This window comes from Haliotis asinina, chromosome 3, assembly GCF_037392515.1.
Source record: "Haliotis asinina isolate JCU_RB_2024 chromosome 3, JCU_Hal_asi_v2, whole genome shotgun sequence".
Taxonomy (NCBI): Eukaryota; Metazoa; Mollusca; class Gastropoda; order Lepetellida; family Haliotidae; genus Haliotis; species Haliotis asinina.
In genome coordinates this window covers 62834499-62962514 of record NC_090282.1, presented here as the reverse complement: position 1 = coordinate 62962514, position 128016 = coordinate 62834499, and the positions used below count along the sequence as shown (strand labels likewise).

The window sequence follows — 128016 nt, the reverse complement described above, 5'->3', positions numbered from 1 at the left end:
AAATATTTATAATGCGGTTTAAGATCATCATTGTTTTGTGAGAATCAAAAATCAGTTTACACATTTTGGATTTAGTGGAAATGTAATTTTTAAAATTTGTTCGTGTAAAAACAGTTTGCAAAAATACGCCGAAATGTTACTGTGGACGGTGTGAATGTGCTCTACAAACCTGCAGCTAAAATATCCAGCACAACCCTAATGAGCAAAATGCATGCATACTTATAAAGCTTCTTTGAAAGGAGGAGAAAACTACGCAATGAGAGATTTATTCATGCTGCTAGTGTACTGATTTGTGATGGCAAGATGGATGTACTGTGCATTAAGTACGCCACTGATGAATGTCTAATGTCTTATACTTACAATACTGAGCACAATTACTTGTGATTACTAGGGGGTAGACACACACACACACACACACACACACACACACATATATATATATATATATATATATATATATATATATATATATATACACACAGAGAGAGAGAGAGAGCGAGAGAGAGAGAGAGAACATTATCGCCATGTGGGTCTTCTGCTTCCCGTGTTTATTGGTTCGAAACCCAAATTCGCCTTTCCTAGATTTATCAGCACCTGTAGCCCTCAGTAACCAAGCTGACACAACCAGGTTTAACCGAAATGTTGTCTTAAACCTCGCTAAACCAAACCCAAGACCTCAGTCTTTACTTCACTCATATAACATTGTTTCCCGTTATTTCCTTGGATTAAATTAATGATATTTATAGACGTATATTCATATTTAGCATGCAACATATAATGTTCTCTTTCACATTACAGTATAAAACTTGTTCTCCATTTAATTAAACCGTTAATCTGATAAAAAGGACTCACCCTGTGCACTGAAATAGATCATTTGGTATCCCAGTGGTTTCTTTGTGGGGTGCCAATCTAACACAGCATTTTTACAAACACGATGCCCCACGAACTTTAAGATCTGTTTAGTCAATGTAAATATTAATAAAACATCTTCATGAAATACACTGTTGACTGAATTGATAAAAAAAATCCTGCTTTAATTAAATTCAAGCAATACAGATATAGCGACATGGGACTCGTGACACCATTTATCCGCAGATATTCAATAGCTACATCGTTGCTGATGCGATGTAGCTTATGTGAATTAACTTTTATAAAATATCCTGATTAGATTTGTTGTTGAATAATTTACCGATTAACTTTCTTTTAAACTATTTGCAAAGTAAAATTCATTAGAACTATAATTTCAATGAATGACAACAAAACAGAATATTCACGAATTAAAATGTATTCAAATGAAGATATATGTTTCGCAAGCAGATTTTACTGTTAATTTGTTCCGAGTTGCATTTCTGTTACATGTCGTCCACAAGTCTGTTTCTGGCGATCTATTGCATGCCATGCGTCGTAACAGAATAGTATGAGCTAAAGTAATATTTCTTCAATGGCAAGAATATTATTTATTGCAATATTAAAAGCTCTCATCAATTACATGCAGTTAGCAGTCTATTAATAAAATACTGAATATATTTTTTAGTTAAAAAACCCTTTTTTCATTTCAAGACTTGCATATAACGTATTATCTGCTTATGTCTTCAAAACAAATCACATCCAGTGAAAGGCATGTGTTCAGATATATGAGTAAATGGAATTCTTAAAAGCCTCACCTTTCAGCGTTGTGCATTCCGTTAATGCATGCAAGTGTCTTGGATTATAAAGCCCAATTACAATTCAAATTAACACACAACACAGCTTTCAGAAAACCTCACTTCTGTTCATACAGATCGTGTGATTTAAAATTGCATTTTTCCCACTCCTTAAATTATAGTTAGAAGTATGATATTTTTTTGTTGCAATGATAATTTGTGATGTACACAGAAAAGTTTATAAAAGAAACATTTAATTTTAATCAGTAGATCACTTTAATAATTTTATGACTTCAGCCATTGCATCTACTGTTGAAATTTAACTACAGGTACTTGCAGAGTATCTACATGGGTATTACCTATTGTACTTATCTACCCTGCACGCTGTATACTGTGTATGCAACGCAGAAAGAGACGATATTTGTTCGTTTGTTCAGAAATATACCCAATCTATGACAATGACCGCCAAATATTCGAGTCCAGACACGCATGAGTATCGAGCCTCGAACATTCGGGATACGATCATATTCTTTCATCCAGTTCATAGACTCTGTTTAGTCGACTCTGACGAAAGAAACGGGCTCCTGAGGACCAGTTCCACCTGGAATCTTCGGAGGGTGTACTGGGGTGAATAAGAAAACGGTTATCCCAAACAGAATAAGGCGTTGTAACAAAACTGTGAAATGCATCCTAGCGACTCTAAGCGAGGGCTAACTGGCAACTCTTGCAGTTTCAAACTATGTTCGAACGAAAGCAACACGACATTTATATGATTCCAGCAGTAATCATCACTCTGATAAACCAGACAATATACCTGCAACACTACGATGACCAAGATGGGCATCTTGTTTTATTTTAGAATGGATGCCCCTTAAGTGATGCTGTTTGCAAACGCCAGCATAAAGCAAGTTGAAAAAAATAACTTCATGTGTGTTCAGTTTCTTAATGCCGTGCCGAGCTAATAATCTAACCTGGACCAGATAATCCGGTGACAGTTACTGTAAGCAGCGATCCACCCTGTCTAGATACAATTAAATCGGTATTTCCTTATAAATTCTAACTCTTTAATGCTATTTTGTTTTGCAGTATCATTACAATTTACTTAAATTTGAATTTGATATGTACATTACTGAAGCATTAATCTTATCAAAATTAAATGGCTGTGTTGTTTGTAATGCGTGGCACTGATCAACATTGCTCATTTTCAATATGAGATATTTGGAATATGGATGTAATTATATATAACTGACATATTTTAACATTTGAAATGTTCTTGAAAAAAATCAATTCATAGCACGCATTCATTATGTGTTGGTGTATTTTAATTTCAAACACCTGCTGATTTCCACGAAACATAATTTTCTAAAATTGGATCGTTGTTATTTATAAAGTTTTAATCTCTTCAATTGCAGGCTCAACAAAGACAGCACAATATTTAACACCCAGGTGCCCTGTGGTTGCACCCTGCTGGGTGTGTCCCACAACGAGCCCAGTTCTCATGCTGGGATGTTTTCTATATGGAGACCTTGTTTCTAATCTTTAATATACAGTTATACTATTTTAACCGTTAAAACTATATTTAGCTTCTTATACGCGGAATCGTGTTCAGTGATCAATGCTCCTTTAAGTCGTCTCGTCGCAGTAGCTGAACACACCTTCATTGCTGATAAGCTGGATAAAGGTAATTGAACATTCCTTTCCACTACGAAAATAATTTGCAACATACAAGTAAAACGGTGTCTTGAAACCATTTTAAAAAATATTTTCAGAATTTCCATTTTGACAAATTTGACAAAGTCATAACATCATCGTATCGTTTTATTGTGTGTTTTTATTATTGATCACTTCTAAGTTTTGATTTTGGCACTTCCAGTACCATTTGGATAGATGTACAAAGCAGGGTTTAGGTTAACATGACATTTAATCAGAGACATAAGGTTATCGGAATTAAATATGTGTATTCACAATAAAAATGTAAAATTCCAATAGAGCTCGGAACAAGCCTTAATGTCAAGAGGTGAGACAGTCAAGGCATTTTCAAACCATTCTAAAGTTGATCGTTTTAGAGAGACAAATTTTGGTCACACCATATTCCCGATTTCAAATTTTAGCATTTAATGAAAGTTAAAGCAAATATAATGATTTCAATCAGAGGCTATCTGTTACCCTTAATCTAATGTAACCGAAAAATAACAAAATACATAGGTGTATAATTTCTTACTTAGTATATTAAAACCTAAATTATTATTGTAGCAGTCAGCTTCTTTTCCGAGATAAAGATGTACAATCAAGCAGCAAGCACAACCACACATACCTCGGAACCGCGGAAGTTATCGAGTGTTTCCGGACTGGAGCAAGCTACGGCGAAGCGGTGAGGTTTTAACTTGTGGAATGACTCACTGGGAATAAATAAACCGGGGCATTGTGGGTAGAGCTCAGTTGTGCAATAACCGTTTTGAATTGTTAATGTTTTCAAGGTTACCAACATTTTGTGCAAGTCACACTATCACAAGTAGCTGTTTTCGAAAACAGGATGATTTGTAAATTTTCAGTCCGTCATTTTCCGTGTGAAACTGCCTTCTTTTCTAGAAGAATCTAGAGAAGGATATGCCTCTTGTAAGGGATATATTTGCGGAAATTGTAAGCCGGTGATGGAGGAGGAAATACAGTTTCTAAGATATAAGGATGTAATTGTTTATTGTGGGAACAGACACAGAATACAGCGCTACAGATCATTGTGTATCGTAATGAGCGAGCATTTTGTTGACATTAGACCTGTCTGATAGAGTTCGACTTTGAGGTTTATTACGGACCGTTTTTAGTTTATTTCTGGTAAACCCTCTCTTTGCATGGCATGTACAGAAACAATTACGCCCCCACACCTCCCCTTGTCTTTACCATACATTAAAATCACCATCACCCCACCCTAGCCATAAATTATGAACTTATAAACGGTCCCTTAACACGAGTATTTGCATAAGCTAATTTTGTTTATGTTTATTCACAATTTAAATAAACAACTGCACGTCGAGAAGAACTTCTTAGACTTAACAGGTGAAGGAAAGTATCATTGAAAACTGGATTTGACCCTGCTTGTTTATGTGTCGTTTATGCAACACTCAGCTACATTCCATCTTTTTAGTGGCGGTGTGTGAATAATGGATTCTGGACCAAACAATGCAGTGATCATGAGCACCGATCTAGGTAACTAGGTTACGATGACATGTGTCAGTCAAGTGTCTTACCTCTCGATCCCGTCAGTCGCTTTTTCCAACATGAACAGGTTGCTGAAGACCAATTCTTCACGGGCTTGATCCTGATGTAAGAAAAGTCAACTAACCGTCATTTCAGTGGGGCAAAGGGACTCAAGCACTACAGGCTTAATTCTAAAAGATAACAATGGTTCCAGGATCACATATTTCACTACCGACCAACACTTTCATGCTTGTTTGAGTTTTTAATGCATAAGCATATTTGTGACTTAGTTTTGGTGAATTTACTTTTTCACCGCTTTTAGAAATATTCAAGCAATATCAAGGCGGGGAAAATGGGCTTTAAACATTGTACCCGTATGGGGAATTGAACCCGATCTTTGGATTCAACCATAGACTACCCCACAAGCGTAACATTGATAAACATACTCCTTGAGACATCATACTGTAATTAATTATATATTGAGTGTTGAAATGAATCGTGTATCTGAACATATAAAATCGATTATACAATCAATCCATTGAAATAATCCCATAATCACTTTTCGATATTCCTTTTCCATGATTATCCTCAGGCGGTCCCAGTGGCGAGGAGGTGTCTCCCCCCCCCCCCCCCCCCCCCACACACACACACACACACCCCTCCCCCTTGATGAAATGAAGTGTGCACTCCTCCCCACTTTCTCAAAAAGCTGTATCCGTCCTTCTTATGTTATCGTAAAATATATTTTCATCTTTTGTCGGCAGCTGAAAAAAGTGCCATTTTAATAAACTAATTAAAAATATAAGCTGTATGAAAAAAACATTATTTGACAAGACTATAATACATCGGCAATCAAAACAACCTACAACGCACTGGAATGACCTAACTGCTCTAAACCGCCCACTTGCTCACAGTCACACCCCCACCGATGATAAACAGAATTTCAAAAAGATATTTTGTGTAAAATAAAGCATAGTCACAGCAAAATACTACTCGACACTAACCAAAAACTGCTGACATCATCAGGTTTACGAAATGAACATCCATCTAGAAAGATAGTATTTCACAATGGGAAATGATTGGACCACGTGACACCCGGCGGACGTGATACTGCGGTTTCATTGTGGGTAGTTACCCTGGCGTGACGTCAGACCATGAATATATATATATATATATATAGCGGTGGCGTGTTATTAACGTAGAGGATAGACTTAAGCCAAGTCTCTTAAGATATATATAACTGGGATGGAAAAATAATGACTCAGTCTTAACTGAAAAGGAACCCAGTGAGTTTGGGAATTCACAACGTGCTGTATTTATGTTCTCGCGTTACAGATAGGGATGGAGGTGGGGTGGGGGTAGGGGGGAAGTAGTAAAAGGACCGTTAGACAGACTATGGGTGGGGATACCGTGCTGCCACTTGCTTCGCTTCACTGTTTATGTTTTCGTGTTGGGTGTAGAAGGTCGTATTGAGCCGTTACGGCGTGACATTACGGCGTGAGTTAGGTCAGAGGAAGGCTTGAGGAGGCGAATGTTCTGGATATCTCTCAATTCAGTGGCGTGTGTTGACAGGTATTGGGTTAGAGACGTGTCGGAACAATCCATATCTCTAAATTCAGGTTTAGCATGGCTACCAGAACTTTCCCTATACCTTCAACTCCTGGGACATAATGAATAGGATTAATATTAGTTTTAGAATAATAAAAAATATTATATAAGTTGTCAACGTTGAGATTGTCGGACACACATCTCGAGAATATTTTGTCAGCACGTAAGGTGGTTCTGTTTAGTGTTTGATATCTCATCTATATAGTGACGATCTGTAAATAATCGATTCTCGGTCAGACTATCCTGTGGATGACATAATGAGCACCGGCCCATGCAAATGGAATACGATCACATTTGGCAGCCAAGTCAGTTCATCTGACCACCCGTTAGTCATACGACAGGCATGAGTTACCGAAGATTTATTCTAACCTGGATCTTCACAGTAGTAGTAGCAGTAGTGGTGGTGGTGGTGGTAGTAGTAGTAGTACTGGTGTGAGTGAGCTACACGTCGAAGCAAGTGAACTACAAGACGGGAATCGAACTCAGACGTTAGGGGTGACATTAGCCGCTAGACTACCCCACCGCTCCTAGTAGTAGTAGTAGTAGTAGTAGTAGTAGCAGCAGCAGCAGAATGAAGGGTTTGTGGACCATCCAACCAGGCATAGGACATATGTCACGAGTGATAGTAAATTTAATTGATTAGCGACATATTTTCCGTTATCACGTGAGTATAGTGGGTTATTCTATTCCATTACCCCGTCACTCAGTCTGTACCCCAACCATCCAAATACTTTGAAAATGTTTTTGTAATTTATTCCAAATATTGATACAAGTGATTCCTTCCTGAACCATTATATACTGACGTCCACTAGAAACTTTGCAGCCGATCTGAATCTCCCTAGCGAAAAAACAACGAAACATAAATGATCAACATAAAGGGGATTGTAAAGGTCAATATATGCTGGAAATATCTGCAAAGAAACATAGTAATACAGTTAACAATGATTTAAAATGGCTGGTAATCTCCACAAAAAGAGAAATTTTAATACAGCACAGCATGACCATAGATTTTATTATGAACCACCATCGGCTTGTGTGCAAGCACTCTCCTACGCACTGAAATCGTAGGTGAGTCCATCACGGACGTGGGGACGTTGTCGTCGCCGTCGTATTTGTCTATCCTTGATATCTCAACGGTGTTCTATGGATTTAAGGTTCAGATATAGAGCTGACCAGGCTATCACGTGAACGTTATTGAATTCAAGGAGGTTCTTCAGGGCTTCATCACTGTAACATTCAAGTTACCTCAAAATGGCGTCTATATTATAATACCTCTATATTAACCACAATTGCCTCCCCACACCATGACACTCCTACCCCAAATGGTACAACCTCTTATACGCAACAATATGTAGTGCCATTTTTTTCTTCTTCGGCGATCAACACCTTGTCTGCCATCAGAATGGAACATACAGAACCCACCCCCGTCGGTGATGAGGACGCACCGCAAATTATGACGTTACCAACGCCCTTCTCAGCCTTCAACGATGATGTTCATTGGTCAACAGCGGGTCTCTGTGGGGTCTAATACCGACAGTCCTTAAATTCTAGTCGTCTTTCTACTATCTGATGACAACACGACCCAACGCATAGACAGGCATAATTCCGTTACCTAGATGCAAGCTGGGTAGGTAGCGATTTTCGGGGAACGTGGTTACCCTTGATCTGCTCGTTCTCGGTTTGCCTGCTGCCTGCCTATTGTTCGACCTGAATCACTGGACCAAGTTAAGTGCTATTAAGCGGTCGCGCAATTTGGAACCAGAACTAGTTCTTAAATCTATGCTTGTCACCGGAAATCTGGTATCAGTAATCAGCTGGGCCCCGTCTCGCATATCGCAAATGGGCGAGTGGAAAGGGAGCCAGCAATCAGCTTAGTACCGGAAGTAGCGCCTGAGACTTACTGGTCCTGTCCTGTTTGGTTTCAGGATTGGATTTGGTCTAGTAAAGGGGAAAGTGTCTGTCTTTTAGCCTTTTTCATTTTCAGTTTCTTTTCAACGTTAGTTTACAAGAGTTTACAAGATAAGGAAATTATTTTACGGTATGATGTCATAGCGACAGATTCCGTCGTGATGGACCCGTGAAGGTCCCGGGGTAGAATAGGCCTTCAGCAACCCATGCTTGCCATAGAAGGCGACTCAGCTTGTCGTAAGAGGCGACTAACGGGATCGGGTGGTCAGGCTCGCTGACTTGGTTGACACATATCATCGGTTCCCAATTGCGCAGATCGATGCTCATGTTGTTGATCACTGGATTGTCTGGTCCAGGCTCGATTATTTACAGACCGCCGCCATATAGCTGGAATATTGCTGAGTGCGGCGTAAAACTCAACTCACTCACTCACTCCGTCGTGATGATATATGCAGTGTCAATCCTGTGAAGAGAACATGTTCAAAGGTAACTAGTCTGAACATTATTGATGAACATTAATCTGAATTCCAGTCAGCACAACGGCAGTGAAAACAAGCGATTTGGTATAGTAAGAAATTAACTTATCCTCATTGCCCACTATTGGAAACTTCCCGTACTCAGTTTAGATAGCGTTTTCGCAACCACGAACAAAGACTGTTGAGGAAGTAAGGGTGAGTGAATTTAGTTTTACGCCACTCTCAGCAGTATTCCAGCGATATGGCGGCGGTCTGTAAATAATCGAGTCTGGACCAGACAATCCAGTGATCAACAACATGAGCATCGATCTGCGCAAATGGAAACCGATGATGTGTCAACCAAGTCAGCGAGCCTGACCACCCGATCCCGTTAGTCGCCTCTTACGACAAGCTGAGTCGCCTTCTATGGCAAGCATGGGTTGCTGAAGGCCTATTCTACCCCGGACGTTCATGGATCAGAACTTGGAATGAATCATTGATCATGTGGACTGATGGATGAAATGATGCACATAATGCTTATTCTACCCCGGGACCTTCACGGGTCGAGTAAGTTAGAAACGAGATATCGTTTAACATCTGTAAAGTGCCATATATTGGAGATACACTCTTTCGACGTATATACTTTCAGTTCAAAATTTACTAACATCCATGATGATAAAAATACAATTCCAAATTCATTTCATTGTTTCTTTAGGACAACGAAATGCTTTTCGGCAAACACCCGGTGTCATTATTGAAGTTCACTGATATAATCGTGTAATGTTTATTGCTATTTTGCCTTTACGCCTTTTGGGATCTGTGTTAGTGTATAATGTAGGCATGATTAACTCCGACGGAATTTCATTTTGATGAAGGAATCGTCATGGGCGGAAATAACAGAGGATGATGCATAATTATACTGCAGAACAGCTGATGAGAGTAGCACTGGTCCTGAGACATGGTCTGAGATATAAACACGTGATTCATGTCTCTTCACGTGAGACTCTACTGCTAAATGTGATTGTGCGAAATGATTCCAAACGTTAGGATCCAAATAACGCGAGAAAGTACTTAATGTTCCCCAAATAACGCCAGAAAGCGTCGAGATCCAAACAACACGGGATAATACGTTATGGTCCAAATAACAAAATTTGTCTTCGGTATTTGATATCAACATGCTCAACGTTTCCGCTTACTGAATATACATATTATAACGGTCATCAGCATATCCAGGTGTCTTGTCCACGTGGTCAACTTCGGAGGAATCGTCGATCGGAGACAAATGTAAATGAAAAAATAAGGTATTTGGTAACCGTGTTCGGTAAGTTGATTCCAGAGTTTCATGGTTTTGGTCAAGCTCTTGGCGGCGGTTTGTCAATAATCGAGTCTGTACCAGACAATCAAGTGATCCGAATGATCCATATCATGAGCATCGATAAACACATTTGGAGGTAGTAGTAATAGTAGTAGTAGTAGTGGTGGTAGTAGTAGTAGTAGAAGTGGTGGTGGTGGTGGTAGTAGTAGTAGTAGTAGTAGCAGTAGTAGTGGTAGTAGTAGTAGTAGTAGTGGTAGTAGTAGTAGTAGTAGCAGCAGCAGCAGTAGTAGTAGTAGTAGTAGTAGTAGTGGTAGTAGTAGTAGTAGCAGCAGCAGCAGCAGTAGCAGTAGCAGTAGCAGTAGTAGTAGCAGCAGCAGCAGTAGTAGTAGTAGTAGTAGTAGTGGTGGTGGTAGTAGTAGTAGTAGTAGTAGCAGCAGCAGCAGTAGTAGTAGCAGCAGCAGCAGCAGCAGTAGTAGTAGTGGTGGTGGTGGTGGTGGTGGTGGTAGTAGTAGTAGTAGTAGTAGTAGTAGTAGCACCAGCAGTGGTAGTAGTAGTAGTAGTAGTAGTAGCAGCAGCAGCAGCAGCAGCAGTAGTAGTAGGAGGAGGAGGAGGAGGAGGAGGAGGAGCAGCAGCAGCAGCAGCAGCAGCAGCAGCAGCAGCAGCAGTAGTAGTAGTAGTAGTAGTAGTAAATTTGGGACAATAACTGCGCATGCGGATAGACCAAACGATACAGCAGAGTGTGCTAGAGTGTGTATATTCCTTGGTCTCTCATTTCCAAATTTCCGTCCGTTAAAATAGTTATAGTTTTGAAACAGCAATTTCTTTCCATGTGACCAGGGTGCGGTTGTTCAAAGTGATATATTGCTAAGGTGAGCTGTAACTACATTAGTGGCTAAAGTGTTTGCTCATCAAGACCCGGCTTTGACTCCCTACATGGATGCAATGTGTGAAGCCCATTTCTGGTGTTGCACACCGTAATATTGCTGGCATATTGCTTAAAACGGTGGAATACTCACTCATAATTTATGGCTAGGGGAGGTGATGATGACCCCCCTAAGATTTATGTACAAATTAAGTCCCTTCTAGGTTTGCGATTAACATGCAACATCGGTGCCTTCGCAGGACATCAGTTACATTGTGATTGACACATACAACATGTAACATCGGTGCCTTCGCAGGATGTATGTAACATTGTGATTGACGCGATATCGCCATCCCGTGAGGATATATGTTACAATGTGATTAGCATGTAACATTGTGCCTCCGCAGTATACGTGTAAAACTGCGCCGACTAATATGTGATATTGATAGGTTGTTAATATATCTGTTACACTCTGATTAACATGTAGCATCAGTATCTTGCTTGTCACCTTGGGATTAACATGGAATATAGGTACCTCGTGTGGATACAGATAACATTCTGATTAACTTGTGATATCGGTATGTGGCAGGGATGTCTCCTACATTGGGATAAGCATGGGACCTCTGTGTCTCCGCGGGATATCTGTTACGTTGAGATTAACATCGGACATCAGTGCCTCCGCAGGATATTTGTTACAATTGTGATTAATATGGAACATTGCAGACTCCATTGGATTATGTTACGTTGGGATTAACATGTGATATCGGTATCTCGCTAGCATATCTGATTTACCGGGATTAATATGTAACATCGGTGGCCCCACAGGATGTCTGTTACATCCTAATTAACGACCCGTGAAGGTCCCGGGGTAGAATAGGCCTTCAGCAACTCATGCTTGCCATAAAAGGTGACTATGCTTGTCGTAAGAGGCGACTAACGGGATCGGGTGGTCAGACTCGCTGACTTGGTTGACACATGTCATCGGTTCCCCATTGCGCAGATCGATGCTCATTTTGTTGATCACTGGATTGTCTGGTCCAGACTCGATTATTTACAGACCGTCGCCATATCGCTGGAATATTGCTAAGTGCGACGTAAAACTAAACTCACACACACACACACTCGTAATTAACATGTAACATTAGTGATATTTGTTACATTGTCATTAATATGTGACACTGCTGCCTTTACAGGATTCTGCCTCTATTGCATTCTGATTAGCGTGTGATACTGGCATCTCGTAAGCACAGCTGTTACATTGGGATTGGCTTGTGATATCGCTATCCAGCTAGAATATATGTATCATTGTGTTTACCATTGGTGTCCCGCCAGGAAATGTGTAACATTGCAATTGCAATTGCATTGTAATCAAACGCAGACAGACTGTCAGACTGACAGAAAGATTGATCGCATGAGAAACCTTGACGTGTAAGGAATTCGTAATATATGCATTTCGGAGGCGCTTAGACGGACCAAATAGGCATTTTACTGTCGCTTCTTCCGTCCTCACTTGTATGTGGCCTCGCATGATACCATCGCAAACAGTCAATGAAACACGCCTTCAATCATTCGCACAGAACAGTCTCCATTACGTGTGTACAGTCTGAAGCTATATTCAACGGCAGCTGAAGCATTGGAACGTGTACCTTTTTCAAATTGGGTTTCATGTTTGCAATTTTGACGGTTTACCAAATGAAAACATTGTAAACATCACGTTTTGCTCTTCCTGTAGATAAGAACTCCATTCTGTCTTCCTGTTTTCATAAAATGTAATGAAGAATGAATTTCCTTTCACGCCTCAAATATGTTTCAATGATGTTTAGAAGACTTCCTGTCTTTTTTCACTTTGTGTTATACATCAAACTAAAAGTACCCTACTGATGCAGTGTCATATCTAGTGTGTCCTATTGACGTATGATCAGATCTAGTGTACCGTGTTGAAGTGCGATAAGATCTACTGTACCGTACATAGGTATGATTAGATGTAGTGTACCGTGCTGAGGAATGATCGGATCTGGTGTACCATATCGATGCATGGTCCGATCAAGTGTACCATATCGAGTCATGGTCAGATCTAGTGTACCGTACAGAGGTATGATTAGATCAAGTGTACCATATTGAGAAATGATCAGATCTAGTGTACCATATTGAGGAATGATCAGATCAAGTGTACCATATTGAGGAATGATTAGATCTAGTGTACCATACTGAGGTATGATCAGATCTTGTGTACCGTATCGATGCATGGTCAGAGCAAGTGTACGGTATTGAGGTATGATCAGATCTAGTGTACCATATTGAGGAATGATCAGATCAAGTGTACCATATTGAGCAATGGTCAGATCTACTGTACCGTGTTGAGGTATGACTAGATCAAGTGTACCGTACTGAGGTATGATTAGATCAACTGTACCATATTGAGGAATGATCAGATCTAGTGTACCATATTGAGGAATGATCAGATCTAGTGTACCATATTGAGGAATGATCAGATCAAGTGTACCATATTGAGGAATGATCAGATCTAGTGTACCGTACTGAGGTATCATCAGATCTAGGAATCTACCATATTGAGGAATGATCAGATCTAGTGTACCATATTGAGGAACGATCAGATCTAGTGTACCATACTGAGGAATGATCAGATCTAGTGAACCATATTGAGGAATGATCATATCAAGTGTACCACACAGAGGTATCATCAGATCCCGTGTACCATATCGATGCATGGTCCGATCAAGTGTACCATATTGAGGAATGATCAGATCTAGTGTACCATATTGATGCATGGTCAGATCTACTGTACCGTGTTGAGGTATGATTAGATCACGTGTACCGTACTGAGGTATGATTAGATCAAGTGTACCATATTGAGGAATGATCATATCAAGTGTACCATATTGAAGAATGATCAGATCAAGTGCACCATAATGAGGAATGATCAGATCTAGTGTACCATATTGAGGAATGATCAGATCTAGTGTACCATATCGATGCATGGTCCGATCAAGTGTACCGTACAGAGGTATGATTAGATCAAGTGTACCATACAGAGGTATAATTAGATCAAGTGTACTGCATTGAGGTATGATCAGATCAAGAGAACCATATCGATGCATGGTCCGATCAAGTGTATCGTACAGAGGTATGATTAGATCAAGTGTACTGTATTGAGGTATGATCAGATCTCGTGTACCATATTGAGGAATGATCAGATCTAGTGTACCATATTGAGGTATGATCAGATCAAGTGTACCATATCGATGCATGGTCAGATCTAGTGTACCGTATTGAGGTATGATTAGATCTAGTGTACCATATTGAGGAATGGTCAGATCTAGTGTACCATATTGAGGTATGATCAGATCTAGTGTACCATATCGATGCATTGTCCGATGAAGTGTACCGTACAGAGGTATGATTAGATCAAGTGTATCGTACAGAGGTATAATTAGATCAAGTGTACCATATTGAGGAATGATCAGATCTAGTGTACCATATTGAGGAACGATCAGATCTAGTGTACCATATTGAGGAGTGATCAGATCTAGTGTACCATATTGAGGAATGATCATATCAAGTGTACCACACAGAGGTATCATCAGATCCCGTGTACCATATCGATGCATGGGCAGATCAAGTGTACCATATTGATGCATGGTCAGATCTACTGTACCGTGCTGAGGTATGATTAGATCAAGTGTACCGTACTGAGGTATGATTAGATCAAGTGTACCGTACAGAGGTATAATTAGGTCAAGTGTACCATATTGAGGAATGATCAGATCTAGTGTACCATACTGAGGAATGATCAGATCTAGTGTACCATATTGAGGAATGATCAGATCTAGTGTACCACATCGATGCATGGTCCGATCAAGTGTACCGTACAGAGGTATGATTAGATCAAGTGTACCGTACAGAGGTATAATTAGATCAAGTGTACCATATTGAGGTATGATCAGATCTAGTGTACCATATCGATGCATAGTCCGATGAAGTGTACCGTACAGAGGTATGATTAGATCAAGTGTACCGTACAGAGGTATAATTAGATCAAGTGTACCATATTGAGGTATGATCAGATCTAGTGTACCATATCGATGCATAGTCCGATGAAGTGTACCGTACAGAGGTATGATTAGATCAAGTGTACCGTACAGAGGTATAATTAGATCAAGTGTACCATATTGAGGAATGATCAGATCTAGTGTACCATACTGAGGAATGATCAGATCTAGTGTACCATATTGAGGAATAATCAGATCTAGTGTACCATATTGAGGAATGGTCAGATCTAGTGTACCATATTGAGGAATGGTCAGATCAAGTGTACCATATCGATGCATGGTCAGATCAAGTGTGCCATAACGATGCATGGTCAGATCAAGTGTACCGCACAGAGGTGTGATTAGATCAAGTGTACCGTATTGAGGAATCATAAGATATATATTTTACTACAAAACCAATTATCAAGATTTCAGTGAGTTTAATTTTACACCGCACTCAGCAATATTCAGCTTGATTAGATCAAGTGTACTGTATTGATGCAGGATTAGATCAAGTGTGCTCTACTGGTGCATGGCCAGATCGACTGTGGAGTAATAATGCACCGCAGTGTATAATGCATTATTACAAATATCAACAACATCATGAGATGTGTTCTCAGATCTGTAATTTGGATTTTATCATATCATCTAAGTGCGCATGAATATCCACGGAGAACAGTCTACATCTCAGGACTCGTGGGTAATAACATTAAAATCAGAGATCATTTTCTTCAGATTTGCACGTTGCCATGATAAAGAATATTGTAAATTTTGGCTTGGCAGAATCTTCCCCCATTAAGTATTTTATAATATCTTCGTTTATCGTCATTTGGTGGTAAGGGCCTTCTCGGTCTTGTGACCCGTGATCTGAAAGGTGACTAACGGGATCGGGTAGTCAGGCTCGCTGACTTGGTTAACACCTGTCATCATATCCGAATTACTCATGCTGTTGATCTCTGGATTGTCTCGTCCAACCTCGACTGCCGTTATATAGTTGGAATATTGCTGAGAGCGGCTTTAAACATGAAACCAACCTATCAACTTACCAACCTGCCAAGCTGCCAAGCTGCCAACCTGAGAATTTGGCAGGTTCATAAGGTATGTACAGTAAATGCAGAGAACACAAAATGTCTTATTGGTTGTATTGCTGTACATGCATGCATGCTCAGTACGTTTGCATTCCTCAGTACTCCAAAAGACCATGTGTATTTATCTAACGGCTTGTTTCCAAGTGGCAAGGGGCGGCGGGGTGGCCTAGTGGTTAAAGTATCCGCTCGTCACGCCTAAGAGCTGGGTTCGATTCCCCACATGGCTACAATGTGTGGAGCCTACTCTTTGTGTCTCCCGCCCTGATATCGTTGGAATATCGATAAAAGCGACGTAAAACCAAAGTCACTCAGTCACTCCAAGTGGCAGTTTTGTTAAATACTTTATCAGCAAGTGTGTGGGTCAATAATGAAGCTTACGACTTTATGAACAATAACGTCTTGTTTATGCCACACAGGGAGGTTGATAAAAATCTAAATCGAAACGTCGGTCTATGAAATAAACAAGAAGTTGTTATCCATAAAGTACGCTTCATTACTGACAATTTTGTTACTTAAAATCTTATCGCTTCGAATTTCCTTGTCTCCTGGTGTACCACGCATCTCTTGCTGTTGTGTAAATTCAGTCTCAGCAAACCATGTGATTGTTTTCTCTAAGATCAGTTAATTCTAAGACAGTGATTGACACTTTCACATCCTAAAATGATTAAGAAGCACATTTTTATTCAATCGATCCTCGTGCCTGTCTCTCGTTATTCTAAACTCCGCAAGACCAAAGGGATCCAAGATGGTTTAGGTTCTAGAATTTTGATTGAGGCCCGGCTAAAGCACATCAGCCGAACGTTGTTCGGGAGAACAAACATTGTCTAAGCTCTAAAGTTTCGGTAATTTACATAATAAGCGCACCAAGAGACCCGATTCTCATTACATGGAAGGTTCCACCATCATCTTCATGGCCCCTGGAGACGTTGGAGTTGACCGGTTTGACTATTAACTGGTACTTAGGAAATTGAGGTATGGACGGACGCTGACTGCGGCAAATCTACATGGATCACAGGTGGTAAGTGGAGCCGAACCCCAAATTGCAGGAATACTCTCACCTTTTCGCACTACCGGAAGTTGTTTACCTCGTCTAACACTTAATGAGTGTTTGAGAAGGAAATGCCAAAACCAGATGGTGAGGCAAGGACACTGCGGAGATGACTGGCATCAAAGATTTCATAGAATTTAATATCTTAAATCCAAATAATATATCTGTCACCAGCCGTCAACCAATAGCTGAAAATGGCAACTGTTAGCGGAGTATTAACACAATGTTGGAAACAGAGTCATGGTCAACTAAATGTTCAGGATGCCAAACGAATTTCAGGGAGTGAAATTACAGGAGAGAGTGCATTATAGTTGGTTACATTATTCCAGTTATATCATGACAGCCCGTAATAATAGCCGAGACCTTCGCCAGGCAAACTGGTGGATGACTGCAAGAATTCAAGTCCATTCCATGGAAAATAACAAAATCGACTAAAACTGGTTCATGATTATATGAAGTCATAGTATATAGAAGGTGAGTGAGTGAGTATGGTTTTACGCCGCTTTTAGCAATATTCCACCAAACTCACGGAGAGGGGACACCAGAAATAGGCTTCACTCTTTGTACATGTGGGAATCGAACCCGGGTCGTGACGAGCGAACGCTTTAACCACAGTCACTACCCAGTCGCACCGTATAAAGAAAGTGATGGTTTTAATAAGTAACCGGTCATCAGTAATGCATATGCCTCCTTAATGATGTGCATACACTTACACTGAACGTTTAAAGTGGGCTTTGAAACATGAACCTGGAGCTAAGGCTTCATATCACAATATTGACATTGAACTTCAGTTTTAGGCTTGGACTTTGTGAGAGGGTAAATGTGTCCAACACGACACTGACCGTATGTTAGGTAGGTCTCAGATGTTTAATAGTTTGGTGAAACCCACATGATCATATCCTCTAAACGGAATAGTTCTATTAAATGTACGTGTCACGTGTAAAGAAATGCGGTTTCAAAAGCAGATGTATTGCGCGTTGTATTAAAAAACGTCATGGATGTTGACGGTGTCTCAAGAGTACGCCCTACATCTGGTTCTATAGTGGTGTTAATGTGGAATCCCTAACTGCTAAACCCAATAAATATGTCTTCATTTACAGACCGACAGAAAGCATACGTTACGAAAGACAGCCATATGGCTATATATTCAACAACGCCCGGTCGGCTTATGTGCACTTCAGAGCTTCTGTAGGCGACATTTGACGCCCAACGTGCGACCGAAGCCTGAAGAATTCCCTCAATGACTCTCGAACTGATTAAGGGAGAGAATGAAAGCAGGAAAGACATCTATTGTGTCCTGTTCGCATAGCCAGGCTGTGATGAGTCAATTGGCACAAAACCAGATGAATATGGTTTGGATTACAGGCTCTGTGAAATGGCAGAGGCCGCTTCTCGGCAGCGTTGTGTCTGTCCAAACGTCTCGTGTTGCATACACGCACAAGGACATCACCGCAAGGGACAACAGTCACGAAGGATCTGAACAAAGGATTTGATAGGCATCTGGGTATACACGTTATAAACTACTCGAGAACTCGTTTACATAAGGCTGTTTTACATCTACATGTGTTATCTCCAGTGCATCAAGTACTGGTCATTCGATATTATACTGTACTTTCAAACAGAAATATTTCCTTTCTTTTGATAGGGGATAGTCTAGTGGTTCAAGCGTTCGCTCGTTAAGTCAAAGAACCGTGTCCGATTCCCCACCCGTGTACAATGTGTGAAACCCATTTCGGGTGTCCCCCGATTTGACATTGCTGGGATAAGGCGACGTAACATGAACTCACTCACTCACTCATCGGCATGATTTCCAATACGCATAAGTATATAAAAAACTAGACCATTTTTAATACATTTTCAGATATACTGAAACACGAAAACGAGAAGTGCATATCTCAATTTTCAATGTGGTTGTATATATTTGTAAACATATATTGAATTCACATGAATAGAGAAAGCGCAGATTATTGATTTTCAAGTTGGATTTGAAACATCCATATAACTTATAATGAAATGATATTTCCAGGACAAGGATGTCTGCAATCCTCGTTTCAAATAACATTCCATCCCATAAGGAAACGTTCTTGCAAATGTCGCCGACAGACGCATCATCTATGATTTTTGCATCATAAGTTAAGTCAACATTGTAAAATAATTACTTGGAGGTGAGACGATAAGGGTGAATACTGCTTGCATGCAGCTGTGTAGCGGAACGATGAAGACCAGGATGATCTGGGATGGTGGAGCGAGGATGCTTCGGCTAGAGACATCAGTCAGAGTTGAAGTGCCCGTGCATTGCCACCTCCGGCTTACATTTTTTTTTCAAAATTGTCAAACTTCGCTGCTTGACAAAATCATAGAGGCTACGGTGCCCGTAGAATCCTGTGATAATCGTACGCCCTCCGCCTGCCACCGCGACGGGTAGTTTACGGAGGCCGTAACCCATCGCAGGCCAAATGTGAACCAGGCAAAAATGAACAAACTGTACGTTTACCTCCGGTCCTGGGCCCCGTTTCTCAAAGCTCTCGTAAGCCTAAGATCTCGTCACGTTTCTCGTAGCAGTCGTAACCCCTTTACTTTGACACAGGAAGTAGGAGTGCTACGAGAAGTTACGAGATCTTAATATGCTTACGAGAGCTTTGTGAAACGTTCTTAATCTCCCATCTCACCAGGGCTTCTTTCCAATCTAAATGGAGCTATCTGTTTCAGAGATTAAACGTTAGTCTAGTACCAGACTGAGAATATGGGTTCGAATCCAGGTCAGGACTAGGCTAACGCTAGTCCATGAATACATAATATTATACAATTCTGATAGTAACAAATAAACCCATTCAAATTGAAAATGAGCCCCAGTGAGCTGGCAGAATCAGGTTCCTGAACCTGGGGTAATCTACACTTGTTTCATTTAACGCTTCAGTCTTACAGGGAGTACAAGGCCGTAGGGAAGATAATGTGGTTCAGACACTGTGAGTCAGACTAGTTAATGATATACCTCTCAAAGAAATTCAAGGTCGACTCTAGACAGACAAAGTTGGGACTCAAACCTTCCACCTTTACAAAGGTAGAACAATTTGTATTTTTTAGAAAGTTTAATCCCATATCTAACCTATACTAACACTGACCACATTCTCAAGGTCATTCTGTATTCACGGGGTAGACGTTAACTACGCACACCTGGTGATATAACGGACAGTCGATTTATAGCCGTAGAGAGTCTGATTCATTTACTGCACGTTTGTCCGATAAACATCATGGGCGGGAGATTTATGGCCGGGGGTAGCTACTTCATTATGCTCAGCTTCATCCTCTTTGTTTAAATACCTGAGCTCCTTTTTGCACCCAAACAAGTGATAGTTTATTCTCTTGAGTACAGCGTGCGGGAATTATTCATTCATTCATTCATTCATTCATTCATTCATTCATTCATTCTTTCGTTTATTTATTTATTTATTTATTTATTTATTTATTTATTTATTTATTTATTTAGAGGTGGTTAACGCGTCACTCTGTAATATTCCAACTACTAGTATATGACAGACGAACCAGTAGGAGCGTCGACGAAGTCCGTGTGAGTCGACATACTTTCAAATGTCACTGAGCTCGAACATTCAATCCATTCAGTTGGCTCGTACCATAGATGTCACCTTTCGCATCTTCCATAACTTTCAATAACAGCCTTGTCATCGGAGGGTACGTAGCTACCAATGAGAAGGTGGGGACACAGTCCGCTACCCTGGTTTCCCACGGTGGCGTTGTGCAAAGATGGCTGGTCCTTGCTAACGAATGTTTACTAAACTAGTCTAGGCATGTATAGTCGAATAGAACACCTAGATTAATACAAGCATACAGTTGCTCTGTCAAAGTAGTCCCCGTGAGATTCAGGCTGAACCTGGTAAAATCTAGACTTGCTTCATGTAGATCTTTAGCATTGCAGGAAGGGCGAGTTAGTAGGGAAAATAATATCAACTTAGTCATTGCCAGTGACTCTTAGTAGCTCACCAGCATCCCTAGTTTAATCTTACTAGGAGCATTGGGGAGTGCATCTACAACTAGTCTATCTCACAGTCCCTGAACCACATTATCCTCCCTGACACGTGAAGGTCCGGGGTAGAATAGGTATTCAGCCACACATGCTTACTATAAAAAAGACGCTTGTCGTGAGAGGTGATTGGGTAGTTAGGCTCGCTGACTTGGTTCACACGTCATCGGTTCCCAAATGCGCAGATCGATGCTCATGCTGTTGATCACTGGATTGTCTGGTCCAGACTCGATTATTTAGAGACAGCTGTCATATAGCTGGAATATTGCTGAGTGCGGCGTAAAACTAAACTCACTCACTCATATTCTCCCTACTGCCAAGCACGCCCTACAGTGCTAAAGCCTTAACTGAAGCAAGTCTAGATTTCTTCAGGTTCCGAATCTCTCATCTCTCTGCATCCTCGATATCTTCATGATCAGGGTATACGTTCCGAAAAGTCTCCACTGTACCCTGGACGCATCTACGGGTCGGTCCGATAATTTTATTACCTCCCTTTGCTGGGTCCGCATTCTCACGGTAACCAATCAGCTAGGTCGCAGTTATAACCGAGCTTGCCAATGTCAACAAAGGTAGCGGTCGCATCTGCCAAGGTGTGCTCGCAGTGCGACTCAGATGTTGGAAAAATCATGCCGACAAATTTATAGGTCCGAAACTTTAAAAATATATATGCAAGAATTCTTCTTTCAGAGAACCTCTGCATGGTTTGTGTTGCCATGCTTAATCGGTTAGATTATTTGAAAAGCGAACGTGAGTTGTGATTGGTTCGCTCAACTTCCCAGCGTAGACACCTGATTGGATAAAAACCCAGCCAAGGGAGGTAATAAATTTATCGGGCTGAGCCGTAGATGGGTCCAGGGTATAGTGGAGACTGAACGGAACGTATACCCTGGAGATATCGAGGATGATCTCTCTGGGGCTCCTATTCAGTTTACATGGGTCAGTTTGGTACTATCAAAATTTTTATACATGTATATACAGAGAGACTAAGCATTAGTTTAATCTGCAACCTGCGCTGTACAAGCTATTACACCATCCCTCATGCTGCTGCTTAAGCCCAAAGCATACAGAATGCAGACATCCCCGTATCACAGGGAATAGTGTCAGCTGGAGGAATGTGGGTGGTCATGGCGAAGATGGATGGTCAGCGGACCGCAACAGCGATGGCTGGACGATCTGTTATTTCCGTCTTTTTCACCAGTTCACTTTACATACAGCAAACTTTGATCAGAACGATATCAACGGGACAACTAGTTTCATCCCGTCATAACCGTAGAGTTTATATGCATTTTGAATCACATAAACAGCAGTGTGAGACAGTGTAGATTTTCGCCGCACTCAGCAATATTTCACCTATATGACGGTGGTCTGTGAATAATCGAGTCTGCGCCAGACAAACCAACGATCAACAGCATGAGCAACTGGGATACGATGACGTGTCAAGCAAGTCAGCAAGTCTGATCACCCCATCCCATCGGTCGCCTCTTACGACAAGCATGGGCTTCGATCTGTAGATCAGGGCCCACTTGCACAAAACGATCTTAGAGCTACAATTATTGTAAATCCTTAAGATCGCGATCTTAGGCTTCGGCTACAATCGCCATCCACTTGCACAGAGCGATTGTAGGCTAAGATCACTGTAAGTTACAATCAAAACTTACAGTTGGTCGGAACCAGTTGTAAGGAGCTAAGATCATTGTAGTCAGTAGCAAAATGGCGTTCACGTTGTTGTCAGTTTCACGCAAATAATTAGCTTTGCGTTTGGGGATTGCTTTTATATTACATAAAACTGTATGATTCACCTCGACACTTCAACAACACGGAGAATGCAACATCGATTTAACGTTTGAAATATCGTTATTTGAGGTAGTGAACAACATCATTATCGAGTCGATATCACAGAGTACAATTCTCACCCGATTCAGTGTTGGAAAAAGTATGAACACCATAGCTTTTTGATAAACAAGGAAAGGATAGTAACGAAAGGTGTCCGCATGCGGTTAGCAGTGGCCATGACCTTTTCAATAACTCAAGGGCAGCTAATCTTAGTTTTTACGCAAAATGGGAGTGGTTTCCCTTTGCATATTATGCCGTTGCCGTAAAATCTTCCCTGCCCAAATACAATGCATGTTCTGTTGTGACAGAACAGATCTCCACGTATTTCTTTTCGGTTAATGATTTTGTCTTAGTTTATCATTGAAATAATCTACAGTTGGATACCGTGCAGAATTATGTTTTTTCTAGTTGTAAAAATTGAATCTGACGAGAGACAAGAGTTGTAATCTATGCATTTTAAATAAGTATTCTTCAAACGGGAAAAATACACTTGCTGGGGTATGTGAAATTTGCATAAAACGTTTTTTTAACAAAACGAAAAAATAATTATCAACAAAATATCATAAAGTAATTAATATACTGTGGATGAGCATTCAACAACACATACAACACACACGAAATAAGTTACGTTTTCATATTTCCCTGTTATGAATTTTCCACAACACTCCCACAGTCATGTCACACTTTCATATCTTTACAAATCTAATGCTTGTTGGATATATTTGCGATCTTAAATCCATGCTATCTTAAGATCGTGTTTGTGCAAGTGGATTATAGCAATTGTACGGTGATTGTAAAGTTGATTGTAGGGGCCTAAGATTGATTGTAACTAAGATTGCTCTGTGCAAGCGGGCCCAGTTCTTCACGGGTGAAATATTCACTAAGTTACCAGGACAATAAAACAAATGTTCTTAATGTATAAATCTATTGTTTGTAGAAAGGTACTAGTAGTTTACTTTAGATCGAATAATGCTGAGGCAGCGTTAAACAAACAATGTCTACCCTGTACTGTTGGGGGTCGTGGAGGAGGTGGGGAGATGTGTCAATGGTCATATGGAGTGAATAGATGTTTGGTATTTTTATAGCGTGAGGTGATGTGAATTGGTGTGTAACGTCGCGCTTAAGAATATGTCGCTCATATGACGATGTGCATGCGTATGTATGTATGTCTGCTTGTACTGGGCCAGAGTTGAGTTTTTTTGTTAGTTTTAGTGCTAGCTCATTGAGATACCATGCTGCAGTAAGCATGAACATTCCACTCGGACACATCTTACTGGCCTGTCTTTGTTGTGCCCATTAATGCCGGACGTCAGGCAAAGACCAACAGGTGCCATCTTTTAACGTCTTTTTTGGTAGAACACGGTCGGGGATCGAACCCGCGACCTTCGCTCCCCGAGTGAACGCTCTAAACACTACACAAGGGATGTGGTCCTTTATACTGTGAAAGTCCACCAGTGTAAATGATGTTGTGAAATCTGATCTTTGGGCGGCGTGTCACGATCACACTACAAAGCGTATAGAAAAGGCAATTAGCAATACCAGTAAACAAGTCGTGCCTACAGTAGCACATAGTCTCTAAATATATATAATTCTGATAGCACAAACAATCCCATTTACATGAGAGGGGGTTAAGACCCCAAGGATAATGCGGTTCAGGACTGTGAGACGACTAAACTTAACGCTGTGGTCGTTGAAGGTCGCCCAGCAATGTTTGGTATTGTTGCACATTAACCTCTAAACATCGTCTTCCAGATTTTTAGTGTATATTTAAACAAACTCGTACATTAATGAACATTAGGTTTCTATGGCCACGTCAATATCTATATAATTAAACAAGGAGGATGTAGCGTTTTCGTCGATACACTTAGCCATGTTCATCCTTAAGCATGTAACACTCTCGAAGTTTACTTAACATGGAGTTTGTGTAGATCCAGATGATAGTGCTAGTGCTTAAACAATTTTGAAGTTTAGACGAGGTATTACAAGTTCAGTTAGTGTCTATGTGTAAAGGTAGATAAGCGGAGTTAGGTTGCATAACATGGGCTAGATACCAATGTTGGACGACAAGAACGCGAATTGCTGCACGGAGGGAGTTATTTATGCTGCACTTTACAGCATTCGAGAGACAATTTAGATATCCTTACACGTGACTCACATTAAACAAACAGAAGCCTGATAACCGTCTCCAAGCTATTGTTTCAGTCTTGAGTGCACTTACTGTGTGTTTTCACAGTATCTGATCAAAAGTCATTCATGTGTCGGGGGTCGGTTTCTCGACTGGCCCGAATCTCTGGGCCTCATCAGGCACGTTCCCGACCCCGATGGGGAAAAAAGACAGTACACGGCAATCATTTTCAAATTTGGATTAAAATATACAGAACAACGGATACTGCATTTGTCATGAACGGGTCTTGTTTCGCCGACACACGTGTTCAAATCTCTAAATGTTTCCGTCCTGCGAATCACTTCGCAGGGTAGGGATAAGAACGGATGCTGGAGTCGACTTTAGAAACGGGTGAATGAGTTTAGTTTTACGCCGCCTTTATTACGGCGGGGAAATGCGAGACCTTGTGTTTCGGTATTTCACACCCTTCTTGGTGGAAGGAATGGTTTGTATTTTTTGTGTCGGATAGACCACATGATTTCTCCTTCTATTCATGTAATAATTGCTCGTTACCACCGAAGGTACTTCTTGTCAAGCTGATGTCTCTGGTAGTAGGTTAACATGAGGGGAAGAGAACCAACAGATCTCCGTCAGCCGAAACTGAAATTACACACAAGCACACGCACACGCACACGCACACGCACACACAATATGAAGATGACCCAGATTCGCCCTGGTTATTGTCCTTTTGGTTTGTTACCAAAAGCGATATTAACGCTACGAATGACGTAACTCCATATGCGGGATAGCCGCACCACCAAGCTCGCTTCCTGTAATGTCCAGATCCGCGTTCAAGGATTTTCCAGTAGTAACCATCACGAATATCTGCAACATTCATCTGAGAGTTTCCTAGTGTGGCTCTGTGTCCAGTATTGGGCAGGAACAAACAGAAACCAACACTTTCACTCAGCTACATATGCCCATTCGTAATCGTTCTTACCAAACACGCACGCACGCACGCACACACGATACTTTGGCCGTAAGAGGCGACCAGTTGGATCGGATTTTGAGACATGACGACTTAGAAGAAAGCGAGTTGTCGTGCAGCAATGATGTGAAATGTTGTTTTTAATATCAGTCACTTGTTTGTTTGGCCGAGACGCCATTTACTAACCACCTCTCAAAGCTGAATACGTAAAGTCAGTGTGTTCCAGTTTCTGGTCTACTTCTTGCCCAGTCATCAGATGACTTTTCGACATATCAGGGCAACATCTTGCTCTTTCAACAGGAAAAACGACATCGATTCGGGGCTACCTCTGACCCTATCATCACATGAAATCACAAAGTTTTGGTGCTACACTTTGCCCTCTCGTCAGGTGAAGTCACAAGTGTCATGGCTACTTCTTGTCCCTTCAGAAGAAACTCTGGAACGTTGTGTACGTATAAAAAAGATGATGTTTTCCAAACACTTTCTGTTCCTGTCTATATCTAACTTATAAATGATCCTTACAGTAATATACATATGTATGACATTATAGTAAGTGCTGGTGGAAGACCCATGTCCCACGCGACAGGGGCCCCACACTAAGCTGTACACGCGAGCCTTTCCACAACGGGCCGATGCCCAATGATCTGTAAAGCCTTCCTCCAACAGCTGGGCTGTTGAGTATTTGTCTCCTGATGGCAGAAGATCCCGTTTCAAGAATATCGCTTTCACTCGCGTTTGAGATGCAAGAGCTGACATTTTCCAGCATCCAACCTTTCTTTCGAGTCCAATTCTGCTGCAGCTCAGCACAGAGTACACCGCATATACTTCTTATCTTAAATTTCTGCATAAAAACTTCACATACCGCCATTTTCTCAACTCTGCTCCGAATTGAAGTTTTCTGGGGACACATTGATTCCATATGTCCAGCGCTTGGGGTGAGAAACAAAATACCCATTTTGATTGGCCAGACCAGGAAGTAATTATCCAATCAGAGCACTCTTGGCAGAACTGCATAGGATGTTAGCGGCTGGATGGTTTAGTATCACATACGCGTGGAAACTGCTCGATAAAGGACTTATGAATCTACATCAGCTGTTGTGACCTCAGAATGTATATATAACAATCACCCGTCGTTTTTCTCACGGGCCACTGAGGCATGTGACCTAATTTATGTGTGTACAACTGTCGACTTCAGGCAACCTGGCCATGTGACTGTTTAGGAGAATAATTCGTCTGCTACTGCCAGCGAAGTACATCAACAGTAGCACGTGGGGGCAACGGACGCCTTCACCAAGCAGACGGGTAATGAGCTCGTGAAGATCGATAGTACATACCTGTAACAGAATACTTGAGGAGGAAAGCTGTTTTGAATTTTCTGTCACACGAAGGAAAGATCCATCGCCTGTCACTGTCCCCGTCTGCTATGGATTAATATCACAGTGGGCTCGCTCCGACTATGACAATTCAACGCGGCAGACGACACCAGTCGGACAGTTGCAACATGTGCACTTCCATGTCATAAAGAGAGGAGCGATGTGAGTAAACTGTGTGATGATAATTGAACCCAAGTGACGAGGGCAATCGCTATCGTTTCCTGGGTTGCTATCGGTGCTGGTGGTGTGTGGATTTATTCTGGCTGCGAAGTAATTACTGGTGAACTCGATTTGACGGGAACGCACTTAACTTGTTGCGTGGATAGGATTGTTGAAACGTAAAATGAATGGAACATGTCGCCAAAGGAGTCTTTCCCAGAAATGTTTAGTCGGTCGCGGCTAATGTCATGAAACCGGTATTCTTTGAGGAACCAGGTAATGCCTTGTGTTAAATAGGCCAAACGGCTTCTTGTGTGTGGCATTCTGACGCAAGTGGAAAAAAGTAGGATTAAGTTTCGTGTGACCAACCTGGCATGTGGTGCCGCAATTTAGGGGAAAGCGGCGACGCAGAAAAGTGTTGTCGGATGAAATAACTTTTGTCAGCGGCAAAGCTATGGATACCTTGAAGTCATATTTCAGTCGAATCTTTCCCCCAAATTCCACCGGAAGAAGGGGCAGTTTAAAGAACCGTCGGGGTGGTAAATCTCAGTATGATTTTGGAAAAGGGACCCTCCCTGCACGTGCCGCATCCACCTCCCAGGTGGAAACAGATGATGAGATGGATTTACCAAGGGACAGAAGAATTGCGACGTTTATGTCGGAATCCCGAAATAAAGAACTCTCCAAATCACCCCCTCCTACGAAACCCCCTCGTAAGGATCAGATTTTCTGTGTAGAATTCTACCAGCCAAGGGGCAAGGAATTGGGAATCGTTATCGACAGTGTACCCATTGTTTTTGCTCGTCCAAGAACTGCCAGCGATAGTGGGAATGAAAGTTATAGGTCTAGCAATGGTGTTATGGCGCCTAACGCCAGCTCCACCCAGACCTCTGCATTCCGAGTTGTATTAATTAAAGCTGGAAGTTTGGCGTACGCTGACGGTCGAATTAAGATAAATGACGAAATAATTGATATCAACGGAAGATCACTCTTAAAGGAGACTCTGGAATCCGTGAGGTAAGTTAATGTTACAATCATTGGGCAGATTAAGTTCCTCAGAAAGAGGTGTCGTATTCGGTATCTTCCTTTTCCACAAAGGTCACTGGTGAAGATAACCTTTGATAAGATACATGCCTCAAGCCCGCCACACAGATAAAAGGCTTATGTTCATTCGTTAACATGAAAACATTCAATGAAGTTACTACTGATAACTGATATTGCCTTGAGCAGTAGGGAGTATTGGTGGGTTGATGAACTTTGTAGATCTGATACATGGGAGTCTCTTTATGCTACCAGAACACAGGACAACCAGGCAACAAGTGGAAGAGTAGGAATCCAGGGTTTTTAAAGAGTGCAAGCACTTGCACATTAGACAAAGTCAAGAAGTCACCCAGGCACTGAACTTGGGGCTTATTTAGCATGTTAAGTTGCTGAAAAATGGAAGTGCACTGAACATTGCATTGGATCTAACAACATATGCCTCGTTTTATATGAATCTGAAAATTTGAAGTCACTTTTGAAATGAAATCAGTTAAGAGGTTTTGGTGTTTGGAAATCTATAATTCTCTTATGGTTTGTTATGTTCCTTTGGTCTCCATTGTCTAAACATGCAGCAGGATAACATATATAATTGTCTCAACTTGCAGACGATTAACATAAATAAATGTCTCAACATGCAGAAAGTTAACATATATAATTGTCTATGAACAATACCACATTCTGGGCTGTTATGACTGATGTACTTGGTTGATTGTGGGTCTTGGTGCCCTGACACCCATGGTTTGTGGCTCAACCAGTTGATTGTCTGGTCCTCATCAACTACTGACCGTAAAACACTAGGAAATACATTGTGTGTCACTATTGTGGTACACAACAAACAAACGTTACTTATGTGCTAAATTGCAGATAATATTCATAGTTGGCCAATGTTGGGCCAATGTCTGCAAATGTTTGGCCAACAATGAATGCTATCTGGGATATAGCTCAGGACCATCCAAGTCTATGTAAATAATTTACCCTTGCATGACAGACTGACAGTAATAAGTATGAGTATATGAAATAATGAGATGTCTGTAACTTTTTTGTGTTTTGTATGTCTAGAACAAGAATATTTGAGGTTTTGTAATAAAAAATCATATAATTTATTATATAACTTGAATCTTCCATCTGTTTTATCCTGTAAATTTTGCAAAGAGATTATGCATTGGTACAAAAACATAACAGCCAGGAAGTTCCAAGTAACAAGTTTTGTTTTTTGTTTTTTGTATTTTGTTTTCCTACAACTAGTGCCTCTATGTCAGAATCTGATTTAGATGTATTGATACCTATGGTATTCTGTATTCTAACAGCTTATACAAGCAACAGATGGAGTTTCCCATCATATGTCTGTTCATAGCTATCTTACATAGGAGAACTGGTTCTGTCAGAATATTAACAAACACATGGAATTATGACCAGTTTGTAACAGAACTACAAAATATGTTCACTTAATAACTGATGCCTTATACATTGTACACTGGCCAGTAATTTATCAGCAACAGTTATGTTGGGACATTTTAAAATAAATAAAAATAATTTCTTTTCAAATTTTAATTATTACACATGACAAGTGTTTGGTTAAAATGTGTTAAATAACTTTATTTTGTCCCAATAAACAGATATCTGTGGATTGTCTGACCACATCATCAGGCCCCCAAGGTTGTACAATTTGACATTCATACCTTCAGTCATTAGTTTGACATGGTGAGATTTGATTATGTAAGATTTCATGTTGAAGCATGACAGATAAAATTTATTTGAAAATTATAGGCTTGGTAAACTGATGTTATCAAAAACAAAAATACACAAATTTCAAAAGTCTCATTAAAACATTTAAATAATGCTTAACGCTAATCCCATCAACATGTCACACATCGGTTCAAACCATATAACACAGGTGTGCTGTCTATACATTACAGGTCTGAAGTTTTACCATAACAAAATATAAATCAGACTTAAGAGGAGTAAAAATGTTTTGTTTTGTATCCACTATGATGCAAAGCATATAGCTTTAGTTTCATGCACATAGGTTCTGATAACTATTCATGTGTGTTTATTGAATTTTTTATGTATTAATTTTCCAGACATTCTACAGTGTGATCATAGCATTGCAAGTCTGAGCTAAAGTCTGAGGCAGTGGGTTAGTCTAGTTGTTAAAGCGTCCTCCCATTATGCCGAATACACAGGTTTGATTTTCCACGTAGGTACAATGAGTGAAGCCCATTCCTGATGTCCGCCATCCTTATATTGCTGGAATAACATCTAAAAACTATGTTCAGGAGATAGTATTGTCTGCATTGAAATATGTCACTTGTAACTGGTAACAACATTAATCTCTGGACACTGGATTCAGAAGTAGTGATAGTGAAAACATTGAAAGTATTTGCAATTGTAGTTGTGTGGTGCTGGCAGTTTCTGAAATATTTAACCAGGTGAGCTCCAGGCACTGGCATTCTACAAGCAGAAAAAATAAATTTCTAATCCCGTAAATTAAGAACCTCCATCAAAACTAACAGATTCGGGGAGGTCTTGTGTATATTTTCTTTTGATTTGCTTCCTGTGAAAGTTCACCCAGTGTATAGTGCTGTGACAGAGCTATTGTAGATGAACAGTGTATATAAGTGTTTCAGGATCCAGAGCCATGTATGTAGGTCAAGTGTATCCATATATATATCAGGTACATTCTTCCACGATTAGTAGGCCTAGACTCTCCCTCAGTCTATTTATATACATGAGCATTAAAATCACATTGACCGGAAGATTCAATGAAAATATCATTCATCTTTCAAGAGTGGCCAATTTCAAGGCAATAGCTCCAGGAGGATATGTTTTTGTTGTTATTGACATTTGACCAGGCTGGCACTACTTGTCTGCTGGCAGAGATGAGCATCTTGAACCCATTTAGACATGCTGGATGGTAATTAACATGGTGATACAGGATGAGGCAGAGTATTATGTCATTGATACTCTTGTTGCAACATTCAGCTCCACAGTTAGCTTGTTATCAGGAAAGACAGAATGACCAGATAATCACAGTGTTACATAAGCTAGGTGTGCATGGTTTATGCAACAACCATTGATAAGAGCCAGTTATCAGTGTCAGATATCCAGATGTCACTGTTGTAGTTCTGTTGATCATCAGCAGGTTAACATGTGACACCTGTTTGTTATAACCATTGATTATGATGATGATGACACTGATGATGACGACGATGTATGATGATGATGATGATGATGACGACGACAATGATGACTATGATGATGACGATGGTGATGTCTGATCATGACGATGATTATGATGACAATGATGATGGAGTAGGTTAAAATGATGCATGGGGTGTTTAGTCCTGTAGTGATGATGATGATGATGATGATGATGATGATGATGATGGGTTGCTTCGAAAGGTCACCTAAGGTGTTTTAATGTTGTAGTTAAATCTGATTTCAATATTCCATCCCGGCCTTAAGGACACAGTTTCATGCGATGTGTCTGACAATAATGTTTATCCTATTAATATATTCAAAGATGAATGTACTTTCATATGGGTATAACAGGACAAAACATTGGAAATAATCAGTTTCCGTGTAGCTTCTCATCTTCTGATTGTCACAGAGAGAAGCAATGGATCAATATCTATATTCTTGTTGGCACACTTCAATTCCTAAGGGCACTACTAAACATCTTTATAAGTGCCCAGGGACACACATACGTTGTTTTATCACAATATGATCCTTATCTATGCAGTAAGATTACAATGTGAAACACAAAATTATCTGCTTTGTTGCAGGGAGATTTCTCTGAGAAATATGATAAAATCTCCATTATCTATCCATAAATCAACAGTACTTCATGTCACCTTCTGTTTATCACTAGACCACTCTATGCGTTCTTATGTCAGATGCTTCACTTGCTCCAGACGTTTCTGTACTGGTCTTCCAAGTTAAATATCTCTTCTTTCACGTACTTGTTGTTTAATGCTGCATTCGGCAATGCTCAACTGTATGACACTGGTAAAATAATCAAGTTGGACCAGACAATCAACTTAATGAGCATCAGTCTATACAATACGGATACAACTACATGTGTGAACCAGATCAGTGAACTTTACCACCTGATCCCATTAGTCACCTCTTACGAAATGAAAAGCATACGTTACTGAAGACCAATTATAACCTGTCTTCATGGGTCACCAGCATCCTGTAAAGTGTTTGTATCACAAGTGATATATGTGATACCATTTTTATAGATAATTTTTAAAGATGATTTAATTTGATTAAAGCTTGAAAAAGATGAATTTATTTATCAATTTATTTATTGAGTATTCATAATGAAAATATATGAATAATATTGTGTGATAACTAATTACCTTATATGCAATTTGAAATCTCTATAGACCTGTGAAGGTCCAGGGTAGAATAGGCCTTCATCAACCCACACCTGCTGTAAAAGGTGACTGAGCTTGTCGTAAGAGGCGACTAGCGGGATTGGGTGGTCTGGCTTGCTGACTTGGTTGACACATGTCATCGATTCTCAGTTGCGCAGATCGATGCTCATGCTGTTGATCACTGGATTGTCTGGTGCAGACTCGATTATTCACAGACCGCTGCTATATGGCTGGAATATTGCTGAGTGGGGAATACAACTCAACTCAATCACTCACTCACTGAAATCTTGATAATTGGTTTTGTAGTAAAAATATATTTACTAATATTTCAGTATTTGTATGGGTAGACCTATTTGTGTAAAAAGTGTGCTGTATTTCCTTTTCAAAATGAAAACATGTTGTCTGCTTGAGTCATCTGTTTGTTAATAGTCAGCAGCTGTTGCCATATAGAGAGTTCCAGCATGAGGCCTGTACAGACAGCCTATACTGGGTCTGTACATGGAATGTAATCTGGTAACTTCAAGCTCCACAAGGGAGTCAGGGTAATCTGGTGGTTTAAGCATTCGCTCGTTAGCAGGGGTGCAAGGAATCACCTACACTGTGATTCGATTTTCAATACTGGACCTTTGATTTGATCATTTTCGATTTGATTCATCATACATCAGATTTCTTTAAATTTTTAGAGTCAGAACTTTTAGTCTGAAATCCATTGTCAACTTAGTGATGTCTACTGAAAATGATTCTCATTGGATAAGTAGACCGGCATCAACCAATCATGTTTCACCTTACTGCAGTGTTTGAAACTGCTTTATTTTGAGTCAAAATTATGTTTCGGCTGTAAATAATTCAAACAGGTATTGAATCTAACCAAATCATTGCTGCCCCATTCATTAGACCGATGATCAGGGTTTGATTCCTGTATGGATACAAAGTGTGAAACACGTTTCTTGTGTCCCTACCTTCTTAATCATATGGCTGGAACCAGCCTTAAACTAACCTGACTCCTTCTAGCTCCACAGTCTGGTCAGTTCTTAGTGCCAACCACTGAAGAAAATAGTACGTTGAAGGTGAAAGTCTTCCAGTCGAATATCAGAAGTCATAAACCCTTTGTGGCAAAACTGTCACAACATCCATGTTGTAAACATTGGTATGGTGGCATTTTGTCTGGCATCACTATATATTTTGATATGAAATTATTAAATATGTATGTCTTTATCTCTCATTTGAACATTGAACCCCATCTCAATGACTATTAGGTTTCTACTTGAGTCTGCCCATTCTACTGGCAGGTTCATCCTACTATCTTATTGAAGAGTGTCTTTTCCAAAGAAACCTTCAAGAGTCAATTGAAATCAGATTTCAGGTGCCACTGTTACCATGTCTCACGGACTGTGTTAGTGCCACTGTTGAGATTTTAAATGGATTGTTCTCTGATGATTTTAAGCACCACAATCTCTGCATGGGTCACAGCAAATTCTGAACTCTAGAAAACAGTACATCTGTTTACACATTAGAATTCAGCACTTGAGACATTAAGGGGATTTTAGTTCACTGCACAAAAAGGAATGATTCAAAAGATATTTATTGAATTTGAGTAAATAAAGCAACTGTTTCCTCTTTAGCGAATTGAGAAGGGAGGGATTTTTCTTTTAGAGTCAGAATTTTGTCATAAAAACATGTTTTCTTAAGTTCTAAAGTTTCTTAGCATTGCATTTAATAATAAGCCTGCTTGAGCTGCTAGCTAATAAACATATAAGCAAAGCATATTACATATCAGAGGGTGTTTATGAAGTGTAGGGTGTGTGTGGTAGCATAGTGTTTAAAGTGTTCCTCAATCTGAAAATAGTGGTTTGATTCTAGGGGTGAAACGATATGTTCTTTCCTCAGTGTGGTATGTGTTCTGGTACAAAGTCTACAATTCCATCCATTTTTGTTCAGTATATGAGTTATCATAAAGCAGAATACTGACGTCCACCAAAGAAATGCATAGAGTTGGACAAAAATGATTCAACTTGTAAACATTTTAGAAAAGGTTTTAAAGAGTTACTAATGTGGCGGTATGAATAATGAAAATACTGACCCATACTGTGGTATACCATTTCATCCCTATTCAATTCTTCATGGGGGTCCAATATGTAAAAGCCTTTCTTGTGTCCTCCACCATGATATTGCTAGAATACTGCTAAAAATGGCGTAAAATCTTATTCAGTGTGTAGGGGGATTGTCCATGTCAAATTTTAAATTTGTAATTCAATTCAGACAAATAATGCCATGGAAGGAGATAGTAACAATTGTTTCAGCGCTACAAAAGACCCAGATCTCTTTCCTCTGAATCCCCTAATATCCCTTACCATGATGACATTAGGTGTACCAAACATGCCAACCTCCTGTCCAGAGATGTTTCCTCTACTTGAAAAGGTTAATTAGCTCAACTGCTTGTGTCACAAATTCAAATATATCTTTCATCTTAAGAGCTTCATTTCAAGTCAGTTAGGCATTATGAAAAAAATCAGCTGTGTCCTCCAGAGGTATCTACTTCTTCCCTGCAACAAAATTTAACACATTCTGTTTCCATCAATACATGTTAACATCAAGCATCCTTTTTAAAAGATTCTTTTTACCAGGCATCCAATTTTAAATGAAGTGTTACTCTTTGAAGTGACTTCGTGGAAGGGATTGCATACACCTGAAAGTTGTAGCTTCTGCTGTTGGCTGAAGATTGGATCAGGATGTGTATGTACAAAGGAAATGAAACCTCGAAGAAGTACCATCCAGGAAGTTGAAGAACTTTTGTCTAGCATAGATGGTTGTTGTTAGAGGGGAATACTTGCTGCCAACAATATTGCCTCATACTTTCTGTAGTGTTTAACACTATGGTTCAATTCAAGGGATCTAAAACTCATAAAGGAATTTGTTTTTTTTAAGACAGGAAGTGTTTTTTCACTGTTTCTAGGTTTATGGCTAGTCTTGCTTGAATGAGAAAGAAATGTTTACATTTTCTTGAAGCATAATTCACTTCTATTTTGAAGCAGTATTGAAGCATTGACAGATGTTCAGAATTATAACCAGCCCTCCTATGGTACAAGTTAGTGAGGTTTACTATCCTTAGATGTGTACTTGTCTTCAGTATCGTTTAGTAGCTGCAGACTATAAGACTAGCACTCTTTTGTTGTCAAAGCTTCTTAAAATACTAGACAATTGTGTTATCTTGTTTTGTTGATTTTCTTACCAGTATGCAGTGTAGGAAAGACAGCCCGTCCCAATGTCAAAGACAGGTGAATTTTGTGGAGAAAGGGTGAAAAAAAAATCGAGTCAGTTCTCATGTCCATTCAGTTTCCAGATCTTGATGGAGATGTTGATAACTTGTCTGAAGACTAGTTCTGTTATGTTGTAACCAGATGATTCCACTAGGGGAGATTTACCTGTCCAAGCTCTGTGTGTGTATATTAAAATGATTGCATAAAATAAAACAAGCCAGTTTTAAGTCTTGACCTTGTGTTTTATTGATACTTGAAGGACTGGCTAGATTTGGGCAGGACTGGTAAAAAATTTGACCAACTAGTCCTACACAGGCAAGATTTTCTACATCTTTCCTACACAGCAGTATGCCAAGATTCTTATTGAAAAATAAAAAAAAAATATGAAATTTTAGTTAATTGTTGCAGTTTTTTAAAATCCACAGAAATGTTTTGTTTAAATTAAGCATTTTCTGGCTGAACATGGTGTTTACAATCTTCTTTTTTTAAAACAGTTTAGGGTAGATTATTTTACAGGGATTATATTTGGGTGGCCAGTGATGGCATTTTAATGACGCACTTGTGCTGACAAGATATGATCAGTAATGTAAGAATGATTTTAAGAATCATGAGAACAGAGAAATGGATGTTCTACTATTTGAATACTGTTACTTGTAATCATTGCAAATGTGTTTAATTCTTCATGAGCAGAGCAAGGAGAAGCGATAGACCAGCTGTTCATAGCATTCATTCATCTTGGCAATTAGGATGGAGGTAGTTTTTAAGTACAGTGCACCGTTGATGTGCATATAATGATCATAGCCAGTTATCTATGCACATCACTTACACATCTGGCACTCAGTCATTTCTTTGTCTGTTTCGTAGGTGTACCAGAAGTTTTTGTGTGGGAAATGTCAGGAGGCCAAACAGAAAACAGCTTTATGTCTGTCTGGTGTGGCTGTTTGAAACCAAGCCCTGTAACCGCCTTGCCAGTACCTGTGAGAAACATGGCAGCCTATGCTGCATCTTACTGCTAATTAAGGCACTGATGACTGTCTGTTATATGGATTGTCAGCAGTCTGCTAGTAAGGGAAGATGACATATTGGAAAAACCATTGATGAGATGAAATCTCATTACTGTCATATCTTGAAAGGTACGAGAATTAACTTTCAGAAAGAATTTTAAAACAAATCTAAAGCTGTATTGAGTTTTTGGAAAAATATTTATTTTATATTATTTATGATAGAGCATTATGAACTTGAATATATGTACATGAAAATGTAGACTATCAGACCAGAATGAGACTCCTCCTCAAGTTGAGTTTGTTTCAGCTCTGAAGTGAATGATTGGGATTTTTGGGGCTCCATTCGTATTGTGGATATATATGTTTAAAAAGACATCTTTATTTGGGGGCCTTAATGACAGTCTAATTGATAGGGTGAACAAAACTAATGGACACTTTTAGCTGTCAGCAGTGTAAGAATCTAGTTAAAAATGTTACTCTATGTAATGAACAAAACACTCTGTTTTATTATGGATATTACAAACAACTTTAGATGTTCTGACTGTTCAAATTGAGCTGCAATAATTCATCCAGACCACAATTTTATTTGATTTTCAATATTTGGACATCAAATTCATTTAACTCTCAAAGTTCAAGTGAGTCAGCTTTTTAGCATGAAATCCTTTGTCAACATGGCAATGTCAACTGCTCAAGTTGGAGTCATTATTTTGTTCTGCCTGTGTGGAAATAGTTTAGACGGATATTCAAATATCAAATCAATATGGTGATATTGGTTATTGAAAATCCAAATCTGAGCGGTCAGATTCGATTTTCCATGAATGAAACAAAAACCTTGCAGGCCTACTCTCAAAGTCCTACAGGTGTATGTGAAAACGTTTGTATAACGCTGAATTTACAGATACATAAGGCTAATTTTGGCTCCACAAGGGCACAACTGTCAGTAGATAATGACCTGTAGATCAAATGAGAAACACTCACTCTCACTAATGTCCATGGCAGTTAGTGCTGGCCTCAATTAGCAGGAAATCAGAGACAAATCATGCTTGTCAACATTGTAAAGTGTAGTGATGACTTTCAGAGATGCTTATCTAACATGTAGACTTCATAACAAATCTTGTGAATAAACATGAATACATACTCAGGGTTTTACCTCGAATCCTCAAAATGGGGGTCCCACAGACCCCCAATTATTAGTTTTAGGGGTCCTTGCAGACAGGGTCCTGTGATGGAACAGTGTGGAGAAGTGTATATTTTGATGGTTTTTAGAACCTGGAATGAGTGAGTGAGTTAAGTAGATGTACACTGCACTCAGCAATATTCCAGCCATATGGCAGCGAGTCTTTGAAGGGCATTTAGAAGTGAAATACATAAGAATGAAGATTTTATGGATATCAACTTCTTTATCATGAGAACACAGCGTTCTGTAAATAATCGTATCTGGATCAGACATTGCAGTGACCAACAGCATGAGCATCGATCTGCACAGTTGGAAACCGATGACGTGTCAACCAAGTCAGCAAGCCTGACAACCTGATCCCACTAGTTGCCTCTTGCATCAAGCATAGTTGACTTTTAAGGCATACATGGGTGGCCAAAGGCCTATTCTTCCAAGGACCTTTGTGGATCAGAACCTGGAATGAATCACTGAATCATTGGATTGATGGATGAAATGATGCACATACTGTTCTGAAAGAAAGAACCAAACACTTAGCAAAGTCTAGATCATTAGATATGTTGTCGGTACAGTGACTAAAAATTGTGCCTCCCTCACAGTGCAGTGAATTGTTTTCTATGTCCATTGTCTACATTTCAGCTTACTGGACAAACATTTGTTTGTCACATAAAGCCCTGCTTACTTAATTGCAAAGATGGTTTTATCATATCCTCCTCAGTGTTATAAAATTTAATTTCATTTCAGTATTGGAGATATAGTCTCTAGTCATAATGGTCACAGACCTCTGCTTTATTTGTTTAGCTGAAAGGATAGAGTGTTTAAGAGATTCATTTTTAGGGAATAGACCTTTGTGTGCTGATATATTTCAGCTATATGTCAGCAATATGTAAAGAATCAGTCTGGTCCAGACAATCCAGTTATCAATATCATGAACATTGATCTGTGAAGGTGGGATACAATGACACATGTCAACCAAGTCAGGAAACCTAACTAGCCATTCTCATCAGTCATATCAACATGCATTAGTTGCTGAAATTCCAACTCAAACTCCGATGGATATATAGTCTGGTTCATAATTATTGAGAATTTTTTTTCTTACTTTGAGCTATCCTAACACCTCAACTGATTCACTGATACTTAAAACTAAGTAATGGTATAAGGGAGGTAACTCATCTTGGCCTACTGAGTATAGTACAATTAGAGTTACCTCCCCTGAATTTGTAGCAGACGTCATTTTCCTCAGCACTGTCAACTGTGTCTGCTGAAGATAAAAGAAGGTTGATTTTTGAGTTGTGTAATCAAGGAATTGATGATGTAAATATACATATGGAAATTAATTAAGCAACACCAAATTCAAAGACACATAAAAACTTAACAAAGTTTAACGAAGTAATTTTGATGATTGATTATTCAATTTTGATGTATTGACATACAGCATGAGCTTTTCATGGGTTGATATGACGCGCGTGAAGCTTGCACAGCGCACGTGCATTGCTTTAACCTCAACTTTCGAAAAATGCACTTTTTCCCTGGGGTGTTTACAAGCGCAGGTTGTCGATTGCATTCGGTTTTTCATTCATTTCAATGTCATGGCACGTAGGAAATTATCAGAGGCCACTCGTTGGCAAATAATCGGCATGAGGAATGCTGGTATGTCTCTAAGACAAATCGGGACTCAAATCGGACGACATCATTCCATAATTTCAAAACTTTTGAAAAAATACCGGGCCACTAATGAAGTTAAAGACCTGCCTAGACCAGGAAGACCCAGGAAGACCACAGTCCGGGAGGACAGAGCTTTACTGAGACTTGTACGGCGCAGGTCCTTCGACTCGAGCTCTCGGTTGAGACAGGAGTGGCTTCCAGGGAGACCCATCTCGAACAGGACTGTTCGGAATCGTCTGAAAGCTGCAGGATACCGGGCAAGGAGGCCAATCAAGCGACCCAGACTGTCTCCAGCCCATAAGGCAGCCCGACTGGCCTGGTGTAATGACCGTTTGCACTGGAACATTGCCTCTTGGAGGAAGGTCCATTTCTCAGATGAGAGCCGGTTCTTGCTGCACATGGTGGACGGTCGTACTCGGGTCTGGAGGCAGAGGAACACAGCAATGGCTCCACGGAACATCCAGGAGACTGTGGCCTTTGGGGGAGGTTCCGTTATGGTATGGGGGTGCATTTCCATGAACTGCAAGTTGGATATCATTACCATCCGTGGCAACCTTAACGGTGTTCGTTACCAACAGGAGGTTCTTGACAGGGCTGTGGTACCTCATTTTGAGAACCATCCTCTGGCAACGAGACCCATATTTATGGACGACAATGCTAGACCTCACAGGGCGCATGCTGTAAATGATTTTTTGCGGCAAAATGCAATTGACAGAATTCCATGGCCTGCCATGAGCCCTGACCTCAACCCCATTGAACATTTGTGGGACTTTATTGGCCGTCGTGTGAGGCAGAGAGACCCACCAGTCCATAATCTCAACGAATTGACGGCTGCCCTGCATGAGGAGTGGAACAGGATCCCCCAGAATCAGATCCGGAGACTCATCCAAGGAATGAGGAGGCGTCTGGAATCGGTGGTGCGTGCGCAGGGAGGACACACTAGATATTGATGAAAGTCGGTGTGCAGACTCTCAGATGACTGTTCTTTCTTTCCATGTGCCATTTGTGTTAATACACCTGACAACAACGTCTGTGGATGAATAGTAAATTGTGTCCATTTTTTCATGAATTTAAGACAGTTTTAAGAATTTGGATTTCGTTGCAATAAAGCAAAGTCTTGATACTTTTTCCCTTTAAGTTGTTTGTCAGAGATCGTCTGTTGAATAAAAAAGTGTCAAACTATATCAACCCGGCATATTTTGATTGTCAGAACACTTCAAAGTTGCTCCAATAGAAAAAATTGGGGTGTTGCTTGATTAATTTCCAGGTGTATACATTGGCAGAGAGAACAGGAACTCCTCTTTCTACTGTGTATAGGATTAGGAAGAATTTTAAAGAGGGAAAGGATTTTGGGCACCAGAAAGGAGCAGGGAGACCCAGAAAATTGGACTTCTCAGATTGCGTCCAGCTGGGAATTTTAGCGTCTAAAAAGCAAAGGGCAAGCATCTCCAACATCAGGTATGAAATGATAGAAAGGGGATCAACAGTTGTATCAAAATCTACAGTTAGAAGAAATATGATTGATCTTGGATGGGAGAAAAAGACTGGAATTCTTTCTCCTCTCATGAAACAAGAACATAAAGACAGGCGTGTTGAGTGGTGTTTGGCACATGAAAACTTTGACTGGGAAAATGTGATTTTTACTGATGAAAGCTCAATATGGGTATATCCCAATAATGTGAAAATATGGACAAAGTCTGCGTCAGCACCGTTGTATCGACGACCTAAATACAGCCCAAAGTTTCATGTATGGGGAGGGATATCCTTATTAGGAACGACCCCGCTGTGTGTGTTTGAGGGAAATCTGACAAGTCAACACTACACTAACATATTAGATACTTTTCTCCTTCCAAGTCCACATGTATTTTATGGAAATGACTGGATTTTGCAGCAAGATAATGATCCTAAACACACCGCAAAACATGCCAAGCAGTGGTTTCAGGAGAAAAATGTGACTGCATTACCATTTCCTGCATATAGTCCTGACTTAAATCCCATTGAGAACATTTGGGGGATGATGAAGGAATGTGTGAATCAAAAGGGGTTGACAAAAATTGAAGACATGAAGAGAGAAGTGGTCCGATACTGGGACAGCATAACTCACGAGACACTAACCTCTCTGATAGGAAGTATGCCTACCCGTCTTAGACTGTGCCGTGAAGCTCAAGGAGACTTGATAAAATATTAAATTGTTACCTACACAACATGAAAAGGTCAGTTCACTTTCACAATACATTCAATTTTATCTGATTTGTTCTTGTTTAATAATATGAAATGCTTTAGCTATTCTCAATAATTTTGAACCATACTGTACATTTGTGACACTATGTAAATATAACGTCATGCCATACCTTCTGGCTCAGAACTTACCAACCAACCCTCAGATCACATCTTGTCAGCTGGATCTGGGAGCAGTGAGTCAGTATAGTTTTGCACCACTTTCAGCAATATTCCAGCAAAAACAGATGATGCCAGAAATGGACTTCACACATTGTACCCATGTGGGGCATCGAACCCACATCTTTGGCATGAAAAGCGACTGCTTTAACCACTAGGCTACCCCACTGCTCCTAATGTGAGAGGAGAGCCTGAGGTGATGCTGGCCTACTCAGACCACTCAAAAATGTGAAATCCACAATGAAGGATGTGTTGCTTTCAGAGCTAGAAACATAATCAGAGCAAATGCTTCAGGGATTTAAGCTAAACATTACGTGAATTGACAGGAGTTGATTTTAGATTCAGATTACACTTTTCCTGAAAAACTTTACAGATGTTTGGGAATTTCATTTAAATAGCTTGCAACCCTGTCAAAATTTATCAACATATGATGTAAACAGTAGAATATTTCTGTTTCACTTTAACCATATAGCATCATGATGCACTCATACAGTTTGGTGAACTGGAACATGTTTAATGGCAGACATCCTTTAGCCTAGACTAACACTAGGTCTCTGAATATACATAATTGTGATAGTAACATATACACTCATTTAAACTCAGTGAGATGGAAGATTCTGAGGATGAGGATATTTAGTCATTCATTCATTAATATTTAGTGCTTCATTCATAGCTTTAGCATGGCATGAAGGGCTAGGCAGTCGGAAAAATAATGTGGTTAAGGGACTATGAGGCAGACTAGCTATAGAGTGCCCTAGATAAAGCACATTTCTGGTGTTCTCTGCTGTGATGTTATTTGAATACTGCCTCATTTAGGGCTTTAGCATTACAAGATGTGCTAGGCAGTATGGAAAACAATGTGATTCAGGGACTGTGAGACAGACAAGGAGGACAAGACAGTATGAGAACAATGTAATTCAGGGACTGTGAGGTAGACAAAGAGGGCAAGGCAGTATGGAGAACAATGCAATTCAAGCTTGAATGAAGCCAGGCTGTACTGAATAAAAAAATCCAAGGGTGATAAGTAATCCTTTTTGTGATCTTTAATGAAGCAAGTCTAAATGAAGTAGACAGTGACATGTTTTTCATATGATATATATTATGATAGAGGCTTGTGTGAGTCTAGATATAATTAGTCATGACTAAGTGATAATGAGCAGAAAGCTTGCTCAGCCTCTTCAGTAGTGTGGTTTGAGGGAAAATCCATTCAGTCGCCTAACGTATTTCCTAAGAATTTTCAACACCAGCAGAAACTAGGTGTTGCAAACAAAGAAGTCAGACTGCTGTCAAGTTCTTTTCTGAATCTTGAAATTACAATAACAACAGGCACATTTTTTTTAGTTATAGAGCTCCAAGAGAAATGCCCTGTAGAAAACTGACATTATTGATATAATGCTGGATTTGGCAAAGGTGCTTATCTTTGTGTTATTTATCTCAACACTTACAGAACCAGGAAGTCACTAGCTACTGGGCATCATGTAATTAGAAGGCGTGAAACAAAATAATTAACTGGTGAAAACAGATAGGAAATGTTATGAGATTGTAGGCTTGGTATCTGTTCATGATTACTCTGTGCCATCAAGAAGATTTCATTGGAATGGGAGTGCCCATATTAAATTGCTGAAGTGTTAAACAGTGGTGCGGTGGGCTTGAACGACTTTTTTTATATCCATTCATATAATTTTCACTCCAATCTGTTTTGGCCGATAATTGATAATTATTCCCTAGCATTTATGTTTTAGGTTTTATGATTGACAAGGGATGTGAAAGACGTTTGTTTGAGTCTGCTTAAGAAATATCCCAAACTGAAGGAATTGTTATGAATTTTTTGTCTAAACACATACATGCTTGGATGTTGTTCTTTATGTGGTGTAGATAAATATTAAGTATAGTTTGTACCAATCAGGTTGAAAATTAATTCTTGTAAGGTGATTCATGGAATAAAATCCAGCCCATAGTTGTTGGACTTGCAAAAAATAATCAATGTAAAGCAAATTTCATTCGTTACGATAAATACCAGGATGGTACAAGTGACTGATTTTTATGAAACATCTGTTTTCATAGATTTCATTAGATTTATGTGTGCTGTGTGGAAATAATGTTAATCAGTATCGCATGTGCTGTAGCATTACATATGTTATCAAGTGAAGAGAGGTTTTTTGAGATGGAATGTTAGTGAATATTTGCTCAAACCAGAAGACATTCTGTCTCTATAAATCCATTGAAATATTCAGTAACTGAGAACATACATGCAGTAAGAGATGGAGACAGAAAAGATTCAGGGTTAGAATTGGTCTCAAACTATCCATGTTTGTGGCAAGATGCAACTAATGGAATCGGGTACTTGAGTTACTGATTTGGTTGATTCATGGCATTGTTTCTTTGTATCACAGTCCCTGATCAACGTTATTTCCTATACTTTAAAAAAAGTGAAATGTTTTTCGGGCATCGATGTGTCGCTTTTATTTGTGTAACAGTTTTTTATTGCCATCAAAAAAGAATACTTTTGACTTGGCTGCGTCCTGATCATCCATTTGTCCACTTGAAGAATGAGTGTCTGTAAGAACGAGTGTGACGGAATCTACAACTCATAAATGTGTGCTAAACTTTCTAAGCTGAATTTATGAGAGAAAAAAATAAAAATGTGTTCCTCCCTTGTCACTTTTTTTTCTATCAAAACTTGAAAATAAAGTACTATCGCCTTCCTCACTTTTGAAAAAAATGTACCCAAGAAACATTTCATTATTTTTATGCAGCCTTAGGTCTTCTGCAGTGCCAAGGCCCTAAATAAAGCAAGTCTAGATGGGGCTGGGCCTCCTTTTCAATGACATGGGTTTGTTCCTATCAAAATTATATTTATTCAGAGACTAAGCACTTGTCTACATAGTTGTGTAAGGTTGATGTCAGTCACTGGATTGTCTTGTCCGGACTGTATCATTTACAGAGGCCATTATGTAGCTGGATTATCGCTGAATGTGACATTATACAACTAAGTAAAACTGCATCAAAAACAACTGTACACAAAATTAAGATGACTTTAGTGTTTTTGTTGTGTTAACAATTTCTGATGAATATGGACTGCCTGGCCCTTCAGTCTGAATGTGGAATATCTGAATTTAAATTGATCAAAAACAGTGTTGATGATGGAAAAGGAAAGTCTTGTGTTTCAGGTTTTAGATAGTTGATAGACAGAACACGTTTGACAACATTGTTAGAATAAGTTCAGGGCTCTGTTCTTGAAGGCGATCCAGCACTTCAACAGTCGTAAGTCTATGGTAAAGTATGGGAGTTACGACTATCATAGCACTACGATTGCCTTGTGGAACGGGGCCCAGACTTGCAATAATAATTGTGGTTCTGATTAAAATGATTTGAAACAGAGTACGCTGACATTTTCAATGATTTTTGTAAATAAAATATGACCGAGTTGGAAAGGTTTTGTAGTTTTAGTTTCTACTTGTACTAGTTGTAGTTCTATGTGTGGTATTTGTTTAGTGAAAAGGAGTAAACCATAAAGATCTGGGTTAGATTTGATCTTCAAAATCCCATGCCTGCGATAAAAGACAACTAGTAGGATCAGGTGGTCAGTCTCACTGACTTGGTTCATTTATTTCATTGTATCCAAGTTAGGTAGATGAAGTGTCATGATGTCACTGACTAGATTGTCCAGTCCATACTTGATTATTAACCAAAAACAGTCATACAGCTGAAATATTGCCGAGTGCAGCATTAAGCAATAGACAAACTAACCATACTACCTACCTGTGAAAAAGGTTTGTTATGTAACATGAACTACTTGAAAACATTTAAATCTTAAAAATTGCTACGATTATAGTAAGGAATGGATTTCCAATCCCTTAGATTGTCATCAGATCGTACGGAAGTCAGTTTTCGGGTGATCAACAACACAGACCTCTTGAGCACATCAGAAACTAGATAGTAGGGCTTATGTTCTTATAGAGCGTGAATTCCATTAGATATTTGAAACGTTTAGTAGCTACCTGCTGGCGTCAATTTCTGATGCTGCTGTGGCAATCTGCATTCTTTTCTAATTAATTAAACATGAAAGAAAAATGTAGTGTCTGTTCTTAAATACAGCTGCTTGTGGTTGGGTAGAAGGGCCATGAAGAGTATAGTTCAAGTAGTGTAATCAGTAGAGAATCTAGAAGTCTCAGTCCCTGACCTGCATTTTTGTGAATTCTGACTACCTCTTTCTGTAACTGCTCTTTCAGACCAAATGAAACAAGTGTAGATTTCCTCAGGTTTTGAATCTCCCTTCTCACTGGGTCTCCTTTTCAGTTTGAGTGGAATTGTTTGTTTCTGTCAAAATTATATATGTTCAGAGGCGTAGTGTTTGTCTGAGAATCTAGAAACTGTCAGTAATACTTTACAAGTAATGATATTTGTATCATACAGGATATTACCTTGAACTTGAGTCAATTTAGAATAGAGCATTGTGGTGATTCATTAGGAACAGCTGAAAGGAAACATTTTGTTGCTAGGAAACGAAAAATAACTTCCTGTGGTATATTCTTCTGTTTATAACCATCAGTGCCCTTTATCCTGTTTCTGCATGAATCATTGTCTGGTGACGAGTATGGTAGGATATATGTCTGAATAAAGTGAAAGTATTACCTTTGACATGTTAGGTGTTACAGGGATCTAAAATCTGAACTGTCATTGTTCACACATGTTGGTGAGTGAGGTTAAATCTTTCAGAATTCAGAGATTGTTGTGGGGATTGAGTCTCATCATATTGTTATATTGTCATTCTGAGAAGCATGGAGACCCACTCATCTTAGATACAGCATTTCACTCTCACTCACTCAAACTCACTCAAATTCTCACTTACCAACTCAGTCAACCACTCACCAACTCCCCCACCCACAGACTACATCAACACATTCTGTTAGCAAGGACACCAGACAGCCATAGACTGAATCATCACATTCTGTTCGTCAAACACTCACCAACTCACCCGACCACAGACTACATCAGCACATTCTGTCACCAAGGACACCAGACAGTCACAGACTAAATCATCACATTCAGCCAATGAAGGACATCAGATGGTAACAGACAGGATGAGTAACTTCTCCTGACTGATGACTGCAGGTGTCCAGTAGATTGATGCCAAGCAATCCTTGCCAGTGGTAGTCCAAATCTACTTGTGTACAGTAATGTCCATGATCACTTGGTTTCCACATAGCTTGGCCTTGGGCTGGACATCCTCTGATGACTTCATCTGCATGCCTGCTTATTGAATTAATTACCTTTGTCTGGGGCATAGATTAATAGGTCACAGAAAACCAAGACAACACAGTATTGGTGCTTGCAGGGGTCACATCTGCCATTTTGAACATGAAATGGTTACAAGGCTTATCATGGTTAATTTAATACACAAGTCATGTATTATGCTTTGTTTGTATTAGATATTAGATATTAATCCATATTTAGGAGTCATTAACCTTTATAGATCCAGGTTAGAATTGATATTCAGTTACCCATGCCTCATGTAAGAGGCAACTAACAGGACTGGGTTGTAAGACTTGCTGGCTCGGTTGACATGTAACATTACTTTCCAGTTGTGGAGGTTGATGTTGGTCACTGGATTGTCTAGTCCAGACGTTATTATTTACATTCTATTGTATCCCAATTGTAGATCAATGCAAATGATATTACATTCAGACTTTCTAGTCCAGATTCGATTACTTACAGATCAGAAAAATATCTGGAAAATTGTTTAGTTATTAGACAACAAACAAACAAAAATCACTTATGGCAACTCAGACAACATTCTTTGCAAACAGAGCAGTTGTTCAGCAATCACACGTGTTTTTGCTTGGTCATTCAGCTATGCCATTTTCACCAATAGCCAAAGACTATTTCCCACATGGGTACAATGTGTGAAGCCCCTGCCATGATATTGCTGGAATGTTGCTAAAAGTGGCATAAAACTAAACTCACTCACTCCACGTGTCAATGGTCTTAGTCCTATATTAGTCCAGTTTTTGATCCTTGGTTTATCAGGTGATGCCCTCTGCCATTACTGTATGGTGTAACTGAAACCCTCTAGATTCACTTATCTTTATGAAAACATTTCATGCACAATACACTTCTGTATTCTAAATTTGTTTCTTCTAGTTCAGTTCAGTGCTGTCAGACTTGCTGTGTTATAATCTAGATTGGTTTTTGTGTCAGGTATGTATTACAGAATCCTGGTGCACGACTGCAATCTAAGTTCTTGTGTATAGTCAAGAGTCATAATGATCATTTAAGACAGAAACCCTGCTCCTATGTATTGGCTCACATGTCCACATCAATCAGTAGTGTATTTTGACAAACAGAAGTGGTACAACCATCATTTTTTGTGTGGAAACACTACAAACTGCCCAAAAAAACTCATTGAAATGAGAAATCAGTACTGAGATAGTGATCTCGACAGCAGTGTCTTTCATCAATCAAGATTCAAATAGTGTCAGGTGTGGGTTTTTTTTATTGCATTCTCCTCATTGAAATAAAAGGCTCAGAGAGTGATTTTTGTTTCATTTAGGATATCCACTTTCTCATTTCATAAAACTTCTGATAGAGCTACTGTGTTTGTAGAATGTGTCTGAATGTGGTGGCATGCAAAAAAAAACCCAAAAGGGGTTTCAGTTTACAGTCTATAACATACACTCTATGAAGATGTACAATACAGGTAGACTAACACATGTCCTCAGAGAATATATTATTAAAACAAACAGCTCCATCTAAATTGAAAAGGAAAACCTTTGATAGAATATTATAATAATCAAGGCCTGATTATTTAGCACAATGGAGAAGCCTAATGGTTAAAGCGTTGATTTATTCCACAGAAGACGGCTTTTGATTCCCCACATGGGTACAATGTGTGAAGTCCATTTCTGGTGTCCCTCACCATGATATTGCGGGAATATTGCTAAGGGACTGCCTTTCTACTGCTATCCTTGCTTAGACTGACTAACATCATGTCACTAAATATAAGGAATTGTGATAGAAACAGAGTAAAGTCTGTTTATAGAATTGGAGCTCCAGTATGATGAGATACTCCCAGAATTTTGGAAAATTTAGACTTACTTGATTTAGGCTTTTGCAGTACAAGGCTGGGCAGAAGGGAAACTAATAAGGTGAAAGGTGCACTAGAGGCAGCAGACAACTAACAGTTGTCAGCACTGTTTGTGTAAGTGGGTACCTGGTAAGGTATGAGATGGCTGCCTCCTACCAGGTGTCAGATGATTGGACTACAGTAAACATTATACAAACAGTCTGGAGTCAAACAACGGTCAAGAGGTGCTGTTACACAGATGCGGGATGAACCTGTCCATCTGTTCCTAGACTAATGCTTAGTCTCTGAATATATATAATTTGGATAGTAGCAAACAAACCGATATACATTATAAAGGAACCTTAGGGAGACCAGAGATTCAGAATCTAAACCTGAGGAGATCTAGACTTGCAGGGGTAAGGCAAGAGGCTTTAAGAAAGTCACTAAGTGTCCTGACTAATTTTCCATATGCCCTGATTTTTATGACATAATCATAATGATGTAATTTTGCAAGAATAAATCAACATGGTATTTGATGTTAATGTTTAGTGGACAATTTATTGAGAAGTGATAAGTAGCAATGAAAGATAACTCTACTACATTGTCCTTGTGAAATTTAATAGTTACATTTTGAGCAGATATGAAATGAAATCTAAGTTAATTTGCAGTTTGAAACCGCAAGCAGAAATAACTAGCAGCCCTTGGACAATTTACAGCATTTACAGCATTTTCAAGGAATTGACATTTTAAAATATTCTGAATAAATACTTACTGGGGTTTGCTAACTGGCCTGGATATGTCATATCCTGTACGAAACTGTTAATTGATGTATTGTAATTGTTGACATTATCATTGTTATTTTGAACATTATCATTACTGTAATGATAGGAATTTACAATGCCAGTAGTCTTTTCCACAATGCTTCAGTGTTAAAATTGATGATGATGAATATATATTAATAGTTTCTTTTTAAGAGTGAATTCAGTACGAATTGACTGTTTTGATATATGGTATTACGTGTTTGGATTTAGATGAAGTTGAATTAGATGATATTTTGGAGAATGATTAATACTGCTTGAAATAAAATTATTTCAGGTGTATATAGTCTGTTTATTTAAATTATTGAGTGTGGTGTATTCATTTACAACAGACCTTATCTATCTGATCCTTAAGGGACAACACTGCAGGTTTGGGAGCTTTGCACTTTTTGGGTGTTTCAATTTGTGAGTCGGATAGTTCTGATGTTGCCATCAACTAGGCTAATGAATTAATCTAATTATCCAAACCTTCTCCAGGGGACCACAAGCACTATCATGTATAATTAGAGCTCAGTTCCAAAGGGTGATCACCATTGTTTACCTTCATGGACATTCTCATACACAATAGGCATTTTACTGCAAAACTTGAAACTTGACAAAGTTATATGGGATTTTCTTCCAATTTACATGGGATTAATTTTAAATAGGAGATAGCTGATACGTACACAAATCCAAAGATAACTTTGAGGACTGTAAATCATGTGAGTTACAGAATTTTTTTAACATTTCAAGATATGAAGAGGATAAATAGCATGAGTTGTTATGACAACCTACATGTTCTTTGCTGTGAATGATGAGTAGTCCAATTTGTTTTGCTCAAACAGTGTGAAAAGGTAGAACCTCTGTGTAATATGTATTGAATTTTGACATTAATGGCTCTTTGAACAGAAACTCTGCAGAAATAACACATTGTTCTAGTTTTTCCAAGAAACAACAGAGAACAATGGAGTACCATACAGTACACACTGGAGGAAATAAGTACTCTGACAATGGAAGAAGGAAGCTGAATAGCAACAGGTTTTGACAGTTCTGATTTCAGAGCACTAACTAAGACTAAGTAGATATGTAAAGCTGTCCTACATCCATGTCAAACTGTGTCTATATCCCAGTGCATCATATATACCATAATGAATCAAATATCTGTGTATGTTTTAGCCTTAGCTAGTATGCATTTGTTGCTGAATTGTCCTAGTGAAAATGACATTTCTAGTTGAACCTTAAGTCTTGAGAACAAGTCAGAAAGCTACTGAAGTTTCTCTATGGTTCTAGACAAGTATAGTGAAATATTATGACTTGGACATTTCTGGTATTGAAAACTAATTTAGAAGTATGACAGGAATTTTACAATGAATTGTTAAGACATTTTCAATATGTATTAACTTTGGATTGCATCTTCTTCTAAAACACATCATTAGGACATTGACTCACAAGCAGTATCCCTAGAAAATAAACAGATCAAGTTTGAAATCTACCTACATTAGAGTCCCGTTAGCTTGATTTGTCTTAGAAGTAAAGTAATTGTTCAAAGAATAGACAACCAGAGCAGTCCCAAGAAGTGAAACAAGTTCAGTGTCAGCTGATTGAAGATAGTAATAGGTGCCATTTTGACAGCACTGACATCAGTAAGCTGACAGATACCCCATCCTGTTTGTAGAATTCGGCACTTTGCATCCCTCAACCTGAAACTGTGACTATGCTAGGAATCTCTGACAAAGCAATTACAGACCGTGTCAGCTTGGCCCAAAGGTCAGCATATGCTGCTGAAGCTGTAGCATTTCTCCAGGGATTTCAATGATCTGTTTCAAATCATCACTGGTGAGTTGCCTTAGACGCATCATCTGCAAGAAACCAATTGGACTGGACTTCCCTTCAAAGAGATATTCAGGAGGATGGCCAGTAGCAGATATGGAATGAAAAGGCCTAGCTGCGAATATGGAATGAAAAAGCTTAGCAGATCACAACAATTATTGATACAGCGTGCTGGTATGTTTATGAGACTCCAGAGTACTGTTTGATTAAATGGAACCTTTGGGAATGTATCTTTGATACAGTATGGTTCTGAGAACAAGACAAAGCTGTCTGATATGCCTTTCTGAGGTTGATGACCATTTGCCTTCAGTCAGAGCAGGTAATACAACAGAACAGGTTATGCTCACAGTTCATCAGGCCCATGTTTTGTTTTATCTTTGAATAATCATAATTTTCTTCATGATTTTTGAAAAAATAGAAAAGTCCACTTTGCATCGCACTCTGTACACAGTGGTTATTGGCAATACTTCATGACGTTATTTATTTGTCCTTTTCATGTTTTTTTACATCTTTCGAAAAAAATATCCATATGAATGCCCAATTCTTGGGCATTTGACAGCAACATTCTTGCGATGTCTTGTTCACCCATCTGTACCAAAAGTATCTGTATTAAGTATCTATCAACTTGCTTTAAACTGTGAGAATTTTTCACCAATGTATTAAAAAATATCCAAGTTTCTACCTACTCACTATACAATACACATCCAAGCAGCGGATGTAGACACACTGAAATAGAACACTTTGTCTGCAATTGATGGCTAACATTTCTCCTCGGTGAAAACATAAGACATAGTTATAAAAATCCTGTCAAACCTACGCCCACTTCACTAACCTTTCTCACACATATACGCTAGGTCTTGCATCGGAATATGACAGCTGGAATAGAAGGATTTAGAGAAATGATATGTAGGTTCATATTATGCCTAAGGACAATAGCCATTGATCTCTGTAAAATAATAATGGCTCTGCCATATGTGAGTAATGTGTCCCCTCATAAATGACCTTCCACAGGCAATGGGTCACTGGATCTTGGTATTCACACCAGCCTGCTGCTGTGCGGCCACAAAATTGGTGATACTGTAGATGTGGATCAGTAGCATCTGAAGTGACACAAACCATATACACCAAGCTGTTCAGACCATGAAATCTCTCATCCACTTGGGAAAGGTGTCATGTCTCTTGAGGCCATGGCTGGAAGGGTGATCAGAGCGGCTGGACCATCTCATTAACGGTTAAGACTGGGTCAGTGCACAAAGCCAAGGTCATCCGTCAAGTGGACAGGAAGTATCTTCAAGAGCTTAAGTGTCTTTACAGACTCAATACAGACTTAACACATGCTGAAATGGGGTTCATCACATTGTAATCTGACAGACTGACTTGATGACCTTGGGAGACAACAAAACAATTTGAGTTGGAATGTTTGTATCAATGGGGTTGCAGCAGACTAACATGGCTGGGAAGTAGTGCATTTTATAATTGTCTACTGAAGGTTATAACAATATGGCTGAAATAATGGCGACATGACATCACTGAAGGTTATATGAAGTCAGCTAAGTTCAATAGTACACCTTCTTCAGTGCATCTTCAGCTGTGCATTGTGATGTAGTGCTTTGACATTTTCTTCGTATATCTTTGGGGCCACATTTACAAATTGTATGGTTCTTCTTCTGAAGGTATCTGCCACAAATTGGTCTCATTTGGCCATTGATACTTGCACTAGAACATAAAGTCAGTGAAATTTTAAAATAATTCCAACTGATTTACATTTTATCCTTTATAAACCTTCCACTGAAAGTCAAACAATTTTTTAGTTCATTAACATATGTTGTTATGTTAACTTACTAAACAAATTGTGACTGATATTATGGTTGTGAGGATAGCCATAGGCTCTTGACATATGCATTAAGAATGGATTGTAATCAGACATATTTTCTCACATGGCACAGGTGACAAGTTTGAGATTGCTTGAAATAGTTTAGGTAATGTCATGATCAGCTAAGAAAAGGTAAGATAATGCTTACATTGCATATCATGAAGGAACATTGGTAATATTCTACGACCACAGATATAAACAAAGTAAAAGGAAATACTGATATGAATAGACAGATACAGTGCACATATATATGAAGTACATGATACAAATTTCATTTTGAAAACATGTAGAATACTGAACAGCAAAAGAAATTGAAGTTTTATAAACATGAAATGTCATAAAGTTGACAAAAAACAGTTGTACTTCTTTTGCTGTTCAGTATATGATGACATTGAAACAGTGTGAGGAGTGAGGAGACTTTGTCTATATGAGGAATTTATATTAGAATGTAGACATGCTGACATGGTTCGGAGATTGTGTCTGGACATCTCTAAACATTCTGAAAAAGTGTCCAGCAAATTCATGGTCATGTTAAAGCCATATGTATGTAGGTATAAAGCATGTGTTCTGCCTCTGATAATGACCTCAGTCCCAATTACCATAATAGCCGGCAGATAACTGGAGGATGTGATATAAGAGATGCAGGCATTAACGCCAAGGCAGATGGGCCAAGACACGTGGTTGTGATTTTCTGCCATGCCAAATTTCTATTTACCAATCTTCAGACAGTTGATTGGCCGTGGCCTTTTCGTTGTAACAAAACACTTGATGGTGCCCATATTTGAACTTTTACAGGGGCAATTGAAGGTGTAATTAGTGCAGTGATTCAGTCTACATGGCCTATATTATATATTGAGCATGCAGCCAGGAATAACTATATATAGCTCAGATTATGGCATAATGGCAGGGCAGTGTTTATGAATGGATTTACTGCTTTGTATAAATGGTATGCAACTCAGGATAACCCAATTTCTTAAAATAAAATGTTTCCTTAGCAACTTTTTTCTTAATTGATCATTCTTGAAACAACAAAATGATTGTGTTTAAGGGAGAAATAGGATAGGCTATTGGTTATAGCATTCACACATCATGTTGAAGACCTTGAGTTCCATTCCTCATATGGGTACACTTAGAGGAACACTTAGTCTCAGAGTATATATAATTTGGATATATGTAGTAACAAATAAACCCATTTATATTGAAACGGGGGTCTTATTATGATGGGAGACTCACCACCTGAGGAAATCTTGCTTCATTTAAGGCTTTAGCATTGCAGGGAGGCTGGATGGTAGGGAATATAATGAAGCTTGTAGCTCTTGGACAGTGAGACAGACAAGGAGGGAGAGAACAATAGAAGCAGCAAGACCCTTTCTACAACCATTTGTACAAACACTTGCTAAGTTTAACAATTAGATCATTACATTTCCCTTCCAACGTAAGGCCATCACTTGTCCTTGGAACATTTTATGGGAGAAAAACCCAGATAGTGAACTGAAACAGGGCCTTCAGCAGGTGTTAGCTATGATGAGATCAGCACTAACCTCTCGGCTTCCATATCATTTCTAAAATCTGATGATAACATTTGTTGTATACATTAACTGTTGACACTTTTTATTTTGTCTAATCCATCATCAACCTGCAAACTACTTTGCTAATGCTGGCTATTGTTATCATATCTATAGGAAAGAAGCATTTTTAAGTGGGGAAAACATGAAACATGACCCTGAAATAAGTAAGGCTTCAAACAGGCGTGATTCTTTTATCCTGCTGATCCAAACAGTAATTGTCAGAACTTGACTTCCCCTGGTTCTTTGAAAAAAGGTTTATCTGAAAGCATTAGACAATGGAAAATGACTTGTTAATGACTTTCTTTGAAGCTGCAGTTTTAGATCCCTTTGTATCTTTTCGTTTGCTTTGGAATGGTAGGGGTATTTGAAGGAGGTGGGAACCTGGTATGAATATAATTGTGAACTTGACAACGTTGACATCATGTAGATAATGATTTCAGAAGAGGCTTTTACAGAACCTTTTCAATTCTGCTTCAAAAGGAACATCCAAATGATGGGTTTGACATACTAGAATCAGTGTTTAGAGAAATAAGATTAGGGTGTTGGGTATCTTGATTCCTTTATGATAGTATGTTTGCTGAAAGCATTTTCAACTTCTTTTTGAAAAAAATGCTCACCTAACTCTGTTTGCTGTTCTCTAATCATATTTAAAACTGTCTTATTTGACAATGGAAACACATTAAAAGTCAAGAATACTTTAATAGTGATTAATGAATATGACAGTTTGAAATGTACAATGGAATCTGCTTTAATGGATTATTATTGTGGAATACCTGTGTTTGCTTTTATTTTTAAAAAAAAGTTAAAATTCATTACAGTGTCATTATCTCCTGCAATATATTTTGTGGGAGGTATTAAAAATGGATGTGTGTGCGTCCATGCACATATGTCTTTTGGGTAAATAACTTTCAAACTGTTCAATATTTCTAAACCAAACTTAGAAGGTAGATAGATCTGGTGTTTCCATGGCAACAAGTTCAACTTTGACAGAATTTGTTGGGTGTGCTCTCTCCAGAATTTTAAAACTGTTCCCTGTGTTTCCATCAAACTTGGTGCATAGATTGGTCTAGTGGTGTACTGTTGCCTTTTGGTAGGTTTGGATTTCTGAATAAAATATTTTCAGGACTCTCCTTCCACTTTGTCAAAACATTTGACATCATCATAACTAGTAGACATATTCATGAAGAGTATTTTGCTATTGCGGGGGATACTGATGACTTTGTCTTTTTGTTGGAATTTATGTGTATAGTCCTAGGCCAAATGTTAGAAAAGTCCCTATCTTTTAGGATCTCTCAGCAGCAGTAAACGTGTTATTCAGTAATTAGTATGACACCGCCAACCCTCCAGAATGTGGAACTAGCTACAGGAGGTATCAGGTTACTAAAAACTAACTGGGTTCAGCCCACTGTTGAAACAGTGTCCACATGTTCATAAACAAACTGCTTGAGAATTGATCACATTGTCTAATGTGTGGTGACAAGCACTGGTGTTCAACATGGTCAAGATATGAAGTATGGGTGATAAGGCTAGGTGTATCATATTACCTGATTTTCATGATATCTCTACATTTGGCCTAGGAGTATGTACATGGGCAAATGAGATTACAAATCTCTTGATAGTTTGGAGGAGGTGCAATAGACTAATGGCCAAAGGTTTTGGCTGTCATATTGAAGACAATAGTTTGATTCCCTGCTTAGATCAGTGTGTGTAAAGCCCATTTCTGGTGTGCTCAACTGTGATGTTGCGATATTGCCAAAAGTAACATTAAACCGCACACACTCACTCACTGACTCTTGAAGTTTTAGCAAAGATGAGACAGATATGACATCACATTGACATTCCTTCTCCTTCATGCATCCCATTATGTGATAATGCAACAGTGATGCCTGAAGATCTCTTCACAACTGGTCAAGATGAGTGCAAGGCTTACCAACATTCTATACATCCTTGTTATACTTGTTTATGCTTGGGGTTTTTTATTCAAAACCCTGCTGAGTCCATTTTGGTTAGATAAAAGATTCTCAGTGAAATGATATTGAGCTGAAGCACAGTGTTCTTGAAGTCTAAGGGCTTTTTGTTGAAGACATTTTCAGATGGGAGCAGGAAACAGATTGGGAATCCATTTGGAATTACTGTACAAATTAATTTAGAAGGTTGCTCAGCAGAAATGCTATATTTTGGTGAACACTTGAATTAGCTTCATATTTCAGTGTCATTAAAATAATAGAAATAGTATATGTTTCAAAACCAGACAGTGCCTTTGATTGTCAGGGAGCCTTTGTCAGTGATTCATGGGGCAAAGATGACCATCCATTTGCAAGAATTATGGGTCCCTTGGTCCTATATATCTGAAACTAGGCTCATTATTTTCACTGTTAATATGTTACTATCTCCATAAATATCAATTTATCTGAAGCTAATGTGTGATCTAATTGTTTTCATGGGCTGATATACACAAGGCAGAAGGTACTCTGAATCAGAATTTATGTTGGTGTCATCTGAAGAATGTGGTTCTGTTTCCATGTGACTTTTATGAGAACTGTTTTGATCAAATCTGGCCCGTTTCCCTTTGTCACTGACCTCACCATGATTCTGGAAATAGTCTCCAGATGATGGTATTACCAGCCTGACCTCTGCAACATTGTGATGACCTTGATAAACTTGTTTGTTTGTAGGATGGTCTGTAGCTTGTCATGTAGCTCTTCACTACAGTAATTAAGATTTGTCAGCATTGTAGCCTTGATAATAGAGAGTTTTGATGAATTTTGGTATAAAGTTTTACTTACTGAAGATTTACTAATCGGGTAGTGAAATATTTTCAGGTAATGCTTCAAAACATTTCATGTCCTCTTGAAGACTACAAGTATGATATTTTGTATAAAAATGTTATAAAATATTCTGATTCACCTATTCTGTATAGAGTACTCAAGTGTTAGTTTAATTGCTGTAAGTTAAATTATGTTACTAGATGCCTTGTCAGTCTCTGGCTAATGAACAACATGTTTGGATTCATAAAGCAATACTCGAGATCTAATAATAAAATAATAAATAATAAATGTGACAAAGGCTTTCTGCGTATAAAAATATGTCCTTGCCAGAAGCAAGAGTCAATAATATAATTCTGACTACATGCATAAATTATATGTATAAGTACTGTGATAAAGAGTATTGCCCTAGTTCTGCAGTCATGGCCTCTGGTGACCTTGATGCTGATGATGCAATGGCAAGGAAATAGGTATTCTAGGCTGTGCCAGTAATCAGTAAACATGGTTTGGAAAATCTTAGCGGACTTGATTATCATCCTCAGTTAGGTGTCACAATTTATTTTGGTGGATTTCACTGTCAATGTTTTGTACATGTGAACTTCACACATCAAGCTGTCAAGCTGAAATGATGTTCAAGGTAACACAAACCCAGCTCACTCACCCAATGCAGTGACCTCTGCAATGAAGTAATCTTGATGCAAATGAGGCTTTATAGGTAAATCCACACTGAATGAATTAACTTATTACGGAACCAATAAATGCATATGTTTATAGTGAAGCAATAAGTTTACAGTGAAACGATGTACGCTTATGGTAACAATAAAGCAGTATATGGAGACATCATGAAACTGTTGGATGATTTCTGGATGTTACCTTTGCTGTCCTCCCTGAATTTGCTTTATCACCAGCAGTGTCTGTTGGGTGTTGATGGTGGTCTGTTTATACTTCAAGCTTTTGTTCCGGGTGGCCATCATATTAGATATACTGATGAACAGTACTCCAGCAATATCATGGCTGGGGGCACCAGAAATGGGCCTCAGACTTTGCACCCTTGTGAGTAATCGAACCCTTCTTTTGGGGGTGATGAGTGTACACTACCCCACCGTCCCAGATATACTGATAGTGAGGCGAGGTGAAATGGCTTTTTTCATCATATTGCAGACCGAGCCTGGGATAGAGACATTTTCATAGCATTAGCCTTGAAGTTTAACCTAGATACCCTACTTAGACACTGTACACTTACGCAGACACAGCACATGAATTGATCAGTCCTCTTGTGCTGAGCAGCCCATGAAGATCAGGGTTAGAATTGATCTTTAGTAACCCATGCTGTTAGTAAGAACCGACCAATGGGGTAGGGGGGGTCAGACTCACTGACTTGGCTGACAAATGTTATCATATATGCTCATGGTGTTGATCACTGGATTGTCTGGTTTAGACTCAATCATTCACAGACCACAGACCACCGCCATATAAAGACACTGATTCACCCTCTATACTGAGCAGCAGACAAAGAATCTTTTAATACTTATGACCACAGACCTTGGAGTTTCCAGTGTGGCTACAATGAAGTTCAGAAGTATGATGGGGATGGTGAATATCGTATGAGGACAGGGAAATAATCACTACATCTGAGCCTGTGGCTAGCTAATAGCCTAGATGTTCAGTTTTATCCTTCAGGTGACTATTCCAGCAATCAGGGCACACACATCAAGAGCCTTGCAATCACATTGCAGAGCTCAGAGGCTGTAGTTATATGTTTATCTGCAAGGCCAGTCCATCTTGCATCCATCTTGTTGGTCCCACTGAGAGCTTCAAAGGCAACAGAGATTCAGAACTGTTTGATGGAAGGAAGTTCGGACTTGCAACTCCCCTCCTCAATCACCCTTTGCACTACTACAACCTCAAAGTACACACAGCCACTCGCATCACTGTTATCTTTCTGAAGGGATGAGTGTTTTAGTCGGGATTAAAACCCTGCTTGAATGAATATCACTTTAGAGGGCAGATGGCAGCACTGTGCTGTGTCCCCAAAGGCAACTTAATTCTTGATAGTACATGATACCTTCAGATGAACTATCAGACATGTATGTCATTACCATTTAAGTGGTTGAAACCTGTTGATTATAGCTGAATCTGAATCTTCAGGGGTTTCAGCCATACATCTTATTGTAGGCAACATGAGTTACTGGGTTTACTTTTACACTGCTCTTAGCAATATTTCAGCAATATCACATCGGGGAAGACCAGAAATGAGCTTCACACATTGTACCCGTGTGGGGAACCAAACCTGGGTTTTCAGTGTGACCAGCCAATGCTTTAACCACTAGTTTACCACATGAATATTACAGGAAGTATCACAAAGGTTTTACACATGTGTAAGATTCTTCCTCAGGCTTCATTAATTAATATATTTTTAGGTATTCTGTCAAGGGGAGGCAAGGATAAAAGAAACCATTATATTGTGGTAACTGGGTCGTTATTGAATGAAGGGCACAAGTTAGTTCCATAATCTAGTTAGCATTAGAAGATGGTATGGCAAGCAGCTCTGCTTTTGTTTGTCCAGTGGGATGCAATGTTCTGGAACTCTGGTATAACCCTGATATGATTTAGAGATCATATACTTCATCATTAGTGAAGACACTATTTAGAACTGGTTTTTACCTGTGAAGGACCCAGTTACAACCAGTCTTCAGCAAACCATGCTTCTTGTAGCTAAAGGCAGCTAAATGGATCAGGTGGCAGAGGTTCGGGACGAGTCTGTTTTCATGTTAGGCAATCAAATAATGGTATCTTATTTGTCCATGGGCTACTAGATAATTTCCACTTAGGGTTTCAAACTGCAAATAAACTTGGATTTCATTTCACATTATGCTCAAAATGTAGCTATTTAGTTTTGTAGTACCTCAGGGTCCTTAAAACTTAAGGCCAGGAATCTGTTTCATACTGGATTCTGGGCGACAGTTCCTAAATGTATATTAGATTGGGAAATTCAAGGCACATTCTCACATACATTTAATCCCCATAATACTCATTTTCGTCAACTGCTTCAACAAGTATGAGACATTGGGAACCTGCCTATTCTGCCCTAACATCAGCACTGTTAGTTCCAAAAGGAAAGGAGGAAATCACTGAATTGTTTATTCATATATATGTTGAACCCTGCATATCTCAACCTTCAATTTATTAATGAACTCTTTGAGTTCATGCAGCTTCATCAACCTGGCAGAAATATTTATTGGCACCATGGTCTGGTATCAGCTCTCTGCTGGACTTAAATGACTGTTAACTTGATATATTCTTGCTGGGCCTGAGAATTTTGTTAATGAGCATGATGAAGCACAACTTTTTTTTTCTCATTGGCTGTTTATGTATGAGGAGATATTGGGGGCCATGCATCATCATAACTGCAAATGACTTGTTAGCAGTTTTATGCTGACGTCAACAATATTCCATAGATCGCCACAGATTGAAATGTCTTTGCCAGATAGCAGATTAATGTGAAAAATTTATTTGGGGTATGATGAAACAATCAGACACATGACGCAAATATTTATCGGCATGGTGATCTGATATGAGCTGTCTGCTAGACTGTTAACTTCAGGTCTTGCTGGGCTGGAAAACATCTATGTTTGTGGACACGCTTCACTTTGTTATCCTCTGGAATTTGTAGTTTTTATTAATCGTATAACATCATATGCATGATCATAATTGTAAGAGATTATTTGTTCTTTGCTGATGTCAAAAGTAATCCATACCAGATTAATGTCCCTGTCCACTGGGACATGATGACTCAATCTGGGGCCATTCTAGACTGTCTTACTTTCTCTGACAATGAACAGGAGATATTTGGGGCCATTATTGCCTGTGCCACAGTCCTTGACAGAAGGAGGAGGCATTTAGTACCTGTTTGTCCCAGACCACATTTTTTTCCCTTCCACCTAACCTTTCTGTATTGCAAAAACCCTAAATGAAGAAAGTCAATGTTTTCCTCAGGTTCAAGAATCTCCAGTGTCACTGAGGCTCTTTTTGACTCAAAGTAGAACTACTTTTTTCCATCAAAATTGCATTTTGACTCTAAGCATTAGCCTAGGGACCTGCCAATTCTGTCTTTCATATGAAATGTGAGTTCAAGAAGTAAAGGTTGTGGGAAAGCCACAGAATTGCATGTTCGTCAGCTCTGACTCGACCATTAACTCAACCTCCAATTTACTAATGTACTGTCTGAGCTGATGCAGCTTCATCAACCTGGCAGATGTATCTATTGGCACCATGGTTTCATATCAGCTCTCTGCTGGACTCAAATAACCAGCTACCTGATGCATGCTTGCTATTCCTGAGAACATAATGAGTTAATGAGCATAGTGAGGCTTCACTCTGTTTCATCAGCAAAGCATCAACTTCCTCTTTGGAACTCCAAAATGGGGTATATGTAGTAAATGCTAATTTGAATGATTATTTACTTGGTTGAGTAGAGTTTCAGTCTTCCAACAATATGTACAATGTTTTATGAATGGCAGTAAGAGTTGGAGCAACCATGGAATATACTTATGGAGGCGCACATTCATCAAGAATCTCATAAATATATGCATGTGCATGATTGTGGCCAAAGTGAGAACAGTGCCTCCTTATCATTACAAAGTGACAGATTATGTTAAAAGGCACCCACAATGTATGCTGTCAGTGCTGTTTGAGGGGACTTGTTGAAAACTATAAAGAAAGTTGGTCTGATTTCATAAATGCTTTTCTGACAGTAATGTGTTGAATAAAAGACACCATGAGATAGTATTAGTGGAGAATCTAAGGACCCAGTTTGTTACAGGGATTATTCATAATAATACAAATTATTATTTTTTTACAAAGCTACTATCCACTGTGGAGATGCTCAGTGATGCTGTGACAATATTGACAATGGAAATAGTTCATTTGGGTCTTACAGAAAGGCTGCAGTAAACCGATGGGTTTTAGTAGAGATATATGTAATTGCATTTTTTAGAAATTATCATTTAAACTATTAATTATTACCTTAGAGATTTGTGCACGTCTAAATGAGAGAAGCATCAGCCTGAAAAGGCCAGAATGTGTTCATCCAGGGAAACAGGAGCATGTTTCAACATACAGGAAGAAATCTGTACTGCTTTATGGCCAGTGCCCCTGAATGGCGGGTGTAAATTGAAAGCAGACGGCAAAGAAAGTTCAACCAGGTCTAGAAATATTACAGCAGGATTAGCCTTATGAGTAGTTACCATGCAGATGCTTTGATCCTGAAAAACTCCAATTCACTATATGGAAAACAGTATCTGTTCAAATTTGGATCCTGTAGAAATATAATTATAATCTAGATGCTTACTGTATCAATAATGATCAATAATGAAGAGTTAATGTCTGTACCAGATCATGTGCAGCAAATATATTTCATAGTGCTCCCATCTTTTTTGGCAGATAGTGTTTAAACATTTGTGTAGGCATTCATCTGTTTATTTGGGTTCTTTCCTGATATGTTTATTTCCTCAGAATTGAGGCCTGGATTACTATTTGTCCCAACCTTGGTATGTGGTATTGATGATGTATGGACAGAACAAATCAAGGAGGATTGATTCTTGCTGTGTGAAGATGGTGTGGCATAACTGAATCAAAACAATATCATACTATGGGAAATATCTGACAGTAGCATTGTGGTTGTGATTGATCATGTGTCATCATACACCAGTGGTATAGATCATTGATCTGTCAACCAGTGTCTTGCTTTGATTATTTAAAGACTGTTGGGATCTAGGAAACAAGCCATTGCTTGATGATTAACTGATCTCTGCCAAAACTTTGCTGTATATTGCTGTTTATGTGAGTGAGTGTATTTAATTTCACACTGCACTCAGCAGTATTCCAGCTATATGGCAGCCTTCTGTAAATAATCAAGTCTGGACCAGACAATCTGGACCAGTGAGCAACAGCATGAGTATTGAGCTATGCACCTTGGATATGATGACATGTGTCTACCAAATCAGAGCACCTAACCACCTGATCCCTGATCCCTCTCGCGACAGACATTGGTTACTGAAGATTAATTCTTGTTGTCTAGGTGAGAGGTTGTTGTCAATAAATTGTGCCTACTTTTTCATCCATCTATTACTCAGGAAAGCCCATCAACAGTTCTTGTCTTAAGAGATCGCAAGATCCAATACATGAACTGCTGAACCCTTTTACTTCTTCTGCTCATAAACATGACAATAGAGTGTTAGAAATAGTCAACAATGTTCCTTATTTATTGTGACATAGAAATAGAACGGTAGTTCATCACAGAGTAATGATTAGGAATGTTCTCAATCATCATTGCTGTCTTGTCACATAGAAAATCGTGTTAATGTTGACATATGTCGGGTTGTTATCTTGTTAGTTCATACAACATGGAATAATTGCAATATTAACACTCATCTATTAGTGGAGGTGTCATTGATCACATGGTACCACCCATTTTGACTCATACATTTTGATGAGTTTCCAACTTGCGGATGATGAACTGCTGGACTTATGGAAGGTGCTCCCTGAATATATACCAGGTATAATTTTGATAGCAATAAACAATTACTCTTCAACTGAAAAGAAGCTCCAGTGAGAAGGACCTCAGGAAATCTTGATTTGCTTTATTTAGGACTTTTGCAGAAAAGGCAAGGCAGTAGGGAAAATATTATGGTTTGGGGACTGTGAGACAAACTAAACATACAGATGCCTCCATCCTTTATCTAGATGCTTTACTGTTCTTGAGATCAGAGAAAATATGATCTCACAGTTTTATAGTGTGTCATACAGACCCTGAAGCAAATATATCCAAGTAGATCTAGAAAATGTGGAAAGTCAAGATTTCCACAACTTCATTAAGAAAGTCTTAGGGCTTCCTTTTTGTAATATTTTCTATGTTTTACTATGAACTTTTTTTTTGTAAAATATGTTGTTAGTCTAACAGTATTATTGGCTCAGCATGATGGATAAAGTGATTCTTTACATGTAATAGTATTGATCTGGAGTCATAAATACATGGAAAGTGGACTCTGCAAAGACTTGAAGAGTGACAAGTCATTTGGTTTATAACAAGTTAGAATCTGTTCCATTATGCAGTGACTTATGATTTCTATAGATCTTGTCACAGATCGTAGAATGGACCTTTAAGCATGGAATCTGTGAACCTTTAAGGAAAGAATTATCACATTTTGTAAGAAAAAATGATAAAGCAATGACCAAAAATCCTTGCATGTATATATAAATTCTATGATTGCAAAGAAACACAGTTTTTCCAAATATTTAAATGCAGTTTTGCTGTTGCATGTGTTTCTGTGAGTCTGAAAGATAAGGTGCAGTGCATGATGGTAGCTGTGGATATAGTGGCCTCAGGCGCTGCAAGCATCTGTATGTATGATTGTTGTGCAAGAGGTCAGCCAAACATAACAGTCTCAGATGTCAGGACTGTTGATGAAGCTCCAGATGTGATAGGAGACAGATGAGATGAAGACAGAAGAGATGCAGATACTGCAGCCTGACATAACACTGCTTGTGCGTCACTGATTAGGGGGTCCATGTGATTGAGTGATTGAGCGAGTGACAGAGTAAAATCTAAAATGTCATTTAGGGCTTGCACTACAGAGGGGACTGGACAGAAGGGAAGAGTTGCTTATAGTTGCTTATAGGAACTGATAGACCAATGCTGAGTTTCTGAAAATATGTAAGTTTGACAGAAAAAACTAATTCCTTTTAAACTGAAAAGAAGTCCCTATTGACTAGCAAATAGTCTCTGAAATGAACATATTTTACAGATGAAAATCTCAGAATAAAAAAAAAATAGATTATAATGAAAAGTAGCCTTGAGTCTTTCTTCATTTTCTAGACTTGCCACAGAGCTAGACTTGCCACATTTCCTAGACTTGCTTGTTCTTTCAAGGATGCAGTTGCTTCAAGGTCTGCATAACAGATTAAAGGCCCTAGTGAGATGGGTGATTTAGAACCTGGGGAAATCTAAACTTACTCCATTTGGTGCTCCTGCATTACAGAACAGTGGTGTTCTGATTAACTGAAATAATCAAAGATTGGTTTCAGTGACCAGATGTCCATGCAATCATACACATTTTGACATCATTGTACATGAAAGATTTTGGAACTGTTGTTTTAGTCTTTGAAACAGTTGATGATTGAACATATCCTCAAAGTGTAGGGTCTGAAAACTTGTTTGATTCTTAAAAAGCTCACTTCACTAACTGAAAAGTCATGACTAAATATTTCTTAAAGACTCCAGGACATTTATATGTTCATCATATAGAAGCCATCACTTTAAAGTAGGAAGTTGCATCAAGTTATTCGATATCTGCCATACCAAGCTGGATAGGAAAATCTGAAAAAATTATGCTGACCAATTTTTGTCGATGATTGTTCATTGGTAATGAAGCAGTCATCAATTGGGAAATTTCAACCAATTCCTAACACTGTTAAAGAAAGGGCTCAGTCAGTGCCAAGTTGATTTACACCAACTAAACATGATCAAAATTGCCATAAGATAATTCTTTTAGAAGTAATTTCTGTACACTCTTAATGTTATTCTTACAATGCCATGTAATATGATTTGTGCTACAAGGAATTTCAAATTGTCTAGAAAATATTCCAGCTGCTGAGAGGTTGAGCTGGATCTGGCTACTTAAATGCAACCATTGCTGTTCTACAAGATGAATTACCTAGCTGATAGTGCAACTCAAGGCCTTCGTATGATGATGCTGAAGCATATGCTTATTTGAACTCAGTAGGACATCAGCTGGATTATGTATTCCATGTCCTGAGATACCATGTACATTGCCAGATAATGGCTGACTCAGTTGGGCAAGGCAGGGCGATATACCCAGGAGAGTCATGTTTCTAGAGCTGGTGGCATGGCAGACATGAAGGGCAGACTTCAAAGAAAAGATTATGCTAGATGAACTTTGTATTCTTTGGAAATGTTTTGTCTTTTATTATTTCGTTGACAGATCTTATGACTTGAGCATTGACTTGTTTGAGTATATTTTGTCCTGTTGTAAGAACAAACATGCAAAGATAAATCAAAATAGTTTTTGTCAAGGCTCAAATAAGCTATTCTTGATGAGATGTTGTGTGCCCAAGTTTTAAGATCTACAGTAGGTATGCTTTGGCTTTAGGGGTTCTGGGGTGCCTTCATCAGTACTACACTAACTATTTGACTTGATCTCTTTGACTGGCATTTCGTGAGTGAGTTCAGTGTTACGTCGCTTTTAGCAATATTCCAGGAAGATTCCAGGGGTATACCAGAAATGGGCTGCTCACATTGTACCCATGTGGGGATTCGAACCCGTGTGTTTGGTGTTCGGCAAGTTTTGAGTATAGGTCCTGCTTCACATTGGTGTACTAGTCCATACCAAATGTCACATGATGTATGTTAAAGAAGTAATATTTTCCATAGAATATCTTACTTTCTAACTACTATTTGACTTGTCATTTAAAGAAACACTACCAGCAATGTGTCAAGTAACCCAAGAGCAGATACTGTTGATTAAACAATGACCTCGTTATTTCCTCCTGGTGTTTTATCGCTCATGGGTTCCCCTGTAAAATATATTTTTATACAGCTGGATAGAAAACTTAATTTCAAGCACTCTCAGCTATGTCTCTGTCACTGTTCATGGTTTTTTGAACTTCATCTACATACTTTTTTATGTTATCTTTTTTATGAAGTATATGCTTGTTTTCCAAGCAGTGTTAGGCTTTCATGCAGAGAAGCACTGTGAGGTGTCCATAGCAAAAACTGAAATACATACAGTGAAAGATTTGCAAACCTGCATTTCCCTTTAGATGATTTTGTTAAATGTTTGAATTTCAATTAAAAACATAAGGTTTTGTGTCCCCAATCTGACTGCACTGACAGTTAGTATGGAGAAAATACTTCTAAATTTGTACAATTCTTTTATATATTTTGATTTAGAAACACTTAAGATTCTTTGCTTAATGCTGAACAGCAGATTGGCAGTTTGGATACTGTACCAATATTTGCTTCTTTCAGCAGAAGTTCACAAAATTTGGGAGGGCTAATGTTGCATATTCATTTCTTGCTCCAGTCTCCAGCTTATTTCAGACATAGTTAGGACTTTAACCTACTTTCAATGAATATGAAGTCATCAAGATGACCTTTGATAGGTAAATGATCTGAACTATTACACTAACAATGCCTATTATGTCAATTGAATTGGATATAAGTTATAATGGAGAATATGTTTAATTGTATAGTACACAGAGGACAATAAGGAAGGTATGTCGATGGAGGGGAAGCTGCTTGCAGGATGTTCAAGGTGGGTTACAACAATGAGGTCATGTTTAGCGGGAGTTGGTGATATGAGTAGTTGGGGATGTAGGTACAGGAATGGGCTTATCTCATCCTGGGATGTACAGAGTTCAACTACAGGTCACTGGTTCACTGTTTCCGGGCTGTCCGGATATTGATCTCTTATGTGTATTGTGTTGCAGGTTATTTATACAACAGATATCACCATGGATGTTTAAGTCAGTCTACACTAAAAAATTCATATTGTACACATCAGGGAACTAAACAAGACGTTTGAGAACAACCAATTTGTGCAGACTGCTATAATTAACCCATGGGGCAGATTAATTATTGTAACAAGGATGTGCTGTCACTTCTTTAAGTGACATTTAGAAGCTGGTATGATGAAGAGGACCAATTTTTTTGGATAGACAACTTCTTCATTAGGATTAATGTAACGTTTCCATGTATATAAGCACTAACAATTTGTTATCATCTACACAGAAATATCTAGGCTAACCACAAGGCTACCCCCACTACCCCAAATGCTGTATGAGGTAAAATGATTTATGGAAAAGAATACTGTTTAAAGCAGCATTAAATCCAATTCACTCTCTTGTTTCATGGTAAAGAGGGGCAGTGGGGTAGCCTAGTGGTTAAAGCGTTCACTCATCATGCCAAGGATCCAGGTTCCATTCCCCACATGGGTACAGTTTGGGAAGCCCATTTCAAGTGTCCCCAGCTGTGATATTGCTGGAATATTACTAAAAGCAGTGTAAAACTATACTCACTCACTCACTCACTCTGTCATGGTAAAGTGTTGCACATTTAGCGTACTCTGATGCGTTTCATTGACTATATCATCCTGACAGATTCTTGCCAGTCAGCATAATACTTCTTTGGTTTTTTTCTTCTAACACGATGACCTGATTTACTTTAATCTTAATTCATTCCAAACAATTCATGCACCATTATATAAAATTTTTTGTTGAAAGCAATGCTGAGTCAAACTTGCTCATTAGTCATGTCACTGGAACATGTTTCCTTTAATTACACTCACATGCTTTTATGTCTTCATGTGAAAGTCACAAGCAGAAGAATTGAGTGAATTATTCATCATGAAAGACTTGAGCTAGGGGTGTTTAACCACAGCTTAATTGGGCTGGATCTTCATTTTCCATTGGCTTCTTTAACCAAATACATTGTGTTGGAATTGCATTTTTAAATGTGGTTTTATGTGGTTTGCATTCTTGGGTTTAGGTAAGGACATCAGTATTGTTAGAAACAAATGGGTAATTATCTTTCATATGAAGATGTTATTTTGTAGGAATCCACTCATTTCCATTTGCTGTGTTTGGATTGATGGATTTCTAAAGTTTACATTTTGAAGTGAATCACAGATTTATGACTAACACTGAGTACGGATAGTGGAGCGTCTTCCTCGTGTTCCTCGATCAAGTTGCTGCCATAGAACGATTGAGAAAACAGATTCTTTTCAGTGTGTAAATGCCTATTTATGACATGAGGGAGTGAATATGGTTTAATGCTGCTTTAAACAATATTCCAGCAATGTCATGGTGGTGGACACAAAAAACAGCTTCTTTGAATGGTATTTCAGACGTTTGGAAGTACACATGTAGAAAAACTTTATGGATAGCGACTTTGTTTATTCGAGAGCGTAACATTTCAGTACAGATCGTTGTAGCGTCTCAAGCATAAATGATCAGAAATAGACTTCACATATTTTTATTTAACCTATGTGGGGAATCAAACCCAGGTCTTTGATGTGACAAGTGGCTGCTGTAACCATTGCCCTACCCAGCTGACCTTGTTCATAAGTGGTAGAAATTGATATAGTAAATGGGTGCATGTTCAAAGCTTTGAGTTAAGGAATCGCTCAAGATGAATACAGACTATATACTCAGGTTACAGTCACAATTCTACTTTTGACTGCTTTTAGCTGAGACTTTTCATGGATGTGGAAAGGGTTTTGTCGTTTCTATTAGACAAGGAAGCATTGTGCTGGAACTGACTTCGGTGATGCTCTGATACTGATGCAGGATAATGGTGATGAGAGCAGAGCAGTGTATTGATAGCAAATTGAAGGTGCATTTGTAGCCAGCAGTGCAAATTGCCTGGAGTGACATACCTTAATGTTTGTCATTCAATACTAATTGAGAGCATGTGTGTACACATTGATAATGTGTTGTCTGTGATTGATGTTTCCGAGAGTAGCGCCAAGTGTGTAGGTATTGCTTCTGTTTGTGAATAGTGCATCTGTCTTACTTTGTACAGGTGAAACATTAGGTCATGCCTAACTGATAATATCACTTGTTTCCATGGGAACCATCATATGGCACCATTAATGATACACCATACGATGAATGATGTAATATTCAACAACACTAAATACTTTCGAAAACAGTTACAACTTTGTGACAGTTGAGGATACACTCTTGTATTTTGAATTGCCAGTTGTCTTTCTCATCAACAATTCTGCAAATAATCCTAGTTCAATATGGATAGTATGGCAGGTACTGTCCCTTAACAGCAATATTTTCTCTTGCACCCAGCCCTTTCAGCACTGCTATAAAGCCCTAAGTGAAACTTGCCTAGACTTCCTCAGCTTAGCTGAGTCTCCCTCCTCACTAGGACGCCTTTTCAAGTTTAAAGGAATTATTTGTTTCTAAAAAAAATTATATATAGTCAGAAACGCAGCATTAGCCTAGCTGAGTCCTAGTATGTAATGTGCCCGCTAGACAAGGTAAGGGTTTTTCCTCGACTCACAAACATCTATATCCCTGGGAACCCTAATTATTAGACTCAGGGTCCTTGCATGTCATATGTGGATCTTGTGAAGGAACAGCATAGAGAACGGTATATTTTGATCATTTCTTTAGAAACTGGAATGAATCATTGATCATGTGAACTGATAGGTGAAATGATGCACGCAACTGCTCTGAAAGCAACAGCCAAACAGCAACATCAAAAATGTGTTGTTCAGTGCAATGAATGATAATGTGCATCCATAAGGACAAGGTGAATTTTATTCTGCATCCATTCTCTACATTTGTGCCTACTTGATGTACATTTGCATGTCACATAAAGCCCTGCTTGGTGATATGGGTGTATTCATCATAGCATAAGCCTACAGCACCAGGAAATCTGCCTAGGTCAGCTTCACGAAAACATGCTCTCCTGTCAGAAAATGTACATCTGGATTGTGATGTTGAACTTTCCCTTTGTAACCTCACCATTACACCCTCCTTCCTACAGCCATGGTTTATCTGTTTCTGACAACTTTTGACTTTTTCACGGCAAGCAATCCTTTGTCTTGTTTGTTGTCGGAGACCCCTCAGTATTGCCCTCCCTCGTCTTACAACAGATTTCACAGTGGGTGATGAGGCGGCATCACAGACATGCTTTTCTGCCATACGGCATACTGCCCTTCCAAGCTCTGGAGCAATTCTACATGAATGCTAAAGCTGCAAAAATGAGACTTTCATGCCTCATATTTTCTAAAATGGTAATAAAAACGTTAATTTTTCTTTCTTTATGACTCTGAAAAGGAGTGAGTAACAAATCATATGTTGTTTTCTTCGCAAAACAGAGGTATTGTGTGTAGTTAGAAAAATATATTTAGACATTCATTATAGTCACTTCATTTTTGCAGTAGAGGAAAGGATTTATTATCGATATCCCTAGGGTTAATTTCATTCCGTGTTTGTCATATGTATGGTTTTTGACAAGGGGGACACGCAAATCATTTCTGATATGAAACCATGATTGTTCTTGTCATAGAACTGTTTACAAAGTCAGCAATTTACAACGCAGAGAAACAGCAAAGTAGAAAGAAAATGTGTGTGACTGCATTCATGAGTTTTTAAAAGTCATGTTTTTCCCTGGGGGGTAATATTACTGTGTCAGGAGATGATGGAGTGATATTTATGTTGCCAGTCCCACATCACTGGCACTTTAGGTGCTGTAGGTGACTGCTTTCCCCTGTGAAGCCCAGCAAACATCTAGGTTGGAACTGGTCTTGTGGCACTCTCATAGGAGAGAGAGAGAAAAAGGGAGAGCATCTTTACATCTCTACTCTGAGTTAAATTAAACAGTACATAATACAAAAAAGATGAATATAATGAAAAGGATCCCTAAACTGACAAAATCCGTTCAAGCTACATATTCTAGACTTCCATGGCATTTTGGGGGATGTATTTGCTTAGGGTCTGTACAACAGGACAGATTAGGAATCTGATGGAAAGGTAACCTGCCCCACAGTTGTACTGAGCTCTAAGCCCATGAATGTACAGTAATTCTATCCTAAAGAAGCAAGTCTAGATAAAGATGCCAGTCCGTATGAAGGACAATGTGTTATGTATTTATAATGTTTAGAAGTTATGATTTAAACCATTCATTATTACCTTAGAAACTTGTGGTAAGACAAATTGACAAAGTTGATGCATGGTACTGATACCCAGCAGAGTTGACTGAAACTTATGGTGTTAGTCACTGAATTGTCTGGTCCAGACTCAACAATTGGCTGCTTCCATCATTTGGCTGGAATAATGATGAATCAAACACAACATGTTATCTGCCCAGGGACTGGGAAAGGCAGTTCAAAGTTCTCTATCCCAATCCTTCATCTGCCAGTGAGAAAACTTTTTTCTTTACCTTTTAGGGGTATATGCTGACAGAATTAATTAAAAGAGCAGCTCTTCAGAAATGCATGCATTTGACATTTTATATCCTGTCCCTATCTGTTCCAAACAATTCCTGACTAAGCAACAGTGTCACCTAATATGTAATATTAATTTGAAACATATGAATTATGACATTATGCCAATATAATCACTAGACAATTAGTGTATATGTAGTCGTCATGTAGTAACAGATAACAATCCCAGACTCCAATGCCACCTCTGTGTGAATGTGTCACTAACCTTGGTTTCAAATTACAGATCCATTCTATCTCATATCTGTTCATTTCACTAAAGGAGTAAACAGTCATGGTCTGTGCCATTTTGAGCTTTTACCTCACTCTTCCTATCAGAAGTAAAAATTTGATATAACCAACCCAGGCCAATAAATTCATGCTATGTTCAAGAAATACTACAGCAAGGGACACCAGAAATGGGCTTCACACATTATTCTTGTGGGGAATCAAACCAGGGCCTTCAGCATGATGAGCAAGGCTTTATCCACTAAGCTCTCCTATCGCCTCCTCCATCAACAAAGAAAAGATTGGTGTCCCAAGCACTGACTACCACTTAGTATCTCTCTCTGCAAGCAGTCCTATATATATACAGTCAGGCCGCGATAATCCGGACACTTCTGTTTTTCATCAAAAACGTTCGGATAGTGAAACGTACGGACTACTGAAACGAACTTTTATGAACACAACTACAGTAGAGTTACTTCCATTTGTCATGGCAATACAAAAATATACGAACGTTTACAAGTTTCAAAAGACTTTATTACTGTTTGTAGACATAACAACTTGAATATTCATATAATAACCAATCAGTGCGTATAATCATGTCTGGATAGATTATGCATACAGGTAACAAAACTCACTTGTGATAGAAATCTGCATGTTGGTAACAGTTCTGAATGGTGGAGCTTTTTACTTCGGACCAGGCAGTTTTCTCGGTGGTTCTCGGAGATTAAGCATTTGCGACCGGTCGGCACACTGGATGAAATGCAGTGAATGAAATGAACTTTCACGTTGGTGATTGGTAAGATCATGTGTGAACCATGTGATTGCATCTGTCTGTCAAATGGTAGTAGCCAATCACAAACCATATCCGATGTTTGAAATTGTGCTCTTGCCGATAGAATGTCTGAATTCTTGACCAAAATGTTTCACATAAGATCAAAACTGGCTTTCGGGTTTTCTCTTTGTATCTACAAATTTCTTTTTTTTTGTACGGCAGTAATTTCACATATTTTACGCCTAGGGGCGGGTCTTGCCATTATGACTGTCAAGCGTCAGCTGATCTCACTTTGACACGACCAGTGTTTTTATACAGGAAGTAAGCATGACAGGTATTACTCCAACTAACCAAAAGTGAGACCTACTAATTGATCAAAATCACAAACTAACGACATCTTCAACTCGCAAGTGTCACTTAACAATTACCACTGAATGGGGCTCATGGTGTGAAGGGGTTATCCGAACCTTTTTGATGTACCTCCGGATTAATGAAGCAAAACTGTGTGTAATTAGCTAATCTGTTACCACTGATTAGCGTCTGGATACGGAGAGCGAAGCACCGGATTACTGAATCAACAGATAATGAGTTTACATAGTAAACAAGATTGGTGACAGGTAGTTATTGTTCGGATATCGCGGGAATCGGATTGTCGGGGTCCGGGCTAACGCGGCCTGACTGTATATATATTGATAACATTCTCCTTGATAACATTGACTTGTAGCATCAAGAAAATTTTCATACTTTTGAAAAAGTCTCTGGTTTTGCTGAGACACACACCTGTTAAAAGTTCATTTGAATGGTTTGCTTTTAAAGAAATCATTTGAATGCAGCCTCCTATCCAGAATTAAGGGACTGCATCAGTTCCAAGACAATATACTAGAAATGGTGAAAAACCCTGGGATTTATCTAACATTTCCTAAGTGTGCCTGGCAACAACAGTTACAGCCGAGAAAAAAACTAAAAGGATTATAAGGTTTTGAAATCATTGACTGCCTGTGCAGTGAGACTGAGAAAAAGCATCGTTTTCATCACATTTGGGATTTTTAAAAATTTGTGTATTTCCGAGGAAATCCAGAACATTTTAGGTTCTTAGAGTTCAGTTTGGAAATATATAGATGTAGGTAGACTTGGAAGCTTTGTTGTCCAAACAAGATCAATACGATGTTTAAATTTCTCAAAGTGGAGGCACAAGTTGCCAAGTCATCTTACTGGAAAGTTGCTCTGCAGAGTTTCATACCTAAGGTGTGCCAGGACTGATAATTATGCGAATCTCGGTCACTCTGATTATGTGTCCAGTTTGCCAGTGACTGTGCATCTTAGTAAGGATTTGCTCCTACACAAAGGTAGTACAAAATGATCTCATTGAAATACTGTTCAAAGTTAAAGCAAACTCACTCGCTCTCATAAGTGGTTGAAATTTGCATTCATCTGCGCAGAAACTGAAGCTGAATATGATTTCAGTATTCCAGACACTGCAGTACTCAGTACCCTCGTAAGGACCAGCTAAACTATAGGACTTACTGGTTCGAACCTGACTGATTTGTTTGTTATTGTACCACTTGTTCATCTGTACCACATGTTATTACTTTCAGGCAGCAGTGATACCTCCAGTATATAGCTGATCATAGCATGAATTACACTCACTCACTCACTCACTCACTCACCCCCTCACTCACTCACAAACCCACCAACAGTTCAACTGGTCTGCACTCATTCCCTCACTCTGTAGTTTATTTTAAAACATAAAATGTGATTTTTTAGCTTGATACAACAAATGTGTTGACTGAGTTATCCAATAGGGTAGTCTCCCTATACATTGATCGTGTTGCCGAAACAAGTACCATGGTGGATCTCAACATCATTCACCACCAATACCGAAGTGATATATTATCACTGGAGAGTTGCTTCAAGCTACTTTCCACAGATAAGTAGAAAATGAACTTCTTGTAACATATGAAAATGTCACGGTTGTTTCAATCTGCATTATGGAAGCTTTTAACGGCCCAAGCACTTGAACACAGCAGAGGCTTAGAGGGGATAATTCCCTCGTATACACCACTCCCCTAACCATGATAAGCTAATGTAAGCAAGCTACACAAGGATGAATTATAAACCGTTCTACCCCCTTAACAGATAGTGAAGCAAGGTGAGAGGATCCTTCTGACAGGGCAGCACATGCTCCCCACTCTCACAGCCAATCTGTCAGGCTAACTTACACCAATCAATACCCAGGCCATGCTGTAATTTCAATAGTTCATTCAATTTCAGGAAGTATTGAATTCCTTATTATGGTATTATAGCACATTATTGATATTCTAAGGCAGAAATTACACCTTGGGTTAATGTGGTGTCCTATCGCCATGTTTTTCAGGTTGGTCTTGAGGGTTGTTATCTCTCAGTCAGACAAGTGTGAAACAGTCATGGTGAATGTGATTTATTTTAAGTGTTTTTGTATCATACTCTTTATGTGAAGAACTTTTTTGGGATGGTTTATGTTTCCTATTAAACAGCCTTATTCAGTTGGTTTAAAGTTTTTTGAATTTGACTGTCACTGCAATTACCTTTTTAACCAAGGTTTTTCTTGGATATATTTTAGTAATCTATCAAGTTTCTCCTTATTGCCATGGGAATTGCTTTTTGACATCAAGGTCAAGGGTAAAGGGAATTGTCAAGGTCAACTGAAAAAACCCAAATTGTTTATATTGAAGTATTCACTTTAATACAGTTTCATCATTGTTTTCATTTGCACTAAGTGTCTCAGTTATTTCTAAACACTGTACAAGAAGTGTTTGTATGATTGAATACTTTTGCATGATAAACAGTGAGAAGCACTTAGCAGGTACAGGTCAGTGTGACCTACTTTCAGTGAATAGCAATTGCTGTGGCTTGATATTTGCTGTGTATACTGTCAGCTGGGAATGATTTGAATCTTTTGCCTCAGATACTATAATCTCACGCTTAGGTCTTGCCCACAATCATATCTTATGCTAAAATTGTTATCTGTAGTCTGATAAATTTACTTCCTAGTGTTGAAGTTGAAAGATCCACACTGCTCTGGAATAGTAGTCTCTACTGTAGACATCTTCAATACCAACTCCTTTTATTGGGACGATATGTTTGTGAGTTATGTATTTCACAATACTATAATACATGTTTTATGATTTAAGTCACAAGAAGAATAGAACTTCCAGGTTTTGGGCATGTGCAGCTTGTCAGACAATATGTATTGTTCTTAGACTGGAAATGCATGTTGGTTCTTCAGAATGATGGCAGGAGCTAGCATACTTTAAATTTTGAATGAGGTCCATTTATGTACCAAAGCAAAGGAAATCAGATATATGTTGTGTTATGATACTACAGGCATGTGTAATGATGTAGGTGAATGCAGGCATCCATTTTAGCAAGTAACTGCTGCCTCTGAACCAGTTCTGTCAAGTTTTTACTTCACCTTTCTGATATTTCAAATCGCCTGTCACTCAGAAATATTAATTCAGTTATGTTCACTAATCCTTTTCCTAATATGACACGAGATGTGTTCCATGTGTTTTCAAAGACAATAAACTAGACAAAGACAGGAAACAAGATTTATAATGAGCACCCTTGTAACGACAAACTGACAGACATGGTCCATGTCACTTTCTGTATATATTAGTCAAAATGCTAAAACAAACTACAGTTATGGTCAACAAAGATTTGTGGTCAGTTTGAGCTTATGACAATAGTTCCATGTGTTTCAGGGCATGTGTTTCAGCATATGCATATTTTTCTTTCTATAATTCAGGGGCTGTTGGGGAAGCCTATTAATAAAGGTGCTCCTGGATTTGATTCTCCACATAGGTACAATGTGTAAAGACCATTTCTGGTATCCCCCACCGTGATATTGCTGGAATAGTGCTAAAAGGGACATAAAACCAAACTCAATCACTTACTGATTCAATGTTCCTCCTGCCACCAGGTTTCAGATGTCCTAGTTGTAAACCATTGCAGTTGACAATTTTAAAAATTCTGATGTTTCTACATAAACTCTTTACTTCCTTGATACTAGCCTAAGAACTGTGGAAAGTCTTCAGTAACTATAATATGTATCCAGGTTGCCATTGTTTTGCACCTTTGAGTAGATATTAGTCCGAAAATGTTCCTGTAAACATGATGCAAGACTCATAATTTTCCTCCATTTAAAAACGTGTAATTGTTGCTATGACAAACACTCATACAATTACTTGCAAGGAAAGAACTTCTAGATGAGGATGATTATTTTCTTTGAGGTAGATGCCAGAAGATGAAGAAGAGTCTTGTTGTGTCAGGTCTATCATTTACCTGCCGTTCAAATTACACACGCTGTTGGCTGTTACAGGATAACTTAGTGGTGATGTGGGAAGGTTTTAAGTGATCTACTGCGTCAGGTCACAGCTCTTTTACCACTCAGAAGAGAAAGTCAAAGCATTGTTTTACATCAGTAGCAGACAGAAAGAAACTATGTCTCCTGTCAGTAGATACATTAAGGCGTTCACCTGAGGAAAGAATCGGGTTAACACCTGGCGAGGGTTATCATAGCATCTCCCAGGAATTGCACAAAAAATGACATATGGGATTACCTGATGATTTACCTTTTTTTCTTTTTTTTTTTTCAGGGTATTAATCATGTCTGCTTTATACCTTGTTGTGTGTTCTCTGCTGATCATTTAGGCATATACAGGTGATTGAAAGCAATTGTATGATGCAATGAACTTGGGTGTATGTTGGTGATTCAGAAAATGATTTGGTGATCATAACATTAGATATTATGTGTACTTCTTCTGCTTAAAAAGTTATAGAACAGATTGATATTATGTTTAGTGAGATTCTTGAAGGATGTTATCCCTATTGACTGTTGAGGTTTCTCTAGGCTTTCAGGATTAATAAATGCAAAGCTATTACGGCAAAACAGTTTTGAGGTTTTGATGTATTCTAATGGCTCTCAAGAAGCACTACTAGCTGCATGGAAACAAGTTAATATACACTAGACCCATTCTATAATGCTAGTCAATATCTTGCGTGGCCCCAGTCTAAACACATGCTTGATCTCAAAACAAAGTGATGTCATGTATTTATATATCATTTATATTTTCATTGTTGCTGAGTAGTATCAACATGGATCTTGACGTTGATAGAGATATTCGTGAGGTCATGCAATTGTAACATCACTGCAACTGACCATATCATAATGATAAATAGCCATATGTGTGATTTCAGAGATCAAGGCCATGTTCATGGTCAGTAAAATCTTGGAGCAGATTACAGCTTTTACTTGCTCATCATATATACATACAAAGTCGACTACAGTATATAGACAACATTTAAGGTTACTTTGATAGATATTAATCTTTTGTCCTCAGGAAAGTAGCTTATTCTTAGGCATATTCTTTCAAACTGCAGAATATATTTTTCAGGAAAGCTGAAGTCCAAGTCATTATGATTTCAGTAGCAGCCTAACCATCAATTGTGCAAACTTGATGAAAATGCACATCTTTCACAGATTGGAAGTCATTTTGACACATGTCTTGAAAATAAGCTAGATTGAGAACTTATTGTATATGTGCCACACTTTCCAAAAGTGTCACTTCTTTTTTCACATCTTGAAATACCAAATCAATACCCTGTACAACAGTAGAACATGGTTGATGGAAGTAGTTAATTACAAATCTAAAAAAGTCTCTGTAGGAAATATTTGAACATTTGAAATCCCACGAAAAAGTTTGGTGTAACACATCTTCCATTATTATTTATTAATTGGAATTATGTAATGTATGAGGGAGAAAAATATGGTTTTACAGTGCTTGGAATATTAGAATCTCTTCCATGCGATATTACCGTATTAGCTTATTAAGGTTGGAATTATACATCCTTATGTAAGCCCTATACAGCGCTTACAGTCCAAGGTTTGTAGTTGGTACCAACTTGAGAAGCAAGTTCACAAACTGATAAAAGAAATTAAGCATGGTTGGAAGGTTCTAAACGGAGTTGTCTGGCCCAGTGGTTAAATCATTCGCTCATCACAACGAAGACCCAGGTTTGATTCTCCACATTGTTTGAAGCCCATTTCTGGTGTCCCCTACTGTGGTATTGCTGGAATATTGCTCAAGGAATGTAAAGTTCAACTCATTTGCTCACTCACTCACTCACTCACTCACTCACTCACTCACTCACTCACTCACTCACTCACTCACTCACTCACTCACTCACTCACTCACTCACTCACTCAAACTATGATAGACTGTTTTGAAGGAGTTTATTGATAATGAGGACCACAATGCTGGGAAGCCAGGATTCTGGTGAAAAAGATATTGTCATCTGCTGATTAAAGACACTCTTTCTGTCCACTACTGATATGAAACAGTGCTGTGTCGTCTCTTTTAAATGATAGAAGAACTGTGAATTGCTCAGTACATATTGTCAGAGTGTTGTTTATGGGATTTTTTTGCATTGTAGCAATGGCAGGTGCAGACTAATATTTGATGTAGCTACCCTGGTGGAACAACTCCTGTAGGGAGTTTCAACCATGTTGTGCCCCAATATTCTGAAGCATTTGCTTAAGTAGATTAGTATAATATTGGTCATGAAAGACCTGGCCTTCAGGAAGGGAATCCAAGAGTGGGATTTGTTTGGATGCCAGAAAAGTACAGAAGACTTTGCAATCTTCTAAAGGATATATATTAGATATATCCACTGCTTTCACTATTGTTTATTGTCTGCCTGGAAGTGTTGAGTGCCAGGATTTGTCCGTGGTTACAAATCATTCACCAGAATCAGCTGGATCTGCCTAACAACATAACCGCTCATGAGAGATGATGAAGGTGGTGCTTTGTTGATGTCAGAAAAACAGAAAAAATGTTTATAAGGCCCAGTTAGTCCTTCCTGTTGTTCTTGCATCTACCATATAGGTTAATGTACAGTACATGAAGGCTGGCTTGAGGAAGTTAGGCTAGATTGGGGTGAACACTGAAAATCAGTGACTCCAGGTGTCAAAACATCAGCATCACAGTCTTGCACTGCTATGAGCACTGCAACTCACACAATCCTCACTGTAAATATGATTGTTTGGTACCTTAATCCAGTAATACTATTAATCCAGGGAGCAATATGCTATCCTTGTTACGGGGACACAATGCCACTGCATCTACCAAGTCACAAAGCCTGACCATACTGTTTGCCAGTTTTATGGCCTGTCAGTAAAAGTACAACAACTTCATATGTAGGATAGACTTGAGCTGTATCATGACCAGACTAAGACCCTGTCTCTGAATATATGTGATTCTGATAGCAACAAAAAATCACATTTAAATACAAAAGTGAGATGGGATATTCCTGAACCTGAGAAAATCTAGACTTACTTCATTTCGGGCTTTGGCATTGCAGGAAGCCCTTATCAGAAGAGAAAATAACATGATCCTGGGACTTAGAGACAGCCTGCATGATGAAAGGTGGCAACATGTCATATTTAATTAAGTCCTCTGAATGTCTACCATGGAACATGACCAGATGTATGATAGTGAATCCTTGATTAAAATGCGTATGTAACGTAGATGCTTATGTATTTGCAAAGCATGATTCTACAAGAGTGCCAAGCAATCGTTTACTTTCATCCTGCACTTAATTACGTCATATCACATCATGCTTCACCACTTAAAGACTTAATTCAGCAGTGATTTGAGTTTACAAACAAACAGAAGGACATCTGTCTTCACGAGCTATTACAGTGATATCTCATGTAGTAAAGACTCATGTTGCATAACTAGTTTCTGTTAACAGAGCAGAAGACACACAACATCTGTGTTTGTGCCAGGAAATTGTAGATATACAATCTATGATACTATGAACTTTGGATATTATAGTGAAAGGGGATGTTCTAGGATTGCACAATCAAGTCTGATGATATTGTGTATCCGTAAATGTGGTCCATATCCACAGAGCTGATTTAATCAATGTTGACATGTGTGAGTGAGGATAGTTTTATGTTGCATAACCAGTAGTTCAGCAGTGTCAAAATTTGGTCATCAAGAGATATTGTTACAAATTGTACCTATGTGGGAAACTGAACTCTGATCTGAGGCATGAAGGGCAGTGCTTTGACTGCTGTGTTACCCTACTTCCCTTAATAGATATGATGATAACATCCCCATGATAAGCCTAGGACAAGAACCGAGGTCTTCAGCAACTCACTGACTTGGTAGACACAAACACTGTATCCCAGTTACGTAGATTGATACTTATTTTGTTGATCACTGTATTGTCCTGTAAAGATGTACTGTCCCCAAATAGCTGGAATATTACTGCATGTGGTGTTAAACAACACAAACTAAAAGCCAAAGACATTAAGAACTGTCGTTTCCCTTTCAAAATGACCTACGTCATGCTATTCCCATGGCAGGTGATTATTACCTCTATTTGGCCAGTTATTAAAGTGACCTCATGAATTCATGATTGTTTCTGCAAATTAATTACGAGGCTGATAATCGTCCTGGTCATAGCTTTAATGGTGAGTCAGTCAGGTTCCCGGATATATAGTTATGTTTTTGTGCAGACCTAATATCCTATTTCTTCTGACATTTAGTTGTACAGGGATCTCGGTGCACCCACTCATGTATGTGACATACATCTTGCTCTAAGAATAAGTGAGTCATCACTAATGGTCAAATGTATTTTGAGTTGTGAGTACATTATGGGATTGGCAACCAGACTGCCCAAAATAAAACATATATAATATCACATATCTCTGTTTCTTGTAGACTTACAATGCTAAGGTAGACATGTCGTATAGTAGTCTTAATAATAATTTAGAATGATAGTGTGATTTGATAACAGAGTATTATTTTAAGGAGTTAGTTGAAAAGAGAACCATTATTATAATTTAGAATGATAGTGTGATTCGATTACTGAGTAGTGTCTTTTTTAAAAGTTAGTTGAAAAAAAATATTGTGATTTCAGACAGATGGTTTGTGTTTTTGAAAGAAAATAAACAAAATAAAACTTTATGCATGTGTCTGTGATTTAGAGTTGCAAGTTGATACAGTTTTGACATGTTCTTTAGTTTCTGATCACCAGTGTTATTAAGAATGCCAGTGCCAGAGAAAAAGCACCCTGAGTTATTTGTCAAAACATGTTCCAAAGGGGGTAAGAGACACGTGTATAGTGATAAACTCAAAGCATATGGATAACTGAAAAGCTGTGTTGACCCGAGGTGTTCATGTTGCTCACCTCGGAGCAACCGCCACTTCATTTCCCTTTTAACATAAGTGTTTGTTGTCTGTAGCCACATCCATCAGTACATCAGCCATGATTAGTATTGGAATCTGTAAATGACTGACTCTGACCAGACAATACAATGAGTAAACCTACAAGCAGGTCTGTCCAACAGCCAGGAATCTTCTACAACTTCTGTTTCATTTCACACTGTACTTGAATACATGGCTCCAAGCTTCCCAGTCAATTATTGGTAGACCCTATGGTCATTTTTATGACATGATTCCCAGCTCAGCCACAGACTGATGTGTAATGACTTGCTTTGATGACGGCTTCAGCTTACAATAATCAGAAATTATGGCGTGGGAATGAAATTATGATACTAATTGCATTGGTGGTGCAGTCTGTTTATGTAAGCAAGGTTGGAGTCCATTGCCTGGTGACAGTATTATAAGCTTGTGCGTCCATGAATCACTGTCAGATACTTTTGATATCAAGTGTTTGTGAGAACCTTTGGTGGCATCTGTCACAAACACATGCCAAGGCAATTCAATTGTCCATATGAAGGAAAACCATATAAACCTAGAGATTGGGAAAGAGAACCATTTTCAGGATCATATTAGTCATTTTCTGAATTTAGAATGGGCCATAGCCCTTGTATCAATAGGAAACATCAAAATTTGATCAGCCATTTTGCATTCTAATGTGGAAAATGGCACATGGCCCCTACCTATCATAATCCCTGTGAACATACGATGTAAGCTAGAATTGAATTGGACCCATGAAGATCTGGGATAGAATTGATCTTCAGTAACCCATGTCAATTGTGAAAGTGAACAAACTCACTGACTTGCTTGACATGTCATTGTATCCCAGTTCAGTAGATCAGCACGCATACTGTTGAACACTGGATTATTCAGAGACTTGAACATTTACAGACTGCAGCCATATGGCTGAAAAGAGTGTGGCATAAAACTGAACTCACTCACGAGAATGGAATTGTATCAAATGTACTTTTTGACACTTATGTGTCAAATTTAGAAATCTCTGCTGTTAATCTCATTGAAATCTTTACATTGAAATCTGTAACCTTGATGTAACAGCTTCTGAGTATAAGATTTGTAAGATGCTGTCTGAAATCTTAATAAAAAGAATGTGCTTTTCTGCATGAAAAAATGTGAAATTTAAACACCAAAGCCTGGAGCTGATGGCACATTGCTTCATATGAAAGGAAAGATGGCAGTTGCAGATGAAGCCATCCCTCTTGTCATTTAGTCACCAGGCTTTTACTGTAAGTTGAGTTCATCTCTCTTAAGACATCTTGGAAGAATTATCTTTCAAAAAATGACTTTGTTGCAGCTTAGTGCTTCGTTTGTTGGTTGAAAGATTGCCTGTTACTCTTTTTATGAGTCTTTGAGCGATACTGGTTTCCTCAAAGAGGACATTTATTTGAATTCTGAGAATTAACAAAGTAGTGTATTAGACCCACACTAATGATGATGACAGGGTAGCTGTCTTTATACGTGACATTATTCTTTTATAGCTTATGTCTGTTTTTTGTAATTGATGTCTGAAAAAGTCAGTCATGAAACATATGGACACTTTCCTCGTTGAAGAAAGGGAAGAGCAGACAAATGGGGATGAAGTTATTTTTGAGAAAAGCAACAGACTGTCCCTTAGCAACTGGTCTGCCATTTACTCAGTGATAGCCAGGAAGAAATTCAACTGTCCTTGATTGATATGGTAAAGTTGATTCCAGAGCTATTTTCATAAAATTAGTATTGTATTACAGGATATTTCTGCACATAAGGAACGGCAATCAGTAACATGAGTTCGAATAAAGTTACTTAAGACCAGCTTCAGATAAAATCAAGAGCCATTATGCTATGTATGGTGCACAGGGGAACTCCATGTGGTAAAGGTCTTGGTAATAATATACTGCAGAGATGGGCTGGAGCGGATATACAGATGGAGTGAGGACACAGATAGCAAAACTGTTTAAGGGATGTCCCTGAGGTTCCGACTAACTGTTTTTTCATCTGCTAGACACACATCAACATTGGCACCTGGGAACAATAGCAAGAGAAGATACACTAGAATTGATGGTTTCAATCATTTCAACACATCCATAAAATTCCGAAGGTACCCTGTAACATTGCTTCTGCCTATTCATTGATTCATTTTAGTTTGGGGCATGGCATGCTTCATAAAGAAACTGTAAATGTCAAGTTGTTATCTTCAACATTGGGAATATGCTTGAAAATATATGTAACAAATCTTTGCCTTTAGAATAAAGAAGAATTACAATGTATCAACAATACCATCCCTTTCACCTGGTGAAGGAGGAAGAATTAGCTCTGAAACGTCATGTAAATAATAAAAAGAAGCTGTTATCCATAAAACATGTCATGTATTCATCAAGCATTTCAGCTTTAAGAAGCATAAATATCTTTTTGAAAAAAATAATTCTTTATTGCACATTTAAAAATGGTTCATATTTTGTTACTTGCACAATGTGCAACTTACTGGTGGTCTAACTTCAGTCTAAGTAAACTTAGTCTCAGTGTATTTCATTACACTCCACCACTGAGTCTAACAAAAGCTAGTAGAAGGTCGTGTCAGGTAACCTTTGAGCGACCAATGACCGTCCAATCAAACATGAAACGGTAAAATAGATTTAACCAATCAGACAACGGCTACTATTTAGGGATCAGAGGGACTTTCAAAATATTCAGGTCACTGACCCAGATCTCCCCACAAACAAAAGTCCGCACATGACACAGTTATTTGACCTGCAGTATATACGCTTTGGGGTTTCTGTTGACATGGTTACCATTAGCTAATATTTTCACAAGAATATTGCCAAAAACACTATCTTCAGCAACTGTTTACTCACCGTTGTCATGGTTGTACATACACCCTGTGCATCACCGAGCGAGGGTATGCTAAATAGCTTACGGAATCATTCAGATACAAACCTTTTCGATATAAAATGTTCAAAAGGTATGTGTGAATGTCCTTTTTCGCAATTTGGTAAGCTGTGTTCTGTGTTCTGATTGGTCAGTCTCAAAGGTTACCTGACGCGACCTCCCATAAGGTTTTGTTAGGCTCAGTAGTGGAGTGTAACGAAAAGTACTGAGGATAAGTTTACTTAGACTGAGTCTAACTTGCTCCTTGTGCAAGTCAGTATTTAGTACTAAATTAACGATAAGCATGATTATGTTCCTTAACTTCCAAAGGTTAAATATTCGTGGCACCGAAACCCTGGTATTTATAGATGTCTCTTGTAAAGCCCAATGACAGAGCTTATAAACAGGGATCAGTTGTGTTCCTATGGTTTCAATGGTACTACATCTCAGAAATGTGTTCATGTGCACTGAAACCTGTGACCTTTTAACAAACTATGTCATTTAAGTGATAACTGAAAGATTTATGCTAAACCTCCTGTCAACTTTGATTATTCAAACTGTGAATGAAAACAACCCATCAGGTGATAAAACTACAGATGATTGATTGAAACATAAACTAGAGACAAATCCAGCTACAAATAATGCTAAAAGCATCAAGACAAACAAATTTTTAAGACCCATGAATTCCAGGTTGGAATAGGTCTTCAGCAACCCATGCTTCCCACAAGAAACCACTTTGCTTGTTTTAAGAGGCAATTATCGGGATGGGGTGGTAAGACACAGTCATTGGTCAATGTTTGCCCAGATCGATACTCCTGCTGTTAATCAATGGATTGCCTGGTCCAGACTCAATTATTTACAGACTGCTGGAACATTGCTGAGTGCAGTGTAAAACTAAAAACACTCACTCACTCACTCACTCACTCACTCACTCACTCACTCACTCACTCACTCACAAATTTTTAGAAGAAAGAAAAACCCCAGGGATTGGTTACAGTTTGTTGACATTGAAAACATCTGGATAATTCAGTAACATATTTCTTTCATTACATATTGTAGTACATGCAGTACAGCTAGAATTTGGCAGATTGTAACTAGATTTTTGTCTTAGGTTGCACCTTGTGCAAGTAAAACATCTCTCATGTTTAAAGCACTGTTAGGAGAGAAGAATGTGTTAATCTTAAAGAACATATAAGGTTTCTTCAGAAATATAACACTATGCTTGACTGAAATTGTCAGGATGCAGTATTTGAATGATGATCATATTTGCTGTCATCTCACAAATGTTCTGTAGAATTCCCACTGGTTAATATTTGCCCATATCAACTGGGTCACTGGTGTATCTGCTATATCTCCCAACTTCCTCCTTATTGGAACCATGAGGAAGTGCCTACTGCTGCCAACATTGCTAGAATGTCAGGGGTGAAGGTCATGATGTCTAAATATCATCTGGAGGGGACATGGAAAAAGGAAGTTAATGAATAAATATGGGGTAATCAGATAACCTTAAAATCCTAATTAGCTAGATAAAAAGAATATGTATATATGATCTTGTTGTGGAGAAAATAATTATTGTGTCAGGTTATGCAGACCCCATATAACTTTTTTACATATACATAACTGAACTGTTATGTCTCAAGGAGTCTTTGAATAGTATTTTAAAATTTGAGGAAAAATTGCTATAACAAGTTCTTCATTTTGTGAGTGACAGATTCCTGCTAGACAAGGTACATTATCAGTTACACAGTGTTTTGAAAGGGTGTATGAGACTGTAAGACCCATGTAAATTCAGTATTTCCAAGGTGTAATTTCTGAGTACCAATTTATTAACCTTAAGATCTTTCAATTTAGCTTATCTTAACAACAACATTCAACATTCAGCACAATGAGATGCAAAAAGTTTTGCCATGAGAATTTCGGAATGGCCATAAAGGGAGATAACTCGGGATGGCTGAGCTTAGGATCACATTTGAGGTTTTGTTAAACAACAAGTGAAATACAGAAACATTTTATTTTATTGATACATTTATTGACACATACAAACAATTTTATTACTCTGTTTATGCTCATAATTGTATACATGAACTCTAAAATTTTGAAGCGATCAGACGTTGAGCAACCACATTCCATCTAAGGTGAAGGTCTTTTGTACAACCCATGTAGGTCACGTGACAGATTTGACAGAGTGCATGGTTTGTACAACCTGGCAAACCCCCTTCATGGTTTCATATGCTTTGGCTATTGACCAATCAGAATTCAACAAATTTATCTTAAAGGTGATAAGTACAAGAATCTGTGCCAAAACGTGACACTCAAGAAGTAGATGTCTAAAGACATTACATAGAAATGGGATTATTATTGGATGTATGAATTCAAGAGAAATGGTGATATATGGATGAAATATACACAGAAAATTGTGTTTTGTAAAGTTTGAGACCTAGTCACATGTGTTGAGAATATTAATTTGATACAAACAAATCTTTCTTACAATATATACTCAAATGAAAATTGTTATTTCATGAAAGATTAAAGTTGTTGAATTATTTTTCAGGTTGCTGATGTGCAATGCAATTCGATCAGGACGAGTTGTGATGACCATCCGGCGACGCAGAAAGAGGCCTGCACCTCCTCCTCCACTGCCCATTAGACACACACCTTCTCTCCAGGACATGCCCTCGAAGCCAACAGGTGTCACTGGCCCTTACTCCCATGGAATCTCCCAGTCTTTCACCTGCCTACCGACAGAGTGCAATAGTGACAATGGTGGATATGCTAACGGTGGAATACTCCTTAACAGCAATCTGTGTACATCAAACAATGAACTAAGCATCTCCAGCGATGATGTCTTTGCTGATTCTTCAACACCAGATGATAAAATAATTTATGTGAATTTACCTCAAAGTAGATATATGAATGGAAGACTGAACCACAACATTCGGAGACCTGCTGCATCTGTTAATGATGTTGATTGTTATGATGACTGTGGACAGAGAACTCAGAGCACATCGGCTGTGGAGGATGTGGTTAATTGGTCTGCTGATCCAAGGGCAAAAGGACATGTGACCAATGGCCATGACATCATGGACCTTCAGCGCCAAAGTTCCACATCTACCCTGGTGCCAGATAGTAGTATGTATGGTGGCAGCACTGATTCTCTGGCCATGCCACAGTACCAGCAACGCCAACATAATGGCAATGTGACACCAATAAGACGATTGGTGGAACGTAACCTTCTGAAGAACTCAGGACTTTACAACAGATCTGATTGTGCATCCCCATCCTCAGGGAGCCTCTGTAGCTGTAACTCTGAAGGTGGAAGTAACAAGTCTTCTCCCTCATCAGTTGGCAAGGTGAGCATCACTATTCACTTCTGTAATACTGTTCTGTTACTGAGAAGCATTGCTGGTATGTCATACAGACCCTGAAACTAATATGTCCTAAAAAGGCCATGTAAGTCTAGATTATAAGGCAATAGATCTGAAAGTGGAGAAAGTCTCTGGGATCCTTTCCACTTTATTTTACGATTATTATTCATGAACATTTTTTTTTCAGAGACTATAGATGTTGATTAGTCTTTGGCATCAGAGTCATGTTGAATTGTAAGTTATGTGCTTGCTTCAGTAACAGAACATGATTATCATTTCCCATGTTATAAGCACAGGCAGATCTAGAGGTGACCCCACTTTTTTCCTATAGGTTTATTTAATGACTATTGAAACTCTGGTAAAAATGAAATGTGCTTATTATGTGTGTGTGTGCGTGCACGCACGCACACGCACACACACACACAGAGAGAAAGCGAGAGAGAGAGAGAGAGAAAGAGAGAGCGAGCTGTATCCCCCCCTGGTTATAAGTTTGTTGTGGATGGAAAAAATGGCTTTCATGATTGTTTTGATGACTGACCATTTAATCTTCACGGCTACCTTAGGGACAGTTTATCACTCAAGGAACATTTTTAAGTCAACAATAATAATTTGTGTATGTAGTTTATCACTTTAATATGCCCAGATCACAAGCAGTCTATTGACGTGTTAGATCAAAAGCAGTCTATTAATATGTTCAGATCAAAAGCAGTCTATTAACATGTTAGATCACAAGCAGTCTATTATTATGGTAAATCACAAGCAGTCAGTTGACATGTAAATACAGGACGTCAGGAAGCAGCACATGCATATTGTTTTATTGCTTGCACCACCTTGTACATCAGCACCATTCAACTGCAACAGATTAGGGCGTTTTCAACCCTTGAGTTTATCTTGTAGAAAAGCCTGTAAAAAGCACCTTGATGAATTGAGTGCTGGCTGATGCCTGACATGCCATTCTTGGAACAAGATTATATGGGACTGGTGGTGTGGTACCTGGGTTACTTCAAGCGGCAGAAACATGTCAGAATTCTAAAAAAAAAATTATTCCTGGATGTCAACTGCCATTAGTGTAGCCAAACAACCACTGTTGGAATCAGGGATGTCCAGAAAGACTGTCCGAGTTACTGTCCAGACTGGGCTATCCATGGTGAGGCTGAATAAGGCTGTGCACAGATACATGCTCAGGCATGAATCACAGGCAAGAAGAGCTATCTGTGTCATCTTGACACTCTGAACAATGTATGTCCTGAGAGAAATTTGAAAAAATACATTTGGCGAAGCTGTAATCATGTTCAAGCAAGTTAAAATATTTTTTGTCCTTTTGAACATGTCAAGCCCGATGATTGATACCTTACAAAAGCAGATGTTGTAAAAGACAAAGTGTACATGGTAAAGAGTTTAACTAAAAAAAAATATGCATTTTCTGCACCTAGGGAATGATTTAGATTTTAGAAAGGCAGAATGATTTCCTTAGTTGCCTTTAATTGAAAGAAAGTGATTATGAAGACTATAAAATTAACTCTAGTTGTCATGGTAACAGTGAAAATTCAGGTATTCACCATGTATGCCATATTGTATAGAACCAGTATGGTATTTGTGAGTGAGTGAGTGAGTGAGTAAGTTTTATGCTGCTTTTAGCAATAGTCTGACAATGTCATAGTAGGGGACACCAGAAATGAGCTTCAACATTGTACCCATTTGAGGAATCAAATCAGTCGCTGAAAGTATACCTGATTTTAGTTCATCCGACCAAATAAGGTAATGTTGTGATCACTTTAGCATACTGGTTGTCTCATTATCAGAGGATCAGTCACTGAAAGTATATCTGATTTAGCTCACCTGACCAAATAAGGTAATGTTTATCATCACTTTAACATTTGGTTGTTTCCTTATTAGGGGATTCCTGTAGTAATCCAATGAGATTCAGGCGTTGTTATTAGGCCCACTTCTGACTAGATGTGAAACCTTGGTGTCAATTTTGTGTGCAGACTTTTCAATAAAATCCACTGGTATATGACCAGATGCACCTATTTGCAAGTGCTGCAACATTAGTAGTCTTGGACAAAGTACCTTAGCTATGTCTCCCAGTCCATCCACTGGTGAAGGGGTACCTTGTAAGGATGGTAAAACTGCCATAATTTGGTTTGTCTTGCAAATGCAAGAGTTTTGCGCTCCCAAGGGAGCTGAGATTGATAATACGACTGACGTCCTGTGATCAATCTAAAAAATACCAGCGCTTTGAGCATGTTCTAGTAACATAGATAAGTGCGCCGTATAAATATCCTGTAATAGTAACAATAATAATGATGATTTGATGACCCACATAACTAAAATCTTCAAATTTCAAATGGACAGATATTACAGATAACAATGTAAATGAATGGCACATGAAGGAATAAGATTTGCTTATATTACCTTAGCACCTTAGAGAGATTATTTTGTGTGTTCCTGGTGTAATACAATTCAAAAAGCTGAAAATACTGAAATTTACATTTTTGCTGTTTCCCAAATGTATGTTGTGATGATTTTTGGCAATATAGTGAGCTACAAGCTTCTTTAATCTGATTGCCATGTTCACCCTGCTCTGTATAAACTTGAGAAAACACAATGTGATAATCTAAAAATACACATGACCTTCCTAAAATAGATAGATTTGTAAACACTTTTTATTGAAATTACACAGTTTCAAGCATAAGCATTTTCATGTTTACTTGAGACCTCCTGGTCAGCCATATACAGTGTAGCTGAATAACTGTTTATAACATATTAAATTTTAAACTTCATCCAAGAACTTTCCATTTCCCACCAAATTCAAAGGTGTAAGGCAACATGGAAATGAGTTTCTATTCAGAAGGTAAGGCATTTGTGGTGAGTAAATTGGTTGGCTGTTAATATGTTTCTACAACAAAAACCAGAACTATGTAAGCTACATCACCATGATCACTATATCCTGCAGCCTGTCATGGAGACACTATATATACTCAGTACAGCCCATTCAGGTGTAGAACAAGTCTAGATTACCACAGTCTCCGTGCTTCTTCTACAGTTTATGTAGTTTATTTTGGAAAATTCTTTTTCCGTTAGATTTGTTCATTTTCGGAGACGGATATTAGTCTAATTGTCCTGGTCGTAAACAAGTGTTCACATGACATATGGGGGTCTGGACACATGGGGAATGCCCATGCTCATTTGAGACAAGATTTTTGTAGGTTCTGCATTATGAACATTACTTCCTGAGTATGTAACCTTCAGCACATTCTTACCAAAGGCAGGCCCAGGAATTCCCAAAGGGAATGAAAACAATGATGTATATATTGCTCTTCTGTTAAATTCTTTAACATTCTTTCTAGAGACTTATTTATACTAATGCAATAATGCATACTGCCCTGAGTAGATTCGGCATTGATATACTTGTGTTAGGAGTTTTTGACAATGTAAGACAAAAACGTAATTTTAATCTTTAGTATCATTTTAAGTTTTGATTTTGCTAACCATGAGTGATAAAGATATATTCATAGCGTTGATGACATCATATTGGCGAAACTATAACCGCTTGCCACATTCTAGTATTTTGTATGTGTTTTTGACAATGAGCCATACTTTTTCATCCGCACTGTGAGAGAGTGTCTTGATCACGTTGCTTCCTGTTTTATACATAACCTGACACTAGCAGATGACTGATCTTGCTGAATTTCGCTATTTTTTGTTATACAGGCAGTTGATTTTGCATCTTAAGTGGTTTTAACAATCCAGGATAAATAATATTGGTGTTTATTTGCTCTTTTCATAACTTAACTTCCGGATTTCAATTGTCAATAAAACGACTCCTGACAAGAACTGGGCATCTGCCCTTCCGATGAAACTGATCGGAGTGATCACACTCATACTTTCCCAATAAAGCGTTAGCAATGCAGTCGTTGAAATCACCAGAACGTCAAATTCAGCTTGCTTTGGGATATAGTTGGTTTCTTTATTGGTTATTCCATACATAATTCCTGCTTGTGGCCCAGATGTTTGGGTAGCTTTACATCAATGGGAGGACAGAAGAAAACTGCCAGCTTCAAATGCAGTTTCAGACTTTTACTTTGTATCTGGTACTGTGTCGAAAGAATCTGGTACTGTGTTGCCTGTATCTGGTACCATATTGTCCATATCTGGTACTGTGTTGTCTACCGTGCATAAAGCTTGGTTACCATGCATACGTATTGTATGCGTATTTTCGTGATGTGCATATTTCATGTGTGCAGTGTCCAATTCCATGTGTACGTGTATAAAGGCTATGTGATGCGTCAAATCGAGTACTTCTTTCCTCTGTGTTCAATGAAAACCACATTACACTGGGAAGACCCACTCGGAATCCCTACTTATAGCCTTCGTATAGCCGCATGAAGCATATTCGGACACCTTTTGAGCATCAGCAAATTCACGCATTACACACAATTATCACACATGACGTTTTGCGTGTGCATGGAAACCGCTATTGATATTTTAGTATAAAGTGTTGTATATACATTACACAGTACTCACAATGCATTAGGCATCATGCACCGCACACATAAGAGGATACATCCGTGACAAAAACTCACATTCCTATGTTGAAAGATGTTATGAGGATTTACTGGATTGTTGTTCAGTCAGAAAAATATCCATGTAAAAAAAATGTATTTGGATGCAAGTAATTCAAAATTAAGTATTTTATCATGATTTATGGTGCATAATTTTCACAAATATGCAGCTTTATCTGAAGTTGTCACTGTGACTGGGAAGCACCCAGTTTAATTTCCCTTTACATGTATTTTCGTGAGCATACACCTGATGCCTAATTCCAGTTGCTGGGTAAAGAACGTAGCAATACAATTAAGCTTAAATGCTTACCCCATCACGTGTGAAATAACTCTCTGTGCTCTCAATTAACAGGCCTGGGATCACCTAATGGGCTTCTATCATGGTTATGCATCATTGATTAAGTGTGTAATTCAGTCCTGCCTTGGAGACTGAATTAACATGTGATAACAACAACCGCATCTCCTTATTAACAGGGGGATATATGTCAGTTAACACATGAGATATCAGAGGATGGTTATAAGACCAGGAGCTAAATGCATCATTTATTGTGTGTACTTATTTGATTGTTGCTAACATGGAAATATCCTGTTTCTTTGATATGCTATTGTACTTAATGACTTTCTCTACATCATTCGTCAAACAAATTACCTTTATCGTCATACAGCACCACTGATTAAATGCAGTGAAATCCCATTAACTTCCAGTCTGTTAACCTTGATATTAATTATATGCTCCAAGCAGAAACATTATTGGCACAGGGTATGTGTAATGCTTGAACATTTCTTCAAACCATGGTCTAGTATCTATGCAATGCTCTTGTACCCTGCACTAATACTGCCTCTCTTCATGTCTGATAATGTTTTAATACTGGCTCTCTGCTTGTCGCAGACTATGTTTCCATACTGGCTCTCTGTTTGTCTCAGTCAGTCTGTGTTTTAATACTGGCCTTCTGCTTGTCTCAGACAGCGTTTTCATACTGGCACTCTGCGTGCCTAGACTATATTTTCATACTGGCATTCTGATTCTCTCAGACTGTGTTTTCACACTGGCATGCTTCTTGTCTAAGACTATGTCCTAATATTGCCTTTCTGCATGTCTCGCATAAAAATATACCTGATACAATGGTATGAAGCAAGGTTCTCTGTGCATGAGAAACCCATAATGATACAAAGGGTAATTAAGTCAGCAGCTTATTCAAGTTTGGAAAACATCCACTCAGTTTAACAAAAAAGACTATAAATACAGTGTTCCCAGAAATTATTGAGAAAATCTTTGTTTTTTTTCTAATGATGCTAAGATTGGAAAAAGGGCTTTCACCATGCACTAAGCATACTAAATAAGGGAGACAACTCTCAAAGGCTTAGAAGGCAGCTCATTACATCAAGAGTTATCTCCCTTGTCTGAGCAGACGGCTTCCTGTGTTGACATGGCAGAATTTACAGCAAGAGAGAAAAGAAAGCTCATTCTAGATGATTTTGAAAGGGGTGAGGCTGATGCTAAAGTGTTAGCTTGTAGACATGGTATTCCTCTGTCTACAGTATACAGAACTTTGAAGAATATTCAAACAGGAACCGGGATAGAGCACAAAGCAGGGGCAGGTCGGCTTAGGAAATTCAGTGTTGTGGATCGCCGAAGACTTGGGCAGATTGTGAGTAGGGGCAAATTGAAAAGTGTTGAGAACATCAGAAATGAAATGATTAGCAGAGGAAGTCTTCAGGTATGCAATGAAACAGTTAGGTAGGAATTACAGAGACTTAATTGGGTGAAAAAACGTGGAATTCCCTCGCCGTTGATGAAAGATGCACAAAAGGAAAAACGTTTAAACTGGTGTCGGGCTCATGAAAATCAAGATTGGGATAATGTTTTCTTTTCGGATGAAAGTTCTGTTTGGCTTTTCCCTAATTGTGTGAAAATTTGGACCAAAGATACTGTCAAACCTATCTACCAGTGACCAAAACATAGCCCGAAGTTTCACATGTCGGTGGCATATCGGCTCGCAGAGTGACGCCATTGTGTGTTTTCACAGGAAACTTGACAAAAGAAAGATACGTTGACATTCTAAATGGTCACCTTCTTCCGACAGCACAAACATTGTATGAAGATGATTGGATTTTCCAGCATGATAATGACCCAAAACACACTGCGCGCTACACAAAACAGTGGTTGTCGGGCGAAAATGTTCAAGTTTTAGACTGGCCCAGTTACAGCCCAGACCTAAACCCAATTGAGAATGTGTGGGGAGTCATGAAGGACAGAATAAACCAAAAGGGACTGAGAAATATTGAAGATATGAAGGCCGAGGTGGTCCAATATTGGGATACCCTGTCACACGATTACCTGCAAACTTTGATGGGTAGTGTGCCTAGGTGTATTCAGGCATACATTGCTGAGTGAGGAGGTCTAACAAAGTATTAAAACAAGACTGAGACTGTAAAAGGATGATGTTTTAACATGTTTATGTAAGTAAAACGCCAGAAGTTAATAAACGTAATGAGTTACATGATGCAACATGATTCTCAATAATTTCTGGGAATACTATATGTTAAACAAACAATACACATACATGTATGTTGTAGATGATACATGTGTTGTAGGGATGCTATGACATCAGCCATGTTAAGTATACCTGGCAACACCCTGTTCAGGATGTGCACGTGATTATGGTCATGCAGTACAATGTGTGAATATTCTAATGTTGATATGTAGTATATTCATGACATTTCATGACTATTAATATCTACCTGACAAATAAGCATTTTATCATGAATATGAAAATATAGACCATATGTGCATCTGAAATGTTTTATGAAACATGCTACAGAATGGTAATGTTCTTCCAAATAACAACAGTGCAGCTGTTGGCTAAAATGACACTGAGGAATCCATGGAACTTACCAAACCTATGACAGAATTATATATGTATGAATCCACAGGTATATCTTCTCCTTCTCAAGGTTTATATCAGGAACATGAAAACGTTGAACATCGGATGTATATGTATAAGGTTTTGTGAAACATGGTACAGAATATATATTGACATTATTTTGAAATAACATTACAGGGGGGAATAGTTACAGTGAAGCTATTGGGTACAACGGGTGTCCCAAAAGTGGTCGGCCTCACTAATTCTTGATGTCCAGTGTTAGAAAAGCTTCCACTTAATATGAAGGAATCATTAGCACAGGCATATCGAGAATTTCACATGTGTGGTTAATGTGGTAAACGAGATATTTGTCATTGGGATGCAATATTTCTTTAAGCATTGCAAGAAGTGAAAAACAATCTGTCATTTGGTATCTCTTGGATGATGGCAAGCGTTCAGTATAGTATGGATTGCATGATTTATAATTAGACAAGGCTGTTTTTAAAGGACATCCCCATTTTAATCTTTCAAAAACATTTCGTCCAGACATTCATGTTGGCACTGTTTACAACATACTGAGAGCTGACACTTCTGTGACCATTCAGTATTTCATTTGAACCCTTGGCATGATGCATGAATAAGTGATCATGAAAACATTAGAATAAGTAATGTCCTTTTGATTACGTTATCTGAAAGTAGGGTTGGGTAGTGTCTCCAAAACAAACTCTGTCGGTAAACATCATGGGGGGAAGTCACTTTAGCAAGCGATCCAAGTTTTAAATTGCATTTTTATGCTCTTTAATATTTACTTTTGATTCTAGAGGACTTCTGCGTATCTCAAACACACAAATTGTTTCTCTTTTATTTTATTTCCTGAAGTTATTGATGTATTTATTGCTGATTTTGTGGTTTTTGGAGGTGCCAATATAAAATGTCAAACAAAACAGTGATCATGAGGCTGGAACATGGGAAAAGCAATATGCTTAGCTTGACAGATAATATATAGGAAAATATAACATAAAAACAGTTGCATTTTTATGATTGTCCAAGTGAGGCCAACCACTTTTGGGACACCCCTCATATAATCAGTGGGACAACAACATAAATGATATCCACAGGTATTTCTTCTCTCTTACACCAGAGGCTGTGGGGTAGCCTAATGATTAAAGTGTTTGCTAGTCACACCAAAGATCCAGTTTCAATTCCCCTCATGGGTATTATGTGTGAAGCCTATTTCTGGTGTTCCCTGCCAGGATTTTTCCATATTATTACTAGAAGCGCCATAAAACCACTCGCTCACTCTTTCCTACCTCTTGTTTTACATATCCTAACATTCACTGAGCACAACAGCTGCTGTGTACAATACAGTATGTAGACAGCTTCATTTGAGCTTCTCAGCTGTTTACTGAAAAGGTGCTGACTAACATGCCTAGATTACAGAAGGGACATGAGGCTTTATAATGGACCTACATGCTAATATTGATGCTGAAAGTTATCAAAACCTTGATGGTGATGAGAGTGACATTGCCATGTTTCTCTCGATGATAAAGTGAGTGAGTGAGTGGATATATACTTCAGCATCATCGGTTTGTAAGCTATAGATCCACAAACACAATTTTACAAAAGGCATGTATGCGAATGCTGAAAAAAACACCAAAACCTGGCAAGTGTGGTGGAAGGGTTCTTTAATATGATGATAAAGTAAAAAAAATTTTTTGTTGTAAAGTATCAAGTTTCTCTTTTCTTTGTGTGATATGTCAAAACCTGCTTAGGAATATATTAATAACATGGTTTCTTATGACATATGTTATATTTGACTTTACACTTTCTATTTTTGTGGTTGAGTGGGTTAGGCCACTAATTGTATGTGCTGTCATTTAGGCACCTTACTCTGCGAGTGTGGGTTCAAATCCCAGAAGGGACTCAACCCCCAACATATTAGAATCTGTCCTTTTACTAAGAAAGTGTAATATTCCCAAAGCATAGTGTGTATTCTCTCAAGGCCAGTTACAAATTACATGACAACTTGCAGTTTCTCTGCTTTGAAGGATTGTTACTTCTCTGATTACACTTGAAGAATGAGGTGTTCTGGGCTCCTTCAAAAATAGAATGAAAGGTATTGCATACATAACCATATTCATATTTTACATAGTGCAGAGATTTCAGATTCATTATGTGTGACACCTGCAGATACTCTATGCAGAAGTGCACATGTTCTGTTTGTCGAACTTCTCAGACATGTTTGATCAGGAACATCTGTAGAAAGAACAGTCAGCAAATATCACTGAGGATTCCATGTTTCAGCGTCGCCTCATCGCCAAGCTGCACCTCTTGAAGGATGCGAATGGTCTGGGTATCCACATAGCTGGAGGTAAAGGGTCCAAGAAGGGTGACATTGGCATCTTCGTAGCAGGGATCACAGAGTCAGGGGCTGCTCACAGGTGGGTACAAACAGTCTCACTGAAGAGAAGAGTAGTTACGGTGAGGCACTTTATGTTTAGAAAGTTACTTCCTTACGACAGACAGCAGTGGGGTAGCCATACGATTAAAGCATTCCCTCATCACTTTGAGAAACCAGGTTCAAATCGCCACAAATGTTATGATTAGTAAAGATGATTTCAGGTGTTCCCTGCTGTGGTGTTGCAGGAATATTTTGCTGAATATGGCATCTTACTCCCTTACACTAATGATGGCAATCATAAATGTATATGAGATGTATGTACTAGTGATGATCATAAATAATAATAATAAGTCCATTTGTATAGCTCTCTATATCCAATCAGCAAGTGGTTGCTCTAAGCACTGATCATGATGCAGAAAAATTTACAAAACTTCCTACTGACAGCATTTACATATGGTGACATGTTAATGTTGTGATGCAGATAGTGACAATGGTGATGTTTATGATGAGGATCATATTGTTTCTAATGTCTGTAAATCACAAATGATTATGATGCCATCAAAGTGTGCAAATGATCAAAGGTGGTAATGCTAAAACATAGTTTCTACCTTTTCTTGTCACAAAAGACTGACTGAACAGAGAACATTTTCACTTTAACATAGAGAATGTCTGTACTTGGCAATATGTCACTTTGCATCATCACTATTATTATCTCAAGTGTTTGAAAATATATTGCACACTGTAGAACATAATTACTTTAAACATTAGGCTGTCTTTGTAATAAAAGGCGACTATGCTTGTCATAAGAGGAGACTAACGGGATCGGGTGGTCAGGCTTGCTGACTTGGTTTGCACATGTCATCGGTTCCCAATTGCACAGATCGATGCTCATGTTGTTGATCGCTGGATTGTCTGGTGCAGACTCGATTATTTACAGACCGCCACCATATAGCTGTAATTTTGCTGAGTGCAGCGTAAAACTAAACTCACTCACTCACTCACTCACTCACTCACTCACTCACTGTCTTTGTAGGATGAATGCAGTCTTGGCTCATATAGCTGTAATTTTGCTGAGTGCAGCGTAAAACTAAACTCACTCACTCACTCACTCACTCACTGTCTTTGTAGGATGAATGCAGTCTTGGCTCTGAAATGCTCTGTCTCCTACAGTATGTTCATACTTTTCTGTAAGCCTGTTACATTGTGTTGACAACCCAGCCACAGGTCTTCGCAATATATGGTTTAAGGGATGGATGAATAAACATGATTCCAAGCTTGTGACATGTATGCTTATTACTAACGGATACCAGGTGTGCAAGTGAATTCTTGAAAATCTCTCAAGACTATAGACTGTGAAACTCTGTTAAACAGCATGGCACAGATCCTATTGAAATTGTTCTGATTGACAAGGTTTTTAAGCTGAAGAATCACAGGAGAATAGTCATAGCCAATATATTTGGTATAGACAGTTTCAGCAGCAACAATCCTGAAGATGGGAAATCCCAATTAACAGGGCTCACTTTATTCAGATGTGTTATTATCATTCACAGAGATGGCCGACTGAAACGTGGAGACGAGCTCCTTATGATCAATGGAGTGAGTCTTATTGGGATGACGCATCAGGAGGCTGTTGACTGTCTGCGAACAGCACCCAGACTGGTACAGCTGGTTGTGGCCTCCAAGGTAATTTGTCCTCATACTAGATGTCCGTGTCTGTAGGCGGCACTGTGCAACCTGTTGGTGTTTGTGTTAGTCTGTCTCACAGTCCTTGAACCATATTAATTTCCCTACAGTCTAGCCCTCCCTGCAGTGTTCAAGTGCTAAATGAAGCAAGTCTGTATTTCCCCAGGTTCTGAAATATCTGGTCTGCCTAGTTTAATAGATTTGTTTGTTACTATCCAGATTACCTATATTCAGAAACTATAAGCGTTAGTCTAGTGTCTGTGTCTGCAAGCAGCATTGGGCAACCTGTTGATGTATGTGTATGCAGGCAACACTGTACAACCTGTCAGTGTCTGCAACATTTTGCAACCTGTTGGCTTCATCAGTATCTGCAACATTCATACTTACTGTAGGTTAAAAATCGCAAGTCAGTGTCGATGACTACATCTCCCTTCAACACCTGTTACAGCTTTTCGTATTATTCAAAATGGATAGGATTGAGTATGTGATATCGAATTTATACACTAATGTCACAACAACCATAATATCTTGTCATTAGTTACATTTCCAATTTGTGATTGCCACTCAAAGATCTCGTTTCTTGTCTCAGAGAATATTGATATATGAGGTCTAAAATTCACTTGAGCCTGTGTATATTTGTAATTCAATTAAGTCAGTTAACACAGCTAGATTAATGGGAAACTGGAGCTAGCAGAGTGTAGATTTATGTGGAGACATGACTGTTATAGCATAGGTGTATAATGACAAATAGGCAACAGCTGTAAAGTAAGACATTTGAACTAGTTGATGTATGTTTCATGGTCCACCAACAGCATTGATTGTCGTTCTTACAACCAACCACCTGCTCCACACATGAGCATTTCAGGCTGCTTTGAACCAGCTTGAATATTACTGATTTTTGCCTAAAAGGCATTCAATAATTGACTTGCCTGTGCATGTGTTCCTGGAAGGTGTCAGTCATACAGTCAGCTCTGTTAGCAGCCAAGATTTTTTAAAATAATTTGTAAAGGTTTTATTCCTTCTATTTACTTGACACACAAATGAATGTAAATGGAATAGTGCTTCTGGACATATGCAATGCCAATAAGTCTGGGCTTATTCTCCAGGATGTCTCATTAATGCTAATTGAAGGCATACAGGATAATCGCAGAATATGATCTTAAACCAAAACCATAATGGATATTTTCCAAAGTAAAACCATTCAACTGCTGCATTATAAGTGGTTCATTATTCTGCATAATATATAAGGTTTCATAGGAATCCACTTTCCTTGGAGCCAGACGGGTTTAAAGCAGACAGCACACAATATGGTTGACCAAGGTCTTATCATTCAGAGCATTATCATCCATTTACATTGAAGAAATCTGGCAGTGATGTCAACAGTTGTTAGGGCTTGGTATTGACGTTATGGCTGAGATACCTTTAGGTCAATTATTATAGGTCTTGTGCAGCACCTTACATTGATCACATCAGGCAGGGGCAGACAACCCATTAGTGGCCACACGTTTTGATAGTCGCATACCACACAACAGTTGTTAGCTAATTCAAAACTGGTGCACTCCTGGAACTCAGCTGTTTAAATTATTCGATGAACATGCTGGACAGGGGTGATATTGTGATATCAAAGGGAGACAATCAAATGAGAAAGGTTGTAAATCAGAAAGATTGTAATTCTTCAATGTGTATGAGTGTCCACTGCCACATGTATTCAGTATTGATTTTACATAACGTGGACATACATCTTTTCCATCTGGATTACAAACATTCTGCTGTGTAATAAATCTATGTAGATTCTCAGTGACTGAGGTATTTAGAACTCTTGTAATCTTTTCTTCTATTTACTGTGCTAGAAAGTGATTAGGTTTAAGTACATTTAGGCACATAAAGTTTTCATATGTGGAACAGCAAAAGAAACACAACTCATTTTTTTTTTGTCATGTTTTTAAACAGAAGACTTAAACATGAATGTTTATTTTTATGAGATTTCATATTTTCGAAACTTGCAGGTCTTTAGCTTATCTGTATACTTTACAAATGCTGCTCTTAGATGTACCTAGACTCTAGAAATAAAATGAAGACAGAATGAAATTTGTCAAATGTTGTCAATGATGCATTCCTCCTATAACCTTTGAAGGTATATTCTAAGAAACATCTTAAAACAATAAACATTAATTTAACCTCATATTTTCAATTATATACATATGAACTTAATGCTTAATACTTTGAGACAAACTTATGTCATTATACATTTAGTGCATGTGATATGTAACTTTGCTATGAAATGCTTGATTTTGTTGCTGATAACTTAAAATTAATCTTACACCATTCTATAAATACCTTTAGTGCCCATGCCAAGCTGAGAGTCCTTAAACGTGTTGATTTTACAGAAAATATGGAAATATCATGTAATTGCCAAAAATGGTTTTTCAACCCCCCTTTCCCTGTCAAGATAAAATTGCCTACCTTGCTACAGACCTGCCACCACTGTTCACCATGCAACCTAAATATTTAGGGAAAAACACTAGAATTGTGCTTGGTACCTGACACCCTATAATTTTGATGGAAATAAACGAGTCCATGAAAGCTGAAATTAGCCCCAGTGAGATTGGAAATTCTGAAACTGATGAAAATCTAGAGCTGCTTCATTTGGGTATTTTGCATTTCAAGGCTGGACAGAAGGAAACATACTGGTTCAGGGAAGGTGAGACAGACGAGAATGGAAAATACGGCACTGTAGTTTTCTCGTCTGTCATACAGACCCTGACGCAAATATATCGAAGAAAGCCCCCACAGTCTAGAAAATATGGCAAGTCTAGATTTCCACAGCCTCTGAAAATGAAGAAAGTCTCAGATCTCCTTTTCGTTGTATATATTTTTTATTGTGGACTTTATTTTCTGTGAAATATGTTCATTTCAGAGTCAAAATGATAGTCTACCCCTGAAAATGAAGAAGGTCTCAAGGTTCCTTTTCATTATATATTTTTTTTTATTACTGTGAACTTTCGGCAAAATAAGTTCATTTCAGAGGCTAGTCATTAGTCTAAGAGTTCACATTGTGTAGGTTAGTCATTGTTCCAGAGAGTTCAGACCATACTTACCTTTGACATATATGAGCTGAGACTGCTAGTGATAAAGTCATTGAACAGTCACACACTGACCTTTTCCTGGGTGGGAGGGGGGCTGACTGACGCTCTTCCATGTGTGCTTTCATGTCCAGTACTTTGAACTAGGAAACTGTTACTGTAACTGAAAAGCTATCATTGTCAGTGGAGCTATGTGTGTATGTGCAGTAGGCTTTAGCTTCAAGAATGTATTTTCCACAGGTGACACTCCCTGTAAGAGATTAAAGTCAATCATTTTGATTAGGTTTTGTAAATTTAGATTTCTATTACGTTTCTTTCAAGCTACTCATTCTGATCATCTCAAAACTCAAATTTTATAAAAGTGTTTCAGAGGTTTATCATTGCCATCTTTAGATCTGATACATTAAGTCTTATAATAAACTAGACATGAACCTTTGTGCATCTTCCTGCCTCAAATGTCCTCAGTTTTCAGTTTCCACTTTGATTGAATGAATATTTACCAAGAAATTTAGATTTTAGTTTTTACTGCAGGGCCTTTGGTATAAAGATATTAAATCAATAAGCATCATCTGTCAGTATTTCAATTACACTGAAACTGGTTGAACAGTTGTTTGGAGATTAATATTTTTATTGCATGCTTAGGCCAGGCCAATTTTAGTTCTTGTTTGAGGGATAATTTCTGTGCTCAAAAAAATGAAATCATGATGTTTTTATTGACCCCCCAAAAAATGTGTTTTAGATTAAGTTTTGCCCCATATGCACTTCATATATTGCCAGAAGTAAAATACAGTGAGTATTTAGAAGGAACATTACTTTGATTTTGAAAAAAAAGAAATATCATGGATCTGGCCTTACGTTAAAACAGTGTGTGAGTGAGTTTAGTTTAATGCCGCACCAAGTAATTTTCCATCTAAATGGTGATGGTCTAGAAGTAACTGAGTCTGGATCAGACAGTCCAGTGATCACCAGCAGAAGCATTGATTTGCCCAAGTGCGAACTGATGACGTGTGTCAATCAAGTCAGCGAGCCTGATCACCTGATCTCATTAGTTGCCTCTTACAACAAGCATGTGCTACTGAAGATCATTTCTAACCGGGATCTTCATTGGTAAAACAGAGAGTGAGTATAGTTTTACACAGCTACTGGCAATATTTCCACAACGGCACAATAGGGTAATTACACAAAAGCTGTAGACAACCACTGAAACCATGAACGGTTTGCAATCGTAGACAGTGATTGATAGCATACTCATAGTTTGCTAATGAAAACAGTGATAAAAAATGTAATCACTCTCTACCATGGTAGAGAGCTTTAAAAACATTATCACATTGTATGGAATACATTACATTTAAAAATCACAGTCCAGCATGGGAAAGAGTAATTGATAACATTGTAGCACTGTACTACAATGAAAAGTGACAGATATAATTGTTAAATGTACAAAGGAAGACAATAGTGAAGAGTAATATTAGTAGCTCTGATGGAACGTAACTGGAGGTATTTTCTCAGGAGGTATTATCATTGTGCACAATATTTTGCTAACACTAACACAGTCTACCATAATGGACAGTAATATTATCGCAGGTTCCTGTAATTAATATCACTTGCAGTATAAACTGCCTGTGTGGCAAACTGCCTTGCATATTTGCATTGGCGTGTATGTCATCAAAGTAAGGAAAGTTCCAAAGGACAGTTCATATCAAGTTGCATAGAACACTTAACATGCTGCTGTTGTATCAGTAGCTGCTGTTGTATCAGTGTGGCCTGTGCATGCTAATCTGAGGCATCTAAATCGAGGGTTTCACTCAGTGTTACAATAATGATCCTTGAGACCACAAAATGATGCATTTTAACTGTTGTGAGTGTGATATTATCTGAATTATGAATGTCATAAATTCTCCCATTCTCTTGAATTCAATCAGTTTTGAGAAACTGTTTAAGAAATGCTATTAGCAGTGATCCAATTCACTGTTGAATGGAGATTTGAGAATATGGGCAGCTGGAGTAGAAATCTTCAAAATGAATGGTCTCATTGACAAACGAAAAAGACAGATGACACAGAGCCTAAAGCATGGATATTTTTCAAAAATTGGTGAAAAAAATGTTCTTAAGGAAATTTCCTGGAGCCAGTGCAACTATTGATTTTTCGTCAGAATGTTTTTAGAAAATATTCTTCTTTGTACTTGAATAAGTGACTGTATGGCAAAATATGATATTATGTTCATGTTAATTTCCATTTCTGCCTGAGGTGCTAGTGCCTAATCAGATTTATCGCTTTGTGAAAGGAGCATATGTAGGAAGTTTGTAATATCTTAGTCAGGTGCAGTTCAAGGCATAATGTACATACACCCGTGAAGATCTAGGTTAGAATTCATCTTCAGTAACCCATGCTTGTCATACGAGGCAACAAATGAAATCGGATGGTCAGGCTTGCTGGCTTGGTTGAAACATATCACTGGTTTCCAGCTACAGAGATCAATGCTGTTGATCACTAGATTTTCTGGTCCTGACTGGATTGTTTACGGACTGCTGCCATATAGTTGGAATGTTGCTGATTGTGGCATAGAATTAAACTCACTTATCTTCATCCAAAATACAATACATTTATATCTGAAATGTACAACTAATTCTATGAAGCAAACCAACCCTGCCAAATTCTGTGCTTATTTTAGTAAGTAAAAGACAATATACGAGTTTATTGTATTACAGTAAAGTATGTTTATGACTTTATTTGTGTAAACAAACTGTTAATGTATAAACAAAATAAATTTGTGATGGCTCTGAGTTAATCGAAGGGGATTAGTTAATGAGGGGAATCGAACCCAGGTCTTTGGTGTGATAAGTGGATGCTTTAACCATTGGGAGAGAGTGGGCTTCCCTTGCTGTATATCCTGACAACTCTTAAAAGAATGATGGGCTAAATATATTATATCAAATATTTCATACAATAAATTTGTGCAGTATGTTAAGTATTTTGTATTCATAGAGACTAAAGTTTTGGAGATATATTTATACACAAATCACTTTCTGATTTCTGACAGATCCGCAAATCAGCCTCAATAGCCTCAACGTTGTCATCCCAGCTTCCAGGAAGTCCAAGAGTTCTGTCCCCTGTACCTCAGTCATCCAGTCCTACCTTCCAAGCAGAAACTCCAGCGCCAGTGCCAGAGGTCATCGCACAGACTCCGTCAGGGACTGTGTTGAAATGGGAGGAGATGTTTGATGTAAGAATTGTTAATATTGCTATATATTTTCACATGTTCTCACATAATGGGCATATTCTATCATACAATCCATTGTTATCAGTGAAGCAATTCAGTTATGATACAGACAATGTCAGTATAGACAGATGGTAATTGAATTGTACATATCTATGATTCATCTCATAATGCATCAGCAGTTGAAGCATATATGTAAAAATAATTTGAATCAATAAACATGGTAAATATTCCATATTATATTAACTTTTATGTAAATAACATGTGTCCTTAAACATTAATATTGATAGTTATAACAATGAATAATAATATAAAGTACATTAATATATATGAATAATATTTATCTTAATGATATTAGTAAACACTGTTGTGACCAGTACGGTACACAGATGTACAAATTGTTAGTCCAGCAAAACCAGTAATAGCCTATCACGAAAATATTTTATTATAGTTAAGTGTGCGAGACTGACGGTGTGGTGTTGGGCATATCAAATGGCCCCAGAAGCCATGTAAGTGACCATTAAATACATGCAAAGAATCGGGCAAGGCCATTAACATCCACCTCAGGTCTCAAGGTGCCCTCATATCAGTTATCACCATTCCTAGGGATCACATCATCCCTGTCCCTATAATGACAGGTTAATTTGATTTTCTTATTCTAGAAGTTCTCCAGGCCTGGACAGAATTCCCAATCACCTGATAAATATCGATCCCCAAGGTTTGGTCCCGAGCAGATATTGACAGTGAACAAAGGTGCCAAGGGTAAAGGTCTGGGATTTAGCATTGTGGGAGGAACTGACTCCCCCCGAGGGAGCATGGGCATCATTGTACGGAGGATATTTCCCAACGGCGTCATCGCAGAGGATGGCAGGCTTAGAGAAGGTATTTGGGAATGCTTCGTTGGTATATATTCAGAGCAAAGAGTTACAGTTACAGGTTACATATACCACCCACTTGAAGTTATTGAGCACGTAATTCTTTCATATTTATATTATGATTCTGTAACTTCTTAAGGTTTGAGAATGACTTTTGTCTTTTCAACTGTTGTTATTTCCAGAACATCTAATACATGTGTTAAATGTGTTCAAAGTTATTATTAATCAGTGTTTATAGTTAAGTATTAAGTCTCTTCATTCTTATGTAGTATAGTCCCAGGCTGAATTGAGAAAAGTTCAGAAGGATTCAAGAGTTGTGCCCCTTTAGTTTACTGTCACTTGATGATCCTTGATCATTGAATGTAAAGATTGTACTAACATTCACAAAATGAAGTGAAATTCCTCCAATTTATTCTCTTTGTCATAGTATTCATGGCCTTGATACCATATTTTAGTTATGACTGTAGTCTGAAAACACATAACTGTAAATACTATCACCTTTTTTATGTGTGTTATGTGTGCCAAGAAGAGGGATATCTTTTACTGAACAAATAATCGACTGAGTTGTTGTTGCATACATCGCTGAGAGCACCAAACCATCCAATATGGCTTTAGATAATCTGCCAATGGAAGAACACCCAATACTTTCAAATATCAGATTAACTAGAGTACTATGAAAGAATTAGGTTTTCTTTTGAGTAGTATACCTGTATTTGATGTTAGAATGTTATTGATTCAGGTGATGAGATTGTTGAGCTGAATGGAATACCACTCCAGGGCCTCACACACAAGGATGTTCTGTCTAAGTTCCGCTCTCTCAGGAAGGGTCTTGTGAGACTTGTGTATAGGAGTAGACTCTCTTCCCCAAGTTCCAGGTGAGCCATGCAAACATCTTTACATTTATACAAACAGTGATATCTACTTGGAACATGTCTGAGTTACTTGTTAGATGAGTGCTTGAGAAAAAAAACTGAGTAACAGGTCAAAATGCAGACCAAAAACCAATGAGAAGTTTCCATGGATTTCCAGGAATTTAGTTTCATTTTAAATGTTTTGAGTTTTCTATTACAGAGTATCAAACAGTCTAGGAGAGATCTCAAAACACACTTCAGTATTGTCAAATTCAACTTTTTAGGGAGGTTGTGGGGTTCGCCCTTCTAGAAAGACAACCATCAGAGTGCAGCCCTAGACTCTCTGGGAACTGAAATGGACCCCAAGACCCCATGCATGCTAAATTTTCAGTGTTGTTTGCGTTTTACTGTTGTCGTGTCTGAAGGACTGTTACCAATATGGTAAAACCCACCATAAAACAGGAACAGTGGCAGAGGATAAATTCAGAGCACCTATAAACATTTCATAAAGTTAGGATAAAAGTGTACGCTTTTGGTACAAAGTATATTTACTCATGCAGGAGCATGCAGTTCTGTTAACAACATACGACACACAAAAATAGTATTTCATTTGTCATTGCAAATAATGAAGGTATCTTTGGGTTAAATGTGTAATGTTCAAATATATATATGCTTGTATTCTTCTCTCCCCTTGTTTCAGTCCATCTCAGTACTCTCCATATGTAATGGTGTTTTTCTAACTATGATCATATATACATCAAATATTATTTCATCTTGCCTGTTGTGTATTGTCAACATGAAGTTACTATTGCAGCCCCCACCTGTCACCAAGTGCCTCGCCTCGAGAGTCACCTGAAGGTAGTCCTGTCTCCACCCCAGGCCACTCCCCACGCCACACTCCAAACAACAGCATCTCCGACGCCTCAGTCTTCGGCATTTTTCCCAACAACACCCTACCACCTCTCTCGCCAATGGATAAGGCATCCTTTCTTACATCAGGACTGATGTCTCCTTTGTCACAGATGACAGACCGAACACAAACGTTGCCCCACAATCTGAGAACCCCAGGAGTCAGGACCAATCTGTTCCCCACATCCCCCATTCTACACTCACATGGAGACAGAGCCAACTTTACCATGTCCAGACACAACACAAACTTTATGCAAAGGGGGGCAACTCATACTTCCTATATGGGCCAAGAAGTTTCTCAGCAGAAATATACAAGTACAGAGCTGGGCCTTTCTTCTCATAGAGGAATGTCAAATACTCAGTTCCGGACTTTACAAAGTACAAATCAAGGAGTTAACTTTATGTCAGTTGTTCAGAAACTGGAGTTTTCTCAGAGCCAAGTAAGCTCTAACCAAAGCTCCGAGAATGGATTCCTGTCAAATGGTAGTGTACTAAAGTTAACAAGCGAAATTGGCAGTAACAACCGAATCTTTGAAGTGGATCTCCAGAAAGGTAGGAGCTCAGTCTAACACAGATCCAGATTTTAAAATTGAACAGCAGTGTGAGAATCAGCCAGTTTGCCTACTGTGAGCCTGCTGTTATATGTACAATCTGTGATGAACAATCTTCGTTTTGGTCATGTAGAATCCAGTGATCTCTCCATTTGCCTAATTGTCATGCGGTAACCATTACTGAGAGACTGTAACAAAGAAAACTAAACAGACAGTTTTTTTCACTATGAAGCAGGAACTAAATATTCTGCACACATTTCACATTCTTCTTACATTGTAATAATGTAATGTTTTTTATTGTGGTCAACTGGTGGTTCATGTTTGTATTGGTGTGGTGTGGTACTGTCATCTAAGTTTCACTAATTTCAGAATGTGGATTAAGCCTGGGCATCAATGTGGTGCGGAAGACTATTGGCGGCATCAGTAACATTTACGTTCAGGACATCACCCACAACTCCCAGGCAGAGAAGGATGGGCAGCTCAGGTTAGTTGTTGGCATCATTGCCTGGAAATACAGGTTGGGGCATCAGCTCCATACCCCTTGTAAGACAATGTCTTGGTCATACTGAACAGAATGTCAAAACATTTGTCAAAATACACTTCATGCCCTTATGTTTTATCTGTTCCTTAAGTAAACCTCATAATTGTGTCTTCATATATTTAGTTACTTTAAATGTTTGGTTGGTAGTTAGCATTTCAACAACTCAAGCTTATCAGAAAGCGGTGACAGACAGGATCAGGTGCTTAGGCTCACTGACTTGGTCATTGTATCCCCTCTACGTAGATCGATGCTCATGCTGATGATCACTGGATTGTCTGGTGCAGACTTGATTAATTACAGACTGTTGCCATATTGCTGGAATATTTTTGAGTGTGGTGTCAAAAAACGATCAGTCAATCAGTTAGTGTTATATCCTTTTCAGTCTTCCTTGGTTTATTTATTTATTATCCCCCCAGCATGTAATGCAGGCAGATATAGTTGAAGCCTTGTCTGTCCATCGGTCTGTGATCATTTTGTTTCTGAAGCATAACTCAGAAACCGTTCAATATTTTTAGACCATACTTGACAGATATAATAATCTTAACCTATAGTTGCGCCTTTTGCTATTTACAGAGTTTTGGCATTTTGTTTTTTTTGTTTTTCCATGGAACATTTTGGTGTTAGTCTAATGGTGGGGTGGGCTTCGTTTCCGGAGCTGAACTCAAAAACCGTTCAATATTTTTCTGCAAAAACTTGGTAGATATGTGTGGCCGACCCCAAAGTGTTGCCTTTTGCTATTTACAGGTTTTGTGATTTATTATTTTCTGGGTTTCCATGGAAATGTTTCGGACTTAATCTCAAAATGGAGGGATGGGCTTCGTTTCCGGAGCAGAACCTAAAATCCGTTTTTTATTTTTTTTTTTTCAAACTTGGTAGATATACCAATCAGAAGCTACAGTGGTGCCTTTTGCTAGTTACAGGTTTATGTGATTTCTCAGTTTCCATGGAAACAATTCAGACTTTGTCTCAAAAGTGAGGGGTGTGTTTCGTTTCCAGAACTTTTTAATATCTGTCAGTGTAACTTGGTAGATATGTGTGACAGACCCCAAAGTGGTGCCTTTTGGTATTGACAGGTTTTTGTGATTTATTATTTTCTCAGTTTCCATGGAAACGTTTCGGACTGAGTCTCAAAATGGAGGGATAGGCTTTGTTTCTGGAGCTGAACTCAAAAACCGTTCAATATTTTTCTGCAAAACTTGGTAGATTTGTGTGGCCGACCCCAAAGTGTTGCCTTTTGCTATTTACAGGTTTTGTGATTTATTATTTTCTCAGTTTCCATGGAAATGTTTCGGACTTAATCTCAAAATGGAGGGATGGGCTTTGTTTCCGGAGCAGAACCTAAAATCCGTTCTTTATTTTTTTTTTTTTTCAAACTTGGTAGATATACCAATCAGAAGCTACAGTGGTGCCTTTTGCTAGTTACAGGTTTATGTGATTTCCCAGTTTCCATGGAAACAATTCAGACTTTGTCTCAAGAGTGAGGGGTGTGTTTCGTTTCCAGAACTTTTTAATATCTGTCAGTGTAACTTGGTAGATATGTGTGACAGACCCCAAAGTGGTGCCTTTTGGTATTGACAGGTTATTGTGATTTATTATTTTCTCAGTTTCCATGGAAACGTTTCGGACTGAGTCTCAAAATGGAGGGATGGGCTTCGTTTCCAGAACAGAACTCATAAACTTCATAATATCTGTCAGTGTGACTTGGTAGATATGTGTGGCAGACCCCAAAGTGTTGCCTTTTGCTACTTACAGGTTTTTGTGATTTGTTATTTTCTCAGTTTCCATGGAAACGTTTCGGACTTAGTCTCAAAAGTGAGAGATGTGTTTCATTTCCGGAGCAGAACTCAAAAACTTCTTAATATCTGTCAGTGTGACTTGGTAGATATGTGTGGCAGACCCCAAAGTGCCTTTTGGTATTTATAGGTTTTTGTGATTTATTATTTTCTCGGTTCCTTGAACATTTGTGGACTTCATTTCCAGAGCACAATTTCATATCTTTCAAAAGATCTTGGCAGATATGAGACAGAACTTGAAATGGTGACTTTTTCTGATTACAGATACATGGCATTTATTTATTTGTTTTTCATGAATTCCATGTAAACAATTCAGACTTGGTCTAACACACAATAAGTTACTATCAGATGATTTGTCCTTTCAAATGTGTGGGGGCCGGGGGGGGGGGGGGGGGGAATATGTCATCTTCTGAAGACTCTTGTCTTCATATAGTGAAGGTGAAGAGCCCCGTCAATTTTGGTCACCTTTACATACTTTTCAAGTTCACAGTGACACTTTGAAGGTTTGGGCCTGTTAAGCTGCATGTTGAGATTGTCAATGAGATATCTAAGAACCATTCACTGGAGTTTTTCATTATGTTTTAAGTTTGATTTCATAATGTGTGGCTGGGGATTATGACAACTTAGTGATAATACTTTTTTTTTCAGTCCCAGGCTGTTGATCTTTTTTCATAGTTCAAATATCTGTATGAAATTATGGTTATAAAGATCTAAAATTACGGTTCCTTTGAATTTGTTGCAACCAAAGTACATACATGTGTTGTAGGAAGGGTGACCTGTTAGTCCGAGTGAACGGAAAGCCAATGCATGAACTCACACTCCTGGATGCCTACCAGCTGTTCCGCAATCTGCCACCAGGGCCTGTCGTCATCTTTGCCCAGAGAGATGACAAGAGCCTGTCTCAGGTCAGTCAATACACCATGTGATGATATCAATAGTCAATATGAGTCACAACATTGCTGCATCAGCACACTGATCAGGTGATTAGGACCTCATGTACAACATGGAGGATTTTGATTACATATATGTTATAAATAAATACCTTTCTACACATCAACAATGCTGTGTGTTACACAGACTTTGGAAAATGGAAGGCACACTCAAATTTTGGGGGAGTTATTTTCTAAAACCTGTTAGTCATGTAAATGTTTTGTCAATATTATTATTCCACTATTAATTCTAAATAAAGCAAAGACTGTGAAAGCACAGTTTGTAATACTGTCCACAGCATATGAGAGCAGGCATTGTCACATTATTTCAACTAATCAATCTTAACAAACTTTAATATTTTGAAACAGTGATATACCAGTGATTTTATTGGCATTATTAAACTTCCATTATAACTTCAAGTTGCAATGTACACTTATTTGGGGGGATAAAAAGTGTATCATGTCTGAATCTTGGGAAATATGGTGTGAAAAATGAAAACATTATGTCATGTAAAACCCTGATCAGTGTTCTTAATGTTATATACTCATCCGCATCTTGGTAAATCTGTATTTTTTATAGGAATAATTTGTTTTGAGTATTGCATTCATTCCAGGAAGAATAGGTTACCATTATCTCATGTTTGGCATAAGAGCCATGAAGTGGAAGAATGGCTGACTCACTGACTGATGACATGTCATCATGTCAAGATGACATCAAGTTTTGTTCATGCTATCATCCTCTGGTTTGCCTGGTCCAGTTTGGATTATACAGGCAGCTGTACGTTAGCTGTCGGAGCCATTAATCAACATACAATTACTCATTCACTCACAGACTGTTATGAACAGTAATGTCAACAGGAATGAGAAAAATGTTGATAATCTTCTGACTCTCTTGAGAACTTTAAGGCGATGGATCAATTAAAATATACATGAATGCTATTTATAATACTTATAGGTTTATGAAATTTTGTTGGTGGTTTTCGTCATCTGTAGTCAGTCTGTTTGGTGTTTCATTAATTTGAACAGACTTGACAGAATAAGCACTTAAAAACTGAAAGTATCAAAATATTTTCATTTACTACAAGTATTAGGTTAGAGTCAGCTGTTGAAAGAAAGAATTTTCGTTTGTTTATTCCAAGTAGTTGCAAGCACAAAGATTGTGTTTGGCTGGTATTTTGGCTGAAGCAGAAGATGAAAATAGAGATTTGGTTATCTACCACAAAATATTCTCTTCCCTTCTTTATGTAATGTTGATGTTTGATGGCTTTCCTAATGCATTCACTGTTTAAAACTTATCTTCCATTACTGTTGATACTTCAAATTCTCTCTTCTTGATGAATAAATGTACAAGTAGTAGTATTTGCCATCAAAGTTTTCTTTATGCAGTGAATTGGTCTGTGTGGCCAGGCTTTGTTTAGTTCATGCTTCACTTGTATCTTGAAACCGGAAGATTTATTCCCAGTCAGTGCTTATTGTGTCAAGTGTTGTATCTGTTTTTCTATGGAGTCAGCTGTCTATAACTTATTGCGATAGTTGTGTCCCTTTATTCCAGCTCCAGGCATTTGTTTAGTGTTCAACCCTCTATCAATATTTGGTAATTACAGTCAGCCATTTTCACTAACTTGGCATGGTTTGATGTGTGGATTTGTCTCAGTATATGTGTTGTGTGACAATAATCTCATATATGAATGCTAAGTTTTTCATTTTGGGAAAATATCCAACTAAAAATTGCTACTTTTTTCAGAGACTCACATTTGAAAGAAGTATATAAGTGAAATACCATGCTTTCTGGTTAATTGGAATGGTGAAAAATCAAGGTTTCCTCGGCCTGTTTTTGTGCTTGTAGTTATAATCTTTGATTGGCAATTTAAAATGGATATGAGTACAGGGGTTCAAAAATCGCATCGTCCGACGCCCGGAACAAGTCAGTTTTCACTGCGGGCATTCAAGTAATGGTATCTGACTTGTCCGTGGATAATTTCCACTTATGGTTTCAAACTACAGACTTCCTGGATTTCATTTCATATTTGCTCATAATGAAGCTATTATAGTTCGCAATAATAATAACAATAAAGTAGAGCTAGTAGAGAGTGAAATTATCACTCTTCGCTAAATAATTTAGTAAACAGTACCTTCACTCATTGTGTCATAAAATGAGGGCAAGTGGAAAATTAGTGAGGACAAGTTACTTTCTTGAAGTCACTTGCCCTGTGACAAGTGGTTTTTCAAAATACTTTTGAACCCCTGGAGTAACAGTAAGAACAAGGTAGAGAGAGGTGTGTGGGTGGGTGCGTGCGTGCGTGCGTGCGTGCGTGCGTGCGTGCGTGCGTGCGTGCGTGCGTGCGTGCGTGCGTGCGTGCGTGCGTGCGTGCGTGTGAGATATATATATATGACATGACACAACATAATAGAATACAGAATTGTTATCCATTACTGTCTGCAAAAATGGAGAATAAACAACAAGCTATAAGGAATCATGGATTAGTTTCCTGAATGAATGAATCAATGATGTAAGCCCTGTCATCAGCATTTCTCTAATAAGCATCCAGGGACCTCACAGTATTCATTCGTAAAGGCAGATAATTTACAATTCTGAGCTTTCAGGTTAACTATATTATTAGTCACAGGCATTTTAAGAAAAAATTAGGGGAAAAGTGTAAGAAACGTTAAACCCCCAGAGATGGCTTATTGTTCTCATGACCTAAATGTCATCATTTGTGGTATCAAGAACAATGGATGATGTCATATATCTCAGTTTTATTAACAATGGAGCATTGTGTCATAACATGGTTGCAATTAACAGCTTTGAGAATTGTTCAAATGCACATGTGCAGATATCGGGTAGTTTTCCATTCATCATTCTGCTCTTATGGGCAATGTTATTGTATTTCCCTTCTAGCTACATAAGGCACATGCCTCCGAATACAGTGCAAGTGAATGCAATATACATTGGAGCTGTGTTAGTTATACTTACGCTCCAGATAGGCTTTTCTTTAATTTTATCAATGTTCTTCAGAATTCATATCAATTTAGAGATGCCAGACGTTGAGGGGATAATTGTTACATACTAGTAATCATGTTTTGGATTGGGTTTTTTTATTTAATAGATACGTTTTTGGTTGCATTTGTTTACTTTGATGATCGAAATCTTGTATATTTTTTTGGGGGGGTGCAGCCTTTTTTGTCCCTTAGAAATCTGTGCACTAGTATCATTATAAACAGTGTGTTCTTGGACTGTTGTTATTTGGCATGCCATGTATGTTTGATGTGTGCATCTTAATTCGTGTACCAAAATCTGTATGAGTGAAAATGGAAGCACCAAGTTAATTGTTCAGATGCTTTTTGTTGGTATTGTTGCTCTTGACTTTTTCACATGGAAATGCACTTTGCTTTATTTTACATTATGCACTGTTTAAATGATAAGTCGTTACAACATAAGATCTGTGTATGTCTGGTTAGCTTCCTACATGACTTTTTCATGACATTATCAGTGCACTTTATCCCTGGTATGCTTGGGTGGAATTTTGTATTTTTCTGAAAGAACTTGTCTGGAAGGAGGATCTTGTGGTCAGTGTAGTACAGTCAGCTCTCGTTTATCCGACACTTATGGGTGCAGACAAATATGTCGGATTAATGTATTTGTGTGATAATACAATGTATCACTGTTTACTAAAGCTCATGATTGCCATTCTGTTGCATACATATCCGATTCTCATGCTGGGGTTTTCTAGCTCTTGAAGCATTGGAATCAGTCGTAGATATGCTCAACCACTTAGCAGACTGCTTCAGGATGTCAGATACGGTTGATCGTCCAATCTTCACATCAAACTTCTGCTCGACAAAAGTGATGACTCGTTGTGTTGTCTGGGGTATGTCTTTCTTCAAAAGACAGATTTCTTTCTTGATCAATGGCGTAATTTCTACTCGGGCTCGCTTAGCAGGTGGTGTACAGGTGACAGACATCTTAAAAAAGGCTTGTGATGAAAACTCAGGTCGGTTGTAAGCATTTTATACAGCTTGCTCTATTGTTATTTCTTGATTAAATCATCTCAATTAATTATCTTGTGTTTGTAATTAACAAGTGTTCACCGACAGTGTTGTCAAGCAGCAGCCAGTAAGGAACATGTTACTTACCACCCATGTGTGACTGTTAGTTTACAGTCAGATTATCTGACCAGCTGTGTTGACTGTCGGATTAACAAATGTTTTTACAATGTATTTACAATAATCACTTGCTAGCTTGGTGTGTCGGAGTCGGAATGCGCGAATGTCGGATTAAGGCAAGGAATAATCACTGTTTTCAATGGTTCCCTAATTTTTTGGTTGGATTAACGTTAATGTCGGATCATTGAGTGTCGGACAGATGAGAGTTGAGTGTATATTACAACCTGACAGTTTGAAAGATTTGCTTATTCTATCAAGCACTAGTTTGTTCATTCACGAGAAACCCCTAGGTTGGTACTAAGAATCAACCAAATGGGTGATCAGATTCTGATTTTTTTTTGCTTCATTGTTTTGTTATTTGTTTAATGTTATCATACCCAAGCTGTGTTGAGAGATGCTCACAGTATCTGCCAGTAGGTTGTCTGGTCACTCGTTTATTTAAAGCTGTCAGAATATAGCTGGAATAATGCTGCAGGTACTGTAAAACAAGAATGCAGGAATTCCTCTGATTAACATGAAATACCATTCATTCTCTAAATGACCCTCTATTTTGTTGTTGTTGTTTTGTTCTTTAACACTACACTCACCAGTATTACAGCTATATGGCTGGGGTCTGTAAATCAAGTCTAGACCAGACTCCAGTGATCAACTGCACAAGCATCAATCTACGCAATTGGGATACGATGACATGTATCAACCAAGTTGGCGAATCTGACCAGCCGATTTCACTGATCCCCATTATGGTGCTGATGGTGACATATTTATGTGTACAGTGCACTTATTTCTCTGTTCTATAACTTGTTTTTTCTTCTTAAGTGTCACAAGCATGTAATTAAGTTGGGTGAAATTTACCCTAAAGTTAACAGGTTTTGTACAGCATTCTAATTGCTAAATTTTACCAGGAAGTTTTGACAGTCTGTTTTCATATTGCAGTCCGAGACATCAGACACCTCAACCACGACAGATGGCAGTGCTGGAACCAAGAAATCAGAAAATAAAACACCCAAGTCCAGTGTCTAGGTGGCAATTGTTACCTCACTTCCTGTTGAGTGACTTCTTGGACATCATCCATGGTCTTTCATACGTAGTGACCCTGAAACCAAGATGGATAGGTTGTTTCATGGAGCTGAAATGGGGCTGTTCCAGCTGATTGGAGTCTCATATATGTATCTTGTTTGTTCTGTTGCGTGACTTTGTACCAATGGCAGTGCATCGTTAACGTCACATGGATGAAGAATGACTGTATGTTACTAAGGGCAACTTGACAAAAATATTTTCAGACTGTTAAGTTTGTTCTTCTATATTTTGTAGATAATTATGGAGTAGTTACACATTTAGTAATAAGTGTGTTTGTTGAATGTTGAGTTTGAAAACTTCTACAATGTATTTTATCCCTTACAGCCTTGTACACAACATAGTGAGCATTATGAAGGACTTCAAATAAGCAGTTTGGAGAATGAGGTAATAAGGAATACACTGTCCGCGTGAATTATATGATTTTTTATAATCTTATTATGTGGTAATTTCTGTGCAATGTGGTGATTAAGTGACACCCCTTCATTGCCTGCATGGGTAATATCACAGTGGGGAACACCAGAAATGGGCTTTGCTCATTGTATCCATGTGGGGACTGGAACCCAAGACTTAACCACTAGGCCACCCCACTGCCCTGTTGACATGTTGGTTTGTGATTACTTGTGATGATTATAAAATTTCTCAAAAGTCTCAACTGACAGATGTAAAAAGATACAATGTAGTAAGCCTAAATTTATTAGCTGAATTGTAGAGGCTAGACTGGTTGTAAGAGTTACCTCCCTTCAACTAGTCAAGTGTTAATTTACCGATATTTTACTTCACGTCCGCATCCAAATTTAACATTCTGGTAAGAATATACCATAATGTATAAATCAGATCACAAATGTCAGCAAAATGAAATTAAGATACAATTATACACAATGACAACTGTAAAATGATATGTTTGTCAATTATCAAAGCTCTGCAAAAAGGGAACTATGAATATTTTCTTTCATATTATTATAATTTATTCATAAAGCATCTAATATTCCCAGTAGTGATGGTCTGTGATTAAATAAAATTCAAACTATCCAGTTTTAGCTCACCTGAGTAAGTCAAGTGCACTCATGTTTTGACATGTTTGTTAGGTGTTTTACTTTTGGTTTTTGTTTGTCTGGTTTTTATATCAATGCTGACAGGAACTTATTGACAGGATCAACTTTATACTCAGCGCCATGGCACAGCTTGTGAAGAGTTAAAGCGCCCATGACCTGATACCCATGCACACACCTTGACAAAGATTGCATCATGTTACTCAGCGTACCATGACTCATGATCTGCAGCACTATTGATTACTGATTTATGTACAGTTATGCTGACTCGTCAAATTTTAAATATTTATGGCCAACATTTTACCTAACCCGTCAGAAGAGAAAGAGTAATTTATGTCGACTTTTTGGACAGATCATATGTTGTATCGTTACTGTGTGACCTGACAGGTTGTTTATTTCATCATACACAGAAAATGTGGATCGGTATGATGCTGTCATTAATTGCTTTATCTGACCCAGACATTTACAGAGTACTCTATGTTATGGTTGGATGGGCTGTTATTTATTGCTGCACTCAGCAATATTCCAGCCATATTGTGATGGTGTGTATAAAATCAAGTCTGGACCAGACAATCCAGTGATCTCATCATGAGCATCGATCTACACAACTGGGACATGATGACGTGTCAAGCTACTATGATATGGTTGTAATGCTGGTTACTGTAGGTTTACCAAAGTTCAGACATATTTCATTCACACTTGTATATCAGATTGGGAATAAGCTATACAACCTGGAAAATTAGTGGTGGGTAATTTTTATTACATATGATATTAAGCTATCCCTTGATCACACTTTCTTCATTTTTTAAGTAGTACAAGTTCTAAATTTTGTCAAGCAGAGGGGAACAAAACAATCATGGAATACATTCTATATTTTATTCACATATTTTAGAAGTGTTACCCTGCAATATGTAAATGGCTACAGTTTGAGTGGAGTGTTGTAGGTGCAGTGTGTTTGCTGTAGACTGTATACTAGGAAAGCTCTGGCGTAGGTATATGAGTGTTTCCTCTCCTGCTTCTCAAAATGAGCAACAGTTCTGATATGGTATTCCCACTGATCAGTGATTGATCATGATGTGTGTGACAAATGTATTAGTAATGTTACTCTGTATACATGATCAACATGCTCGTATTTGGGTGTGACTAAATAGCTGTGATCTGTGTATAATCCTTAACAACATCAAATATTACCTATTATTACTCGCCCGTTGAAGGTACTGCAGTGTAATATTTTCACTTCAATATTACACTAGTGTAATACCGCTTGACCTATGACGTCAAAATGGTTCAAAGTTGTGATGTCACAATGCTAATGTTGATGTCGCGATTTTACTAGACCTTGCTTGACTTGAAAGCTGAGAGTCCTCACACTGTAGGCAATTTCGCCGCAGTTTCTGCCTATTTATGTTGGCGAGTAATAAACAGAATACTAAACTCGCTTCCGTGAAATACCATTTTCATTAAACTCATTAAAGAATTAGTATCTAACTCGCTTTCGCTCGTTTGATACCAAATCATTAACTCGTTTAACAAAAATGGTATTACACAGAAGGTCATTTAGTATCCTCTATATACAAGACAGATGAAATACATGTAATATCATGGATGTGTGACAACTGTGTACTTCTTAGTTGAATCTGAGTCTTGATACACAAAGCATTTGCAGTGCTACAGCATTATATAGTGATAAACTATACAACAGGTCATAGCATTACAAATACTTTGTGGATTGGGGCTTATCATGGGTTTATTCCATGTCGTCATTGAAAAACCTATTGTGGAATGGATGACAGATTACAGGCTAGAAAATAATGATAATTTTAAGGCTAATGGTACTTTTGACTCAGTCATTAAGCTATTATCCTAACTTGTTTCATGTCTATTCATGTATATTAAATGGTTCATGAAGTATACTGAATGGAAAAATAAAAGGAATATTGCTTTGAAATTCCTCCTCTTAAAGTTGCAGACATAAATCCAATCATGTAAGGAAAAAACATTAAGACAAATGTGCTGAGATAACGTATCATCTGCTAGGCTAGTGTCTGAATGTGTATGGAAGTGGGAATGCTGGGAAAAACTGAGCGGCACGATGAAATGTTGAGAGTGGAGTCATATCAAGTAAGAATAATAACGATGACAATGAAATCAAAATGTCAGTGTATATGTCAACAATGTTTTTTTGCTGTTTGATTAATATCAGTTTGGTTATCAGCAGTTATTATGAGAATATCAGGTACCAAAGATGTCTACAGATCATAAACCTTTACTATTTGTATAATTATATGTTAATTGCTACCTTACAGTGTTATATTCTGTGTACCACTTAATCAGTATTAGTACCAATGTAAACATTGGATTTTATTAAAACTTCTAAAGGGCTTTATGTGATCTTCTTTGCGCCAGCATCAAATACAAAATGTATATATGACAATCTTATGAAACAAGTAGATATTGAGATTTTCTCAAATATCAAATACAGTCGTTTGACATTATTGCTTGACCAAATAACAACCAGGCATAGGAAACATTTCACAAAATTTCATACCTTTCCACATCTTCACAGGTTAAATAAAGACTAGGCTTGGGTGACTTGGTAATTAGACTCATAAAACAAAATCAGCTATATTTACCTTAAATTTTAATTCTATGATATGTGTGTATATCAATATAGAAGTGAGTGCTTACCTAGTTACACAATGTTTCAGTAGAATTAAATGGTGGAGAAATCCTCCTTTAAAGCAGGCTTAAGACGAGATTTGTCTTTGTACTGCTGTGTTACTCTTAACATGCTGGACATGATCCGTCAAGTGTGCTGTCTTGTCTTTTACATTTACGTAAACTCAGATGCTGCAAATCCATATATGATCTTAACCTATATGTTGTTTATCATATTTTTTGTGATGATATATTTTCATGCATGCAGTTTAAATATGCCAACTTTGCCAAAGCTATACAATACAAGTAGTTACACTATTACTGTTTGTATATTTCCACAAGTGCAATTCTTTCAGTGTCAGCAGATTGTGGCATTTTCAAATGTATGCAATAAATGTTAATGTATTTATTTATGAATCTGGAGTCGGAGTTATCTGTTGTCAGATGACAGTACTTGTTTGATGTTTATCACCACACTTTGCAAAATTCGAGTTAATACAGCAGCGGCTGGTAGATAATCAAGTTAATCCAGAGATCATCAGCATTGCACCCATTGGGATACGATTATGTGTCAACGAAGTCAGCACGTCTGACCACCTGATCACGTTAGTCGTTTACGACAAGTGTTGGTTGTTGAAGATGACCCAGATCTTTTAACGGGTTTTGAGTGACAGTGAATAACAATCTAATTTAGATCTGATCTTTCCCTCCAATCAGATTCCTCGCTGTATGAATATCAGACATAACCAGAAGTGACCCAGTCAGGTGGAATTTCTGATGAACCAATATGTGTCAAGAGTTCTAGACATTCTTAGTACACCTTGGCAGCAACCACACCTTCAATATCTGACAGGAAATCTGATATAAAGTAAAACAGGAATCTTGCATACAATGCCATGTCATTTTTAGGATGTTCTGTACAGCCTGTCATTGAAGGTCTTGAGAGGCTGAAGCAAAATGTGTAACTGCACTGGGTCTGATCGGCTGAGGTGTATCTTGGTTACGAGTTTCGTACGAAGTGTACTCATCAGACGGAGATACTGGAGGTGCATGTGCCTATTTATAGAGAGAGTCTCAGTTTTGGTGTTATTTGTGATGATGAGTACACTTTGTATGAAACACGTAACCAAGATACACCTCAGCCTATCAGGCCCAGTGCAGTCACACATTTTGCCTCAACTTCTCTCTCTCTACTGCAGGGACAGGATGTCCACAGTGGTTACACCGATCATATCAGAGAGCTCTTTGTGTAGTATCACCACTGAGGTACAGGTCCATAGACCCGACCCACCGGACATGAAGAAAAGAAGAAGACTCACATTCGAGTTCAAACCCAAGTCCAATGTAACCACCGAGTCGAAAGCAGTTAAATTAGCCGACTCCCTGATGCCTATATACGTGACCTCCAAAATGCTAACTAAAAGAGGCCCCGCCTCCTAGTGCATACATACATTTTGTAAATATGCCTCCAAGGAGATTAATTCCATCACAATTTGTGGCCAGCCCACCACCGATACAAGCCACATACCCCGTAGAGCTTGCCCAAACCAGAGCCCAAACATCAAAGCCGTACGCAATCAGCTTATTGTGCACGCAAATCCAGCTCCAAAATGCCCAGCTGGATAGTATACTCATGGTAAAATTTGAAGCAACACCCATATTTTGAGACAAGGCTTATTTCTACATGTTGCTATAAGTATGACAGTGTACTAGTCTAAAATGATTTCCCAATACATGTTTAATCATCTTGAGCCCTACTTCAGTGGTAAAACGTGTGTTGAAAATAATTGAGATCATTTATTCCATTTTAGAAAGATAACGTCAAATCAACCAAAAAGTGTTGTCTAAACAGTATGCACATTTTGTTAAAGAAATGTCAGCAGTATACCAATTCCATCATGTCACATGGAAGTCCATCATGTCCTGTAATGAAATCCACTGTTAACGTTTCTAGGGAGTGTATCTTTAGCGTCAGTAGTGGGTGTATCCACCATGAGCCTGAACCACCTCTCAACAACGCCGTCTCATTGATACCACCAGATTACGCAGAAACTGCATTGGCAGATTGTTCCATTCGTCTACGACAACCAATCTGAGTTTGCAAACGTTGGTCAGGGGCCTGACACTTGGCCAGTCAAGGGATTCGATTTTGTGCAGCACGATGGGGGCGGGCTTTGTCATTATGGTAGAGGTAATCAACGTGAGGATTGGTATGCAAAAACAGCAGGAGAGTGTTCTCGATGATGTCACGACCATACTTCTCAGCATTCATTGTGCCTTGGATGACTTTGATGTCTACTTTCTGGTCATGACAGAGGGCTGCCCACACTATGACTGACCCACCACCTCCAGCTACTGGTGTCAGTATGTTTTGAGCGTTAAGTGCTGTTTTGGGAAGACGTCTGACCCGTAAACGGCCCTCAGCAACGTAAAGATTGAACCTTGACTTGTCAGACCAAATGACACGTCGCCATGTGCGCAAATTCCAGATTAGTCGTGCCTGTGCCCAAACCAGACGAAGACGCACATGATTATCGGTCAGTCGGGGTCGTTTCAAGGGACAACGAGCTCGTAAACCAGCGGCTACAAGACGTTTATTAACCAACACACGTGACACATTTACTCCTGTTGTTTGCTGCCACCACTGACGGAGTCGATTGGCTGACCAGAATGGTTCCTGATGTGCCATGCGAAGTAAACATCTATCATCCCTCAAACTGGTCTTTTCGACACGACCTCTTCCAGCGGCAACCTCGACTTCACCGGCTGTACGATGTTTTTTAAGCTACCTGCTTACAACGCTATGGCAAACATTAACACATCTTGCAATCTGACGTAGGGACATGCCACTTTGTCTCATGCCCACGATCTGCCATTTGGTAGCCTCAGTTAACTGATTACGTGCCATTTCAATGAATATCAAACCTACTCACTACTACCCTCAAAACTGATTTTTCAGAGATACGACTGTGCACGTATTTTCTCTGCATGCATGTGAAAAGCACTCAATGCACGTGCATATGACTTATTCCCTGAGACAGCTAACTTACCAGTCCATGTCACACTACTACTATAACATTGTGTATATTACACTATTTCTACTTATATCATATCAATTCAGGTGTTGCTTCAAATTTTACCATCAGTATATTTCAATAGCGCACATCGCACTAAAATGCACGGCTGAATTTTCAAGAAACAAATTCAAATTTTTTTACACCTGGGTCTCACACAGTAAAGACCTCCACAAACTGTAGTTCACACTTTACTGCAAACCCACCGACACACACTCATACATCTTGTCACCCGAGACATATTAAAATGAAAGGTCCTTTCAGTCAATTTCTACGAATGAAACACAACTGTTCAACCCCTGAGGAATATGAAAAACATAGCCTCAACCTTATCAACTACTACCTAAAACGAAGGTATCCAAAGAAATATATACAACAAAACAAAACCAGGTCCGACTCTAAGGACAGGAAATCTCTCTTATCCTCCCCAACGAAAGAACCACGAAATAATAACAGAATGGTTCTAGTTAGCAACTATAATCCAATGAACGTGGAACATGCCATTGTCAGAAAACGCTGGCACATATTAAGTGGTTCAGACATCTGCCTAGACACTTTCCCCTCACCACACATTGCTGCTTATCGCAAAAATAAAACTCTTAAGGATCACCTAGTCAAAGCCACTTTGACCTATCCCAGGCAACTACCACAAATCAGTGGACAGATAGGCAACTTTGTTGACGATACGTGGGACAAAGCAAATTGCAAAAATCTGCAAAACATTAAGCAACAGCGACACTCTCACCAGCTCTGTCACCAAAAATGCCTTCAAAACACGAAGCTGCATTTGCCAATCCTGTAATGTAGTATACCTCCTCACTTGCAAACACTGCAAGAAACAATACATAGGTGAAACCAAAAGATGTTTCAGAATCCAATTAACAGAACACTATGCTGATATCACGCATAAGTGTGACAAACCTGTTGCACTTCACTTCGAAACAATCATGGCTAAAACGATCTACAATTCCAGATCATAACCCAACTCAAAGACAATCCGGACTCTGAGACAACCACGGAAAAAAGAAGATCTCTTGAATTAAAGTGGAGATTTGAGCTCCTTATGTTCCATCCACAAGGACTCAGTGACAGGATTGTAGGCTGAAATATCCCTATTCTTGAGAGGCATTGAGGAGTTGATATTGTAGTAAAAGGCAAATATGAATGACAATTTCTAGTCTATTGCATGTCATAATGTTTCTGGGCTGTTCCTTGCCCTTTTGTCTGGTGAACTGATACAAACAAGACACATTAATCTCATATCTATCAGCAATGGCATCAGCCACTACATGGAGTACCATTCTGTGTGGATTTAACTTTATACAAATTTCAATAGTAAACCTAATCTTTATAGAAAGCTGCTTTACACTGCCAGAACCCACACATACCTCATTTACATTTCTGGTCAGAGTTCACCAGGAGCCACTTCCTTTACAAATGTACATCTACACAGAGAGGCTTTGTATTGAGTGGATGATCTGAGTTTTTATGAGACTGATGGAATTAAGCTTAAACCAACTTTCGATTTGGTTGCACCAAGGCTGGCTTTGTGAAATGAAAAGAGTTTTCAAGGAGCTTGATTTTAGTCATGGGCTGTACTTCTAGTGAAAGCCAACAGTGTGTGTCATTGCTCATGCTATATATACATAACTGGTTTGTCTCTTGTAGGCTCCATTACTTACAGGTTGTTGTGGTTGTGGAGCTGACAAACAAACAACTATCAGTCACT

At 38.4% G+C, this 128016-nt stretch overlaps 1 protein-coding gene across 1 annotated transcript; it reads left to right on the top strand.

Moving 5' to 3' along the window:
• The first annotated feature begins 27221 nt into the window (after window positions 1-27221).
• LOC137278300 (inaD-like protein) lies at window positions 27222-123627 on the top strand. Its single transcript, XM_067810549.1, has 11 exons — window positions 27222-28684; window positions 89189-89987; window positions 99736-99872; window positions 101383-101515; window positions 107640-107822; window positions 108479-108698; window positions 109431-109566; window positions 110357-111003; window positions 111372-111486; window positions 114103-114241; window positions 119363-123627. Exons 1-11 carry the CDS (start codon window positions 28122-28124, stop codon window positions 119447-119449), a joined length of 3159 nt encoding a protein of 1052 aa, XP_067666650.1. The 5' UTR covers window positions 27222-28121; the 3' UTR covers window positions 119450-123627.
• The last annotated feature ends 4389 nt before the right edge of the window (window positions 123628-128016 follow it).

Coding starts and splice junctions, on each gene's coding strand:
- LOC137278300 (XM_067810549.1), top strand. CDS start 28,122: ATGGATACCTTGAAGTCATATTTCAGTCGAATCTTTCCCCCAAATTCC. Junction 109,567..110,356: donor CTCTCTTCCCCAAGTTCCAG/GTGAGCCATGCA, acceptor TTACTATTGCAG/CCCCCACCTGTCACCAAGTG. Junction 111,004..111,371: donor TGAAGTGGATCTCCAGAAAG/GTAGGAGCTCAG, acceptor CACTAATTTCAG/AATGTGGATTAAGCCTGGGC.